Source organism: Poecile atricapillus, chromosome 13 (assembly GCF_030490865.1).
Source record: "Poecile atricapillus isolate bPoeAtr1 chromosome 13, bPoeAtr1.hap1, whole genome shotgun sequence".
Taxonomy (NCBI): domain Eukaryota; kingdom Metazoa; phylum Chordata; class Aves; order Passeriformes; family Paridae; genus Poecile; species Poecile atricapillus.
Window position 1 is genome coordinate 7,939,296 of NC_081261.1, and position 121,896 is coordinate 8,061,191.

The 121,896-nt window shown below is 42.9% G+C and overlaps 4 protein-coding genes and 1 long non-coding RNA gene across 22 annotated transcripts; 3 read left to right on the forward strand and 2 right to left on the reverse strand.

The window, feature by feature from the left end:
* Window positions 1–61,685: 61,685 nt before the first annotated feature.
* Window positions 61,686–78,377, forward strand: COL23A1 (collagen type XXIII alpha 1 chain). Its single transcript, XM_058849135.1, has 17 exons — window positions 61,686–61,904; window positions 62,369–62,480; window positions 63,463–63,653; window positions 64,491–64,535; window positions 65,115–65,177; window positions 66,443–66,487; window positions 66,948–67,025; window positions 68,330–68,383; window positions 69,164–69,208; window positions 69,681–69,770; window positions 70,111–70,182; window positions 71,396–71,422; window positions 72,011–72,064; window positions 72,329–72,384; window positions 72,842–72,895; window positions 73,524–73,610; window positions 78,368–78,377. The coding sequence occupies exons 1-17, from the start codon at window positions 61,686–61,688 to the stop codon at window positions 78,375–78,377; spliced, it is 1,302 nt and encodes a 433-aa protein (XP_058705118.1).
* A 1,319-nt stretch (window positions 78,378–79,696) lies between these two features.
* Window positions 79,697–105,189, reverse strand: HNRNPAB (heterogeneous nuclear ribonucleoprotein A/B). 6 transcript variants are annotated; one of them, XM_058848897.1, is made up of 9 exons: window positions 105,019–105,187; window positions 104,627–104,905; window positions 101,567–101,735; window positions 101,331–101,489; window positions 100,798–100,929; window positions 99,039–99,147; window positions 98,793–98,945; window positions 98,630–98,714; window positions 79,697–81,162 (listed from the first exon to the last, which is right to left on the reverse strand). In XM_058848897.1, exons 2-8 carry the CDS (start codon window positions 104,866–104,868, stop codon window positions 98,644–98,646), a joined length of 1,035 nt encoding a protein of 344 aa, XP_058704880.1. In that variant the 5' UTR covers window positions 104,869–104,905; window positions 105,019–105,187; the 3' UTR covers window positions 79,697–81,162; window positions 98,630–98,643. The 6 variants fall into 6 exon arrangements, with proteins under 6 accessions (XP_058704880.1, XP_058704883.1, XP_058704882.1 ...); XM_058848899.1 differs by lacking the exon at window positions 79,697–81,162 and adding an exon at window positions 95,013–95,124 and having other exon boundaries at window positions 105,019–105,189; XM_058848898.1 differs by lacking the exon at window positions 79,697–81,162 and adding an exon at window positions 98,051–98,374 and having other exon boundaries at window positions 105,019–105,189.
* On the forward strand, window positions 81,169–96,009 carry PHYKPL (5-phosphohydroxy-L-lysine phospho-lyase). Of its 10 annotated transcripts, none has more exons than XM_058848889.1 (13): window positions 87,037–87,405; window positions 89,287–89,405; window positions 90,151–90,310; window positions 90,890–90,964; window positions 91,775–91,883; window positions 91,974–92,090; window positions 92,293–92,375; window positions 92,666–92,891; window positions 93,158–93,312; window positions 93,808–93,897; window positions 94,119–94,249; window positions 94,641–94,697; window positions 94,804–94,967. In XM_058848889.1, exons 1-12 carry the CDS (start codon window positions 87,323–87,325, stop codon window positions 94,667–94,669), a joined length of 1,377 nt encoding a protein of 458 aa, XP_058704872.1. In that variant the 5' UTR covers window positions 87,037–87,322; the 3' UTR covers window positions 94,670–94,697; window positions 94,804–94,967. The 10 variants fall into 10 exon arrangements, with proteins under 10 accessions (XP_058704869.1, XP_058704878.1, XP_058704872.1 ...); XM_058848888.1 differs by lacking the exon at window positions 94,804–94,967 and adding an exon at window positions 95,831–96,009 and having other exon boundaries at window positions 87,038–87,405; XM_058848896.1 differs by lacking the exons at window positions 87,037–87,405; window positions 94,641–94,697; window positions 94,804–94,967 and adding exons at window positions 87,624–87,773; window positions 88,207–88,326; window positions 89,593–89,633 and having other exon boundaries at window positions 94,119–94,634.
* A 238-nt stretch (window positions 105,190–105,427) lies between the features above and the next one.
* LOC131584128 (uncharacterized) lies at window positions 105,428–111,803 on the reverse strand. The gene is made up of 3 exons (XR_009278661.1): window positions 111,532–111,803; window positions 107,868–107,959; window positions 105,428–106,068 (listed from the first exon to the last, which is right to left on the reverse strand). It is a non-coding gene; the product is annotated as an uncharacterized LOC131584128 (long non-coding RNA).
* Window positions 111,804–112,606: 803 nt separating this feature from the next.
* Window positions 112,607–121,490, forward strand: NME5 (NME/NM23 family member 5). Of its 4 annotated transcripts, none has more exons than XM_058848928.1 (6): window positions 112,607–112,724; window positions 113,875–114,041; window positions 115,795–116,000; window positions 116,341–116,441; window positions 117,461–117,579; window positions 119,854–121,490. In XM_058848928.1, exons 2-6 carry the CDS (start codon window positions 113,913–113,915, stop codon window positions 119,923–119,925), a joined length of 627 nt encoding a protein of 208 aa, XP_058704911.1. In that variant the 5' UTR covers window positions 112,607–112,724; window positions 113,875–113,912; the 3' UTR covers window positions 119,926–121,490. The 4 variants fall into 4 exon arrangements, with proteins under 4 accessions (XP_058704911.1, XP_058704910.1, XP_058704912.1 ...); XM_058848927.1 differs by having other exon boundaries at window positions 112,641–112,724; window positions 113,737–114,041; XM_058848929.1 differs by having other exon boundaries at window positions 112,678–112,792.
* Window positions 121,491–121,896: the final 406 nt, after the last annotated feature.

The following is a 121,896-nucleotide window of genomic DNA, read 5'->3' on the forward strand; positions in this document are numbered from 1 at the left end:
AGCTGGATTGTTTTTAGTGCCTAAACATCTTCAAAGACTATAAAAAGGGAGACTTGTTATTGTTATTTCAGTGACTTTGTCCAAGATGTTTCTCCCCGGATGCTATATATATATATATATATATATATATATATATATACACATGGTCTGTATTTTATATTTTCAAAGCTGCTGGCATGAAGGAAATCAGAAATAATATCTTCTCAAATGGAAGGAACTAGAAATACCTTCACCTGAAGGTAGCCAAATAAATAAATAAATAAAAGAATTTAAAAGGAAAAATAAAAACCCCATAAATTTATTCCATGCCACTAATAAATTAGAGAGTTATTTTGGTACTTCAGTGATTGTGAGATTTCTTCCACTGATATTTTCCTCAACCCTTCTGGAAAAGTTCATGAGAGGTACAGGGTTAAGCTCACTTGTAGTTAAATACTCCTGGGGTAGGGCTCAAGAGCCAGATCAAGACTTAAAAATTGGCAGCTTGTGTGATGGGTGGTTGTTGGAGTTTTTTAGGGGGCAGGTTTTGTTTGGGATTTTTTTCTGTGGGTAATATGGACACAGATGCTTGATGTTGGTCCAGGCTCAAAATTCTTTGAAACTTTTTGTCAAAATTTTAAAAGTGGAGGTAGCTATGGGTGACAAAGAGCCTGTGGCTCTGCTTGTTCACTGCCCTGCACAGTGTAAAAAGTGGCACTTCTTTTAATCCAGACAGTCATTTGTATGTGTGTGCAGGGGGGTGAACTCTATCCCTCTACTATATATCATGTTGGCTAATAGAAAACAACTGTGCTCTGCTCACACTCATTGCACTAAAATAGATGAACTTTTCATATTCCATCTGAAAGGAATTATGCATAGATGATTGACATGCAAAATGCGTGATGATTGGGATGAAAAAGAAAATAATGTTGACTTTAAAAAGAACTAATTCTAAAATTGCATTTAATTTTGTTTAATGGATTGCTAAGAAAAGCACCTGAAACAATAATTTCACATAAACTGTGAATCATTACTGGGTTTTTAATAATGGAGAAAGATCAGAAACCTGAAAGAATTTCAGGAAAGATAAATTGACTCGTAAATGGGATATAAAGTAAGGTACCTCATTGTCTAACAGGATTCATCTCAAAATTTTTCAAATGTTTTAAATGTTCTCTGAAATGCTGCAGAAACTGAAATCTGGGGAGTGTGCTGGTGTTCTGATAAGTTGACACTAAATGAGAAGTCTTTCTGCAGCTTCAGAGAGGCACTTTAAGTTTATTTTGTATGATACAGAATATGGTCTGCACTGAAGAGGTCTGGATTGTGAAGATATTAAAAGTTTCTTTGTCAAGATGATGCAATTTGCCACAAAATTTAGTGGAAAGTCTGTTTTGCCGTTCTGTTCTCTGCTTCACGTGTGATACAGGAATTTAAAGCCACAGCTGTCCCAGGCTTTTCAATTCACAGAGTGATTTGTTGAGGTTTCCAGGACTCAACTGCTGAATGGGGGAGACATTGGAAATATGGACTTTCGGGTAATTTGTATTTTTTTGCTAAGAGGACATCAAATGTTTCAGTAAATTCTTTCAGTAGAAATGTTTGCTTAGCTAAGAAGAAAGTGGGTCACTAGAAAACTTTTCCTCCTGCAGTTGTCTTCTTTTTATTTTAAATGTTTCTGCAAAGCTTTTACAGATTATTTTTTTTTTAACTGGAACCTTTATGGGACCATAAATCACAGTTTCATTGTGTTTCTTTTTTTTTGTTTTTAAAAATACATATCACTAGCAAAGCAGACAATCAGCTTCAAGGTTAGTAAAGGCAGAGGGGATGCAGGTTGTTCCAGAGCCATGAATGTTCTTAGTTTATCTGTTACTATTGAATTTGAACTTATTTTGCAATAAAACTGGAAAGGAAATGCTATTATTTTCCCCCAAAATGGTGCCAGGAAATGGATCTGCTGTGATTCTGTTTTATCTCTGGAGTCTTTCTGGAGCTTGGACTCCAAGTCCTAAAGTGTGCCACTGTCCTGAGCATCATGTCCACCTCCAGGCCTCGTGTCTGTGCTTTCCTGTCCTGCCTAAAGGCAGTTCTGGGGCTCATTTACTTCTCAGGGGGTGTTATGGCATGGATGGCTACAGAAAAAGGCACAGCCTGGCACATCTGCTTAGTGTAGACAATTTTCCAGGTGTGATGTATAAGGCCCTATGTATGCAGGAGAGCAAGCACCACTTCCATGTGCAAGTGCTCGTGCAACAGCTCTGCAGTGCCCACACCTACGAGGATTTTAGTGTGTGATGAATTTCTGCTCATCATCTAGGCAGTGCTGTGCCTTCACAGTGATTTCTGTGTGCATAATAGATTGAGAATGGTGATATGAATGTTTCTGACCTGCAGATCAAACTACTCTAGCCACAAACTCTGGCTGGATAAAGCACAAGTAACTTCTTGTAACAAAAGATGTGCACGTGTGTGGTGTGTTTGTATATGTAACTTCTCCTCTTTTCTGTTTTTCCTTTTTCCGTTTCACTTAAATAAAAGCACAATCTGGTTTTTTGGGTTTTCTTTCATTTCCTCCCCAGCACGCCAGGTCTCTGCAGCGCTCCTGCCTGCACCTCAGCTGTGCTGGATCCATACAGGAGACTGTGGGGGAGCTATCAGCCTTTCTTCTGTGAAACCAGCGCTGAAGAACATATTGTAATGCAACTGGAGACACAGGCTCCCCTTGCTTTTCTAAAATACATTTGGCAACTGCAAAGCCAGAGGGTTTCCAGATCAAACAGAGGGTGGGTATCCTTGCTCAGGAGGTTCCCCTGCCTGCCACCAGACTTCATACTTTTCTTTTGGGGTATCTCCACTCAACTTGCAAGAAGCAGAACCGAGGCTTTAAGCAATGAAAACAACTTAATGAGCTCCTGGTCTTGACCCTCTTGTCCATCCTGCTCGCTTTCTCCCTGCTCCCTTACAGGATGAAGTTCCAGGCAGTTTGGCTGCTGAATGGCCCTGTGTCTGGGGAGGGATTTCTCTGCATGGGGACTGTGCAAAACTGTAATGCTTGGCCCTGGTTGCCTTTCTGCTCCACCCCAGCATGGCTGAGCTCTGATTTTGCAAGTACTTGGCTGTAACGATTTGAGAAATCACAGCAATCCCGTTAACTTTATCTTCCCTGCTTGGAAGAGAGACCTCCCTGCTGCAGAGGATGAGACCACCCTTCCTCTTTTGTTTAAAATATACAAGCTGGGAGATGAATGCAGTGGCATCTTCAGCTTCTGACTCCCTGGCCATGGTCCCCCAGGGAATCACATAAGTCAGGACCTGTGGCAAAAACTGCATCAGAAATCACAGTGGAGCTGCTGGAAAAGCTCTTGGCACTCTTCTGGAGTGGCAAGGCACTGCCAGTTCTCTGTTTAATAATCCACTCTCTTGGTTCTAATGAGAATTTGGGTTTGCATGTGTTTTAAAATAGAAGAGGAAGGGTTGTTTTAATCTCTTTTTGCATGGATCTGTGAAACAAGGAGCTGCAGGACTTTGGGGGTGAAGCTGGAGTTTTGGTTCTGGGTTCCTGTAGCACCAGGTGTCCCAATGCTCAGACGCGTGGCTGTTACACTTAGGACACAACTACCCAAAAGAACCCAGAAAAGGGCCATTCTTCTGAGGGCAGAGCTGAGAATTTTTGTCCTTTTGTGCCTCTTTCTGCCATTGGAGGTGGCTGTGGACATCCCTGTTCACTGGGGCCTGTTGCCACACATCGGTTGCACGTCAGCGCAGAGGGGTGTGAGGCTGTGCTGGTGGTATTGACTGGAGGATTTTCACCACTGAGATTTGCCTTTTTTTTAAAACCAGCTGTTGCTGGGGGGGCTTTGCGTGCGTGTCTGCATGTTGTGGAATTGCAGAGAATTTGGGTTCTGTTTTTTAGCAGACTCGTAAAATTCTAGCAGGGTCTTTAACGTGATGTGTACTCGTAGCACTGCTGCTCCACAGCTGTACGGTTATTGAAATGTTTTATTATTTCAATAACATTTTGAAAGGGATGTTTCCCTCCCAGCTTGAGGGAAGAAAATTTAATCCCCTTTCTGTTGCCTCATGGCTATGGGACTAAAGCTGGTGTGCTCAACCCTCATCTGAAAAGGGTTCATCACCTGTGCCTGGTGATTTGGCAAAGGGCAGGACGTGTGTCTCAGCAGATATCCTTTGCAAAGGCCAGTTTTATGGGTCTATTTTGCTCAGTGTGAGATGTTTCTTGTGAATATAAATGCTTTCTTCCAAGAATTTTTCAGATATTTGTGCTGCCTAGTTCTGTGCTGTTATGTATTCTAGCAGGAAGGTAATGAATTTATACTATGCAATCTGCTTAAGAATATTTTTTTCCTAGAGATCTTCTGGTTTATGAAATTATAAATTAGAGATGAATTTGTACCAGCAGATAAAAAAAGGGCTGAGCTTCTCTGCTTCCTATTGATCATGAGCTTATGAACAAAATCCTCTTTTTGGTTTTCCTTGTCACCCTGTGGTGCTACCAGTCTTGTTTCTAGCCTCTCTGCTCTTGGCCTGGGCAGCCTCAGAGCACTGGGATGGTGTCACTCAGGATTTTCTGAGTCATCACAACGTTGGTTGGGCTCTGTGGATGTTGTGCAAGGAGGGTTTTGCTTTGAAGTCCCTCCTGGCTTATGTTCTGTTGAGCAAACTCGTAGCAGGACCTTGTTTTGTTGCTGTCCTTCTGTGTTGGATTAGTTTATTCCTGGCTTTGTGTGTCAGAGTGGTGGTTGATGGCTGACATTAAGACCAGGTTTTCCTGTGTGCAGCATTCCCTGGTTGATGGGAACGGGCACTGAGGCAAAAGCAAGATCAGTTTTCAGTGGTTTATCCACTGAAAGGAGGAGTTCCCACGGATGTTAGGAGAGCTTGTACCCTCTCTGAGGTTAGGTTGAGAACTTTCTTCAATCCTGTGCTAAAGCTGGATGTTCTGCTTAAATTTGCTTCCAATCCTTCTGGTTTAATACTTGATGGTGAGGGGTAAGAGGTTTGAGCCAGCAGCTACAGCAAAACAGCTTTGGAGCTGCCCAGTCTGCAGCCCAGTCCAGCTCTTCAGGTCTGTCCTTGGGGCTTGAGGTACCAAAAGAAACCAGAATTTAAATGCATTTATTGAATTTTGTATTCTTTGTGACTGGAAATGAATTAATTATCTTAAAGCAATAATAGAGAGGTGACTCCACCATGCAGATCTCCAGCAAGATGATCAGAGTAGACTGAGCTGGTGAATTTGGCAGGGAGGGATAGCTGTGTTGTTGTCCAGGAGAGAAAAACAAGGACAGGGTGTGTTCCTTGAGGATGAATGGTCCACTTTATTTGATTTGAAAGTTTTGAGTTAACTTAAATATAAAACCTCTGGAACAGCAGAGGGATGCTGTTTACAAAATCCAGTTGAGTGGAAAATCCCCAAATGACAATGTCTGAGGTGGTGTGAGCCTCAGAGCCTTCTCAGTGCCCAGCCAGGAGCCAGTGCTGCAGTTCTTGCCCAGTGTGGACATCAGGAGAGGGACTGCTCCCTTTTGTAAGGCTCGGTTGTATCATGAGCACGTGTCCACATGAACGTCTCTCACTGTGGGTAATATGAACATATTTATCACTATTTAATATCAAGCAGTTGTCATTTGCATTACTCTCATGCCTCTGAGTTTCAGCCACAAGCTGTGCCCTGTTTTGCCCCTGGCTCAGCAGAAGGAGCTGCCAAGGAGCCCATCCACGCTGCCACCGTGGGTGCCCTTGCACTGAGCCCTTCCCAATCCACACCGAATAAACCCAGAGCAGAGGTTTATCCTATGCTGATAGCACAGGAACGTGCAGTTCTGCAATTATGGAGTGCAGATCATGGAATAAACCGTTTGAGAGGGCTCCAGAAATGTTTCCTTATCTTTTAGTAACAGATTACAGCTTTGTTTTCTGAAATAGATTCTGAGACAGATGGTTAAAGAATATGGTGAATTTAAAAGCATATGTGTTATTCCCTTCCCCCTTCCTCCCCCCAAAACCCTCAAATCCACTCAGAAAACAAGCCAAAAAACCTCACATAAAAACTCCAAACCAAATGAACAAAATCTCATCGCTCATTTGGTTATTAATGAGGCAGAGCACAAAGGAAGGAGAGGTTGAAGACCTGCTTAGGTTGACTTTTAGTTCTGACTTTGCTTGAATTCTTCCTTCGCCCCACAATCCCCAGCAACACTTGAGGGAAAAAATGCCCAAGGTGTGGACTTGCTGACAGAATGTGGGTCCTTTTGTTTGGTGCTGAGCATGGAGTTTTGTGAGTGAGCCAAAGGATTAATGAAATAAGTTCTTATAGACACAATGAAAAATTACTTGATTGCCAAGAAACTGTCGTTTTAATGAACTTGGGTAGTCTGTTTGTTGGAGACACCAGAAAATGGAAATGGGCTTGCATAGCTTTATTATATTCAAAAATAGACTTTAACTAGATCATTCTGTATTCTTTCCTGTTTGAGTAAAAACAGGGGCTGATAGAAGTTGAAAGCAGCAGATAAACTGATGTGGAGACACATATGGCTTGAAGCTAGTGTTTGAAAAGCAGGGAAACCATAATCAGTTGAAGGTAAAAAGAAAAATGTTCTTAGTAAAGAGCCCTGTTCTCAAGGCTTTTCTTCATGTTGGTATGAAGACAAGTTTCGATTAAGTCCAGATAAATTCTTTTTTTTTAATGTGTACCTCATGCAGAATGGATGTTTGTCACTGTCCATCTTCGTTACTAGGGAGGAAGGAATGTGGAAGCATGTTGCTGCTCAGGCTTTTGGGGCCTTAATGCCAGAAATCAATTCAATGTGGTCATCTTATGAAAATGCTCTAAACAGCCCATGTGCTGCTTGGATTTCTTGGTCAAAATGGATACATTTCCTTCAGAATCAGAACTGTAAGATGGGAGCGAAAGTTCCGTTTTCTCTCTGCTTTTTCTAGGGGTGTTCAGTTGATGTGGGAAAGAGCTCAGTGAAGTTTCTTAGATTTGCAGGAGGAGGGAAGACCCAAAGTGATGGGTAAATATGATATGCATTGCATCTTCTCTGGTGTTTCCTCTTCTAGCAAATCTAAATCAAATCTAAGTCATCCAGCACAAAGTCTTGGCTGGATCCCTGCTGGTAGGATGTTGAACCATGGTCATTTGTGGCTCATCTCTGTTCTGGAATATTGTTGATATTTGCTTAGATCTTGCACATCCACATAGTGAAGAGCAGGATGTCTTGATAAATCTGTTGTCTGCCTTGGATACTTTTTATTTTAAAAGAGAGAAAATATCTTCCACAAAACTGAGAACACTTCCAACTTTAATACTGTTTTTGACTGGAAAATGCAAATGCTTGTGTTGAATTCTTGACTATTTACTTTTTAAGTAAAAAAAATTACTGGGAAATACCCCTACTTTCTGTCTGGTACTTGGGCCTCTGTGCTTTGGACAAAGTAGTGGTTGTGGTCTCAGTTTCCCGTGACAGAAGTGCCACCTAAAATAATGTTGGCCTTTTATGAATGTTTATGAATGTTTTGAAAGTCAGAAGCAATGTCATGACACTAACAAATCAGCAGAATGATACAGTTATTTCATATACAGGATTGAAAAATAAAAATACTGTGTAGTTTTGGTGGTTTTTCATAAGTCTTTGCTCTTAGTTTTCAGCAATCAGATCACAGTATAAAAAACAAAGGTACTTGCAGAAGACTGACTGCAAATGAGTAATTTGCTTCTTTTCAAGGTTTTTGTATCTAGAATTTAGTTGGTAAGGAACAGATTAGTTAATAAATATATATATATAAATATAAAAATACAATAATTACTATAATATATAATTATTATATATTATATATTATATTATACATTACTGTATTATATATACTACATATTTATCATATATATTATAATAAATATGAATATATAATTAATATAAATAATATAATACATAAATAATATATAATAAATATAATTTTAAAAATTACTATTAAAGTTACCCAGCAACAGAACATGTAGATGAGTGAGCAGAGCAGTGCAAGCATTTCAGCTGGTCCCCAGGATAGGAGTTGTCTTTTGAAGTGAAAATCAAATAATTTGTCATTACTCCTGACCATAACTGCTAATATTGAGTGAACAGCTCACATGTTCAGGAGTTCCATTCCCTATATGTAAAATATGAATACCAATATTGTTTAAATGTTCTTTGATCTATACTCATGAAAAGCTCTACGGAAATTCCAAGAATTTGATATTAAATGCTAGATTTAACCTTTGCAAATTGAGCCTAAGTTATTTATAAGTATCTTTGTTTTTTTAAGTAAAATATTCCTTTGGCACAGTTAATGCTTTCTACTGTGGTCAAATATGAGTGGCTAAGAATAAATTAAATTCTATAAGTAGCAGTGATTAGACAGTAATTTAATCTCTGCATTCCTACAGTATGTTCAGAGGCAGATTAAAAATGCTATGATCCAAGGAATAATCCAGTAATATGGTCTTGGTGAATGTTAAGGAGTAACTCTGAGGCAGGACTTGTGGCTGTGACTGTACAGCGCTGGAAGAGAGAGCTGTCCCAACATTAGAAAGGAATTGAAATGGTAATTCTCCAAGTCAAACAAAGAATTGATTGGTTATTGCTGGTCTAACCATCATAAAATATAAGTCAGGAAGGATACTGCAATTCAGGCTTTGGCACCTAATCTGCTCTCATTTGAACTCATGTGCTCCTTGATTCTCTGCCATCAATCTCCTCTTTAGGAACTGCAAGCTGAAGTTAATGGCTTTCATCATAACAGCAATGAAAATACCATTTACCTATTTAAAATGCTCAGCAGGGAAATACTCAAGAATGATGCCTTATGCTCCAGGCTATTCATCCAGTTTGATGAAATCTCAATTTTTCGTTATGCCTGCATGTATGCAGACACTGCAAGGCTTAGAGCTGTCCATTTGGGGGTGTGATTAATTTGTGTCCACACCAGACAGCTTGTTGTGCATTAAGCCCTGCCAGCCAACAGATAATTTTTCTAGCATTTAAACCAATTTATGGTCTGGCTGACATGCTCATTGTTTCCCTAAACCTGGCCCGTCAGCACCATCTCCACCACAGAGCAGGAAATTAATCTTTGCAGTTATTTGACTCCATCAGCTTTACCTGCTGCATACAATTGTGGAGGAATCTGGCAAACTTTAAGAGCTACATCCTCAAATTGTGTTTGTTATAGCTGTCAGTATTCCTCCCTTCCTTTTCCTGGACCATGCCCTGAGGCATCATCTGTTCTCCCACCCGGCTGGGTGGAACCAGAGCACCCAACACCCACAGGAGAGGGTTTGGCTGTCATTTGTACAACCCAGGAGAGAGCCTTGGAGGCTGATGAGACTCATTCCTGGAGGAGACAGCAAATGTGTGATCTGAAGACTCATCTTCAATCTTCTACTGTTGACTTTATAAGCTTGGGGCTATTAAATATAAGAAAGACTTGGAAGGTACCAGCTTAGCTCCTTGGTTATGTCCCTGGTTTAAGACATGGGCATGGATGTAATTAGGTTCAAACTTCATCAGACTGAAGAGAAAAATTGCAAATTATCCAAAATGTGTACTTTTACCTGCCTATTCATATGAACATTTTACAAAAAGATGGATCTGAAGCTCATGTGTTGATTATGGTGTGCTGTTGCAGTTGATGCTCATAAGGGATGAAAAAACAATTTGAGAAGAAATTGGGAAGGAAATTCAGTTCAAATTTTCCTTGACAAAAAGCACAGTAAGACTGGCACAAAACCAGCTCTGTACCCTAGCCCCTGTAAGTTAAACCTCCATTTGTACAGGGAAGGTGGAGCTGAGACTTGTATTTAGCCCTACAGAGCTGAGAGGTTCTGCTCTGCCAAAGCCTCCCTGGGACTCTCATTTCAGTATTCCAAATATCTACCTGTGTCCTTGCCTTGGAAGGAGTCCTGGAACTGATACATGGTTTGAGCTAGTGATTATTTTATGACAGCTCTTTGCTTAAAATGAAAGCTTGGAATTCAAGTTATTTGGCTTATACTTTGCATGACTGAAAAGGCAGTTTGATTTGTTTTTTTAATTTTTGGGGATTGTGGAGACAGAGCTATCATGTGGAGAAATTCTCAGCAGAAAATTGGATGCATCAAAAAGATGCAGAGAGATAAATTTCAAGCAATCTAAATTAATTCCGAGATCCCAAGGATTTCTCACTAAGTGACCAGTATTTTGCTGAAATGCCAGCATCATTTTTCTTTCCAATTTTGTTTTCTCTCTGAGCCATATCTATTGCCTTTGAAGTAGCTACAGTTGTGGCCAGAATTTGTGAATGCTGGGAAACCAGCAGTTCTAAGCAAGGAAGAACCTTTGTAGTCTGTTCACAGGCAGAGCAACAGAGTAGGAAATTTATTTTTTTAAATTAATATTTTATTTCCAAGCCTCCAGCATTTGCTCCTGAGCTTCAGTCTTGTTGCATTAAAATGCATGGTGCAATCTTAAAAGTCAATTTGCCAAGGGGCAAAGACCTTCCTGGTCAAGGAGACCTGGCAAGGAGAGTGTCCTCCATGCTCCTGTACTGTCAAATTATTTAGGTTAAGTCATGGATTAGGTCTTGACTGGCTTTAAAATACAATGTATTGTCTCTTCCAGGAGTTGTGCTGGTTAATTTGAACTGTCAGGAAATCAAGCCTTGGTTAAAACATGTGCAGCACTTCCATGGACTGATTTAGAGGGCTAAAATTAGGAATTGTGAGCATTGTGAGACTATATTCAGTACAATATCTGCTTCTTGGGATTGCCATTGGTGTGTTGTAGCCTCTCCATGTTCCCAGTTCTTAACTTCATCACCACAACTGCTAAACTGGAAAAACCTTTGGCTGTGACTGATACAATTCCTATTACCATATGATTTTCAGCCCTGGCATAGGAAGAACTAGTGAGTATTGTGAGCCATGTTGAAAAACAGAGATAATTAAGTCTCGTATAACAGAAGTTGGTATTATGTAGCACAGCTCCTGCCATGAGAGCGCTGCTGTTGCAAGCAGAAGATGAAAATCCAGGGATTTAAAGATCATTGCATTTTACTGTGGTTTTTACATGTTTCTTTCCATGAATTTCAAAAGAAAAGACAAAAAAATGAAAATACAGAAGAGTCTGGATGTCATCTGGAATTTATTTGACCTCTTACATTGGCTCTAAAAGAAATCATAAACAAATAAACAAATAAAACTTTTTTTCTAAGATAAAAAAGACACTTAATTTAATAACTAGATTAAAAGACAGTTTGAAACTTAGTGGGGGAGCTTGCGTGTGGCACAAAAAAGGGAAGGAGAACATTTCATTTTAATGGAGATGCTGCCAGTTCTTTTGGCATGATCCCTTTGTCCAGGGCATGAAGAAATTCCTGTTGTGGTGAGCACTCCACAGCTGCAGTGACATGTGCCCCTCAAGTTAGTGAAGTTGGGATCTTTATGTGGAGGGCTGGGATGTTTGAATTTAAGAACGGTCATTTTATTGTGGAGGGAGTGAAATTTTAAAGACAGTATTTGGAAAGGACATCTTTCTTTACTAGGCAGCCCCAGTGGTCCCCTGGTTTAAATCTATGTGATGATTATTGGGGTTTGTTTGTTTTTTAATTAATAACTAGTCTTCTCCACCTTTAAAAAGGTATGTTTTATTTGGAGCCAAAAGCACAATTTGAGACACACAGGAGCTGCTGCTTTTCTCACTAGGAGATCGTCCCAGCTCTCTCCCCATCTCCCTGAACGTGACTTCTCCCTCCCAGAAGTTGCCACTGTAGATCTCTTGGATAAAATGTGCTGCTAGACATAAAACAAGAAAAATATTTGTTTATTCTATGGCAGACAGCTGTTTAGGATGCTGTGGAGGTCTAAGTCTTATGGTAGTTTTGCAGATGTTCTTTGTACGTGACTTTTTCTTGGAAACCATCTGTGTTAGGAAGCACGGAGGGATTCTGTGCATCCCTTGGCAAAAAGAGTTGGGCTCTTTTCCTTCAGCATCTTTGTCCAAGGAATTTGAAGGAGGAGAGAGAGACAGAGGAGCGTTACCAATATTTGGTCCAAGGGAGGACCCATTTGGACTTGGGCTGTGAAAAGGTTTTTCTGGACATGTACTGGGATATTCAGTGTGTCCAAAGTCCAATGGGGCAGAGAAAAAATCCTCCCTCCTTTCTAGAAACATGTAGAGCAAACTCCAAGTGATCTGTATGGAAGTGGTGGATAATGTCTAGAGATAGGTCTTGATTTTTGTGCAGAAAAGCTGTTTTGAATGGTCTGTGATGCTGAGTTCAAAAGAGCTGGTTTGGTGAGATTAATCTGCAAATCTCCAGAGCACTGTAAGGAAAAGGGGCTCCCTAGGGTGTGATGGCTGTAGGGCAGGGCAGGTTTCTCTCCAGAGGTGGGGATAAACATACACTCACATTTGAGTACTTACATATTTCTATTAAGATAATTCAGCCAACAAAGCATATAGCCAAGGGTGATAGAAATTGAGGAATGTGGACTTTTTCTTGGCAGTTTGAATCTGGCTTGGAAGCATTTCAGGGGAGGATTAAATCTTGCTGCTCAGCAGGTCAGGGTTGGGGTAATTGGCAAAGGCAGAGGTTGGGGATGGCTGAACTGGGGATTAGTGCGGCATGACTGCGAGTCTGGGGCTGCTGTAAATGAGGATGCAGATGAAAATATGTCAAGCATCTTTCATACTGGACATTTTCAAATGGGCTGTGGTATTTGCAGGAATTTTGTCCTGGTGGAGTGGGGAGGGAAGGATGACAGAGCTGCTACCTGTGCTCAGCACAGTTTTCTATCAGGGATTAGGGCAAGTGATGGTGCCCTAGGCTTGTTTGATCCTGTTTTGTTTGCTTTCTGGGTGCTCAAATACCTGAAGTATTATGATGAAAAATGGACTTTTGTGCCCTGACATTGTTTTCTTTGTGAAATCATCCACTTACCCAATTTTGTGCAAGACCTGCATTGTATGCAAATTAATACGGTTAAACCAATGTCAAATATGCTTACATTTGAGAAAAGTTAATATTTCTCTTGACAGTCCTGATATTCTTTGTTCCTTATGCTGAAATTATGCTGAATTAATTTCTTCTGCTGGCTCTTGCTCTGTGCACATGGCCATGATGTTAGACGGACTTTCTGAAAGAGCTCTGCCTTTCACTGGAGAAGGTGGAAATTCCTCTGTTTTGCAAAGTGCCTATCTGAGACACAACAGCTTCTGCAAAGTTCCAGAACAAGACAGCAGACCAGAAACATGGAGTAAAATGAAGCAGTTTGTGGTATGAAGCTCCCACAAGCAAAACAAAGCCAGTGTTTGAGTATTTCTGAATTGCCAGCCAGACGGTGCTGGAGGCTCAGAGCTGGGATGTGGGGATGAGTCCGGAGTGGTGGCTCAGTGCTTGTGTCCCCTTTGCCATGCTGCCATACTTTCCACCAGCAGGGTAATCAGCCAGGTTCCAAATGCAAATTGCAGTTTCTGGATGCACAGCTCCAAATCTGGAGCTCATCCACTGTCAGAAGAGCTAAAACCAGAGACAATGCTGGTCAGGCTGTGCTCAGCATGAGCGTTTGTCACCTCCTGAACTCTGGGCAGGAGCTGCTGCCATGGTGCAGCAGCACTTGAGGAATAAAGTGCCTCAGCCTTTCTCAGGTTGTCAGTGATTCTGTTTAAACACCCATTAAAAGGAGTTCAGTTTTGTTTTTTGGGTGCAAATGAAGCCTCAGGGTTTGTGTGATTCAGGGGTAGTAGGAGCTGCGTGTCCTTGTGGCCCCATACAATGCATGATTTCAGTGTATATAAGCATAAATATATGTAAGTATCTGAGAGTGTGAGGAGGATGGAGCAAGGCTCTTCCTGGTGGTACCAAGTAATAGAATGAGGCAATGGACAGAAATGGATGCACAGGAAGATCCACCTGAACATGAGGAGCAACTTCTGCAGTGGCCAGTGACGAGCACTGGCACAGATTGTCCAGAGAGAGTGTAGAGTCTCCCTCACTGGGGATATTTAAGAACTGTCCAAACACAATCCTTGTGCCATGTGCTCTGGGATGACCCTGCTTGGGCAGGGGTTTGGATCAGATGACCCACTGAGGACCCTTCTGACCTGACCCATTCTGTGATTCTCCAGCACCATCAGCGCATCCATGTGGAAACAACAAAGCAGCACTGGGTTTTCAGTCACACCAAACTGAGAATTTTATGGACTTATGAATGCTTATAATTTCCATAGTGTTCAGGGGAGCCAGCTCCTACAGTATCCCTGTGAGCTGCTTCTCTCTCCTGGACTTCATCATCACCTCTTGAAATGAGAAAATGCTTTAGAATTGTGGAATCACAGAATTGTTATGGTTAGGAAAGACCTCTGAGATTGAGTCCAACCATTAACCCAGCACTAAACCATGTTCCCAGGTGCCCCATCCATACACCTTTTCAACACTTCTAGGAATGGCAATTCCACTGCTTCCCTGGGCAGCTGCTTCAATGCCTGACCACCCTTTCAGTGAAGTTTTTCTCAGTATATAATCTAAACTTCCTGTGGGGCAACTTGGGGCCAAACTTTGAGGTTTACAATGGCTTAAATGAAGGCACTCACACATCCCAGTAGTGTGAGACCCCACTGTAGTGGAGTCTGTTGGGTAGGACCAGGGAGATGGAGATGCAGGAGCAGCTCTGGAGGAGAGGGGACTGCTCCACATATGTGCATGAAGGTTTTGGGCTGAACCCATCCATTATTCTTGTGTTTATTTCTCATTCCATCAACTTAAGTTGTGTTTCTGGCATTTGTTTGTTTCCTTTGGGCAGTTATAGTTAAATTAGTGTAAATATTTTCTAGTGATTGTCAAGTGTCCAGTTTACATTAGTTGCTTGCAATTTCCTGCTGTAGTTTAAATTTTTTATTTTTTTTTGCAAAAGCATAAAATTACCCTTCCCATAAGCATCAAACTCTGCTTTTTCAGGCAAAACCCATACCCCTGAAATTTCAAAGGCACCTTTTCATAATTTGAGAACTGAAAAAAGAGGTGGCATCTACACAGTTGGGTGAATTCTGCTTCATGGTTGTAAAATGGTTCAATAAAATCTGAGTGAGTCACTACCTCCAGAGTTAAGTGACCACGGGAAATTTATAGTCACACTCGAGTTGTTGTTTATCCTTTTTTTCTTACGCCCCATTTCCTATTGAAACTCATTTTTGTTGTCATGTGGGTATATCCGATAGCAGGGTCTTTAAACCAGGAGCCTTGTATGCCTGTCATCTGCAAAACTGATAAAAGTCTCCTGGTTGCTGTATCAGTAATAGCACAATAAATGCTCAGAGTGAACTGTGCTGAATATCTGTAATCTGGGACTATATTTTTCTTTTTTTTGCCCCTGTTGTAAAAGTTCTCTTTCATAATTGCTTTCTACAGTTTCCCATTAAGTTTGTGCACAAGTGAGAGCTGGCTCCTGCCTTGGGCTGCTCAACTTCTGCAAAATTAATTTTTCTTGCAGCAATATGATGAAGGGCTGGATCTTATTTATTTTACCAAAGTAAATTTTTCAATATGAGAACAATTAATAAATGATTATGGAAAAGAAATTCAGCATTTGCTCCCCAACCTCTATAAATAAGATAATTACCTTCTCCAGAGGGAATGGTGTTGGCAGTAGTTTCACAGGGAACTGTTGAACTGTTTGACATGTTTTAAATGGTTTACCAAGCAAAATCAGTTTTAAAAGGAAAGGGGCTTGTCAATCAGTCAGCTTGTGTTGGGTTGTTGATGTCCTCCTGTCAGTCAGAGCAGTAACAGCTTTCAGAGGTGGCTGAGGAGTTGCTGGAAGGAGGGGAGAAGCAGCTGTGATAATTTGGGGAGGGGGGGATGGTTTAAACATTCCTATTTAATACAAGTGACACGTAGTTTCTTGGAGGATCTGATTTATTATTATATGGATTCAGGCAGAGTGTTTGCAAAATTTACTCTACTTTATGGTACTGCAGCAAATGTAAACACATATAATTCAACAGTGCCAGAAGAAAATGAAGGTGGGAAAGAATCTCTGTCAGCAGCAGGAGGGGTTTAGAGAGAGCTGGGAAAAGGAGAGAAGTGGCAGAATTGTGACTGAAAATAAGTTGGGTTTTTTTTTCATGTCCAAGAGGAAGACTATGGGCCACTTTTGAGGAAAATAGAGATGAAGCAAAGCCAGGGGTTAAGGGAGGCTTGTGCCACACTGGATGGTGCCCAGCACTGGAGTGGCCCATGGGGAAGATGTCCTGGTGAGCTCCCTGCCGGGGACCCAGGGTGCAGAGGGGCCGTGGGGGCTGACCCTGCAGCAGCCAGTTCCTTCACTCAGCTGGAGTTATTTGAGCTCCAAACACAAGTGAGAAGATAAGAAACAGAAACATCAGCAAGAGAGGTTTGACAGCCAAGCTGTGCAGAAACCAGATGTCATTCTTCAGAGCTTGCTTTCACCCGGGAAACTTGGGAAATTGCACCTCTGCCTCGGGGTGAGCAAACATCTCCCTCCCAGAAAACAGCCTGGTTTAGGACAAGTTTTAGCCATGGTTTCAGTGGGATTCCTGGTTATGGGTCTATGCAACCACCCACATGTATAAGGCAGTGATGTGCAACACAGCCTAAGACTCCCAAGAGGTTCCTTTGTGGCAGGAGATGCCTCCTGGGGACACAGGGCTCCCCAGGAATTCCCTGCTGGAACAGGATTTCTTGCTCACCACTTCAGTAGATGTCGTTGCTCTGCATCAGATTAATTTAGGGTCATTTTTTCCCAAAGGCTGAGGATTATGTGGTGTGAAATACCTGTTCTTGCTGCATGGCAGCATTGCTCCACAGGCTGCTGGTCAGGGATTTGCAGGGGATGCTCAGCTGTGAATGGAGCTGACTGGGAGTAGCACTAAGATAATGTGGATACCTCGTTGCAAAGCAAATTTGCAAAGTAAAGTGTACTTTGGGAATTTACTCTGGCTTTGTGGTCTTTCTAATCATCTGGAGAATCCAAACCCAGAGTAGATTCTGAGACTGTTAAACAGTTTGGGAGGGGGGAAGAGGAAATGGGAAATGTCATTTTTTTGTTATTCTAAGTTCTTACCTTAGTTCTACAGAGCCATACTTAGTTTCTATAAAACCCTGTCAGATCTGTAAGTATTTCTAAGGGTGGGAATTTTTTGAATGTTTTCTGAAGCCTACAATGTGTGGAAACATTGGGATTTGGTTTTGCCATCAGACTGAGCTTCACTGCTCAGTACTCCCTAAATGTCTCAAAGTTCTGGCCTGCAACACAAATGCCCTCTGCGTTATTCAGCTGTGGATGCAGTAAATGCTGAAAGGCTGATTATGGATATTGATGAATAATCAAATTACACCAACACACTTCTTAGAGGAATCTGCCAGATGTCCTAGAAAATTTTCATCTGTTGGGAGGAAAAAAAACCATCTGAAGCAGTGGTTTTGAAAGCACTGTAATCCTGTGACCCTTACCAGCATGTATTTTCTTTTTTTTTTTTCCCCTGCTTTCAGTGTTAATTTCCATCTGCTACACTTCAATATGTGGTTAACTACCCTTTCAAAGGCTTCATTTAACTCCATTTCAGAATTCAGTGGCAATATATTTATATTTGTGCAAGACTCTCAAGATTTCTTCTTGAAATACTTTTAGATCCTCAGGTGAAATTACATCCAGGATATCAATAGTGTAAAAGTGTATTCTGGAATCCAGAAGGCAAAATTGAAAGCAGAACTTGACTTATTGTGTTGCATTTAAAATCCAGGTCTGATTTTAGTTAAAATCCTAGAAAGATCCAGCAATAGGTATCGTATATTAATCAATGGAAGATGAAGGCCAGCCCTGCTGCTTCACTTTGAGGAGAAACTTGCCATTTTTCATTGTGTTTCAAGAAAAGGTAAACTTGGAGGGTTGGCAAAAGTCTTTGTATAGTACCTAGAGCACATGACTAAGAAAATAGTGGTCTATGGGAAAAAAATGCTCATAAAATGATATAATGCTTCAATCAAGTCTCAAACTGACATATTTGGGAAGTGAAATCTTATTCATTTATTCTCTTTGGTCCCTTACTGTGCCAAAAGGTTGTTCTGTCTCTCCTGGGTCCATATGATCTCACCACTACCCTTGTCCTTAACACCAAACCAAAAGAAAGTCAGATGCTTCTTGTCTTTCCCTTTCATATTTTTCTGGCTTGGTTTCCTTCTTTCACCATGTTTTGCGCTGTTTTTCCCAAACTTGGACTCTTTAAAATACAAGTGGAAACTGATGGTCTTATCCAAACTTAGTAACATATTGGATAGCTTTGCTCAGAATAATTGCCTCTTTCTTTTCATCTCATCTCAGTGTTTAAAGAGCAACAATACCTCATCTCTGCTAAACCTTTGAACCTTTCCTGGATATCGTTTGGTAAGTTGAATTGGCGATCCAGCATTTGTTCAGCTGAGCTCTAAAAAGCACAGATGACACAATTCAAATATCTGCAGGTAAAAATTTGCACCTTGGTATTGTCAGAAATAATTTAAGTTTTCCATATGATCTTCAAGATGCTTTTTATTATTAAAAAAGAAAAATGTTGCACACCTCCCACACTGCTGCGTTTCTGTCCTATTGAGTCTGCTTTTTTTTACTTTAAAATGGGAAAGAATCGGCTTAGCTGCCATGTAAAAATATTTATAGACCTATTGCTTTATAGACAACTCTCAAACTCTGGAGCTGAAAATGATCTAGATACCTCTGAAAGATGCATTTGGTTAATTGGTAATGAGCTAAGCATCTGGAAGAAGCAGCTGAGCAAAGTCAGTCACTTCATTATGGCTTTTTGAGCTGTTTGCCAGACTGGTGAGCTCAGATAAACCAGACTGGTCATGAAATAAGATGCACTGAGTAGGCAAATTACCTGATTAAGCAAATTACAGTGTTCCTTTTGGTAATCTGTGGGTTTAATGTTCACTTGCAGAGCTCCACACTGTACCTGTGTCTTGGAAAGGCATCGGCTCAGGCACGTGCTTGGAAGCAACTTGTGGTGCAACACATTGGCCCAGAAGACTTTGGTCTAAAATGAACTTGTTACTGAAACATTTCCCAGATGTGTGAGCAATAAATCCTCTCCTCTTTGCACTTCAATAGAAACAACCATTGCCACTGAATTCTGGGCCAGAGCAGGCCCAGAACACAGCAGAAAGGGGCTGTAACAGAGTTTTCCTTTGCAAATTCATGAGTGTTGGCTCATCGCATTTCACTAATTGCACCTGCTCCCCACCTCGAGCCAACCACCTCCAAGGCATGGCATGTGCCAGAGAAGTGTCAGCAGGCTCTCTGGTATCTTAATTCTGCTTTTATATGTGCTAATACACCTGTTTTTTAATTCTGAGTTTCCTACAGCTGTTTTGTAGTCAACCTCGTTTCTAAGCATATCCTTTATTGTCCACACTCCCAGCCTGGAGTGAGCACTCCCTCACCCTGGCACTGATCTCTGCAGCCTGGTCACGTAGGCTTGGGCATGGCCAAAGGGAGCTTTCATGTCTCTGTGGCAGGTATCTCAGGCTGGAGCTGTCTTGCCTACCAATGGAAGTTGTGATTAAATTCTGGAACACTTTTATACCTCATGGGGTTGCCCAGAGGCTTGTGCAATTATTGCCTGTACCCAGCCTGAAAGTGCACTTTGATTTTATTCCGTTTATTTCTTTTTTTTTTTTTTTCTAATGAGTTCCTTTGTATTAGCTATCATGCTCCTGCTTGTTAATTGAATTCAGACTTGACATGGATTAGCATTATGGCTGGAAGCCTAATTCTTTAAAAGGATATACAAATGCTGCTCTTAAGGTAGTCATTAATTACTTTTATTTATTAGAGCTTGTAAGTGTGGGCGTTTAGGCCTCATCTGGCAATTTTAACTGCAACTTCCTCAGCTTATTTCTGCTGGAAACTGTGCAATGTAGGTCAGGTACACAGCAGTAAAAGGGATTATATTGTTTTGATCATTCACACTTGCTACAGGAAACACCATATTATTTCTGGGGAGTGAATATGGCTGTAGCATGTGCTGGTTCTGCCTAAAGAATGGAGACTGTATTTTTCATTAGAGTTCATGTATTCCTTTGTTAGAAGGATCTCAGATGGGTGGGAAAGCAAACTATTTACACAAAGTCAATCTGGTGTTTGCCCAAGTTCAGCAGGGAGAGAAGACACTTGTACCTTTAATTATATTCTCAGTTGAAATAAGTTAATTTTAGCAAGCGACTAAATACTTCTAAAGGAATACTTGTTTTTTCTCTGCATCTCTTCTGTAAAAATTTTTCATCACTGATTTCATTGCATTATCAGGACTCAAATGAGAAACACTGCTTACGAGCAAATGCAACATCCAAATGTGGGCCAGGAATTTCTTTTACAGTATAAGCTTTTGTGTGAAATAAAAGCCAAACAGCTGCTCACAACTTAAGTCTGAGTAAGTGATCTAATACTATTGCTCTGGTCTCAAATTTGAGGCTAAGTTATTTCTTTGCCAAAGACCTTGTGCCAACCTACCTGGTCCCAATTTGTGAGAACAAAGTATATTGTTTCTGCTGCTCTGGGACTGGAATCACTTCATTTGCCATTTTATTCCCACTACAATTTCAGGCCTGACATGGGAAGCTTCCAGAAGGCTGAGAGCTGACTTCTCACCTCCAGCCCTCCAGGAGGTATCTCAAGTAGGAAGGTGCAAGGCTGGTCTGATGTGATGTGTAGGGATATTTTATTACACTTGAAGACTCTTCATGGCTTTTGTTTTTACACTTTTACTCTTCAGATCTTCTATTCTCAATCTTTTTCTTCTACTTTTGCTGTGCTCTTCATCAGCAGCTCTTCAAGCTTTCCCTGCCTGGAAATACTGCAAAGAAGACAACTTTTCTAGTTATAAAAAAGACAATTTCCCACAGTGTCAGGCAGAGACTGTATCCCTCAAATATATGGTTATGCAGTTGCCCTTTCACAAAAGGTTATGATTTCCAAAGAATTTGAGTTGTGCTCTAAATGTACAGCTAGAGCTTAAGTTCCTGTCCAATTTATTACAAACATATTAGCAGAAGGAAGAGGAAAAATGCAGAGGCCAAGAAATGTCACGTCCTATCCCATGGTGGTGACACTCTTATCTGTACCCAGAGAAATCACAGGGTGACCCCAACTTTATTCTTCTCATGGCAAAACTGAGATTTACATGTTTGTTCTAAAAATTGCTTATTTTGATGGAAACTGAAAATGAGGATATTTAAGGCATGTATATGTTGTATGTACAAGTTCACATTGTTATTGAATTTTTTTTCTTCTTGAAAGAGAGAAGGCCTTTTTTTTTTTTTTTTTTGTACCCCTTGGGTCAGCAAGTCTGCTTGCAGATGGTCTGCTCTCTTTTTGTGGCATTTAGGGACTTAGCAGTGCTAGGTTAATAGTTAGATTTAATGATCTTAGATGTCTTTTCCAAATTAAATGAGTCTGATTCTTAGATTAACTGCTTGTTGGATAATTGAGGGCAGAACAAATTCACACATCAACTTAATTTTGTCTGGGAGGAGGATCACCTGTGTCTAAGTTCCATCACTTAACTCTGTTGAAGACAGTGTGGGAGTTTCACTGGATGTTTTATATTGGATAAAATTATTTTGAAACAGAAAACCTTGTTAGTATCTGTAACTTACAGCTGCTTATTTGTGTGACACTGCTGTCATTGGGATAAAATTATATGATTTTTTTAGTTTTGCTTTGTACAGCTTTTACTTGTGTTTTACAAGGCTTCATCCACATGGAGGGGATTTGGCTGTTTGCATTTTGCCTGGTTCTGTTTCACTAGGGTGTGCTTTTCCCCTGTCTTTTGAAGCATATGGCATCACATAGCCCTGGCCAAGGGTTAATGCAGATAATGGAAGTAGAAACAGCTCCAGAAGCTGACTTCATATTTGCTTGACAGGCTATTCCTGATTTTCTCTCTTTATAGAGATGATGATGCTTGTGGAATAAGGTGTAGAAAACAAGACAGTTCTTACAAAGGTGGACGAAATGCCTTCTGTATAGAGGAGATTTGGGGTGGAGAGAGGGTACACAGGAGAAAAATGTTTCTTTTGAAGACTACAGCAGGAAAAATTTAACAGGTTTTTTAGAGATGCTGAAATAGTCACATGTAAGTGCAGTGTTGGATGAGCCTGAAAACAGGAAAACTTTGATTTTTATGTTGAATTTGATTTGTAACATAGAAGAAAATTCTCTTGATATTACTGTGATGTTTGCAGGCATGTTCTTAGGATGTGCTTGGCCCCATCCCTTGGATGCTTTATGGTTTGCACATGGCAGCTTGGGCTCCCCTTCATAGGAAACTGGGAAACAATGAGGGTGGAAAATCCTGCCAGAAGGGGCATTATCCACAGACTGTGTCTGCAACTGTGGGAATAACATTTAAATACAAAGGATGTGATTTTTTTGCCTAAAGTCTCCAATATATACACTTCTCTATTGTTACTAGGATCTGCCCTAGTAACTGTGTTATTCATCTGCTCTCAAAATCTTGATTTGCTGGTTCCTCATTTTTCACATATTGAAAATGAGAAAGAGTATTTTTTATTTTATTTTAATTTTTTTTCTCTGTGGGATCTTGGCTCTGGAATGGCTAATTCTGATTGTAGATAAGACGCATTAGCTTTGAGTACTTCCGTGCTCTAAAGATGCAATTCATCAAAACCCAAGTACTTTGTGTCAGATCTGAATGTTTCACAAGAGATTTTGTAATCCAACATGTCAAACTTGTTTAAATGTGAGATTGCAACTGAAAGCTGAAGGAAGAAATAAGTGCTTCCTTATCTTCCTTACCTTACAGAAGTGTCTTGCAGTTCTCAGAAAAAAATATAATTGTCTTATTCCTGCAAGAAATCTACAGCTACCTCATGTTGTAGAGGGGTTCCTGAGATGTGCATCTGCTCCTTGTGTTGGTAAACAGGCTGGTGTTTCATCAGGCAGATTTAGTGATTCAAGTAGAGCCATCATCATCTTCATCTGCTGAATAAATCTATTGCTGGTGACTTCTTGATTCTTCCCAGAGGTGAGTTTGTGTTAGAAATTACTTGAGCAAGACCTCAAAGGGTGTCTGTTTGCTCATCTCTTGTTCTGGGCAGTGCTGCTTTCAGTTACCTAGTACTGGAGATAATATAAGGATCGTGAATTTCAGTCAAATGTGGTGTGAGTTTGGTGTCATTTCTGTTCCCCAGCTCTATCACTACATGGATTTTTAGCTTGTATCTGTTGAAGAAAAATGAGTCTGTGTTCATTTTCCAGATTCACATTGATACAGCTATGTCTGACTTGCTTAACCAGTAAGTTTCTGAAGAGATTGTGACCTGAATGTTTTTTCTAATCTTTCCAAGTGTTTTAAGTGTGTAGGAGCATATGGGGACAATGAACAGAGCTGGTCACTGCTCTCATAAAGAAACATGAAACCAAATATGTGTGCATGTTTGTGCATAGACACTTTCTGAAAGATGTTCAAAGTTCCCATCTCAGTCCAGGGCTTGGACTGAAGCAGCTGTCTCAGTGCAGATGTGGAAAACTGAAATCTGCTGTGAAAACTTTTTTACCTTGCATATAGCAGCCCCCACAGCTGCCAAAATATTCATCCTCTTGTTTTAAAAATAGAGGGGGGGGATGCTGAAAACATCTGCTCCTGCCCTGCACTGCATCTGTGCCAGTGTATTATCTGGAAATGGCCTGAGTAAGACCGACCATAACAAGAGAAGAAAAATCCCATGTTTGATGTAAGTGCAATTGTGGCTTTATTCCAGTCACTTCTTAATTTATATCTCAAATTCAGTTTATCTTCATGCCTTGATGACTAAACAAAAGAGCTGTATACACTTGACTGTTTGAAGAAACTGTCTCTGGTTGTGGGAAAAAAAGAAAAAAATTATTTAGGAATGGAGGGTGGGGAATCCAGAGTATGGAGCGAGTGGCACCTCCTTGATTGTTTTAAATGGAGCAAAATTAGAGCTTCGGTTTCAGTGGGCGTGCATGTATTATTTCAAATTTTGAATGAGTTTGAATTTTATTTTTATTTCTTTTGCAACAAGCATCACCCAGGGTAAGAGAGGATTTTTCTCACTACAGGTAAAAAAACCACTTAAACACCCCAAATTTTGGCCTGGTCTTGAAATATCTCGAGCTACTACACCTTGTGTGCAGGTTTTATTTGTGCTGCTGAATGTTAGATTTAGGGCTTAGATTTGCTCTGCTGCATCTGGTTGGAACAATTTAAATCTGCACCCTATCCACTCCTGGATATCCCTCATTTTGGGGGTACTCACATTTTAGCTTAGCTCTAGGTAAAGGAGAGTTTGAGGCTGTAAAGCTTTAGTGCTGAGGTCCTGAGGTGCTTTAGTCAAAACAAATTTTGAAAACTGCTCTTTATTATCCCAGTAGTAGCAGCAATATTCCAGTTTGGCTCCTGGAGCGGATGTTTCGTTCCCTGAGGTCGAGCACAGCCCCCTGATGCATTGTGATGAAGACGCTTTTGAAGGGACAAGAAGTAAAACAACTTCTTGCTTTTTTTGTACCTTGAAAGCAACAGGATCAGGTGTGGAAGTGCGAGGAGCTCTCCCCAGCTAACAACTAGAGGTTGCTTTCTGGGTGGTTTTTGCTAACACATGATGTAGCCCAGGATTTCAGAGAGCTTTTGGGGCACTTGGGCCAAATTTGAAGTGAATCTAGATATTACTTCTTTTTTGTTTTATTCGGAAAACTTCAGCAGACCATAGGTGCTGCGTGTTTTCAGTCTGCATCTGCTATTTGCTTTGAATCTTAGGATCTGTTGGAATCCAAAGCCAGAAAGGTTCATGCAAAGTGTTTGACCCAAAACTCTTTAATCTCAGATCTGCGGTCTCGGAGCCACAGCCTGACTTGAATACCTGATGAGTATCAGCTGAGCAAGCATCGCAGCATCTGACTTCTGCCCATGAACCATAAACTTTTCCTCAGGGAACAAGAAAGTAAATTGGCCTTTGTGCAGGAACAGCCAGCTAGGCCGGGGCCATGGTTTCCTCGTGCTCGATACCAGACCCCACGGTGCTCTGCTGCAAAGTTCTCCTTCCTTCTAAGTGAAGCCATATGAAAAAAAAAAGAACAGAAAAAAAACCAAGAAAAAGAAGAAGAAAAAAATTCCACTTTTTGAGAGTGGCTGAACCAACCAATTTGTTCAGGCCATTCTTCTGATTGATTCATTTTTAATGGAAAAAAATGCTGATATATTGAAAGCAACTTGGAAAATGCCAAAAGGGAAGAAGGGGAAACAAGTTAAACCATTTGAAGCTCATAAAAAAAAAAAAACAATTTAAGTGCAACCACATGAGTGGTATAAAAATTTGTGTAATACTTAATCCCATGTTAGAGCACAGTATGTTAGGTGTGAGTTTCTCTAGAAAATAAGGCCCTAAAATAACCTTAATATTTATGATTGAGAGTTCACAACATGATCAGCTCACTGTGTCATGCTTACAAGGGAAAAAAAATGGTTTCAAAGTCCACTAAGATAGGTCTTCACTTCACTTGGCCAAGGTTTTTACTTGAATGCTCTTCCCAACTACTTCTTTGGATTATCATAACAAAAAAGTCCCTGACAGCCTCAGCAGCACATGGCTTGAAGGAAGAGAAGGACCCAGATTTATGGGAACACTGTGTCAGTGCTCTCAGTGGAAAAGGGTGATGCGTAGGAGAAGTGTAAGGGAAGGGCACAAGTTGGTGCCACAAGTTCTTGGCTGAAATGTGCTTCACTGGCATAACATTTAACAAAGCATTGGTATTCAGTGAGGTTTTGCTGGACTCCCTTTCTTGCTAACATTTTAAACTCACTTTATCCTTGACAACACTGATTTTACCTTATGCCAAGCAGTAATATCCCCAGGCAGAAATTCATCCATCCAGCTGAAGGGATGGGAGGCAGCCATGCAACCTCCCAGCCATGGGAACATGGGTCAAGGACTAGATTTGGTTTAATTATAAGGGGTAAAAAGATATTAAAACACACATAGTTCCTGTTCTCCTGGTGTTGATGGATTATGGTGTTCATTGAGCAGCCCAATTTGCAATGGGTAAATTACTTCAAACAAAGCTTGTTTACTGTACTGTGGACAAGTACCTGGGTTTGGCTTTTGACAATATTTTATGTGAATAATAAAGTGATGTTGATTTTTAATAATTCATTTACTTGCCCACAGAAGATGACATAAGTGGCTGCTACCCAGCAGTTGTGAGTGTTTACTGTGAACTTTTTGCCTTGTTTCTGAGGAGCTATTCTTTAGATACATCCATCATCTCTTCCTCATAATATTTTCAAATAGCAATGTATTTCATTCTCTTTCTTTGTATTTGGGTTACTAAATCTATCATCTTTCTGGGAAACTTATGGTACTGTCAGAAATTGCATATTATGCCCTGGATTAAGGCTGTTTAGCTTGAACGTGACAAGTTGTTTAAAAATAGACTGTTATGCTTTGTATTCACTCCCCACTCCAAAACTCTCTTTCATAACAATGTAAATAAAGGACTCCCAGAGCTGATACAGTGGGGCTGGCACTGTTAGAAGAAAAGAGTCGGCTATTGCCCAATTTACTTTAATGCAACATAAATCTTAATTATATTGAACAAGCATAAGGCTGCGAGGTCCTGGGAGATGGAATCATTAGGTAACAGTTTACAGGGAACATTTATCTTCAAGCAAATTCCCAGGCCTCCCTAATTTCTTTTGTAGTTTCTTAAAAGCGTTGAAAACGAGAGGTGTAATATGAATTCACTTTATGCTCGGTTCATTAAGCATTATCTAAAGCTGAGCCTCCAGAATAAGCTAGAAATTGCTAAAATAATAATTTCCAATTGTGCAAAGAATAGACATTATCACATCTGCAGAGCTTGTGTTTGCAGGTGGCATTAAGGACTCCTGGGCTACTCCTCTGTGCTGCCCTCTCCTGTGGGAGCTGGGAGGTCTCTGTCCTGCTCATCTGCACCACAGAACTGACACTTGCAACTCTTGCCCAAACTACTGGGTTTGATATTTTTCCTTTTATTTCCCACCAACATTTTTTCTCCTTGAAAACATTCCTTAACCCAGCTACTGAATGGCAGCAGGATCCTACATGTGGTTTCCAAAATGCTGCCTTTTTTTAAACCAAATTGCTTTCAGATAAAAACAGCAAGTAAAACAAATGAGAATGGATTGTTAATTTTTTCCTCTCTCAATTTTGGTTTAGCTCACACTTGCCACAAGCAATATCTCTAAAATCTATTTGTATTTCAATATGCTGCATCCACTTTACAGATTTCCTGGAAGACTGTAGGGAAAGAATTATAAGATCACAAAATGGTTTGGGTTGGAAGGGACCTTTAAGGGTTATCTATTCCAATCCCTGCAATGAGCAGGGACATCTTCATTTAGATCAGGTCTGTAAAATCTCCATCCATATGACTTCGAATGTATCCAGGGATGGGGTATCTTCCATCTCTCTGAAAAACCTATGTTGGTGTAGATAAGAGCCAATTTTTCCCATGTAGTGTGAAGTATTAAGAAATTCCTTAAACTTGAAAAAAAAGCCCAACCTAGTGTTAAGGTCCCTTTTCATACAGAATCTTTGGTTTCTTGCAGGTTTCTCACATTATCAGTTGAATGGCTCCAACCTAAGCATTATGTGGGAGCTCTGTGCATCCACCCTTTGATATCAACTGTCCTTTAAGCTGCCTAAAAGCATCAATACCAACTCATTACTTGCTTTAGATACTTGGCCTCCCTCTCCTGCACCTCCATTAGGACATTTCCTCCTCCCAAAGGAGCACCCTGTGCTTTCTGCCTGCTTCTGGATGAGCCACTTTAGATTAAACAGATCCAGGAGGAGTCCTTGGAAAGGCAGGGAAGGATTAAGGAAGGCTGGTGTTTAAAGCACCCCCTGCACTCCAAGGGAGGCTGGAAGCTGCTGAGGCTCAGACTCTGCTTGAAGGTCAGGCCCCCAAAATTAGCCTAGAGGGTGGTGCAGGTACAGAGGCTTTAATTGCTCAGTCACCACTGGGCTCCAAGGTTGAAAAAGGTGCATCATCAGAGCTGTGGTTCCTCTCCAAAGCAGATTGACTTGGGGATGGAGGAAGTAAACCTTCCTCCTGGCTGTAATGTGTTGCAAGGAGGCTACAAATATATTTTGGGGTTTTTGTCTGTGAGCAAGTTATTTGAGGAGTAGTGATAGATGTTTTACCAATCATTTGTGACTACCCAGGGCTTCTGTCTGCAGGTTGCCAATCCATAGTGAGGGGGCAAGTGGGATTTGGGGCTCCCACTGGAGCCCCTGTGAGGACAGGGGGGGTGCTGGAGAGTGTATCCAAACTTCAAAGAGGAGAACTCCAGGCCATTGCTGAAATTCTGGAGATGCAGTTGCACATGTGTGCACAGAAATGTTTATGCAACAAGGGAAATTCTGATAGGAGTACAAAAATATTTAATGGTCTTTGTTTATCATCCTTTTCCAGCAGAAAGGAGAGGGAGCAGTGTTGTTTTACAGATAAAAAAAAGCAAGTTCTTGCTTTTTGTTAATGTTGCTGTCTCTCAGCAAATACTCCACAGAGCTGGCTGACCTGCTGCAGAAGGCTGCAAAAAGAGGCTTTTTCTTCCAGCCTGGTAATGCATGTGTCGTGGGAGAAGTGATGCCAGGCAGGGAATGCTGGCTGCTCCAGAGGGACAGCAACACACTGCCATGAAGGACTTGGTGTTATGACTTTGCCAGGGACCTGGATGCCCTATGTGTGCTGGAGCAGTATTCTGTGTCAGAGTTTATTGCTTGAGTGGTTTTTTTTTCCTAAATTAAGGGTATTTTGTCACTTACGGCACTTTATTGATCCCTTAGCCATTGCTGCCCAGTCAGGTAAGAATACAAGCAAGCTTTATATCTGAAATTACAAATTTATGACCAGATCTAAGCTGTGTCAGCAGTCTGCACAAAGAAGCTCTGACTCAGATAATGATTAGTACCAAGAGGTTCATGTTCATTGCTTTAATACTTTAAATATTGTGATTTGCAAGCCTGTAACAGCCATTTGCAGCACACAGGGACTGCACAGCAATGCTGCTTGCTCAGCAAAGGATTTTTTCCAGAATTTTGGATTATGTTAGATCTGGGGCTCTCTACTATCTAAGCAATACTGATAACTTCAAAACCTGCTTCCCAGCTTGCCTTGCTTTTTTCACCAGAATTATGTTTTGGGGGAAAAAATGGTATTTAAATTGTGCAGCGTACTAATTTTTTTGTATTTGGGAAAGGGGAAAGACATGAGATGGGTCCAAAGGGATGGACATGTGGTAGACACCTTCCTGAACTCCCTGTCCATGGGTCATCACTAAGCCTGTGCTCTCTGCTTCCCACAGGGCCCCCGGGGAGGCGAGGGAAGCCCGGCCGGCGCGGAGAACCCGGTAAGCATCACCTGCCCGATGGCACTGAGGGCCCTGGGGTGGTGCTGGGTGCTGTGGGAGCTTTTGGGATAACTATCACCTCTATCAGGCTGTGGGGCTTCCCTCACCCCTGTGTGCTGGGCATAAAGGGTTTCATTAAAAACTTCCAAAATAAACCAAAACCAACTCCTAAAACTCTAAAAATCAAAAACAAATTTAAAAAAAAATAAAGGAAAAAGTTAACCAATCAAAACAAAAAAACAAGTAAATTCCACTCATAACACCCACAGCTGCTGCATCTTTTATCCGTCCTTCCACTTCTCTTTGCAGCATTCAGCCTCATCACTGCCCCACCCGACACTGGAGAGGGACAGTGAATGAGCATGGAAATAGGGAATTCCCCAGCCATGTCAGGAGGTGTGCACTGGCTGGTTCTCTGCATGTGGACATGTCCAGATGTTGCCTGCCATCCATGGGGTGGTGGTGCCAGCATTTAGGAGTCAGGGATAACCAAACCTTGGCCACCAGCCTTGGGCACATCCCCTGAGCATCAGTGTGCCCTCAGCCTGGCTGAAACCACAGAGCAACCTTGCTGGGGGTTTTCATTTCAGCTGACTGTGATTCTGGCTCTGTCACTTCAGTGTATCTGGAGAGGTTTGGGGTGTTGTCCCTGTCTTTGTAATGGGAAAGGATTGACCCTGTTTCAGCTGGGGAGAAGCATACAGCGTATGTTCACAGCGTACGTTCTGCTCTTGGGTCTGAGTGATGCTGGAGAAGGGAGACATGCAGCTGGCATTGCTCTTTCTGAGGAAAACAGAGAGGGATGTACCCAGAGAGCCAGGCAGTTTTTGGGATTGCCTCAGTGTGCCATAAAGCAGCCCATGAAATTGCATGTCCCAGCTCTTAGGTTCTTGAACACCGATAGAATGAATGGGAGCCAGTGGATTTTCATTTAGTGAGGAGGCTGAATTCTGTTCTCTGCTGCCTCTTGCTATAGAAAATTCACAGCTGGGATTTCTAAAAGGGCAGCATAACTTTCTGATCATCAATATTATAAACATTTTTTTTAATTCTGAGGAAAAGAAATTGAGCCAGTATATGCTGCACACCAGCAGCAGCACATGAACTCATGGACTGATGGACAAGAAAGACAGGCAGGCATTTCCCTTCTCTTCCACTGATGGTATTTCAGAGTGCATTAGGGGTTTTCTGAGATATTTTTGTTCCTGATGCATCAGGAATTTACTGCTGGCCAAGGCATAGGTGCTGATGGGGTGGTGGTGAATCCCAGCCAGTTTTGTTAATTTGTTTCATTTTCTCAGCAGCTGGGCTTTAGGAATAGCCACTACACAGCTTTGATTATTTTTTGTTTGTTTTTCGAATATCACCTAAGGGCTTTAAGGAGCACAGTGGAATACAGCATTCAGCCAAGGGCAGCTGGAGAGGTCAGAGCCAATGGATCTGATTTTTTATGCAGGCATTTATGTAAACACTGTGCAAGATGTGTTTCTGGTCCATACAAAAATCTGGGAGGTAGCGCTGAGCTCACACATGCCCTTAAATCTCTTCTCCCTGCTTCATGCAAAACTTTGGAAAAGCAGCATTTTCCCTCGTGCTGTGACACATCTTCAAATTTACTTGAGCACCCCTCTGATGAAGCAGAAAGCTGCCAGGGTATCAATGCAGAACCAGCAAGAAGACAAGCATTATAAGGGAAATAAATAAATAAATAAGAATAAATTAATTATTGATGATAAAAAAATTTCAAACCTTAGTAACAACTTTTTTGAAATTTCTGCAATTTTGGAGGAAAATAGAGAAGAGTGCAGCTGGCACCCACTGCACACAGCCACACTCAGGCTCAAAGGGGCACCCCAGAGAAATCCAAGGAATGCTGTGCAGAGCCTGTGGATTGCCCCACTGCAGATACACAGGGAGCAGGCATCCCACTGTGTATTGCTTTTGGCTGAACTGCCAGATGTTTGTTTCTCCAGATAACTTGAATATATATGTCTATATTTGTTTGAGAACCTGACCACACATAAACTGGGTCCTTGTTCCTTCACTGCAGCTGATAAATGTGAATAAAACTTTGTGTAGCACCCTGGTGTCCATCCCCAGGGATCCTGCCTGGTTAGGGCTTCACAACCTCCAGACAAAGGCTGTTGGAGAGCCAGAAGCCTCAGCCCTGCCAAGGGAAAGGTTTTGCTCTGGCATTTGTTGAAATGGTCATGTTGAAAAACCTTTTCAGATTCATATTGAAACTTTCAATGTATATCTCTAAGAAACAAGCAGAGACACTGTTAGGAGATACTCCTGTCCTTTTAATCACATCCTCCTGTTGATTTAAACCAAGACTGAATTTTGCTTTTTTCTTCTGCCATGATGGATTCAGATAAAATAAATTAATACAACAGTTCTGTTTTTCTAAACTAAGAATTCATCATCAGGAAAACGCATTGGGACAACTGCTCTCTTCCACAGATATGTGCCATATCATAAAAGATTAATTTTTAAACCATTTCCAGCAAAACAAAAAATTTAACTATTTAGACTGTTTGGACTTGGGACAAGCCTGGCTGCACATGCTTTAAAAAACACTTGTTAAACCATAGGGGTGAGCCCCCATTGCCCCCAGAACCCACCAAGGGCAGGCAGTGGGTTTTTCTGGGGCCCTGCCTCTGGACTTGAGAGTTTATTTTGATGTAGAGAAGCATAAAGGCAACAAGTTTCCCCCTGGGGAGCCCTGGAGGGCAGAGGGGGCTGCACTAAACCCCAACCTCCCTTTGGACTTCTCATCTCTGGTGGCAGCTTGAGCTCCCCATGGGGGCACGCTCATCCCTGCTGTCATCCCTTCCCTGACCTCAGACACAAGGATCAAGTACCTGGGGGAGTGTTTCTGCCACCATCAGCCCAGCTGTACAAACCAGGGGCTAATTGAGTCAAATGGCTCCATCCAGCCCATTTTATTTATTCTCTCCATCATCAGGCCCTGTGGGAATCACTGCTGCAGCAGGGGAGCAGTCCTGGAGCTGGACACAACCACTGCAAGGGAGGCTACTTTTAAAAACCAATTTATACAATTCTTGCTGCCACAAGACAAGAAAATTCACACCAGCAGCTTCCCTGGGGAGATGTCACTTTGGCTGTTTGGTGTGGTCCAGCATGTCCTGAGCTCCATCCCATCCTGCCAGGACAGACACAAGGGTCCCAGCACCCTTATTCCTGCATGTGATCATCAGCAGTTTCTTTTCCAGCTGGAAAGCAAGCACAGACTTGAAGAGTCACGTGCACCTACCCATGGAAGAGGTGTTTAAAAAGAAAAACACATTTTAATACAATTTTATGTGGGATTTTCAGCCTTCCCTCACTGTGAGGTGGAAGAAAGGTTTTGCAGCACTTGCTGTCGTGGTAGGTCCTGACAGCCAGCCTGCTCATCTCAGATGCAGTTCCTTTCCCTTGCCAAAGGCAAAATCAGGTTTAATGTCATGTCAGCTTATTTTTCCAGTGTGATATGTCCCAGTGAGGACACAGTTCAACTGTTGGAGTGAGCGTTTGTGAAATATCACGGATTTCTGCCGGGGACCTGGGAGGTTTTGCTTCCCCTCTTGCTGCCAGCTGGTGCTGTGTGAGTGGGATGGGGTACGGATGCACAGCCCTCATGGGCCTTTCTGTTTATTTCTTTTAAAGACTGAGCCATGCAGGGGTGTTCCTGAAGAAAAGATGAATAGGATCCAGGATTTGGGAGCTTAGTTTAAGTATTGGTTCAAGGGCTTTGCACAACTAGATTGTGGGAGGTGATGTTCCTGTCTCTTGTAATATCACTCTGCTTTCTTCCCCTGGCTTGATGATTGATCCAGAAACTGATCTGAAGCTCAAAAGCTCTCAAGATAAACCTGGAAACAATCCCCATGAAATGTTCAGCTTGGGAAGTCTCTGAGTAAGGCTCTGCTCTCCTCACAAGCGCTGCCCCAGGACACAAACACCCAAAGCTGGTGGCTGGGGTGTTGTGGAGCACCTGTTTGCATCAGCTGTACACAGCTACAGCCTGGGGAGGAAAAATATTGGCTGGTTTAGGCACAAAATTTACAGGTGGGCCTGGGAGGGCATTCTTTTGATGAAGTGTTATTTCATTGGAAAATCCTGACATGGCATCATTTCAGTTTTTGGCAGAAAATGTTTTGTATACAAGATGTTTTCATTTCAAAAGCAGTTTTTGGGAAAATGTGTTGAAATTGTTGCTATGGGATAGAAGTCTTCTGCCCACCACCCATGATTTTTTCTTTTTCTTTACACTGCAGGTGTTGCCTTCATTTGAACTTCTAACAAAGATTTAATTCAAAGAGGGTTTTTGTTTGTTTGGGTGGGCTTTTTTCTTATAGCTATTCTGTTTGTGAAAACAGGCTGATTGCAACAAGAAAGCAAGCTTTTTTACAAAGAAAAAAACCAATGTGATTTCTATGCAGGGAAGGCTTATTTCTCTTCCTGTATGTATTTAAAATCCCATATTTTACATACCAAGATTTACACTTTCAAACCCATTAACCATGTGATTGAATGGACAAGTGTAAATACACATCTGTTGTTATTCAGTAAGCCACACATGTGGCTGCTTGTGGGTAAATCACACAGAAAATTGCATTTATTTGGGGATTTCTACTGCTCCCCCTATTTCTCACTATGAACTGCCTGTGACAACCTCATACCCAAGGACTTCTTTTTCTGCTGAACTTCAGGAAAAATGTAATCTGTCCCACATGTGCTCTCAGTAATGAGCCTCTACTAGGAGAGCACATTCCCTGTGTGCCCCAGCACCAAGGCATAGGTAAGAGTTAGAAGTCAACACACAGTGACAAATAGTTGTTTCTCCCAGATTCTGTGACTTCTTATGACTGTAGCAGTTGTCCTCTGCTGTTACCCATTACTCCCCTTACAGCATCCTGAATTAATAGCTGTGTGTATGCATATACACAGTGTGTGTGTTTAAATACACAAAGAAATGTATTTATATAGATTTTTTTCATTATAATTTTTATACATCTTCAGGTGGCCACAGATGCATGCTTGCTACCTTGAGGATGGGCTATTTGCCCTTTAGAGCTACAGCAAAGTCCCCTCTAACTCTTCCTGAGCTGTTGGAAATGTCTGGCTGTGGTTTTGTTTCCCCTGCCTGGCTCTCTCCTCTCGTGGTGGGAGAGCTTGCATGATCAATGATTTGCAGATTTAACAGAAATATCATCTTCTCCCAAAATTTCCAAGCTGAAAAAATACTTGGAAATAAATGACTATGACCTGTCATTTCCCATATGTTTGTGTACTGCTGGGGATGATGCCTCTGTGACCCACTCAGGCTTTGGATATACAAAATAACATTAATGTTGGTCAATCAGGAAATCTGGGTCATTAATTTTTAATGAGTTTTGATTTTCACCTCCCACTAGCACAGCTGTGCATGTTCTTAAGGAATCTTTTTGTGTTTCCAAATATCTCCGTGCCTTTGCATGCTTGAGCACAAGGGTTTCACTCCTGGTTAGTGAACAGGGAGCAGCATCCTCCCTGTTCAGGTAAATCAAACACAGACAAAAATCTGTGCATTTGCAGATTATTTTTGTCTTCCTCCTCTTCCTTCTGAAATCACCACCCAAGTTAATTTGTCACATAGTTTTGAATACACAAAGGCTGTTTCCAACTTTTATTTGTTGTAAGAATTTCCAAGTTGTTTCATTCTTCCTTTCAGCCTCTCAAACTGATTCTTGCCAGTCAAAATTATTAGCAATAAATTCTGGCAAATTTCTTTGAAAAGAGCATAAATCTTGTGCAATGTGTCCACAATGATGAGATGGCTGGATGAGGGGCAGCCCCTGAGTACAGGATCAGCTTATTTATTTATTGTTGAATTGCAAAATATTTGACTTTTTTCCATAGGAAACAAGTGTCTTGTGGCTGGGCTGTTGAAAAACACATTCAGCAAAACAGAAAGTGATATTGTTCTTAGGAGATTAAAAGATCAGTTCAATAGTTTTAACTTTATGCCTTAATGAAGATTTATTTAGCCTCAGTTGGCAAACAGCACAGTCAGGGATTGGTGTAGCTCCACAGATGAGGCTGGAGAATTCAAAGGTGCATATACAGACACCCACATTGACTGTGATTCCTGGATTTGGGAGGAGGTAGCACTTTAAAAGAGCACTTGCCTGCACATGTTGGGGAGAAAAAAACAGTAGCTGAGAAAAGTAGGCAACAAATTCCAAAGATATTAATAATTGGTACATGATTGAAATCCCATATTAAAATAATTTCCTGCACACTTCTTTGAGACTTAGTCTTGACTTTTCCACAAAAGGGCTTTTGTGGGTAGCCTGGTGTAAGTGAGTTAATAAATCAGGTTTATGATTCCCAGTTAATAAACTGGCATAGAGCCATTGGCTTCTGTATTCAGAATAAATGAAACCAAGGAGAGCAAGTTAAGCCCCTGTGCTCCTGGCCTGGAGTGGGAGGTGGGATTGTCCCTGCCCCAGGTGTGGCTGTGTGGCACTGACCCCCACAGGTGACAGACACAGCTCAGTGGGATGCCTATTGGTGCACTGCCTGTCATTACTTGCTGCCACTCCTCATCCTTAGGCTTGTTGGGGTTTTTATTTTAATTCAACTCAGCAATGCTTTTAATTTTAAACCAAATTTTAAAATCCTTGAAAAAGCACTGACTTGAAATATGCTTCTTCAATAATATTGTTGAATGACATAAGGTGAACAAAGTTGGGTTTTTTCCTGGGTTTTTTTTGCCTCCATTTTAAGCTTTTCCACTTTTTTTTTTTCTTTTCTAATTGTGCCTAGTTTCTGGTTTTGATCAGGCAAGAATCAGAGCATGAGGAAATCCCAAACAGAGCTATAGGTTGCCTCATGAACAGCAGTGTGACGTGGATGGCTTTGGATTAGGGCTCAGCGTTCAGCTCAGTGCAGCAGCAGTTTGGGCAAGCAGTGGGAAAAGAGCAGCAATTGGTGTGGCTGGTGGGGAGCACCTGCACTGCTGGGGGATACTGGGGGATACTGGGGGAGGCTTCTGTGCTGCTGCTGCTAAAGCCAGCCTCAGACACAAAGCTTAACAAGGGTACAATGGGAATTTCCCTGGAGCTGAGGCACTGAACACAAGCAGGGGCCACACGGGGGTGGCACAGGGCTGTGGGACATGTTTGGACGTCAGGGAGGGATGGGCACCATCCACAGCAACATCTGCATTCTGTGGAAGCAGCAGCAGCACTGGTCCCTACTACCCTGCTCCTCTGGCTTTTGTGAGCCTGTATCTTGCTTCTCCTGCATTATCCAAAGGATAAATAAGGTCTATGGTGAAAATATAGATTTTATTCATAAAAATTTGGCACATTTTTCTGGCCATGTCTGTCTCCTTTTAGCCGGCCACTAGTGGTGCCCAAGGCCCTGATGCCCTGCACATGGGCCCTGCCTTGTGACGTGCCCAGGGTCTTGTGGGAGAAGGAGAAACAGAACTCTTTTCCTCTATACTGTGAAAAAGACAGGAAAAGAGTGGTTTTACACCCCTGCCAGTACTGCTGTGCCCCAGTATGGGTGAGATGGTCCTGTAACAGGAGGATGTGGATGGTGCTGAGTGGAGCTGGAAAGTCATCACATGGGAATTGGACTGAAAAGTCCCAAATCATTCTAGTGTTTGTTCCTGCTTTGTGTTGCTTTATCAGATTATACTTTTTCTTTGTAATTGATTATTTTTTTCTTTTGTTTTTCTTTTGTTTTCCAGGACCTGCAGTAAGTATCGTGGATTTTACTGTTGGATCAACAAAGTTAAGGCTTTCCCTTCCCCTGCCTTCCCCTTCCCCTATCCTTGCAAAAGCACAGCATTTCTTGGTAGAGGTGTATGTGGAAGCAAAATTGGTACCAGATGCTGCTGCATTTTTTTATTTTTTTTTTTTCATGATTGTAGACAAATTGTGGGGGGAATTTTAAAATGTTTAACTTGCTGCCCCAAGGGACTTCCAGTAATTTTAAACTCAGAAAATATTCAGTAAAAAGGAGTTTTCCCTTAAAAGATGTCTTTAGTCTGCCTCTATTTAACAGAAAGAGTGCTGTACTAATATTTAACATGTTACTGGGTTTATTGGTTCTAAAGCTCTGTCTTGCTTTTCTTATCTGTTGTGTTTCCAGCATTTAATATGGGTTTGGTTGCCTCACAGAGGGGGCTAGAGGGAAAACCATAGCTTGCTTGCTTCTTTCTTTGAAGTCTTGGGTAGAATAATGGGCATTCCTACCAATGCAACCAGAAAATTTATGGGGAAATAGTTGTTTGAAGGGGTAATAGTTGAAAATGTGTCAACTCCTCCTTTTAAATGTCCAGACGTGCCTTTGGCTGTGCCACCACATCCAAATCTGTTGTTTTCCTGCTGGTTTTGGAGTGAGAATTTATGTTTTCTTTGTGCCCTCCAAGTTGCTGAGGGTTACTTTAAAAAATAAATCATGGGATTTAGGTGCTTCTGATTTTCTACCTTTCTCCCCCCAAAGGAGGAGGAAGAGGAGGAGAGGTGAAGGCTGTTTGCAGCCACATTTCCTTGTCTGTCATTGCACTAACAGAGGCATTTCTTCATGTTGTTCTCTTCCTATAGAACCTCACTGGGTTGAAAAGGACTAATTTTAGGGAAAATAAATTTGGTAACTATTCCTGGGCTAATAAATTTCCAGTACTGTTTTGGTGACAAGGAGGTGGGAGCTGTTCCAGCACCATGGCTTTGGTTCTCCTGGGACTGGCAGCACTGCCTGGGGGTTTGGTTGAGGGTTTTCAGCCCTTTGAATTTTTACCTCAAGTTCATTTTTTAACCTAAATACTTAAGAAGGAGTTGAACAAAACCATTATTTGGGATCACAAATAAAGAGGATACTGGGACACTGCCTATTTAAAACTCCATCTATACACCTTTAAGGGGCATTCCCCCTTGGCTGAAGCACTTTGGCTAGCTTGAGATGGATTTGTGTAGCTGGTTGGTTGTGCTCAGAGGCTCTTATCAGCCCACACGCAGCCGGGTGCATTGCTGCCTCACGTGTGCTGTCTGGTCACGTTTATTATGGCGATCCAACACAGGCAACATATGGTGCACTATTAATTTTTCTTTGTCTCTAGTTGGTTTCATTTCCTGGTTCCCACGGCACTATTGAATTGCAAACGGAGCACAGGGGAGATTTAACACAAGCAAGACCTTTTTTTCCTTTCCTCTCCCCTTGCCCTTCTTTGAAAGACAACTCGTGGTTTAGTTAATTTTTGGGTTGGGTGGAGATTCTTGGTTGGTTGGTTTTGGGTTTTTTTAATCCTGCTTTTTAGCATAAGTAGCCTTTGCCAGAGACTTCTTTAAGCATAATATAAAATAAGTCCTAGAACCCACAGAACCACAATATTATTTTATTTCAACAGTACTGCATTTATTAGTTTCTTCTGTTTCTTGATTTAGGCCAGAAGGAATTGATTACTTCTTACATGTACAGCATTACACTGCTCTAGCTGTATCCCCAATCCTGTTGTTCCCTAGTAGCAGTTGTTCTGGTATTTTATTCTTTTGGCTGTCATAAGTTAGTTATGCATATAAAATTATTAGAATTTGTGGTACAGGATTTGTGGCTGATGGATGATTGATTATCCTGTCTATGAGTAAGGGGTATTCTGCTCAGATATGCTATAAAACGTCTGCTTTGGAGAGTATTAAAATCACATGCTGGGTAGGAAATTTCTACAATTGAAATATAGACTTACCACAGACTGTAATTAAACATTTGCAGTCACAGATATTAGCAAACACATTATGTGTTAGTGTGCTGGCTGGGACACTCCAGCAAGTGAGGGCAGGGCGTTCAAAGTGTTTCCTTTTTATCTGTGTGTGCTCCATTGCCATACATCTCCATAAAAACCTCCCTGTACACTTTATCCCAAGACTGTAATTGGTTAAATAAGCAGTTGTTGAAGTCAGTGTTGTTTCTGGATTAATCAGGAGTGCTGCATGAGGCATTAAAGCTGCAGGGGTGCTTAGGAGAAGGGAGAACCCCTGGGATTGGTGTGAAGGAGCTGCTGGAGCTGTTCCATGCCATGAGAAAAGCCTGACTCGCACTCTGTACCACCAGAACACTGACACAACCTGTGTTTATGGCAGCAGATGACACTGCTGCACCAGACACCTCACTGCTATTTGTGTACCAGCTGACACTCAACAGCTCTTTCTGGGAATCTGCCCTTGGGCTGGCTTGCAGCAGGCTCTGCTGCAGCTCACGGCATGGTGAACAGCCCCTTGGGCTGTAAACACCTCTGGGAGCCCCCCAGGAGAGCACTAAAGGTGAAATACCCTGAATGGGCTGTGTTTTATTCTGCTGATCCTGCAGCTGCTACTAGGAACTTCAGTAGGGTGGTTCTCCACAGCATCAGAGCTGTGCTTTCTGCTTCATTGCAAAGTAAAGCAAAGACGAGAGCTGGGAGAGCTGCGTCCTGCAAGGAAGCTAATGGACCTTGGAGGGGTGAACCTTCACAGAATCAAGTGCTGGAACTGGAGTTTGAAGCTCAGTGATTGCTGTCCTGGCTGCTGGCTCAGCAGCCACAGCCTCCACGACCTCTCCCCAACACGGAGGCGTTTTCTTTCCTCTTGGTATCCCCATCCCAGGGCAGGTTTATGGCCAGGACCCAGGGTGTGCCGTGCATGTCTGTGGCTTCAGGGGCAGCAGGGGCTGGGCACAGGCAGCAGGGATGGGTGCAAGTTGGCAAAACCCGCGGTAAGTAGCCAAAGGGGAGCAGGAGATAAAAATCCAGGGAAAATACTCTGTAGGTGTACACCTACAGCTCTGATAGGAAAGTTCCCCGAGAGGTTTCTGCAGAGTTTAGTGCCAGGGCTGTCTGGAGAGCCGATGGCCCCGTGTCCTGGCTGCTGCTATGTGATGTCAAGCTGCTACAGGTGCATTGACTGACTTATCTCCCTTGTTCCCCCCCACAGGGGCAGTCAGGACGCGATGGTTACCCGGTAACTCCACTACTCCTTTTATTTTTATTCCTTTCTAATCTGTGCTCTGTGGTCCTCTCCAGCTTTTTCCGTGACACTTGATTTTCCTTGCCTGTTTAAAAGCTTCTTTTCACCTCTTCCTTCCTCTCTTTCTTCATTAGCAGTAGCTTTTGAAGGATTCAGCCCTAAAACTTAAAAGCCTGAGCAATAATCTCTCTTAATGTTTATAGGGATGAAATACTTGAGCCATATCATGGTTGTATTCATGCTCTTGCTTAAGAGTTCACTGGACTGTAAAGTGAGTGAAGGCTTTGGGGTTTGTCCCACTTAGAACTGTAGGAGGGGATACTGTTGAAAGAGCCTCAGGTGTTGAGATAGATCCTCATTTGCTGATATCCAAAAATTTTTACATGGGTGCAGAGTTGCTGGATGTGCAGGAGGAGGGAGCCCTTGTTCTGGCCTGATCCCAAACCTCAGCCTCCTGGCTGGCTCCCCTCATCCTCATCAGTGCCCTTGGATGGCCACAGTGCTCCAGCTCCGAGGGGCTCCACAGCTCTTCATGGAACCACTCCCAGGCACGCACTTGGTGTAAGGAGCTGGTAAAAAACACTGTGTAAATTCTTCATGTACCTGACATGGAGAGTTTCCATCTCTGCTCCTGCTTTTTGAATTGATGAGGTGAGTTCTGCACTGCCTCTTGCTCTGGAAGGAGTGTGTTGGCTATTCTTAGCCCTTCTCCTTCTTGTGGTTGATGCCCTTTTTTCCTTTTTTTTTCTTTTTTTTTCCTTTTTTTTTTTTTTTCCCTGAATGAGTGTGTTAGGAAAACTCCCTGTTTGTATCAGCTACCATGTGCCCTGGCCTGTTCCCTTTGAGTGCTCAGAAACCATAGAAACATCTATTGAGTTTTGTGTGTGTCAGGGATCTCAAGAGAGGAGGATTGGAAGGGAATTCCAAGGCTATTTGCAATTTTCACTTCCCCTGGACCCCTGTGATCCTCCCTGTGGAGGACAGCAGCACCCTGAGGTGGGAGATGGGATTAATTTTGCAGAACCAGCCTACATCCCTGACATGAAAGTACTTGGGACTCCACCAAATGACTGAGTTTAAGTAGATTTAAGTTGTGAGGGGAGGCTGTGGGCAAGCAGGGCTCTGTGTCCAGGAAAGGGGTTTGTCTCCCTCAGGTGGCACCTGCCCGCAGCAACCCCAGAGATGCTGGAGCCAGGAGGTTGCACAGATGCCTCAGGGTTCTGTTGGAAATGAAGAGTTGAATTTATTGGAAGATGTGAAATTTCACTCTAATGGGCTGTTTGTTGTCATTTTTAGGGTGGCTTTTTGCCCTTGCAGGGTGTGGCAAACACTGCTGGATTAGCAGTGCCCTAGGCAGGTTTGTCCTTTCTGCTGTCTCAGTCATGATTTAGTTGCAGAACTCTGAAAAACCAGAAACTCTGGGAGGAAACAGGGACTGTTCCCTAGGAGAGAACATCACCACTGTCCCCATGGGCAGCCTGGCACCTTGCCTGTCCCAGCTCCTGGAGAGGGATTTTGGTGATGCTCCAGCACTCCTGGATGCTGTCAGGGACTCAGAATGACCTCAAATCTGCTGCCACATCCACATTGGGAAAATGGCATTCACATCATCAGAAGGTTTTTCCTCCTCTCTCTTACCCCCAGGACCTGCACTCCAGGTGAGCTGTGGGGCTGGTCTTATCCTGACTTTGAAACCATCAAACACTGAATTACTACATCCACATGGCTGTGGCTGCACTAATAAACGTTATCCAATAAGAAGGTGAGGATAATTGTACTTCCAAACCAAGATATATCCCTGAAGAAGGAGGAAACTAAGCTTAAAGCAGGCTTGTAAGTATTATTTAGCAGAAGCATATAGACAGGTTTTATTAAATCCAGCTGGGTATTCAAATGAATTTACTTATTTAGTTCCCTTCAGGGTAATCAAATAAACTCTGAGCTGTTTCAGGGGGTGGATGTGGTGAAAATGCAGAGGTAGAAGATGGATATTAAGTTGTGTGTGGTGACACATGCATCCCTCAGCCAGCAGTGCTTTGAGTTGCTAGTTTATAACTGAGCTGCAAGCAAAGGAGGCTTTAACGGGATGAAGTGATCCAGAGCTCTGGAAATGGGGCTGAGAGAGAAAACAGCTTCTATAAGATGATTTAAATATCTTTATATTTAACATCTTAAAAGGAGAGGTTTGGGCCTTACAGTAAAACTGTACAGCAGTTTTGTTCTTTATGAAGTTGTGTAGGTTTATTGTTATTTTTGAAATCCCATAGAGGATTTAGTTTTCTTTTTTAACCCTGTTATATTCTACTAATATTGTTGTAACAGCTATGAAGAATGTTGGGATTTGTTGCTCTTCTGCACTTGTTTGATTTGGTTTTGACGTTCCACTGATTGTGGATCACAGACCTCAGCCTGAATTTCAGTGTGAGGGCTGGATGGGTCTGTCTTCTCTTTCCCCAGTAACATTTGAACTTGGCCCATTTCAGCCAGGTTTGACAGAAGGACAAAGACTGTAGAGAACAGTTTATCTTTTGATACTGGGGGCAGGTTAAGGGGAAAAGCCTTTCTGATGCCCATGGTGAGGCAGGAGCCATGCTGCCATACAGCTGCCTTGAGCTCAGCTTTGCACAGGGGCAGCAGAGAAGAGCAGATGTGCAGCCACCACAATGATGGAAATGTGTTTCTTGTTGGGCAGGACCAGGCCCTGGGACTGGGATCCCCTGGGATGTGTCCCAAGCTGTGCTTCCTGAGGCGAGGAGCATCCATGCTGCAGAGTGCTTCCCCTCCTCCTGATGAGCTGTCAGCAGGTTGGGGTGTCCTGGTGAAGCTGGGAGGGGAGGGAGGGGTTGGCTGTGCACAGGGCTGGCACAGTGGGGCTGTGGTGCTTTCCTGAGCAGCTGCATCTGGGCAGGAGGAAAAGGAGAAAATGAGGAGCAGATGGGAGAGCTGAACAGGGAGTAGGCTTTGAGCTGACCTTTCAGAGCAGGAGGATCTCTGCATTACACAGCTTTTTAATTGCATATTAGGAAACATTTCTTCACTAAAAGGGCTGTGAAGCATCAGTCCAGACTGCCCAGGGAAGTGGTGGAGTTACTGTCCCTGGAGGGATTTAAAAGATGTGGCTCCTGACTTAATGGTGGGCTTGGCAGTGCTGGATTAATGATTGGGCTTGATCTTAGAGGTCATTTCCGACCTGAATGATTCTGTGGTTCTAACCAATGATTGTGGAGTGCTCTTAGCAGTCTTGTCCCCATCTCTTTCTCTGCCTCATGCAGCAATGGATCTGTACTTGCCTTCAAACTACTCAGTTGTTCTCCTACAACTCCTACAACAACAGTTTCTCCTCTTTCCCAGTGAGATGCTGCTTTTGTGGTTCATCAGAACCCATTCCCTTCTCTTCTCCATTTACTGGAGAGGTCTTTTGAAGCCAAAGTCTGTTTCTTGAGAGTTTAATCTGCCTCTGCTACTCATCCCTAAAATCATTCTCAGCTACACCATGATGTGACATCCCAAATGCAAGATTGTCACTTCAAGTAGGAAAAAAACCAAAAGAATGAAGTTGATTAATGAGGGGGATTACTTCATGTGCATGTCCTCATTAATAGAAAGCAGAACAGGGAAGAGGCTTTGCAGAAGAAAAGTATGATATGAAACAGGGTTGTCTCCTATTTTATACATTTCCCTCAGAATACTAGGATTTATTTTTAGTTAAGGGGTGTGTTACTCATTTTGTCCCTCTGGTGTGTAATGTTTGCCTTGTGAATTTTGTTAATCACTTGTGTGTTGCCTGAAAGACCACAGGCATCATCCTGCCCATCTCTTGCAGCAGGAGAACCTTTTGGGGAGGCAGGAAGAAAAGGCATCATGCTCTGCCTGCCTAGAAGTAATGCAGCTTGTTACTGACAATAATTCAGCATTGAGGATCCAGCTCTGTGGTCCCCAGCACAGGAAGGATATTGATCTGCTGGAATGAATCTAGAGGAGCCACCAGGATAAACAGAGGAGTGGAGAAGCTCTGCTGTGTGAAAAGGCTGAGAGAATTGTGATTTTTCAGCCTGGAAAAGAGAAAGCTTTGGGACATCCTAATTGCAGCCATGCAGTACCTGAAGGAGCTACAAGAGGGCTGGAGAGGGGCTGTTTACAAGGGCCTGGAGTGACAGCACAAGGGGAATGGCTTCACACTGACAGAGGGCAGGGTTGGATGGGATATTGGGAAGAAATTCTCTGTTGTGAGGGTGCTGAGGCAATGGCACAGGTTGCCCAGAGAAGCTGTGGCTGCCTCATCCCTGAAGGTGTTCAAAGTCTGGTTGGATGGAGCTTGGAGCAACCTGGGATAGTGGAAGGCATCCCAGCCCATGGCAGAGGAGCTGGGTTTAGGCAGCCTTTAAGGTTCCTTCCCACCCAGACCATTCCATGATTCTGTGACTAATAGTGTCCTTTTCTAATGACAGGTAATTGCACCAATATAATCAATTAATGGACTTAAGGTAAAAAAGAATCACAACACAGACACTGCTCAATGCCGGCTTTTCATTTTGGGGAATAAATGCTCTGTCACGATTAAAATACTCCAATACAGGCCATTCTCATGTATTTATTGTCCAACTCCCACTGAGGAGCTATTGGAGCTAAGCAGGTCAGCATCTTCAGAAGATTTTATTTTGGGAGCCTTGGACAGTGAGCTAATATCTTCCTTTGGCTGCAGCATTGTAAATCCAGATCTATCCACTGAAGTCAGCTGTAATGTATAAGCCAGAAATCAACTGGTAAGGATGGTAAAACTCTGGTTTTGATTAATTTTGAAGACATAAAGTAAAGCCAAATGTGTTTTTCTAGGCTGATGTCTGTGAGAGGGGTTGAAGAAGCATGTGTAGAAGATGGTTCCCTGGCATAAAAACCAGCACAGTGAAGCACTGGAACAGTGACTTTGGTTACAGTTCTAGACCTTGACTATAAACAGTGGAGTCTGGGGTTTTCTCCTCTCAGCAATTAAGAATTTCAGTTAGTAGACAACTTAGGGAAAGTCTGTGCAAGCTTTTCGTGTGTGACCCATAAATATAATATGAATGTAGACAGAATGATGTGTGAGAAATGAGGAACACATGCTTTAGCCTCTTCCTGGTGGCAGCTCCTCCGTGCCACTGTGATTCCTTTTTTACCAGAAAGCTCCAGGGCATGCACTTAACCAGGCATTTTGGAAATGGCAACACCAGGAAACCACATGTGGCATTAATAACAAACTACTTTTACAAGAGAACTGTAGGAGTAACTTAAAATTGAGCTGCCTGATGTCTTGATGAGTTTCCTCCACCTATGCAATTATCTCAAAGTGCTGTTTGGATGTGCTTGAGTTGCAGCCTGGGAGAGTGGCTGGAAGAGCCCTGTGTAGCTCTGGGATTGCTCTGTGTGCAAACCAGAGCAGCAGGCAGCATTTTAACTCTCCAGTAGGTCTACTAGAAATCCTATGTAAGGTATGGGAGGCCACACTGTGGCCAGTCCTCATGGGCTGTGTGGACCCCAAATTTTCCTGTTTTTTTGGCAATAGGCAGTTGTTTTCCAGACCTTGGGTGTTAGCTCATGCATGGACACAGTTGCCTGTGGTGTCCAAAACACACTGCATGGGTGTTTTGGCTGCTTGTGCATTGCTAGACTTGATACTTTTAAACACTGTGTGGTGTGATGAAGGCTTCCGTTGGTATTTCATTTTCTTAGCCAGGCTAATCAAGGTCATAACTGTAATTTAGGTTTCAGTCCTGTGTTTGTTCTCATGTTTTACTCATAAATATTCAGACTGCAAGGAGTGTCTCCTGTGTGTGAAGTCATTTGCACACATACCTCTCCCAGTAAGAGCCCAAAGGACAGAAGTAACAAACATTCATTTTACAAGGCAAACTTTGTAGTTCCAGTCTTTTTCATTTTATTTTTATATCAGTTTTGTGGCCAATTCATGTAATTATTTGCCTAGAGGGAAAACCCTCTTTAAATAGGGAAAGCAGATCCAGTGTGTTTTCCTACTACATCCATTTGCTGCCTCTCTGATGTGGAAGCAACAATGATTTCTTGAAGCCCAGTTCTTCATGGCAGCAGTTTATTTTCCTTTTGATTTAGAGGTAATTCTTCCACAGGGATAATAAAAAGTTGTCTTATATCCCACCCAGCAGAGGAATTGCAGATGCATTTGTTTATCCTCTGTGATTCCAGTGGTTCTGGAGAGGGAGAGGAGAGGGCCTGGTGAAGGTGCTGACAGCAATGGCAAGGAGAACAGTGCAGCCCAAATTGCACTGGCAGAGGTTTGGTTTCTGGCTTCCCATGCAGCTTTTCCTCTGGTTTTGTGCTTTGAATGTTGAGTGCAGCGGGTGGATCTGCATCTCTGTTTCCAGTGCATTTGGGTCCAGCCCTGTGGTACAGAGGCTTGGTGTCTAGGCAGGGCAAAACTGAGAAAACCAAGAAGTTTTCTCATTAACCACCAGAGATAAGTGATCCAAACAGAAGCTGTCAATGACACTGGTGTGGAAAGACTATAAAGGCAGTAAGCTGAAGAAGTGTCTGTTTGTAACGCCAACATTCTTCCAAAATTTCTTTCCTAGTTAAAAATTGCATTCCCAGCTCAGAGGCCATCTCCTCTCTCATAGAGGGATATTAAGAAAATATATCCAAAGCCCAACTGGACATCAAATGCTTGAAGAAAGCAGTCACACAGCACACATGGAACTCAGTTAAGCCTCAGAAATTTGAGGGACTCTTTCTTCCATAAGAGTACTTTGCTGTTTTGGAAGAAAACTGGTGCACTGTGATGGACAGATGAGTGAGTTCTTGCCTCTGAAATGGTGATCTGGCATGTCTGCCCAGGAGCCACAGCAGTCTGTGGTGGAGAAGTGAACAAACTGGCTCTATTTTGACATCTCCAAGTGACCTTCCTCAAAAACCCTAGCAGTGCCCTGTTCAGCCCCAGCCCAGTGTTTGTTTTCCACTCCTTTGGACCAGTCAGTGTTAAATTTGATTCCAGACATTTCTCTTGAGCATCTTTGAGAAGACATCCAAAACAAAGAGGAAGCTCTGTGCACAGACAGAAGGCGGCACATCTTGTGGTTAAAGAAGAGGCAGGTCCTACAGGGAAAAAGGTCCCTTATCTCATTTGAAACCCTGCAGAATGTGGTTGACATGTCTGGAAGACAGCTGGGTATTGAAACACTCTGGTGAGCTCAGGCTAGCGATTCAAAGGAGGGGCTGAACAGTGGGCAGAGCCCAGTGCTGCCCCAAAAGCTTTCTGAGGATAGAGCTTGGATTTCTTCATTTTTTCTGGTTTGTCTGTTTGTTTCTTTCTTTCCCAAGGCTTTCAGAAGTGCTGGGAGCGTTGGTGCCCTGTGGAAGGGAGATTTGCTTTCCCTGCAGAGGCTGGCTCTGCGAGGCCGCCGGATGCCCGGCGGGGCCAGCCTGGCCTCCGAGGTGGCTGCTCCCTTGCAGAGCCGTCTGGTTTGCATTATGGGTGAAGTTTTTAGCAAATTACTGCTCCTTTCTGCTCCATTTCCATCAAAGAATGGGCAGAGGCCCCCCAGCAGTCAGTGGACAGATTTTTTGGAACAGAGCACAGATCTGGGGGGGTTTTTTGTTAACACACGCTTGGCTCTTATCAGGCTGCTCTGCATCCTTTACCTGACACCTCTGTTGGGGGATTTTTTGCTGGCAGCCTGGGCATGGGACACGGGTTCCCCTGCAGAATTATTTCAGAGCCTTTGAGGGTTTGGTGATGCTGAACCCTGCCAGATTGTGTGGGCAATGCCCGGGCTGTGCTCAGGTGGCATTTTTGGAAAGAAACGTGGGAGAGGGGTGAGAGCTGGGTGGCCTCTGTGGGTGAGGAGGACTCGGCTCATCCCACTGCCCAGAGCAGCCCCATCTTTTGGGATCTCCCACAAGACTGGGATTGGATGTTACATGCAGGGAGATGAGATTTTGGGGAACCCCTAAATGCCCTTGCTCATAAAAAGAAGTGGGGTTTTCTAGCTGGACAAGGACAGCCTGGCTCCGAGGCCGTGCAGGATGCGGCCTGCATGTGTAAATTGTTTCCAAATGGAAACAATTATTCTTTCAAGGATTAAAAAATAATCATGTCTCATCAACTTTGCTGTTTAGTGCTTGTAAGAAAATTGTAGAAGCTGTTTGGTTTTGGATTTTTTTTTTTTAAATGGTGCAAAAAACTATCATCTAGAAAAGTGGGCATCAGGGAAAGGTGGGTTTTCAGTTTGCATGTAGTCATGGAGCAAAGAGGAATTTGTGTTAGACAATACTGAAATAGCTTTTTTCAAGCAAAAAGAAAATTGTTAGCAAAGGTTTGTCGATAATAATGTTCGTTGCTTAAAAAATAATATTTAAACTATTGTGACATAAATGGTCTTAATGCTTAAACATGACAGCTCTTGGTAAGAATGTTTCCAATGTTTTGTCATGCTGCTGGCTGATATGATTTTGGGGTCTCGCACCAGGGACCCAGAAGTCAGGGCTGATGAAGAAGCAACCTCCTGCCCAGGATTCCTCCAGGCTCACAGCAGTGAGCAGTGTGTGCTTGGGGTAGTTCCTTGTATGACCATAAATTAAATAAGGTATTTAAACACAATAATTTAAATGCATTAGAAAGGACAAATGATTAGGACAGCAGCAGTGGTATTGTATGGAGTAGAAACATGTTATTTTTTAAGGGCTTCTGATTCTTCTGCACTGAGGACTTCAGGGAGGGAAGAGGAGTAGCATTAACTGGGGATGAGGTGACATCTCAGAGCAAGTCTCTTGGACTCAGTTTATTCACAGTTAGTGCCAGTGATTCCCAGCGGCTATTTAGAGGACTCACAGTTAATTTCTTGTTTCTCATTCCCTTTTCTCCCCTTTCCCTTCAGCTGGGAAGCTGGGAGCAGCCACAGCAACCTGGCTGCCTTCCTCCACTTTCCTTGTGACGGGCCTGGCAGGGTGTGCTTGGCCACAGCTTTTGCCAGAGCTTTCTTCTCACACAAAAATGTGCTGAGGAACCACATGGCCAGCAGACACTGTGAGGATTTACAGCGTGGCCTATAGGAAAGGATGGTCCCTGTTCCCTGCCTGTGCTGCAGATGACCCAGGGCCTTTTGCAGGGATACTAAAATATTGTCATGTTCTTTTGTTCCTTGAAATATAAGATTCTACCCTTTTTTGAAACCACAGAGGCAGAGATGGAAAGGCAGCCCTTTGAATTTGTCAAAATTTGACTGCAGGGTTCCTTCCTACCCCTGTGCTAATTTTCATCAGAGCAGGAAACATTAAAAATAACCATAAGAAAAGATTTCCCAACTCAGAAGGATTGTCCTCTTAGTAATCTCTGGCTTTGTTTTTACTAGATATTTCCCCCCCTTAAAATTCCTGTAATGCTTTAAGAGCAGGTCCATCCCTGCCAGCAGCAGTGAGGACACTGGAGGGGGATGGCAGAGGGCCAGGCTGGCACCTTGGCTTGCTCTGAGCCAGAGGTGAGTGATGTACGTGGGAAATGCTTGTTATTTATTGGAAGAGCTTTTGCATGTGAACCAGAGCTTGCAAGCTCCACATCTTCCCTTTTGGGTGAGTTTAAAACTGTTCTCAAGCCTTCAGCTGACCTCAGTAATGGGTGGATCTCCTTTTTGCAATGAGAGGTGATATTTTGGTGCTGTATCTCAAGACTTCTGATCTTCTACTGTGAAGCAAAATAAAAAATAGATCAGAATTTGTTTTAAAATGCATCTGAATGTGGCCCCTTACTCTGAAATTGAAATGCTGTGTGGCAAAACCAAGGCATGCATCAAGACTACATGATATAGTAACAAACTCTGCTCAAGCTCCACCATCTTATCTGACCCATGTCTGCATTCGCAGTGTCAAGGTATAATTGTGTATCATTAAATAATAGATCATCAATGTATACCATAAAGTATATTAAATTTATGCATCATGTCCAGCTGATGGCAAAGGGAGAGTACCATTGGATCACTGTGGATCATTATTCCTACAAGAACACCTGTGCCTATGTTACTCTTCGTGAGGGGTGAAACCAAGGCATGTAATTCCAATTATCCCTCACCTCTGCTCCATCACCAGCTGTCCCCACTAACCCAGCTCCTCCTGCTCCAGTTGCCTGACAGTTCCAGACACATGTTGCAGATGTATTCTCTTTGCAAAACTGGCAGCAGCAATTTTTCTTTTCAAATGGGGAAGGGTGTCCCACAGAGCTGGTTTGGCCAGGCTGGTCCTCGAACACAGCTGGTCCTCAGTGCAGTCAGAAAATGAGATGTAAGTGGGTTACCAGCTGGGAAGGGCATCTAGGGTGATCTGGGACCCCAACAGTGTGGGTCCTTGAAGCACCCATGGTTGACAGGTTATGTCCCACTTAGCCAGTGCAGTGATAGTTTTGGTCAGAGCTATGTTTTGGGGGAAATTTATTGACTTTTCCCTCCATATTGTTTTAAAACATTGGGTTTGTCCTAGGCACAAAGTTCGTCCCCTCTTGATGTAGTGAGTAATGAGTTGTCTGAAGTGTGATCACTGTGTGTGATTTAGAGCAAAAGACTGTGATCAAGAGTGAGTGAAGGCACAAATGAAATTGCTCCCTGGGCAAAAAGTAGAGCCTAAAGCCACTGCGATGCTTTCTATTGCTTGGGATGTCCAAGCAGAAAACTTCTTTTTCATACAATTTTCCTGGTTGCTTAAGCTGAAGTAATTTTTATCCCCTCAGAGTAAAAGCTTCTATAGAGATTTGTTTGAAGTGGGGAAATAGAGGGTTACTTGTTGTTTTCCTGTTCCTTGTTTATCAAATTAATTAGAGATTGCTTCATTTTTAATTAAAATGACATGGAGGAGAATTCAAATAAAAGACAATAGCAATCTCAACACATGAGCACTCCTGAGATTTGCAGGCAGTCAAGTCAGGCAGCCCAGATTTCAGATGTTCTCTCTGCTATACCCATGGAATCTTCTGGCTGCTCTTGGGAACCCTGCCTTGCTCACACAGACATTTGGCTGGGCAGGTAGAGCAGAGTCAATTAAATCTCCATCCCAGACTAGCAAGGCATTTAAAAGTCTGTGTTAGTCTTGTCCATTCAGTGCTGTGGCTGGCCAAGAGCCCCTCTGGAACCCTGATGGATATTGTTTCTCACAGGCATTACATGCTTTCCCTCAAACATCTGAATAGGCCATTGTTTTTTGCTTCTGGATGTCTCTTTGTGGACTGATACAAGAATAGCTAAAAGCTGAAGAACTGGCATTTTATATTTACAAAAATAATAATTCTGGGACTTCTACTCCTCTGAGAAGTTGAATGTGCTGCCAGTTCTCTGCTCAGATCCCACGTCTGATCCTCTGGAACTCAGGGAGTTGCATCAGGAGCTTCAGATGAATCATCTCAAACTTAGTTTCAGGAAAGAAGCCCTATGAACCTGATGCCATTCCCAGAATCTAAATGCTTTTAGAATCTAAAGAATTGAGGTGAGATAAAGTATATAGGAGGTGTAGTTTGGTTGTGACCTGCAAGCTTTTGTATTAACAGACACAACTGCTTTATGTGTATTTTTCATTACCACTGTGTACCTGTTGAGTACTGAGGGTTCCTTATAAGAAAAAATGCACATCTCATGAGGAATATAACCTATGCTTCTGGTCACTTCAGAAACCTCATGTGTAAAGAAAACCTCATTTGTTTTCAAGTGAACTTCTCTTGTACAGGTCCCCCAGCCCCTGTAAGCCAGCGACTGCTGATCTGCCCAGCTCATCTGGATTTACTTTTTCCTAACAGAACTCTGTTCCCCAGGGTTTCAGGCCCCATCAGCATTGCAGATTAATTTATTCCTTATCAGTGGCTGTGAGCTGCAAGAATGCTCTTTTTAATGCAGCCAGTTCGCCTCCTCTTACCCACCTTTGCCTCTTTTGCTCAATTTCCCTATCACATACAAGATAAACTAAAAAAGACTCACCCCAATCAGTTCCCTAAGAAATACAGATAGCTTTGGTGCTTTAGCACTGCACCACAGTTGCTTTGGTAGATCCTCATGGTTCATAAGGCTGTAACGTGGGAGATGTTTCATCCCAGCATGCTGGGAGGAGGATGTGCATATTCCACACGTGTGGCTGTGCAGGGCAGGTGTAGGAGGGAGCAGGAGCTGATCCCAAGGCGCAGCTTTGCAGGTGGAACCCTTGCATTTGCCACAGGCAATGGATTTACAATAACTTGTGTGTGTCACTTTGTCCCCAAAAGTGCCAGCTCCAGCTGATGACAGGGGCAGCTTTGGCCTTAGAGCACCTGTGCTTCCTCCCTCCCCACATCCTTATCAAAAGCAATGTTTCCTTTGGCCCAACACATTCAGTGGTTTGGTGTTAATTAAGAGCTTAAGTGCCAGAAATGCAGGGGAATTCACCATTTTCCATATTGATCCAGCAATTCTAGAAACAGGAGGCCTGAGGAAGACCTGGGATAACTGAGTTAACTGCTTTAGCAATAATAAATGGTTCAGATCCAAAGTTGATGTGAATCACTCATGGATCTGCTCAGTTTAACCAAATCAGGCACGTTTTACTGCTGCTGTTTTTGACTTTCAAAACCTCAGGAAGTCCCAGGCAAAGTGCCAGAGCAGGGTCACCTTATCCCTGTCACTAATCCTGTCGCTTCCTTTCACGCTCCTTCACACTCTGCAAATTGTTTGATGCCTTTTACTGTACCTCTATGAAACCTTCCTGCTGGATTGTATAGATGGAGGATTAGGTAAATCATAGAATCATAGCCAAAGATTGTACTGTACGTAAGTAGAGTCTCTTTCAGAGCATGCCTGATAATGCTATGTTTGAAAATCAATTTATTTTTTTTTTAATAATACTCTCTTTTCCATCCTTTTTCAGGGGCCTCTTGGCTTGGATGGCAAACCAGTAAGTAGCACGAAGTGCCAAATATAACATGTCTTTGTTCCTGCTGCTCCACAATAAATAGGCAGTATCTCAACCATTACTCATTTATTGCTACATATAGAACTGTTTAGGAGGGACAGTTGTACTTGGGAAAATTATTCCATGCAAGTTTGAATTCCGAGCCAGGGCTGGCCAGCAGAGCTGGAGGTGAACTTTTCTTTACCTGTCAGCTCATCTCAGCTGCTTTGTCCTGTCCTGCACCAGCTGGGCCAGCACAGACTGCAGATGGGCATCAGGCCAAATTTGGGGAATAAACTCCAGTAGCACATTCGAAGAGCAAAGTGATCTTGGTTTTGTGCTTCTGGCACTACAGAGTGATACCATAAAAATAATTGATCCCAAAGGCAGGTTCCATTTTCCTCCAAAGAACCTGAGCTGGGAACTGCTTGAGGGTGCCCAGTGTCCATGAAATACTTTTTGGAACAGACTGGATTAATTTATGAGCTGTTTTCTTGACTTCATTTTTGCTTGGAAGCCCTTTGGATATTCAGGTGCTTCATTCTTTTCTTACTTATTTTACAGAAACACAGACTTTTTTATTTTTATACTAATTGAACTCTAGCCAGCTCTGATTCCTTCCACTGAATGGTTCCTACAGAGGGTCACAGCTCTGTATTTTGTTTCCAAACCCCATTCTCTTCCTCCACCTTCACTAGAGGGCCCCATATGAAATCTTTTTAAATTCTGGTCCTAAACCAAGTGGGATTTCAAAGTGGATAAAAGTAATTCAGGCTTTGCAATTGAAAAGCTACTCCAGACACTTATTTCAATCCAGTTAGGGAGTATGTTATTATAGCTGTACATTGCTGTGGTTGGTTTTTGTCCTAACCCTGAGGATAAAAAATGTGAATAAAATCTAGAAATAAAGCATTAGGCAAGAAAAGAAGCAAGGGCCAGCTCCCAGCCTGGTGCTCAGGACTTGGCTTTCAGTAGCAAAGCCTCATGCTGGGAGTTCAGTCAGACCCCAGAGCACAGCCCTGCACCCCCAGGCAGGAGTGAGACCCCGAGTGAGAGGCAGGGGAAATCTCAGTGACAAAGCAAATTTATCACGCATCCAGACTCAAAACAGACTGTTCATGATCTCTTCCATGACAGTAAGGGGTCAGCAGCCTTGCTTAGAGAAAAACTGTGGGAAGGAGGCTGCATGGGAATGCAGATGCTGCTGCTGCCAGCCTCTCTGCTGACCTTCCCCCACTGCATCCCACTGGGTCCCACTTGAGCACACACTGCACTGGTACCAAGATTTGGTACTTTTCTGTGCTGGAAGGCAAATGCAGAGCAGACACATCAGAGTGTTGCTCTCGGGTTCTCTCTGGGGCTGCAGTGTCTCTGCCTGTCCTACAGGCAGCTGCTCAGAGAGAAGATGAATGATGCCTTCAGCAAATAGGCCAAAGAAAGCAGCCCGTCCTCCTTGTTTATTTCAAACAGATGTATAATTGTTGTAATGATATACTGAGCATGTGTTTTTTCTAGAAGTGATTTAGTACCTCAAGATATCTTTTGCATCTATTTAGAGTCATGTGTTGGCGAGCTGCTGTCACACTGCCTGCCCTGCTCTGGTCCTTCTCCATACTCTGTCCTGGCAGGAGCAGGCAGGACCTCGTGGGTGCTTTTCAGTAAAGTGTTGCTCATGTCAAGCACTGCACAACTTAAAGTAGTGGCATGTATTCCTTAGAATAATAGAGAATGTGCCTCAGGTTTGTGAATTGATGAATATGATTTCCTTGGTTTTAATGTCACATGCATTGGTGATTCTGCTGTTCCTTAACTTGGATTCTTCTTATGTGTTTCCAGGGACCTCCAGGACCAAAAGGGGAAAAGGTAAAGGGTGCATTAACATGTGGATTTTGTGGGAGCAGTTCCTGATTATCCTCCTGCTGCTGTAATTCTTTCAAGTTCAGGTTGTCCCAGTATTCCAGCTGGGTTTTGTTGGGATGTGGAGCTGTGACAGTGGGTTCTCACATTGCTCTTGGAAAAGCTCCAGGAGGGCAGGAAGAATTTGCAGAAAAGTGGGGGGAAGAAGTGTGGACCAGGACCTCACCCATGCTACAGGGTTCTGGTAAGCCACTGTGGGTGATGAGACTGGCATAAAACTCTCTTCATTCTTCCAAGAGATCTGGGCTCCATCGCTCTGTTTGCATGACACCCGTGCAATCAGAGGAGCCAAAGAAGGTCATTACTGAAAGTGAAGTTAATTTTCACATGTGAAGGACATAAGCAGTTGCTAGGAGAGCCTTAGAGTTGGAAACAAACTGCTATTTCTGATTTATTATCTGTTTCATTGCCTGCCAGGGCAGAATCTTTCCCTATTGTGTTGTCTCAAAACCTTCTCCTCCCTAATTTTAAATACATTAAGCAATAGGACTCTTGCCACTTCCCTTGTGTGCTGTACTCGTGTCCAGCTGACCCTGTGCTCAGTCCTTCAAGGTTGAGATTTGGACTCTGACCCTTTGCTGTTTTTCCTGATTTGCAGGGGGAAGCAGGAGACATTGGCCCAAGGGTAAGTAGTGACACTGCACATTGATTTATTCCAAAATCTGGTTTAGCCACTGCACAAAACAAAGCTTTGTGCAGCCTTGCTGCAAACCGTATGGTAACAGTTGTGGAAACATTTCATTTTGCCTCTGGAGCTGTTTGTGGTGGTGGTTTTCCTAACCTTGGCCATGAGGAAAAAAAGAGTTGAAGATCTTTGGGTACCTCATGAAGGGTTTTGCTTCTACTGAGCTTTCTCATCCCTGATTTCCTCTTCCAGTGTCAGAGACAGACTCCATGTTTCTCTTGAAGTTTCCCCCGAGGCTGTGCTCCTTGTTTGTTGGCATTAGAGCACCAATATATGGGGGTAGGATCTGGTGTCCCAAGGAGAGGTCCAGCACAGAGTTGTGCAGGATGAAACATTCCTCCTCTCTTGCTGAGCTCCCCACCTGGTAGCAGGATGACATCCAGGTCATATCCAGGCTGCCTTTGAAAATAAAGGGTTTAAAGTAACTGTATGATGAGGGAAAACTCTTTTAGCTATAGCATACATAAATTATTGGAATTCCATGAAATTTCTTCTCATGGAGCTGCATGAAGTTGAGATCTACTGAAGGAAATCAGGACAGGTCTCCATGAGACACAAGGGGGATGTGTCCCATGTTGGGGATGAGATGGGAGGTTTCACCACGAGGTGAAGAGGTGTTTCTGAGGTATGGTTGTCTGTGGGTTATGGGCATCTGCTGGAAACCCCATTGTGTGGATGTCTTGGAATCCTGGTGTACCAGTCACTGTAGGAGGCCCAGTTTGGAGCTGGCACTCAAGAGCTGGCTGACCTGGGTTAGATGTCACTGCTGGAAACATAACCAGGACCTCAGTGGTTAATGTTGAGTGGAGATGCCTCAGAGACATTTTTCTTCTTTCCCCTGGAGGTTGTAAAATCACTTTATGAAGTTGGTGTCATATTCTGAAGCAGCTCCTCACTGTCTTGGATGTGTTTGGAAATGTCACCCTGGGGCTCAGAGAGCCCCTAAAATTTCTCAGAGAGATTTACAGCCTGTGTGGTGAAGGAGGGGCTCAGTGTACGGTCTCACTTTGTCTAAGTGCCCACCCACGTTCTCAGAACAGGCTTTAAGAGGTGATTCAGTAGCACAGGGACATGAGTTTTCACTTCTTGGCCAGGGCTGTGGGTGACTTTGGGGCTGGCGACTCGGGAATGCCGAAGGAGGTGCTGCTCAGGCTCCAAAGGCTCTGTGCTGCCAGGTGCTCACCTCCTGCTGCAGGAGATGCTCTGGGACAGGTTCTGTCTGGACTTGCAGGGCAGGTACCAGCTCTCAAGGTAACACTTGTCCTTTGTTTTCATCTAGTAAGAAAAATTTGCTGGGTTTTGGGGGCATATTTTGCATTTCCTGATCTACATTTGTCCAGATTTTGCTTCAGTTTTTTATTTATTTATGACTTTCTGCAGAACAGTGAGAAAAAGACTCAAAAACAATTTGGGAGAAAGAGGGAGAGAAAAGCCTGGCAGAACCATGTACAAGTAGACCTAAAAACAGGTGCCTGACTTTGAAAATAGCTCCCTTTATGTCTCCAGACACTCAGGGTTGTGAACAGGAGGCAAAACTTAATACCATCTGGTCTAGATTACTTTTTATTTCTGAATTTAATCTATCTTATTCCTCAAGTTTCAGTGGTTGCTTTGTTCAGCTGATTTTGAAAGATGTGTCAATGCAGTTCACTGCATCAACAGGAAGATAAATAACTAGGACTATATCCAGTGCCCTCTTCCTTGTAAATGGTCATGTCCACGGGTGGTGGAATGAGGTTAGAGTGTGTCAGTGAACACTGAAACACTACCATTAGGAATGATGGATTAAAAGAGAATAATCCTTGGGGTGGCATTGGAGGGACTGTCTGTGGTGGGAGCGAGGTGATGGCAATTAGGGATTAGCTACCGAATATGTTCATGTCTGCATTGCTTCTCTTCCTGTAATAAACACCTGTCCACCAGTGTGGACAAACACAGAGATTATTACACATGGGAGTGTGCCTGGTAGCAGATGCTGGAGGGTGATTTTGGAAAGCTGAGGAAGGAGATCACCTTAGGTTGTCTTCATCACTGAATGCTCCTTGTTGTAAGCAGCAAGAGGGAGGATGCTGTACAGCCTCACCTGCTCAGGATGGGGAATAAATGTGCCCAAATGTACTGATAGAATGCATGGAAGTGTATTTATAGGGAGAAATCAAAGGCAGGTCCCCTCTGCTCTTGGGAAGATAGAGGGAGCTGAAGCAGGGTGCTGCTAAGGTTGGGACAGATGTGCCCTGATATTGTGCCTGTGCTTCTCTCTCACAGTCAAATACATTGCTGCACCCCTGGAAAGGACTGGTTTTATAAGCCTGACTTGCTCCCTGAGCTGGCAGTGGGCCAACTGCTCTGGATTTATGAACTTAGCTGGGTGATCTTGTTCGTACTGACAGATGAAATGTTTAGACAAATGATGGGGTTGAGGAATCTCCGCACATCTGGGCCGGAGGATGCACAGAGCCTGTGGCAGCAGCAGCACCAGCTTTGCTCTCCAGAGGGAGAAAATGAGCTTCAGCTGGTGAGAGAAATGCTCTGTCTGCAGTGGCCCACATGGCACACGCCTGCCCATGGCCAGTGCTGATGGAGATGGCTCCAGCATCTCCTGGATCCAGAGCTGCTGGGGGCCAAACACTGGCGTGGCTGAATCAGTTCTGCAGCTCAGTGCAGACACAAAAGGAGCTTTTCCTCCCTTATTTTCTGCAAAATTGTAACTGCTTGCCAAGCTCACACTGCAGATAAAAACTCAGCACAGGAAGCATCCTGCAGAGCTCTCTGTGGCAGTCAACAGACACCTATGGATACCTTTATTTTATTATTTGCTTACTTTGAAGTGTTATGTTGAAATGGCTACATCAAGGACTCTAAAGCTGGAAATTAGCAGTGTTCAAGGTTTCTGTGCTCCAATATTCCAGAGCTACACGGGGTCAGACCCAACAGCCTGTTAGCCCTGTGCCTTGAAACCAGATGCTTTGGGCATTTTGGAGCAGGAATATGTTACTCCATCACACTTAACCCCTCTCCTAGAGACTGGCTCTCTGCAGCCTGGATGTTTCTTGAACCAGGGATGGTGTCTCTCTATTTAGTATCACTCAGGGCTGTTCACCTCTCATGGGCCCATCTGTAACAGGGGCTGTTTAAAATTAAATGTGTGATGGCTGGATTTGGTGGGATATGGTGTGTTTGGCCTTGGAGCAAATGCAAATTGTTATTTTCTATTAAAACAGATAGGGCTGGGCTTGGAACGTGCTTATTTGGATGATGTTCACCAGTCTGAGAGACAAGAAAAAAAATTCAGTTCCTGTTTTGCTCTGTGGGCTTTTATGAAAATCCCACTTTATGCTCTTGTGTACTTTATGCACATAATGAGCCACAGAACTGTGTCCCTTCTGTCTACCACAAAACCCTTTGTTCTCAGTAGAGTCTTTTTGGTGGTTTCTGTAGTATTTGGAGGACCTGGCCATGTGTAAGGGTTCTGTGTTGTCATTAATTTCAATTTCTCAGTATTTCAGTGATCTTCTTCCCAAAAGTAACTGTGTTTAACTGAGTTTTGAACTTAAAGTCCCTCTCTACATCTTGAAAAAAATTCTTAGTAGGGTTTCTTTTTTGGGGTTGATTATTTTTTTCTATCTGACTACTTTTCTCCTGCCTTCTTGACATGATGGTGTTTAAAACACCTGCACTGGGAGGCTGAGCAGGAGGTGGCCTTGCCAGTGCACTATTCTCCCCAAAACTGAGGTTTGGGGTTTTCTGTTATCGGTGTACAAGGATTAAAAGCTCTTTGGCAATTTTGAAAAGAGGGTTGTTTCCCAGAACCCTCCAAAAATCCTCATGGAGGCTTTGCTGTGTGCTCCCACGGGGCTTCTTGTGGCTTCACTCCACCCTCTTCATTCTCCTATGGATGTGTACAGGGATGGGTGATGGGGGACAAGGGAGATGCACGTGGTGTCCTGAGAAAGGAAATGTCTTACTGCTTCTCCCTAGATAGATGAGTGCAAAGGCTAAAACACAATAGCAATGACTACTGACACAGTCTAAATACATTGTTTTTGCATCATATAAATCTGGGAGATTTATCTGCAATTTGCAGGCTGGGAATACATCAATATTCATTTGAGCCTCTGAAAACAAATACAATATTAGGTCTCAGGGAAATGCTGGGATATATCATCCCCTATGGGGTTTACTGGAATAATACTCTTTATTCTGCAGTAGGGGAATCCTTGTCCCAGCTGCTTTGAATGTCCTATTGTGCAGTAAACTAGTAAAAAAAATACTTGTTTCCCTCAGTCTGTCCTGTTACAAAGATCCAGTGTACCCAGAACACTAAATCCCAGTGTTGGCTACCTAGGCTATTATTTTCAAATGTATCAACTAATTATTAAAAAAAAAAAATTATTATATATTGCTGTAGCCTTTAAAACTCACTCTTCTGCTGTGTTTTCCTCTTAAACTGCTGCTCTTTCTTCTTCTGCTTCCCACTTTCCCTGGATGTAGATGGCTTTTCCCCACCTCAATCATGGATTTCTGGCTAATGATCAGCTTGTCTTTAGCCGGCGAGTGCTCAAGGTAGACACCAAATCTGCTGCCATTGGTTTGCTGTGATAGTTTGAGCTGCACTTGCTTTTTTTCTGGCTGACAGTGCACTGCTGCTATTTTAAATTGCCACAACCATGGCTGTGTTTAGAGATGCTTGTTGGGAGCACGTTTGACTGAAGTCCCATTGGAATTTAGGGAGCAGGCATTGTCAAAGTAGAGGAACATAAAACTAGTCGGTTTTAGCATTTGGTTCTTTGTGAGATTTGGGAATCAAGCAGCAAAGTCCTATAAATTTGATATAAACGCTGTTGGTATTGTAAAATAAAAATGCATTAAAAGGAATCTAAATCCTTGAACTCTAAATGGGACATTGTAATTAGGAAAAATTCAGTGGGAAACTCAACATAATTGGTTGCAGCGTTCAGCATTTGCAATTGGGTTTTTTGAAAAAGGATGTGAATGATTTAGGAGCCCAGATCTTGTTGAAAGGCCATGGGACTTGTGCTGCTAAGTCACTTAAGGACTTCTGAAAAATCCCACACTTGTCCCTGATTTGAGGGTGGACCACATATTAAACACAGCCCTCTGACTGCCTCGCTGCTGTCTCTCCCAGATGTTGCTAAAAGATTTACGAGGCCGCCTTTCCATGAGGTTTTCCCATTGTGCAGCCTCATGGATGGGCTGGGCCATGGCCCCAGGGCTGGGCTGTGCTGGGTGGTGGGGGACAGGAGCTGATTCCCAGGCTGGAGCCCCATGGGATGCTCCCCTTGGGAATGGCACCCACCAAACCCTCACAGCCACAGGGACACAGCGTGTTCTCTGCACCCAAAACCCGCAGGTGTGAGCAGCTCGGGATGTTCACGTGTGACCTTGGCTGGCTGTAAAGGATGAGATCAAGCACTGCCACTTTTTTGTGTGGTTTTGTGGCGTAGTGCACCGAGCCATGGCAGTGTGTGCATGCTTCCTGCCAGCATGTTGTGAGCCTGGGTTGGTCTGGGTGCTAGTTGGGTTGGTAGATTCCATGCAGGCAGTCACTGGGTAAGGGCTTAAGCAGATTAAATCTCATTGGAAGGTGTTGAGTACAACCCTGGTTGAGGAACCAGACCCAAATGGCATAAAAGTGAGTTCACTTTCAGCTTTCCCAACTGGAAGCTGCAGTTAAATTCCTCTGGGATAGCAGAGGGCATGGTACTGGCCCAGGGATGCAGTGCATGTGTTGTGGACACCCTGAGACCACCCCTTGCCAACACTGCTTCATCTCACCATGTCTGTGTGAACTTCTTCCAGGGTGATCAAGGTCGAGATGGAGCCACAGGCCCCCCTGGTCCACCAGGACCCCCAGGTGCCCGGGGGCCTCCTGGGGACACGGGAAAGGATGGCCCACGAGGACCTCCAGGCCCCCCTGTAAGGACGGGAGATGCTCAGCAAGCACACATCAGGCAGTTCCCACCCCACGAGGGACAGGAGGGTGAAGGGTGTCCCCTTCCCCAGTGCTGCCACCACAACCACTGAGTCCCCAGCCTGAGCCACAGCTGGGCTCCAAAGGTGGCTCATAGAGACAAGCCTTGGGGTGTGGGGCAGGGGAGCAGGAGGGGATCTTCCATCTCAAGTTTGGGAGCACAGAGCTGGACCTGGGGCATGTATTTGCAGGTGCTGGTGCTGTCACAGAGCCAGGAGATCTCTTCCCCAATCCATACCCTTTGCAAATCTGAAATTGATACCTGTTGCAAATCTGAAGACCACTGGCAATACATTTAATAAAAAAATAGGCTAAAACATAACACATTGGAACATTCTAATTATTGCTGAGAATTAATTTGGAGAATGGGAGGTAATAGTTTCAATGTTGGTCTTTTTATTTTTTGCAGGGTTTCAAAGGCGAGCCAGGAGAGGATGGAGTGATGGTCAGTAATGCCCAGAAGCATCTGTGTGTGTGCCCCTCACCCCCATTGTACATCACCCTTCAGCTCACTGCAGCAAGTGGGTTTGTGTCATTGCTTATGGAGGACAAAAAAAAACCCATGGAATTAATTACAAGTGCCCTAAAATGGATGTTTGTCCAGGGGACAAAATACTCTGGTTTTTGTGTCCCCTTGGCTCTTCTGGAGGGATCTGGTGCTCCTGTATCCTTACACCTGCCCCTCTGAAGCCACCTGGCATTGTAACTCCAAATTGCTGAGATTTATGTTGGATAAAAAAGTGCTTATTATACATAAAATAATTGAACCATGAAAGGATATTATTTACTGGGAGCACAGAGAACAAACACAGCTCTATTTGTATGGGAACATGAGAAGTTGACATCTCTGTCTTTTTTTTTTTTTTCTTGGAATTAAAATACTCTTAGAAATGCTTTTATCCCATTTTTCTCTGTTGTCAAACAAGTAAACTAATCACTCTTATATTCAACAGGGTGCCAGAGGACCTCCAGGATCAAAGGTGGGTAATAATCTGCCTAACTTTAATGCGAATTCTTAAAATAATGCTGAATAAGAGGGGTGGGGATGAAAATAAGCATTTTGCAGTGGACTTGAACTCATCAGTATATATCAGATACAAAATGCCAAGGCATTGACAGGGGGTGTAAATGTCTGAGTGTGTCACTTCCTCAGTATCACATTCACTGCCCATGCTCAAACCTGGAAATGGGGATGGAGGGAGCCACAGGGGGCTGGAATCTGCTGTGCTGTGGGAACATGCTTTCTTACATTTGTGGAGGATAAATATGATCAGAAGTCAAGTATTTTAATTTTACAATTAATTTTGATTATCCACATGATTTTTTTCTGTTATTTATTTTTTTCTGTAATTATTTTCTGTTATGGCCCTAAATTTCTTTCTCTTCTGTTGATGTTGCTGAAGGGTGAACCTGGTGTCCAAGGGAAAAAGGTAAAATGGTGCTTTTTTTTTTTAATTATTAGTTTTTGTTCTTTTTTCTTTACTTTGCTCTCTGCTTGGCTAGGGAAACAACTGCAAGAGACTGGTGTAGAAGCCATGCCCTTCCCTGTGTTCCCTCAGTTTCCCTCCCACACGATCCTGGAGCTGGGCATGGCTGTGCCTGCAGCCTGGCTTTCATTTCCACAAGCAAGCCAGAAGCTGCAGCCACATCTGCCCAATAGACAAAGAATGAAACAGCAAATGCCAAGCAAAGCAGTAGGTCTTGGGCCCTTTCTCTCCAGTAATTCAATGAACCAAGAGGTGCCTGGAGGATGTTCTCTGCCCAGGGGCCCTGGGATGGGTTTGGAATTCCTGGGATGGCCATCACCATGCAGTCCTGTGGGAAATGTCCACTTGAGGGCCAGGAATGCTGCTTGGGTGTGGCATTGATGATTGTGAGAGATTCACATGTCCAAGCTCTCAGTTCTCTCCCAGTGGTGCCATCAAGAAGTGGATAAATCACTGCCTTTAGGTGAAATCAAAGCACTGACAGGGCCCACCCTTTCCTGCTTACTGATTTGGCCCAAAACAGGGGTGGCCATGGGTGTTCTGCAGAATTTGGCTTAAATATTTCATAACTGGCTGGTAAAACTAATCTCTTCAGTACCCATGAAGTGGTGTCACTCCAGGAGAACAACAAAGCACAAGCAAAACCAGAAAACCTCCTGTCAGAGGGTGTTGGTGACTTGTGATGAAGTCCATGAGGATGGGTGGCAGCTTACAGGAGGTCTTTGGGACACAAAAGACCTTAGGGAATTTAATATTAATTTCTGTTCAAGATGGGAGAAGACCTTGCCAGGGTCTGCTGTAAGCAAATTCTGGAAGATGCCTGTCCACCTTCCCAGGAGCAGGGGAGGCAGAGGCAGGGCTGGGTGGGAAGAGGGGACCATGCTGGAGCGTCCTGTGCTCCTTGCTGCAGCTCTCCCCTGGTTGCCTTCAAACCTGAGTGGGTTTCAGGTCTGTGTGACACTCAGTGAGGTCAAATGATGTGTTGGAACCTACTAAGTATATACAAGGTCTGTGTATTTCACTTTTTATATTTTATTCCATCAGGGTGATGATGGGATCCCTGGGGAACCAGGACCTGTGGGCCCTAAGGTAAGTCCTGCTCTGTGTCCATCTAATGCATGTGTTGGACACATCTGCTGCTGTCTGCTTTTTGGCACCATATCACAGGTGGGGCAGGATGAGAAACATTTCTTCTCTGGTGTGGAAAAAGATCAAGAAACTCTGAGGGTGGGGAGGCCCTGGCACAGAGTGCCCAGAGAAGATGTGGCTGCCCCATCCCTGGAAGTGTCCAAGGTCAGGCTGGACAGGGCTTGGAGCAACCTGAGGTAGTGGAAGGTGTCCCTGCCCATGGCAGGGATTGGTACTGGGTGATCTTCAAGACCCCTTCCAACACAAAACATTGTGAATTTATTATTCTATGCTGTGGTTTTGGGACCAGCTTCATGGCTGAACACACCACCCACAGCCAAACTGCTGAATCTGAAAGCTTCATTTTTATCTCAAAACCTCCCCGGTTGCACCTGGGCAGGGTGATGTGTTTTACAGCTGAAAGCAGAGCTCTGCTCCCTTGTGTATGTAAAATGAAGCTAAATCAAGAAAATGATAACCTGAAGAAATCTTTTCTCCATCCTCCCTGTATAGTATTTGTTTAAATGGGTTTGTTTTCAGGGAGAAAAAGGAAGCGTGGGTCCCAAGGGAGAGAACGGCACAGATGGCTTCCCAGGACTAAAGGTGAGGAAAAGCTGGAACTGTGGGCACAGCATTGCTGCTGCAGAGGCTTCCAGCTGAGGAGGTGTTTTGGGCCTTTGCCTTCTAAAACCTCATAAAGTGCCAAAACTGACACAAAAGGAGAGATATGAAGAGTGTTCTAACTTTTCCTGGTGATTTGATGAAAGCTGGGTTCAAGCAGAGATCAGTATAAGAGTTCATAAGTCATCTACTTGCACATATTCCACTAAATTGCCTTTTTTCCTCAAAAAAGGTAGAATTCTGGTCACATTTTGATCCCACGTTATTGAGGTCTGTGGAATTGCTTCAGAGCCCCAAGCACTTGTGAGCTGTCCTGTCCTCCTGACCTCCAAAAGAGATACAGTTAGTCTGAGTTTGTTAAGTGGTGGTGAGGAGACCTGGACAGCATCCATGGGCTGTTATTTACCCCCTCACCTTTGTATTCAGCAGGATCTGGATGCAGTAATATTTTCTATACCAAAGAGTTGTGATTACTTATTGGGCAAGAAAGTGTGTGTGAGGAAGCAAGTGGGCTCTGGTGAAATTTAGTAAACTTTTTCTAGAACCACAGGAGCAGTGCTGATTGAATTTAGGTTTTTTCTATTTATTTTTACCATTTTTTACTTTTTGGAGATCTTTAATTTGGTCAGCAAGGGGATTAATACAGGTGTGGCAAATGGGACATCTTCTGAATCCTGAACAGAATTTCTGGTCAGTGCTGTAGGAGTACTCTGACTTTTTAAAACTCTCCAATTAAAAAAAAAAAATAATTATGAAAAGGAGGGGAGGGGGAAAAATAAAAAAGACAAAGAAAAAAAGAACAATTTGGCACAGACCTTTTCCTTATACTCACCCTTGAAAATGGTTTAAACATCTCGGCTGAAACTTTCCACATGCAAAACTCAGCCTGAAGCAACGGGGGCCATGTGGAACCAGCACAAAGAGGTGGAGCTCAGCACACTTGGAGCAGGGAGAGGAGCTGGAGAGCAGCACAGCCCATACAGGGAGCTCAGCCCTGAGCTGGCCACTCCACTCCCCCTGCAATGCAACCTCCTCTACTTCCCTTGTTGTTACACCAACATTGTTTTTTGCAAAATATATTCACTCTCAAGTCAAATTTTTTTTCTGCTAGGAGAAGCAGCCCCTTGTTGGTGGCATAATTTTTCTGAATCTAAAGCATATCTTTATGGGTGGGTAGAGTACTTTTAGGATAAATATTTTATATTTTTCTTGGTCTCCTTGAAATAAATGTGATTTTTGATTTTCAGGGTGAACCTGGTGAGAAGGGAGGAATTGGCTCCATTGGACCCCGGGTATGGATGCTCAGGATTTCAATTTAGAGCTGTGTATTTGTCTCAACCTTAGCTGTTCCCCACCAACTCTTTCTGCTTAGTATGTGGATGAATTGCTTCAGGATCAGTTCAGTGTCAGAAAATAGAGATGGTGCATATTTAAACAAGAGATTGCACAGGTACTGAATGCTGACATGGGAAATCAGTCAAGTCCAGTTTTCTTATCCTCGTGACCATCCTCTGACCCTTCAAGAGGGAAGCCAGGAATAGGGGCAATCCAGTGAGGATTTTTATGCACTCCTCCATTACACAAATTGATGGCCTTTTGAGGTTTGGCAGTTCCAGCTGTCAGACTAAGCACAGGTTAAATCCATGGTGTTTGTAAGGTGATAACCCCCAAACGCTGCGTGTCAGGTCTTTGCTTTCATACCAGCCACCTCTCAGAGCTGTAACATTAAGCAGGATTCATCCCTGCCTGCAGGGTCCCCCTGGGCTGAAAGGGGAGCAGGGAGACACCGTCGTGATCGACTACGACGGCCGAGTCCAGGATGCACTCAAGGTAAGCCCTGCGCCAAGCTGGGTCCTGCTCTTCGTGGGAAAGGACAGAAATCTGCCAAGCTCTGCCACAGTGACATTGTGGCAATGTGTCCACCCTTGTCCTATGTCTCCTCCTGAGATTTCTGTCTTGGCACAGAGCTGGTTGGGAGGGAAGAAAGAGCTGATTGAATCTGGGGGCTGAGGATATTTAGGGTGTAGCAGCAAAAGCATTGGTGGAGCTTGATGGCAGCAGTTGGGATGTGGGAGGAGGGGGAACGACACCCAAGCCTTAACCTGCACCACTGAACAGTGCCCTGACCTTTTCACTAGGATGAAATAAGCTGAATAGAATAAATACTTGATTACAGACATATTTGAGAACCATCCTAATTGTTTTATAACAGGCTGCAGGGATACACAAAGTGCTGGTAATTTCCGTTTGCCAGGTGTCTGCATGGCACGCAGCTTTGGGAGGGGAGTTTGTGGAGAGCAGTGGTTGGAGAGGCTCCATCAAATGTCTGGAGGCTTCATGTGCTGAACCCAGACCCTGTCTCATGTTCTGCATGCAGAGACTGCTGAGGGGCACATTGCTGAGCCTCACTAACTTTGCTGTTTTCCTGCTTATTCGCTGTTTGCAGTGTTTGTGCACTGGCCTGTCTGATGGACAAGGCTCTGGAAAGGCTTCCAGTGTGACTAAGTGTAACAGCATTTGAATGTGCAGCCATGGAGAATATGCTCCATGGATATAATACTGGTTTGGCTTTCATCTGAGCGAGACTACAAATTTTGCTGCTTGAAATAATTTGCAAGTTGGAAAATATTTGTTCATCTCAAGGTGGTTTGTGGTCTTTGTGTCCAGCAGTGCCCAGGAAAAATAACTTCTTTAAGTGTGCAAGGTTTTCCTGCTGTTTGTGTTCACACAAACTCCTTTTTCCCCCTCTTTAATTGCACCTCCCTGGCTGGCTGACACTGTTTTCAGCACGATGCTGCTTCCAGGGTTGGCTGGCTGGAGCAGGCAGGATGCAAAAAGAGACCTTTAGATTTTGGGTCCTGCCTCCAGCTAAAGGCATTTTGCCTCTTAACCCATGTATTTGCAGCTGTGTGCCTGCCTTTCTCCCATTGTGTTCTGTTTTGCATGAAGAACCCCGTGGCAGAGGAGCCCTGGTCACTCTGTGTCAGTTGAGCTCCCCTCGGTGTCCGGGCAGTTCTGCTCACCTGAGTGTCTCTGGCAGATCCTGGCTGGGAGCTGCTGTTCCCCACAGCACAAGGACAGCGTGGTGTGTTCATGTTAGTCATGATAACCCTGTTTTGTTTGCTGTGTTTCAGGGTCCACCAGGTCCCCCAGGGCCACCGGGCCCCCAAGGCACTCCAGGTCCCAAGGTGAGCCTGACCTCTGCCAAGTAACATGGTTGTTAGTAGCTCTCCATGACGAGTCTCCCAAGCTAAAATAAGGCAGTTGAAGCAGCCTGCAGAGGAGTTTGAGGCTATGTGTACTATTTAGCCCATTCTCTGGCTGAAAAAAAGCTGTCTTTCACACAAAAGCCAGGATTTTGTTGACCTGTCTCTGGCCTTCAGCTTCTTCCAGAGGATGCTGTCCCCCAAACCAGCCCAGTCCCAGTCCCACACCTGACAAGTGACATCCCAGCCCCACACCTGACAGGTGACATCCCAGCCCCACACCTGACAGGTGACATCCCAGTCCCACACCTGACAGGTGACATCCCAGACCCTCTAGTGGGAGAAGCAGTTGTGAGAGGAGCTGGCAGCCCCATGGCTGTGCTGAGCCACCTCCCCGTGTGCTGTTTACTGTCCCAGCACTGTGTCCCAGGAGCTGCTGTCCTCCTGCTTCACAAGCAGTAGTCTGTAACCTGCAGCCAGCTGTAGCCACCTTAAAAAGAAGAATGTAATTTGTAGAAAAGTATCTCTTGAAAGAATGGGATAGGACAGGATTTTGGTGCCTTTTGAGGTCTCTGAGTCAATATTCAGATCAGCTGGTGATGCTGGTGCCTCAATGATGCCTCCTTGGTCCTGAGCCTGACAGTGGCAAATCCATAACAACAACAGTTGTGTGTGAATAACTCATTTCCTTGCACAATGCTTTCCCAAGATGAATTCTTAATTTAATTTACCATGGGTTCCCCTTTCTTTGTGTCCCTTCAGGGAGAGCTGGGCTTGCCAGGTCCACCTGGAATGGATGGTGAAAAGGTGAGTGAGGCACGGCTGGATTGAGCGAGACCTTGCCAGGAGGCAAATGAAAAGGAAGTTTCCTGTGTGTCTGTGAAAAGCAAATCCAGCCTGCCAGGAGTGAGCTCTGCTGTGTAGTATCAGCTGTGTCTCCCTGAATTGATGGCCCTTTGCCTGCAGCCCCTGCTCTGCTCTGAGCGTGCTGATGCTGCTCGTGGCCACATCTGCCGAGCTAAAGGGGCTCCTTTCATGAGCAGTTCATCAGATGCTGTCTCAAGTCTTTTTTGTAAACCTTCCCAACCCTAAAGGGCTGCAATCCCTCCTGCAGCCCAGCCAAATTCTGTTGCACCCTCAGAACTGGCATCTGTGAGGTTGAATGTTTAAACATTTTCTCATGAGCATGCGGAAGGAAACAGCAGAAAGGCAAAAGTGGCTGTTGGGGGGTTATTTTAAGAGTTTTCTGCTATACCTGTTGTTTTCTCTCAACTTGCAGGGTCCCAAAGGAGCAAAGGGTGACCAGGGCAGCATGGGGATCATGGGGCAGAAAGGAGAGACAGGAGAAATGGGCTCAGCAGGTCCCCCGGTATGTCCCTTTGTCTGTCCCTGTCCCTCTGCTCTTGGTTCTTTAATGCTCTGATTTCTCCAAATGCTCAGAATGGGGCTGGGTTGGCTGATTTAAGCAATGACCTCTCCACACCACCTTACTGTGGAGCTGGTGGATGTGGAAGCTTTGAATTTCCATTTCTAATCAGCTTATTGAGAATGTATCAAGGACGAGAAAATACTTGTTCAAAGTCCCCTGGAGATGACCATGAGCCTTGCTTGAGCCAAGGCTTGTGTTTAGAGGGAAACAAACTTATTTTTCTCTCATTTTTCCTTTCCTGGAAGATGCACCTTGTGAGTGACACATTTTTATCTTTCAGGGAGCAGAAGGGCCAAAAGGAGACAAAGGAGAAAAAGGAGACACTGGGTCACCATGTCTGCAGAATAATCACGTAAGATCTTGGCAACATAAAGTCTCTTTCGTGAGACAGGATCAGGCAAAGCTGGGGTGCAGGATAGACCCACCAGTCCCATATCTATCAGCAAAACCCAACTGCTTTCTACAAGTGTCTAAATGGGGTTTATTCATTAGGGAAGACCAGTTCAGACACTCAGCACTACAAAGTTACTTTAGATTTTGTATTGGTGGTTGAGATATTGGATGCCGCTGTTGTAATTAATTGTGTTAATTTTAATAATTAATTAAAATAATGATTTTGAGCTTTGTGAGGTTTCCACTCCTGAACCATCTTCTCTGTTGCCCAGCCTTGTTAACCTGCTGTTTAATTCCCTTCTGCAGATCATACCTGAGCCTGGACCCCCCGGATTACCTGGCCCTATGGTAGGACTCTGGAAGCGATTCCTGCAGATTTGTTATTGAATATGATAGATAAGGACAAGGGTGGTTTGTTCTGTTTAATCATTGTAGGCTGTTTTAAATCTGGGAAAAAAAATCAGGGAAGTGCTACAGTCTGATTTGTCTTTGGAGAAATTAAAGCACCTGATTTAAGAGAGTACATCAGAGCTTATGGCTCATTTTGCAAAAATCCATGTTGCTCATTGGGAGAAAATAAAATCTTGTGGGATGGAAAACCTGTTCTGAACCATGACAGTGTCTGTATTTCCCTAAATTCACCAAAGTCATTTAGTGTTCTGCCATCAGCTGCACTGGGTGGTGATGAACACACAGAGCACTTCTGATGGAGATATCAAAGGGGTTTGGTGCCTACAGTGCTCCAAAAGGAGCTGTCAAGGACATTGGGAAGGCTTGGGTGTCTTGCTGGGTCCAAGATTCACCTTTAAGAGACCATGCTTCAAAAGCAGGTGGCACTCAGAGCCTGGGAGTTATCCCAGCCCTGCCCAGGTGTGGAGGGCTGTGGTGGCACAATGCCACCCTCAGAGCTTCATTTCACTTTCTTCAGCAAAGCATTTGGGGGCTTGTGTTGCAGAGCTTTATTGTCCCGTGTTACACAGAGTGCGCCTTTTCAGTTCCCCTGCCCTCTGATTTGATATTGGAGAAAAAAATAAACTGCCACCTGTCTTGAAAAGAAGTATTTGACCATTGTCAGCCTGTAATTTGAGCAATAAATCGTTTGGGAAAGAAAGTTTGGGGTATGTTTTTAAATTCAGGGTTTTTTTTCAAATGTAACACTGTCTTTCCCACAGGGTCCTCCAGGAATCCAGGGGCCTAAAGTAAGTCAATAAATTGAATGTCACCCAGTTTCCCAGCTGCCAGTGCATTATTTACAGGCTCACAAAGGCCTGTCAGCTCTGGAGACTGAGTTTTTTGTCACTGTTGTCACAACACATCCCTTGGTTACACTGTTCAGCAGTTGGCATTTTGGAAAACAAGCCATTTTTCCTTCCAAGCATTTACAATCCAAACCCCTCCTCCAGGACAAAGTTCTGAGGGCTGGTGAGAGTCAGGGTTTCCAAACCAAAAGGCTTATAACCTGCATTTTCAGCTATTTTCTTATATGATGTGGTCAAGAGCCAGACATCAACAGCAGTGTGGGTGTAAGCACCCCAGAGCAGGGGTGGGAGCTGGTGGGTGCAGGAGGGGCTGCCCTGGCCAGAGCTGCCAGGTCTCCTTTGCTCATTTATTTCATTTCTGCAGGGTTTGGATGGAGCAAAGGGAGAAAAAGGTGACAGTGGTGAGAAGGGGGACCAAGGTGACACCGGACCTGCTGTGAGTTGTTTTCCCAAATCTCATTTCTGGCTGTTGACAGAAACCTGTCTCACAGGAAACAATCCTAATGCTTTGTTTCTTTTTAATTTAAGGGTCTCCCGGGTGCTCCAGGGCTCATTGGCTTACCTGGTACCAAAGGAGAAAAGGTAATCACGGGTGTGGGAGAGGAGCAGGGACATTGGTGTGCAATCCTAAAATAGGGGCTGTAAAATCCTGCTGTGGGGAGTCCAGCCCGAACTGCAGAGCTGGACCAGCACTACCCTGGTGCATGACAAAGGAGCAGCCTCCAATCCCAGGGGCTCCTGGATGAGCCCATGCTCTCACTACCATGTTAAACCAACTGGATCTAAGTTTGTCTGCAACACCAAAATCAATACAGCGCTTCTTAATTTTTATTTTTACATCCGCAGGGAAAGCCAGGGGAGCCAGGATTGGATGTGAGTATGGAAAGCATGAATTATTCACGGTAGAAACACAAGTAACACACACGTAACTTGAGATTGTTGGGAAAATATGTAGCTAACACTGTAGAGATTGCTTCCCCTTAAACACAATGCCCATGGAATGATAGCTGTAAGAGAGGGCTGAATTTAGGCCCATTGCTGAGCTACTTCCACTGCAGAATGGAACTGCTCACTTAAAGGTGCTGCCAGTGCTTCCCTTTCCAGCTGAGAATCTTTGTATTGGATTCAGTGACATGAACATTTCTAGTAGCTGTAATGTTACTGGGGTGTGGTGAAGCACTCCAACTTTTCCAAGAAATTGCTGACATACCAAGTCAGCAGGAAGAAAATGTCATTCTTCACTGTGGCAAGACAGGCTGATGGCTGGAGTTGGCTCATGTTGAACTGAGCCATTCACACACTAAACTTACAAAATCTTTTTTGTTTTTCCTTTTTTCCATCTAAAAATTGTGGTGACAGGGTTTCCCTGGTCTCAGAGGAGAGAAAGGAGAGAGAAGTGAAAGAGGCGAGAAGGTGAGTGGGGTATGGCTGTACTGATGCTCATGGCAGGACAGGCTGCTCTTTTTGGCAGGCAGTGCTGCTTGCCCTGGGAGCCACTGCTGAAAGGCCTTCTGTCAGCCCAAGGATTTGCACATTCCCAGCACAGGGCAGGACAGGCAATTAATTCCTACCCACTTGGAAGGGTTTCTGCAAGCTTGCCCCCAGCCCAGACACTGTGGGGAAATGGAGCAGCCTGACAGCTCCAGGTTGCAAAGAATCACCGGTCTTGGTTTATAGACCTTGAAAATGGATCCAAATCAAAGGTTTTGTTACAGGGACCTTTAAACAAAGGGATACCCAGGTGGAGCCAGGAGCCCAACTGAGCACAGGGCAGTAACTGGAAGCTGCTGCTCCCACCTGCTGTCAGATACCAACCTGGGTTCCAGCAGAAACTGCTCATTTAGTCAATCTGTTATAAAATTATCTATTAGAATATTTCCACCCAGCTTTAACTGAAGATTTTCACAGAGATTTCACTACTCAGCTGGGGTCATGTTAATGCAAGTGTCCTTACTCTAGCTGGGGTCTGGGACTCTGCGAGTGCTGTGAGACATGAAGTACTCCTTCTCCTTGCTCTGATATCTTCCTGTTGTGCTGACAGGGTGAACGAGGAATACCAGGGAGAAAAGGGGCCAAAGGACAGAAGGGGGAGCCAGGCCCTCCCGGACTGGATCAGCCTTGTCCCGTGGTACGTCTTTCATTTCATTTCACCCATCCTAAGCACGGGCTGCCGGGGCTGAAAAGGAGACACAGCTTTACAGGCACAGCTTTGCAGCCAGGGAAAAGCAGGGAGGATTTGGGAGTTCTCTCTTTTGCAGTAAATCAGAGCAGATGGTTATTGTTTTCTCACTTTTTGTAATGGTTTATCTGCACTGCTGGAAGTTCACTGCTTACTGTAAGGGCTCCTCACTGGCCAAATGGGAGCAAGCCACAGCAGTAAAAATAAAGCATCTTTGTGTAAAGACCTTCTTATTGTAGTTAGGAACAATGGACCTCAGTAGAGCTCTTCAGGAGATAGTTTGATGCTTGCTTCTGAGCATATTTGAAATCAGGGAGCAACTGGGTGCAGGGGATGGGAGGAAATTTGAAAACAAGGCCAGCTCCATCCCTTCATCCCTGCAAACCAAGCGAGGGATGAGCAGGCGGAGCATGTTGGGGTTGATAGATCACAGTTCTGCCAAGAATAAGTGAAGTACGAGCTGGAGCTCCCCAGGCTGCCAAGAAGTGCCCCTGGGAGAAGAGACCTCCCATGGTTTCTGTGCCGGTGGCTCAGAGCTGTCCCTTCCCAGACACACCCCGGGCCACCGCCGTGCAGCACCTACCCACTGGGCTTTCCAGGAAACCTCCTGGGCAGAAGCTGCATTTCCCAAATCCACTTCCAAAACCTCTCATTCGTTAGACAGAGCCCACCAAAAAAAAAAATAATCTAGAGTGGTTTATAAGCAGTTATTTGATGTGGTAAAATTTACCTTCTTTTCACTACTGTTTTTCATATAATGGCTAAAACTAGAGATCCTTTTCCTGAAGTGCTTTGAAGCTGTGGGATGAGAAGTATCAAATACTGAACTGAAAGTGCTTAAATGTAGCAGTTTAGAACTTAGTTCAGAGGCACCTAATTAAGAGTGCCAGCTGCTTGCTCCACAATTCTAAAACCCATTTGTCCCCTGAACGTGTGACTTTTCCTCGTTCTCTGAGCGCAGCTAGGGCTGCCAAGGCTGTTGTGTAGATCCACTATACCAGCAGTAAGCTCCCTTAGTCAATATGCTTTATTTTGCCTGAAGATCAAATGTGACCTGCAATTAATTTTTTCCCCTCTTGACATGTTGGGTGATTTACCCTTTATCTCTTTAACTGCACTTTTACAAATGTGAATCTGTGGTTTGTGTACAGCAGATCTTTCCCAGATGACAGACTCTACATGTCATGTGAATTCTCTTCCATAAAACCACTCTGCTGACTCGCTGTGTCATCAGAAGTGGAGCTGTGAAGCTCCAGACCCATCCTCCTCCCCCTGTGCTGAACCATGGGTGTCTATCTCTGTAACTCTGTGTCCTTTATCATTCTCAACAAGCAGTTATTTTTCCAAACAGGGAGATCATAGCATTGCAGGCAGCAAAAGGTACCCAGGTTTGCCAGGCCTGGATGGGGTGAGCCTGCCCTGCCCTTTGGTACAGTATCTGCTCTTTCCTGCATGGCTTGTGTGTGTTCCTGCTGTGGCTAAGCCCTGTCCTTAGGAGCAGACCCCTCCAGGGAGAGGAAAGACACAAGGCAGCAGAGCTGGAACAAGATGGTTCACTTCAGCATTTGGGGAAGAATGCCAATGTGTTGTGCCTTCTTCCCAGCCAAAATTACTTCAGATAAGGAGGGTAAATCATAGGAGATCACACAGGGGATGCCAGTCCCTTTATGGTAACAGATGCTCAAAATTAGTTATGGTTTCTCTCAGTACCTATAGCCCAGTTTGGTTCCCCTTGTGCCTGTGCTGCTGCAGCCCTGTGAGTCCCATTCCCAGCTGGTATTTGAAAAGCTTTCCTCAAAGAACAGCCAGTCCTGCAGAGCAGGGCCACTGGCACTCTGTATCAGAAGGGTTTTGCTGTGTTAGCACAGAGCTCTGCCCAGAGTTTAGGCTGAGTCCAGTGGTTATGCAGGAAGGTTCATGGTCTGCTCCCCAAAAGGGCTCTGCACCACTAGCTAAGAGAGGTCATTGTTTTATTTTCATTTTTTTTAACCATAGAAAATGCTGCCTGTTAGATGATTTGTTCTCAGAGAAACAAATGGGCAGTAAGCTGTTACTCTTTCAAAAAGTTAAATTACTTTCAGATGTGTCCAAGAAACCAATTCCTAACAGCAGGCCTGCTCTAAGTTCATATTTACTCCCCAGAGATGTTCTATTTCCCAAGCATCTCCCATCTTAACTATACAGAAACCACAAGATCTATCTCTGTTGAAGGCATTGTAAAGTGCAGTAGGTGATTCCTCCAATTAACTACAACATGACCAGTCAGTAAAGCACTTGTGCATCTTCCTGGTTAGTTGCAGGTTGGTTGGAATGTTGACTTTGTTCTGCAGCCCAGGGTGCAGCGGAGGCTTTCAGTCCAGGAGCATCAGCATGAGCCCCACACACAGCCATGAAGAGCCATTTTGGAGTCACTGAAGTGAAACATGGTAGAAAGGTGTGGAGTTTTATGATGGGCAAAACAACTATTCTGAGTGCACAAGGAGAAATAGCCCAGGGCAGAAATCAACCCCCTGACCATCAGTATTAGGCTGCACTTTAACGCAGGTCAGGACATTTTAGGTCAAGCAGCCACTCTGCACCTTGTCCCCCGTACCCATCACCCCCAGACAACTCTGGCAAATGTATGCATTTTACCTTTTTTTTAATAGTTATGGACCAAAATATTGACTGTGTCTGCAGAAAAAAAAGTGTGTTTTCTAACTAAGGTTAAAGGAAAGCATGACTTCTTACACTGTGAGTAGCTGGAGAGGGTTACCTTACTTCACTGCATCTGTTTTATTGGGCATAGGCTATTTTACATATAAAATCAATACAGAATACAAAATATGTGATGACTAACATTTACAGTAAAAAATGTAAAATTGCATTTTGACCTGTATTTGCACTAGCAGTTCTCTCTGCTGCATCCACATCTTCCCACCCCTCATGAGTCTGGAGGTGGCTCTGAGGGAAGGGTCAGTGCTTGTGTGCTCTCTCTGGCTCTACATGCAGAAATTAATGTAATTGGAGATCCAAGAGCCTTAAAAAAATCCAGCATCAGGAAAGGCAGCTGAAGTCAGCTATTTCTTCTGAAGTGTCTTGAGATAGCTGGTCATACATAGCTCGTTCCTCTTTTAGGGGCTCCTTCCTTTCCAGTGTTCTCCTCCTGGTCAGTGAGAGCTCTTCTGGCTTTCTGATTTTTGTATGTTTCTTGTATCTCCAGTGGAACATGACAAATATTTTCACACCCTTTGCATTGTCCACAACTCATCCTATTCTTAGTTCAGCAACTCAAGATTTCTTAAAGAAACTAAGTACTGCAGGATCAAATTTAACACAATTAGGATACCATCTAGGAAAAAAAATACCTATATCACCTCCCCCAAACAGAAAAGCACATTTTAACAAAAAATACATTCCCACATCATGCTTTCCATATATATGTCTGATTGCAAAAAACACTACCTTATAAAGCAGATTATGAAGTTAATGAACTGTGATTTCAAATCTTTATACATGTTTTCTTTGTTTAAAGGAAAAAAGCGTAATTTCCAATTTTTTTCTTTTTTTTTACCCTGAGGTGTATTTAATTTTGTGTTGTGCGTGACACATGGATGACATTGCCTGCATATTAATTTTTGTGCATATACAGTAAATGGGTTTTGCATGGTAATTAACAGTGCTGCTAAGCCTTTCATTGTTGTGACAAATGAACTTCAGGTTTTTGCGTCTGACACTTAAGTCACTGTCAGGAAAACTGAATCTGTAAATTCAATTTTGCAGGGACCAGACGGACTGCCAGTAGCAGGATGTTGGCATAAGGTACAGTAACCTTAATAATATCCTTGAACAGTCCTGAGTAATTTTGCTCCCCTGCATGGTGATTGCACTGCTGCACATGCTTTAACAGCTCACAGGCCTGGCAGACATGACATTATGCCTTGGGAGAGCAGGATTCCAGCAGCTTCAGGTCTTGTTCCCCCCAGCTCTACACTGGTGCTGGGAGCACCAAAAACTTTCTAAGCATGACAAATCATTGTTAACACTGTCAGCAAAATGCTTTTTTACAGGCTTGCTCAGGCTTTTATTATAGCCAAGGAAGCTTAGGAACCACCCATGGAAATGCTGCACCATTTGCTAGTGGGACTTACTCAGTCTATACCCTCCCAGCTGAGAAGTTACCAGCGGGTTGTTTCTTTGTTACAGAGTTCCAAACATTTCTTTTCTAACTCCTCTGCCACTGTAGTCATAACTCACAACCACTGCACCGCCTCAGTGCTGGGATCAGCACCCTGGGTGCAGGTAATCTGTAGCATCTCCTGCAGGCGGAGCAGCTGGCTGGAAGCGCTCCTGGCAGCCTGGGAGAATGAGGAGAGAGATGTGGCCTCCTGTAAGATGAGGATTTGATCCAGACTTGTAGGAGAACTCTCATTCTCCAACAAGAGTATAACACTGAAGCTGAGTGGAATTACTAACCCAGCTGTAAGCATGTGCTGGGTGCACACAGCTGGAGTTACCAGCATGATAAACTGGTTGCAAACCCTCAGTTAGAATGCGAGCACACCCTTAGTGTATAAAAGATTTTCATTCTGTGAAATTTGTTTGGCTGTACCATTAATATTAAAATAAATATGAATGCCAATCCTTACAGTATTAACAATAAGGTTAGTGTGTAATGAATGGAGCATTTCTCTGATTAAAATGTTTGTTTGTGTGTTCTTTTTCAGTGAACTCTAAGCATGAAGCACAATATGTAAATAATGTGATATATTTTGATCTTTTAATTTTTGTATAAAAAAAGGAAAAAAAAAACACTTTTGACAGTAATATATTGACCTTTTTTTATACTGGATTCTGACATTTATGGACTTGGAAAATAATGTAAAGCTCCCAAACCCATACCATTGCATGGTAACACCAGGATTTGCTTAAGGTACCGATGACAGTAGCTGGGGACAAACAGTGTTCACTGCTCATGCTGCAATGTGAACTAACAGTACTGAGCCAGCCTTGTGTGCCTTACTGCATGAAGGAAGGCAAAATCCCTGTCCTAACCTGGCTCTCAACTTCGTATTTGCATTGCACATGCACATTAAAAGGGTGAAAAAACCTGGCTGAAAACAAAGAAAAGAAGGATGCAGCCCTAAAAATGAAAGAAGCTGCTGCCTACTGTCTGGTCAAACAGGAGACGGATTTGCAACCTGCAGAGGAAACAAAGCCAAGCTCCATCCATCGCTACCTGCTGTGTGTGTGATGGAAACAGCAACTCTGGGGCTAAACAGAACAAACTTCACTGACTGTGGTTATTTCCTCTACAATCAAGAGAAGGTTTTTTCCTCATGAGAAAGCACCTCTGGGTCCTGTTCTGGGGTCTGTGCCTGAAGATGTGCAAGCACTTTTTTACTGTGGAACACAAATTCCCCAGGAAGCCTCTACTGCAGAATTTCAAAACAGAAAAACCTGGTAATACTTTCAGTGCAGGGAGGTGGAGGACAGGGAAGGCTCTGTTTAAGTTCTTAAACAACAGAGCACATAAATTTGCTCTTGGGGTTCCCAAAAACTGGGAGTTTGGAGTATTTGTCTTGGTTTGTGGGGTTCATTTGCTTTTTATTTCTTGTTGGTTTACATGATTTTAACTGTAAACTAACTCTGCACTCTCATCTTATTTCTTTTCACCTTTTCAGTCCCTTTTGTTAAATTTTCTCTTCTCAGTCACATCCCATGCAGAGCAGAGTAATGAATAGAATCATTATTATTTTGATATCTGCATATGCCACTGTGGGATCAATTAAAAATTGTAAACTATTCCACAGTTCACATTTTCAAGATGTTGAAAAAATATCAATTGTGCAGCAGAGAGCCATTAAAAAATATTTCAAAGAGGAAGAAGATGGCTTACAGCTGAGTCTGTTCAGCTTACAATGAAGATCAAGAGGCAACCAGATTCCTTTACAGGGAGGAGGTACTTTGTATTAACAAGTTTTAAAACTGGACAGGAAAAGATATACAAATATTCATTCAATGGGTAGAAGTTGAAGCCACACAAACTCAAAAAATAAGCTGTGGATTTTTATTGGTAAAACTGGTTAATCCTAACCAGACCAGTGATATAATTGCCATCACCTTAATGCCATTTTGATTTAACAGATCATGTCTGGAGGAAATACTTCGCTCAATACAAGTTGCTGGGTTCTGCATAGGAGTTTTAGGTGAAATTAAGAGCCTGACCATAGTATCAAACATGGTATTATGGCTCTTTGTGGCCTTGATCTTAGAGAATACAGAAGGGGGGCAGTTTTGGTGCACTGAGTAGATCCAAAACCTCTGTTAAAATCCTTGCTTCACTGCCACTCTTACTGCAGCTACTGCCAGAGAGGGATTGAGAGAGGGATGTGACCATCCAGGTGCAACCTGCCCTGTACAGGCTGACCTAGTGCTGGAGGTCTTGCTCTGATATTCTGAAGAACAGTGGGAATGTGCTTTGTGCTCCACACAGGCAGGGTGATGTCTGGTGTCTGTGAGTTCTCATCTGTGACCAGGCTTTGGGTGTCCTTGAGCTTATCCCCAGAGAAAGGGGGAGCCTGTGCTCTGTGCTGGTCAGTGCTGAAATGGCCACCAAGCTCGGGAGAGGTGACACAGCCTCAGGGCTGTAGGCAGTGGATTTGTTACCTGTTGTTGGCTGCTCAGGGGCTACACCTACACATCACTGGCTTTGTGGCTGTACTTGGCATCTCTGCCAGTTACTCACCGTTTCCTTGGTCACCATACAGATTAAATCCGTGTTAAATTCAGATCAACTAACAAATCAAGAAACAACAATTATGTAACTCAAAACAGCAATGAAAATGCATTTTATTTACTTCCATTTCAGGTTCTCAGCTATCACTTTTGGTGTAGGGGTTTTTAAAGGCATAAGGAGCAGCTTACAAGCTTCCACTGGCCTTTAGTGCTTTTGAAAAACCCCTTTAATATCCCAAATTAAAGCTAAAAAATTTTCTGTGAAAGGTTGAAGGCAAATCTCTCATTGATGTTACCAGGAAGATCTGTAATTGTTCCCTTAATGTACAGTTGCTCTTCCCATCTCCCCCAGTCATCTCCAAACTAAAATCAGTTCACTATTCCAAATCATGCTGTGGGCTTCTACACTCAAATTCCTGCACATGTCGTGTTCATGGAACTTCTTTCAATATCAATGAGAGTTCAGTCCCCAGAATGACTGCAGAAAGCACAAGAATCTGGAAGTGTCCACAAACAATCTACAATGCAGATAGAAAAGTCTTGTTTTACATACGCTGGCAAAAACTAAACAGCTTTCTATCTAGCTCCTACTTGAAGAAGTTTGATATCACTGAAGCTACAAGACAAGCTAACCTCCAAAGCTTATGAAATTATATTAAAATTTATATTTTCTCTGAGGAAATACCCCGAAGTCCTATTATCTTCAGGTAAACAAGTCAGTATTCCGTCTTCAACTTGTGGAATATCCAGTGCTTGTAGGCATCAACTGTGACCACTGCCAGGCCTGCAAAACATTGATACAGAATACCAGAATAGTGCTTTACCCTCTCACCACTCTGCAAGGCTGCCATCCCCCTCCCAGCACAGAGCCTCTGCTGCCACAGCACCCAAGACATTTCTTTGTAATGGAGGAAGGCTGGAATGACCACTCGAGCACAGGAGTGCAGCTGTATCCACCCCCAGCAGTGCTACACCTCAGCTACGAAATCTTTTTGTGATCCTCTTTGGAAATTCTCTGGCAAATGCCCTTGGTTCTGCACGTACAAAGATCATCTGTGCATGATGATTCCAGTCAGGAATGTTCAGGACACTGGACTCACTGCTCACGTGCAGTAGCTTCTCTGGACTCCTGCTGCTGCCACTCCCATCAGGAATGCTGGCAGGTACAGATCCTGCTGCACACTTCTGCCACTTTGGCTATGAGCAATTAACCAGTAGGTCTCCAAGGCCTGGGGGTGGTACAGCCACTCTACCAGCCCCTCATCATCAAAGGAGCAGAGACCTGTGGAGAGCAGAGCTCCCGGGAGCAGATCTGGGAATGGATCCCCCAGCAGGGCTGGCACTGGCACCGCTGAGATTGGTGCATTTGGCCTTTAGATTCTGAACAGAGTGTACCTGGTTCCCTGCCCATGGCACAGAGTTGGACCTAGATGACCTTTAAAGACCGTTCCAAGCCCAGCCATTCTGTGATTATCAATCATATTATTCAGATCAACAGACTTTATGAGAGGACCTGTTGGGTTTCGTACTGATTACACAGAAATCTGTTTAGACTTCCACATGCCTTACCCACAAACATATTTATAAGAATAGTTGTTAAGTACAGAGCAGTCATGATCTTACTACACTAAGTTATAAAGATGTGCTTTGCTCTGCAGATTCATGACAGATCATGATTATTTTCTCCTTCAATATGAAAATGTTTATCTGGGTCTTTCTGAGTATTTTGACTTTGCGAATAGCTCATGAAGACAAATTCTACTTCTAGGTAGTACTGGCAGTCTTGCTCAAAACTCAGTCATTATCTCAGCCTTACACAAAGTTTAGGGCATTTTTTCCCCCCCAAGAAATCTCTCTTCTTTTGTTTTCCCCTCTGGTTTGAAAGAATCTGACACTGCTTTACAGCAATTCCAAAAAGCAGCTGAATGTTACCACTCTATGTCAGGAGCAATGAAGATGATTGACAGAGAGGATACTAATGCTTACGAAATGTGGGTCGGTCTGTGACTGAGCCACTGATTTTTCTTGATCACTGAAATACCTGGTGTAACTTCATGGAATGGATTCATCAATAGACATTCTGAGTAACACTATGCAGTTAATGATATTGGGAGAATCTGAAACTCAGGCAAATATATTTTTGTTTTTTAGTTGACAAAACAAAATTCCTTCCTCTAATTTACCTGCTTATGAAAGCACAATGCTTTCCCTGAGGTTAAGCCAACCATGACTGCTGCAGGAATAGAAGACACACAGCTTTCTTTAAGGCTTCTTCCATTTCAAACTGTAGCTAATGACCATCACCACCACCATCCTCTCTCTTAACACACTGTAGCCCAATTTTGGAAGCAAAGTTCCCAAACTGAATCATAAGGGTACAAGAACTCACTTGAGACCCCTAAAAGGTTTTTCAGCCACAGAGTTCTGCAGGCAGGCCTGCCATGCCATGAGACACAGCAAGTGCATTCCCTGACTGAGGCTGGAGCTGCTGCTGGCTGTGGTTGTGTCAGTGCTGGTGATGCTGCACCCAGCTCCTATGAGCAGCGCTCCCCTAAAGCTTCTGGGTAGGATGGATTTGGCAAGAAGAGAATAAGGCAAAAAAACCCCATGTGGGAAACTCCACACCTTGACAGCTTGAAAGGAAACTTGCCAGAGTGTGAACCTGATAATTTGGCCTGTTCTGATGGGGATAAATGAGATTAATTAAGAGTTTTGCAGCTCAGTCATGGCTTGGCCAGTGAGTTCAGGAATATTTCTTTGGATTACAAAACAGGTGGCAGAGAAATCCTGATCTGACCCCAAACCAAACCTATTCCCAAGTGTCAATTCATCAATATTTTAGTCTAAAAACATCATAATCAAGATATGGGGAGCCACCTCTCCTGTATGCACTGCTTCTGACACTTCCTGTATATAAAATGGTGGTGAATTTATTTCTGTATGGAATTTTTTGTGTGTATTTAAAAATAATAACATTTCTTTTAATGGTAAGCGACTTTCTGATGTGTTTTCTTTTCAGGAAACCAATAGATAAAATATTTAGATGAGCTTTTGTCTTCCATAATTTCATAAATTCAGAATTTGAAATCCTTAAGCAAACCAGCAAAACATGTGGGAGGTTTCAGCAGTTTAAGATATCCCATGCAATGATGCAAAGTAATCCATGGAAAACGACACCTGTGGCTTTGAGATTGTTATAGTAACCACTACCCTGGGTAAAATTTTGTTTTTGCACTCAGACAAATACAGTAGGCTCTTGGGTAAGAATGCAAGAACTCACACGTTGTAATGCACAATTGATTAAAATAAGTAATAAAAATTAATTAAACTATTAAGATGCCAGAAAGTTTCCAGTTTTATCATAATGGTAAATAACTCCCCTGGCCCGTCCATGTAATATGTGCACTGTAGGGGTGTTCCCCCGTCAGTGATTGCTGGTTCAAGGCTGCCCTCTAGAGGAGATTTTTTTTTTTTTAAGAGAGGCAAATATGCAAATTTTATGCAGTGACAATGTCTCTTAATTTACAGCAGACGTGATTTTTGTGTAACTTTACGGTTTGAATAGATATTTGTAAAACCAGGAGTGCATGGATAGAAACTTCATTTTATTTTCAAACCTGTTATTTCTTTCTTGGGAAATACCATTGTATTCTCATGTTTTTTCAGTCCCACTGTTGCCCAGATAATTTACAGTGTTACACAAATAAAATCTACCTATAGTAGGCCTTCTGACACATTTCTATTTTTAAAATGTTGAGCATGGAAGCTCTGAATTATTTCCTTTGTAGGCAACAGATTTCTCTTTAATGTATGCAAAATATTAATAACTACAAATGATTAAGATGTAAAAATTTAAATGTCCCCAAACCACTCATCCTGGAGAAACAGTGCACAAATGTGGCTGAAATCAGATAAGTGAGTTTGGTTCAAATGTGCTCTAGCAGAGGAAGGAGCTCCCTGCCCTCAGCAGCGTCCAGGGGTGGAAAGAACCTCAGTATTGCTGTGTTTGACCTGAAACGCCTGGTTTGTACCTGTTCAGGACAGCCTAACATGCTGAGCAGCACACTCAGCCTTGCAGAGGTTTAACCAGAAGATTTTTCAAGTGAGAAGTTACATATATGGATAATTTCAAAAGGCCTGTGACACTTTAACTTGCCAAGGCAATCACTGTGGCACACAATGAACCTGGCAACTTTACAGGACAGTGTTTATGTAAGCATGTTTCTTGACTCTTTTGCAATGTTTAATTTATTTTTTTTTAACAAAAAGGAGGGGGCAGAGAGAAACATCTGGTCACTCTAGTTAGTCCAGTCTCAGTGTCATTTACTGGAGTCACCTGCCTTTTAACCGTGTCCCTGGCACTGCACTGGACCTGGCCATAATTAGTTCAGTTTGAAATACTCCAGAGCCCAACTTGGAAATTGAAATCTATTGCAGACTGAAGCAAACCAGTGAGTAAAAAATCCATTTCCTGAACTTTATTTTCCCTGGTGGTCATTTATATTTGTAAGTTAAAAATAATTTTTAGTACTTTCACATCCCCAGGTGAACTACTGCAACTTTGCCATGTGCTTGTGTCCCATTAGATGGCACAACACAAGGAATGTGTGACTATTGTGTAACCTGCAGCAAAAATAAGTGCTGAAAATCTGTCACTTAGATACGAAAAGATGAAGGACTTAATAGATTATATTATTGTATACTACCATAGAGCCTGGGGGAAACCACAGGAAGGCTGGGAAACACAAGTTTTCCATACGGAAGAAGTTGAATTATTGATAAGAGAGTGGCATAAGAAATACATTAGTAACATTTGTGGTATTCCTATGTCTTAGGACAAACAATTAATTCCTGTTTTGTTAAATTCTGCTAGAAGTTGCCTTAAGTGTGGTTTCATGGAACAGTCAGCTCACTTCTGTGTCAGCTCACTTGTGTGGTTACTTACGTAACTTAGATATTAATGAACAGAATCCTAAAACGGAGGTGACCCAACTATGTGTAAATGACACTGATCCCATCTGCTGCTTTTTATTATACTGTCAAACACTGTATTTGAAAAGGTCATTTTACAGGAATTTATTAAGTGTAGGTGAGTGTTTATCAAACTTGTATTCTTGCACTTACATTAAAAAATTAGAATCTGGTTTTGCAAAGCAAAAGCACCCATGATATCCACTGAGTTTTTGAATTTAGCAGGAAAGATCATAAGCTGCCATCAGTGGCAAATGAGATCTGGAGCCTGTTGTGTTTGCTGGTTTGTTTTACAGAGTGCAGTTTTATGAACAATTTCGTAACAGCTTTTTGTGTTTCAATTTGAGTTTCCTTTTCTGCTATCTTATAATAATCAAAAATACTGAATATGAAGAATGTTCAGCACAAATACCACAGACAAAACTGAAAGCCCCCTGCTTTGTTGCATGTGACTTAGGACATAGAAATAATACAAAACTGGTGTATAGATTAGCATTTGAGAAACTGCACTTGCTGGTATCTCAAATCTGTATACAGTTTAGAAAAATACATGCAACATGTGCCTCATCTGTCCCTATTTGTTTTGAAATTATGCCAATAGAGCTTAATCCTCTACCACATTAAGCAAGTGTCCCTTATTTATGTGAGCAGTTGCATCACTCCAGGGAGGCTGTTCAAAGGAGAAAGGATTGTTTGTGTGTTTGCAGTTTGCCAAAAATAAGTTTTGAATGTATTTACATGGTATTTTATACAAAGCTGACTAAATCTCTGCGTATCACCTTTGAGAAGAAATATATAGATATTAAAATTATAGAAAATGTACTTAGCATCTCCATTTGCAAACTGTTTGTGGTTTTTGATCATGTATGTGCCACGAAAAGTATTCTATTTACTCTTCTTTGGGGAACAACTACTTTAAAAATGAAGGCAATAACAGTATTTCTTATCCATTGTTTTAACATGTTAAAATTGTATTAATTAGTACTGCATCATGTATTTCTAGTTTAAAGCTGTAATGGACAATACATTACCTTGAGACCTAAAAAACCTTTTTTTTCTTGTGCTTTTTTTAATAAAAGCAAAGACTAGATTTTTTAAAATGGTCTCTCTGTACAGGTTTACTTTTACAATTGTGTGAATATGTATAATGAACTCTGCATTTGTAACCAAGAGTAAACTTTACAAATTGTAAATGTTCAGGTTGTTATTATAAATAGCTAGTAAATATCTTAACCAGACAAGAGTTCAAATAAAGATTAACATCCATTATTAACTTTTTCTCCACTGTCTTTTGTTACTTAAAACCTGACCTTTATGAAACAATGGATTAGACTAAATACAATCTAAGTACATAGCAATTTAGTTTTGCATTCTCCATATTACACAAAATTTAAATTCCTGTCTTTATCAAGTAATTGCAGCTAGAGATAATTATTGGTTGCTATATCTAGTCAGCAACGTCTGCCAAGTGTAGCTTTAAATTTATCTGTTCCGTTTTTCTAGAATTTTAAGAGCAGTTTGTCATTTTAAACCAAAAGAATGTGAATGTGTATTTGGAAGGAAAAAAAAATACGTAATTTTCTAGAATCAAGTTGGACAAGTTGATTAACCCAATTGGTTATGGGATACAACACCTGCATTAGCAGAACTCAATTAGCATTAGAACTTCATTAGCAGAACTCAACACAACCTCCCTTCTGGTTATCTTCCTATTTTTCTTTAGGTAATTCCAGTCAACCAGGAATAGAAGATCATTCTAATCTGATTGACAGCATTTCCTCTTTTAATCCTAACTATTACCTACTTGGCTCTGAAGGAGTCAGTCAGGTGTCTTCTTTTATCTGCCACCAACCAAACACAGGGGTACAACATCTAAAAGGCTGGGTTTACTTCTGCTTAAACAATGAAATATGTGGAAGAGTTATCCCAGTTCTACCACCTTGCCTACCCGCTCAAATTATTTTCTACTGTAAATGAGACTTCCTCGATGTGTATTTCAAAGGAAGAGTGCTATAGCTGTACTAATGATCCTGAAGAGCCTGTTCCTCCCTCCGAGGTGAGTGGGGCGTGGGGCTGGAAGCAGCCGAGCCGTGTGAACCCCCGGGGTGTCTGGTTTAAGGCTGAGCTGCCAGCAGCCCCGCAGGGCCCCAGGCCCGCAGCCCGTCCCGATGCGTCCCCAGCGCTGCCTGTGGGGAAGGGCCGAGCTCCTGGCCCTGCGCTGCCGCCCCTCCCCTCCCCTCGCGGCCCGGCCCCCGCGGGAGGCGGCCGCTCCTTTCCTCCCTCCCTCCTTTCGTTCCTTCCTCCTTTCCTTCCCCCTCGCTCGGCCGCCCGCCCGCTGGGGCCCGGGGGCGGCTCCGCGGCCATGCGGGCGGCACAGCCGCGCTCCCGGCAGCAGACGCTGGCCCTGCGGCGGCAGCTCGTCGGGTGAGTGCTGCGGGCGGGGGGCGCGGGGCCGGGGCCGGGGCCGGGGCAATGCCGCCTGACGTGGCGGGAGCGGGACCGAGCCCGCGGGCCCCGCCCGGCGGCAGCGCCATCGCGCCCGGGCTGAAACCAGCGCCGGAGCGCCGCGCTCGCACAACACCGTGCGCTGCTGTAATTAACAGGAATTAGCTTTTCTTAAGGAGGGGGATTACGGAACTGCAATATAAAACCCGTATGATACCGAGGCTGGCTGTTTACAGAGTCTAAACTGCTAAGAAAGCGTTTTCTGTGAGCCCGGCGCAGGCACGGCTGGGGCTGGAGGCCGTGCTGGCCGGGCAAGGTTCAGGCTCACCTACCATTAGAGCCCGTCTTTCAGGAAACTAACTGTATCAAAACCGTGATGGAATTAACAACAAGCGTCTGTTCTCTTTGACAGAATGAGGGACAAGACTCAGTTCTAAACTTCCAATTACTAGTAGTGTTTCAACCAACCTAAAAAAAGTCTTAATTCTGTAGACCATTACCAAGAATGGCAACACAACTCTTTTATTCAACGGTGGGAATTCTTTCATACCATTTATATTCAAGCCAAGGCTGCCTTTATGTGTTGTATAAATACAAAAGCTGGACTGAAAGTAAATGCTGAAATAGAATTATGCCAGCTACACACACCTGAAAAAATACTAAACTGGGTGTTAAATATTTTTCTAACTGATTTGCCATGCCACTGGCAACAAAGACCCAGCCTCTGCAAGCACTTTTTTAGCATCTTTTGAAAGTTAGGAGAAGCTTACAGAAACCCCCAACTGTTTTGCCAGCTCACACAGAAAGTATCAAGATTCCTGTTGGGGAGGGATAATGAAGCACTTTCTTACTTCACTATTGTCCTTTGTCATCCATTTGACAATGGCTTTGTATTTATCATCAAATTATTTCTGTATAAGCCATCTTTTACAAAATGAAGTATTGAAGTTTGGCATTGCCCTTCAGAGTCAAATCTCTGCAACTCCTGCTTAGGCAGATGTGTTTCCATTTTACTTGTTTGGCAATTCATTTAAGAAGTGAGACAAAACAAATGCACTTAAGTAAACCCAGCCTTATAAAAATCACTCAGTGTTCTAGCTATGGTTGGTGAAGCTGTAACAATGACCTGCAGCAAATATCTGGAAAATCAGGACGTTGGCAGGAATAGCAAGAACATAAAAAGAATAATAAAAAGAACATAGCACAAGGTAAGAGACACAAAGCAAGAAAAAAGGGTAGACAGCAGACAGTAAGGAACTGCATTTAAGACAGGATTAAACTATAGAGGCAAGTTCTACTGCTGTGGCTAGATCCTAGAGTAGGATTTTCAGGTTTGGAGTGTGCTTTTTCCTGTAAATCTAAGAAAATTTGAATACAAGGCCTTTAGGGCCAAAAGCAGTATGACTCTGCCAGCAAACAGGAGAAATGTCTTTTACCAGCAGGATAAACTAAATGCACTAAGACTTATTTTGCTTTCTGATGTTTGTCATAGCTCTTCTTGCAAGCTGTTTTTTTCTAATGATCCACTGAAGATCGTGAAGGCAAAAGGCCAGTATATGTATGATGAGAATGGGAGACAATACCTTGACTGCATAAACAATGTTGCTCACGGTAAGTTAAAGTCATGGCATTGGATGTTATTTGATGCTGTGTTTTTTTAAGCAGAACAAAGAACAATCAGTACTTTTACTACAGTTGCACTGTGCTGGGGGAAAGGATGTTTAATTGGAAAAGTGGAAGGAAACTTTCTTGAGTGTGTAGTTTGGGAAATTAGTTTTTTTGAACTTGTCCTTTCCAGACTTCCTTCCTGTCATGTCTTCCTAGGAATGTGTCTAAAATGTAAGTTTTTTCCATGGAAACTCAAGCACCTCAGTGTAAAACTAACAAATGACATTTTGATGTTTTCGTCAAAGTTACTGTTAAGTGTACAGTCATAGAACCACTGCTCAGCACAGTGCCTTAATTGTTTATAATTGACTGCTGCTTTCTTACAGGGTCTGAAATCTCTCTAACCTAATCCCTACCAGAGCTAGTAATTCTTTGATACTAAAGCTTACCTGCACCTTCCCAAATTCCTGAACTATATAAATGCCTAAATCCAAGCATCAAATCAGACACTTATTTGTTTTAGCATATCAATTTCCAGTACTACAAACCTTAAATACACTAGAAGGCAACTTCAAACTTTCTGAGGAGCACAAAAATGTTTTTACAAGATGTACCATTATTAAGGCCCTACTGATAATGATCTGTGTACTATTAGAGAAATAGAAGTGTTAAGCTGTTGTGTGAATGGATAATATGAATATGAAGTAATATGAAGAACTCTCAAACCACTCTCCACATTCTCTTGCAGTTGGGCACTGTCACCCTGATGTAGTAAAGGCAGCCTATGAACAGAATCAGTTGTTAAATACAAATTCTCGTTACCTTCATGACAACTTAGTTGATTATGCAGATAGACTTTCAAAAACCCTGCCTGAGAAATTATGCATCTTCTATTTTTTGAATTCTGGGTAAGTTGTGTATGTTAGAATTGATACTGGGGCTTTACTAGGTATATGCAGACAAGTACACGCTTTCTGTCAACAGACCAATTTCTGTCTGGTGTGGATGACTAGATACTGACAAAAACATGGGTCTGGTTCTGCAAGCTCTCTACCTGGGAACTAAACTTGTGCTTTATTTAAGAATGTTTTTATTTTTAAGACCTTGGACCACAAAATATTAATGTAAATATCTGCTGTATTAGTTTCCTGTCTGATTTGTCTTCTGACTTGACAATTATTCACAAAATTAAATATACCAGTGCATTACTTCTGCTGGGGATGTGTGTATGTATGTGTATACTCCTAAGCTTCATCTGGGAAAAAAAAAAAAAGCCAAACTGTTCCTGAAGTAGTCCCTGTACTCTATATTTTTAAGAAAGATTCTGTTCTGGTGAACAGAGTGAGTGCCGATTATTAAGGAATTTGTGCATAACATGCATCGAGTTCTGTCTGTTCTCTGCAGACACAAGGAGCAGTGCAAGGGAGGTTAGATTTCAAAACTCAAGATATCCACAATGAAACAATTATTGAATTTTTCTATTGTAGATCTGAAGCCAACGACCTTGCCCTGAGATTGGCACGGCAGTACACAAAACATGAGGATGTTATTGTTTTAGACCAGTGAGTATATTGGCAATTTGGGGGTACAAGGCTCAATTTTGGTCAGAGCATTTGTGAAATCCTCCTGCAGTAGCAAGACTGTAACCAGGAAGCTGAGGGAAGTAATTTTTCCATCGGTTCAATATTTGCCAGTCCAACCCTAAGAGCTGTGGTTGGGCTCTCCAGTACTTGACAGCTGTTGGAAGGAGGCCAGCAGTGGCCTGCCACAATGGGAAGGGAGCCACAGTAATGAGAGGTACTGGGTTTGTTCAGCTGCAAGAGACAGATCTCACTGCAACTACAACTGTCTCATGGGAAGGATCAAAAAAGATAGGAGCCAGGTGTGAAGATGTATGGTGACAGGAAAAAAAAGACCTCAGTTCGAACTTGAGGAACTTTGATGAGACATAGAAAAAGTCTTTTGCCATGAAGGGAGTCAAATATCAGAATAGTATGCCTACAGTCACTGAAAACTCCGTTGTTGGAGGATATTTAGAAATAGGCCCTTCCCATTGTTCTGCAATCTTGTGATACTGCCCAGGTGTTCCCTGCTGTGATTCCAATCATTGGTGCAGGCAAACCAGTGGCAAGTCCTGTCCCTCTTAATATATCTTAATATAAGATATATCTTAATATAAGGGATGCCCTTATATTAAAAAAAATAATAATAAAAAAAAATCCAAATAGTACTAAGCTTACTGATAAGAAATTGCAGAGCTGTTCTCAGCTTAAATTACTGAATTTCCTACCAGGTGATAGCAACTGGCTACTCTTTACTATTTGGAATGCTAATACTAAAGAACACTTGATATTGAGAAAATTACTGTTTAGTTCTGCCAATTGTTTTTTAAGTGCTTACCACGGACATCTGACATCTTTGATTGACATAAGCCCATATAAATTCAGAAATCTAGAAGGACAAAAGGAATGGGTCCATGTGGTATGTACTTCAGCCTATACCTATTACTTGTCAATTGAGTGAAGATGTTTATATGATGTATTGAGTATAGGATACTGTTCCTTTGCATAGGCTCCTGTTCCAGACACATACAGGGGACTTTACAGAGAAGACCATGAAGATTCAGTGACAGCCTATGCTGATGAAGTAAAAAATATTATTGAGCAAGCACATAAGAGAGGCAGAAAGGTAAAACATCATTTCCTTAAGTGTTTGTCTTGTCTTAGAAAAGAATGTGCCTGATTGTCAGTGCAATTTAGAGTTACTAAGCTAAGTGGTATGGACTTGTCAAAAAGAAAAGATCACATTAATAATCAAAAACCATCTAAGCTCAAAGAGCTTGTTCCACAACTTTCTGTATTGTTTTCAAACATTATATGCTGTGTTTCAGATTGCTGCATTTTTTGTTGAATCTCTACCAAGTGTGGGTGGTCAAATCATTCCCCCAGCAGGTTATTTTCAGAAGGTTGCAGGGTAAGTGGTCATTCATTGTCTTTTTTAACCTAATGTATTTGGTAAATAGATAATTTCTCTGCCTGCTGTAGCATAGAGCTTGATAGGCTGGAAATCACCCATGCCTTCACATGTTAGAATGTGAACCTTATATATGGCAAAGACCTGCTTATAAACACAGAGCATACAATATAGACTTGTACATGTCTGTTTCCTCAAAGTTTGCAAAGTAACACTTTCTGCATGATTCTAAACAGCAAATGCTATGTTCTTTTTCCTTTTTAGAGACAATCAAATCTGTTATGTTACAGGCATGTGCACAAGGCAGGAGGTGTATTTATTGCTGATGAAATTCAAGTTGGCTTTGGCAGGGTTGGCAAGCACTTTTGGGCATTCCAGCTTCAGGGAGAAGATTTTATACCTGATATTGTCACTATGGGGAAACCAATAGGAAATGGGCATCCGCTTGCTTGTGTAGCAACAACAAAAGAAATTGCAGCAGCATTTGCAGCCACAGGAGTGGAGTATTTTAATACAGTAAGTAAACAGTTGCCCACTTCTGTAAAGGAGTCTAAGGATTAAAATTAGATACTCATGCTGTGTTTTTATTAGTATTTACCACACAGTAACTAAAGAGGAACTGTGTTACTGTACTATTTCTATGTTTCTAGTCCTTGACTCCATGTATTGGCTCTATCTGATAAGTGATAGTATGCTCCTTGTATCACTCAGGCTACACTTTCAGTGACATGATTGTATCTTTCTTCCCTTTCCATGGCTGTGTCTTCCTTTCCTGGGCTCAGTTTGGTGGGAACCCTGTTTCATGTGCCACTGGATTAGCTGTGTTAGATGTGATTGAGAAGGAACACCTTCAGGCTCATGCCACAGAGGTGGGCAATTTCTTGATGAAGCTACTCAAGGACCAGCAAATCAAGCATCCCATCATTGGTGATGTCAGGTATCAGTACCTTATTTACATTTTTTGCTGCTTTCTATTTGGTTCAGTCAGTCCAACAATTCAATCCAACAAATGTCATTTTGATAAATTAAATTTTATGTTTTCAGCAAAAATAAAGAGCCTCCTGTACAATTAAGAAAGACAAACTTGAGCTTATGTGAAGTCTCATATACTTTGCCACTCTGGGCCAGTACTGTTTTATCAATTTATTAGCTGCTAAAGGAATTCACTTTCCTGTTTGAACTCAAAAGTTTAAAATGCACAGGGTACAGAAGTGATGAGCTAGATGGAAAACATGCTTAACGTCCTGTCCTGACAGTGTGAGCAGACAGAAGCCTGTATTACTACATTTCTTCAGCAAAACCTCTTTTCTAGCAGTAGCCAAACATCAGGCAATTCTCATGCAGTTAAGGTCTGGTCTTAAAAAAAAAATCAGTTTTTTAGTTCATTTGTAAGTCTTTCCTCTGACACAGACTGTTTTTATTTCTTTTACAGGGGTTGTGGCTTATTCATTGGAGTGGACTTAATCAAGGACCAGGCAGAAAGGACTCCAGCCACAGCAGAAGCAGAAGATTTAATAAAAAGGTACATGGGACAGTTTTGTGAGCTCCTCAACATGGGAGGCAAGCACACAATGACAGACTACCCTTGCCACTCAGGAGTTGCTAAAATACAGCCAAACTGGCCAAAACTGAAACCAGTCAATGTAGAAAGGCACTCACTGTGACAGCCTGTGGGCTGGTGCTTGGAAGTTTTTCTGAACTACATGCAGAAGTAAACAAATTCTTTATTATTGCTCTTTCCAGACTTAAGGAAAAATATATTTTACTGAGTACAGATGGGCCAGGAAGAAATGTGCTGAAATTCAAACCCCCAATGTGTTTTAACATGGAAGATGCAAAATTTCTTGTGGAGACAATTGACAAAATACTAACAGGTAAAAGAATTATCAAAACCTTCAAAAATAGAGGGTGATTTCTGAACTTTCTTGAAGACAATGCCGAGTTACTGAGCCTGATTTTCAGGAATGCTGAGCACATAACACAGCCTTCCCTTCTCAATTATTTTGTGCTGAAGTTCTCTAACAAAACTACTTCCTCTATAGATGCATGTGCCTTTTAAAATAGCTTTTCTCTGGCTGAGGTTTGAATCTTATCTGAACAAGCAAAACTCATAAAAGATATCTGCATGTTCCTGAAAGCTCTAACATATGTACTTTTGCCACTTAGCTTTTTATACAACTTCTACACACTTAGCATTAAGAAAGTGAGTATAAAAAATGTCACAAAGTCATGGCTTTTCTAAGTTGTTGCTTATTCTCTCTCCAGATATGGAAAAAGAATGTTTGAACCATTAGAAAACACCAATTTGTGCTACCTGAGCAGGTATTTACCTATAGTCACCCAGTACTACTTAAAAGCCAAGGTTCCTAAACATAACTTCACAAGCTCTGTCAGAATAAAGATTCTTCAGAGATGCTTGTACTCAAAGTTTGCAGGAATTTCTGTGAATCTACAAGCATGGACAGTTATGTACATCCAGCATTCACAACTACTTCCCATCTGTCTGACACTCGCAGCAACACTGTGTGCATCACTTGTTTGTAAGTGAGGGCCAACATGTCCCAGACATGACTGTCTCTAGAGCATGCAAATGACTGCACAACAAACAGAGCTTTTCTGCTTGCTGCTCAGTGCCTTCAGGCTCCAGGCAGAAGCTGGTCCAGCTGCACGACCACTTCTCAGCAGATCTCCCCTCAAGAGTCATTTCAGGTTCACAGTTGGTATCTCGTTTTTCAGGATCCATTCACCCCTAGACTCAAAAGTTTGTGGGTATCAGAGAAAGACTGGTCCTGTTAAGTCTTCAAAGTCTTGTTATGTCTTCATCTGTTGAGGTCCCTCAATATGTTGCCAAGAGAACATCTAGCTGCAACTCAAGTTTGCTGCACACTCATGAGCACAGTGGACACTTAACAACACCCTTTGGTACACTTAGTACTTCTTCAAACTAGCCTAAAGGACAACCACATGTTTAGTGCAACTCAGGATAGCTGGGCAGGAAATGGACCTAAGGTGATCACTGTGAGCAGTGTAATCATTTAGTGGCCTCGGCCACCATGAGATTTACAGTGCTCTGGCCCTGAGCTAAGGAGAAACAGGTTTTTTAGTTCAGTGTAATATTAGTATAGCAGGCACAGGAAAAATGTGTTAATATTTTATTTAGCAAGTTAATGGAAAGACATACAGCTGTTTATATTACTTACTCTTAGGAACAGAAAGAATACTTAACAGTGCCAGTGCATATTAGTGGCCTAATGATTTAATGTGCTTGTCTGTAATCTAAACTAAGCAAGAAAAATGCCTTTATTTTCTACAGGAAACCAAGAATGCAAAGCCTCTTACTTAGTACAGTACTAGTAAGACACTTACATATAATGTAAGCGAAAATGAGGCAATGAAGTAATTTCTTTTAATGATACTTTTACAAAAACCCCATAACATTTATTTTCTCTCCATAGGTTTCAAACAATGTTCAAGGTCTACTACTAAGAAACATTATTCTACTATAATAATGCACATTTAATCTTCATCTAGTATGTCTTAGACCAGATAAGTCACCTTTGATTTTTCTGTTTCCACTTATCTTGTTTTTAGTAAAAGCTCTAGGATTAATAAATTTTACAAGAGCTTGTCTCAACTCTGGAAGTGTGGAATTGGCTTTTATTTAAAACATCGTATCTAAACCAATTATAAAGGGGGATCTTTCTAGTGGCCACTACAAAATACATTTACTAAATTGATGCACTTTCAGGTTATGACTTTTTCAAATTAGGATGAGCTGATGGGTGTTCTGATACTTTTAAGTCTTCAGCTACCTACACAAATACCATTCCAGGTGCCAGTACACCCAGTCCTTCCCAGGCTCCTCTAGCCAGTTTCAGCAGCCAGTGGCAGAACAAGGTCCCTAAGATGCACTATATTCAACAGACACACTCAGCCACCAGGTTAAGTCAAAACTTCAGTTCCAAATTCCTAACATCAAACACAAGAGGGACAGACAGCTGAGGGCTATGGCTCCCAAACCACTTCTTACAAACACAGTCTGTCCTCGAGAAATACCCAAGTAGGATTAGTAAATTAAGAGTAGATTACAGCCATAAGCAACAACCTTGTATACATGCCTTTACTTTCACCAGGCAGTTCTTTGTATCACAAACTTTTCATGCAAAGAAGAAAGTGAAAAGCCAGCTCTGCATTTAAGTACCAGTATCCTCAGTTTCTGCCTAAGGCCACATCACCTGGTAAGGAAGAATTACCTGACCACCTACTTACAAAAACCACCACAATTACACCAGCTGACAAACTCTTGCTAGGACACTACTAGCCAGAAGGACTGCAGCACAACGGTCCTGGTACCATGCAATTTTCCACTGGAGGGCCAAGTGTTTGCTAGAAAAATATTCTGCTACCCCTTATTTCACAGAAAAAAATACTTTAAGTATGTATTGAAGTATTTAAATTTTAAATCTTGAGACATTAATACTTTTAAATACTGTACTCATTTGTTTCAGTGATCTGGTGGTTTTTTATGTGCAAGTAAGTTGGGCTGGAGGTTACATGGTCCAGCTGAAAAGATTCAAAATCTGATTCTTTTATTTTTTTTTAATACTCAAGACTTCCACTTAACACTAGAAGCATCTTACAGACTTGTAAATTTACAAGCAAGTTTTTCTTTTCAAGAACAACCAGCAGGGAGCAGCAGATTTTAGTCCAAGCAGAAATACCTGCATCCCTTGTTAAAAAAAAAAAACTGGAAAGGTCGCTAGTAACATGTTTGTTTCGTTTCTTAGTTACTTGGTTTGGTTCCACTTATGGGTGTTACTTGTTCAAAGAGAATTTGTTACAAGAAAAAAAAATTGCTGTATTTTAGCTTTAGAAGGAGATTAGAAATCAAATTGATCACTGCAACAAAGATTAGAAGTTTACTTTGTGCAGTAGAGCTTGCTACTTATAGTCTGCAACAAGACAGGCAAATCACATGACAGTTATTGCCTTAAAATAGCAGTAAACTAACAGTACAGTCAAAAACCGAGAGTATTTCTAGCTGGTCACTCATCTCTAGAGAAAGAGATGGTTTTTTCCACCCACAACTGCAGTGGAAGTTCTTTTAGCCTTTTCTGTTATACAAAAAAGACTGCAAAAATTCAGACTTTGCATTGGTAATTTAATGTCTGTCCAACCTGCTTTTCAAGGCAGGTATATACATCCTGTTAACCCGCAGACAAGTCTCAGACTCAAGACAGTGAAATATGAAGGAAGTGCAGCCAGCTTCTTGCACACCTCTTGGCACCCTCCTGCAGTGCTGTCCAGACTCCCAAGCCCTACCTAAAACCTACAGCTCTGGCTCCCCCAAGCAGAGCCCAAAGCAGACACCACTACAGTTAGCTCTGAGCCTCTGTGCTTGCCTAGAGCATAAGCCACCACCACACCAGCACAGCCCCTCCACAGCTGGGGCTTCTCACCTGAGCTTTCCTCCACAACCTCCAGGCAGAAGTGACAGCAGGTTTTAACTGCCACTTAACTGCAAGTGAGCACAACTACCAACACAGCCTTCTAGTTTTAAGATTAAAAACATTTAAGCACAATTCTTAATCTATCAAGGTACTGCCATGAACTAAGTTCTGGGAACAGGATACTGGTGTTTTGCTAACACATAAGCTGAAGAATGGCACAAGACACTAGATTACGCCTTTTTTATTTCAAAAGCTAGGATAGCTTCAATATCCATGTCATGGTGAATCAGAACACATGTAAAATACCTTACAATACATTAGATTCCAAAAAGGTACCAAAAAGTACAGTAAAATTAACACTTCCTTACAGGAAATGTATGACACAAAAACAATACAAAATAAAAAGGTGGAAAGTGACACTGGTTCCCTAAGATGCATCTCATTCTGTACAACTGGAGTAATGCAGAGTCCATAGTTAACTCCAAGAGGCAGTCCCTAGATGCAGAGCTGCAGCTTTAAGCAGACCCTCAAAATCAGTTTCAGTTTAACCTATTAATAAAATCATTAATTAATATCTTCAGCAACGCTGAAATTTACACACCACACTGTCTAGACAACTAGTTATTGGTAAGTATTAAACATGTAAAACATTTCCAGGGAGCTCTTCCAAGTAAGATGCACATTTAACAGGCCATAGAAATTTATTGTAAAGTTAAATTTGGTACAGAACTGAAGTATCCATCTACAGCATTGTATACAAAACCTATGCAGTCATTTTCCAAAAGAGACCATGCCACTGCATACCTGAATAAGTTTGATCAATATGGCTTGTAGTTATTCTGATGACCACCACGTCTTGGTGTCTTCCCATAATTTGCACTGCCTTGACCTATGAACAAGAGAACAAATGCATTAAACTGCTAATTAGTTATGCTTGCTTATACCCAATACAGTTCTCTTTACTTACTGTAATCATAGCCTGGTCCATATCCATAATACCCATATCCTGAATAATCATAGCCTCCATAGCCACCATAACCTTGCTGATAGCCGTATCCTTGATTCCCATAACCCTGGTTCCAGTAATTGCCATAACCTTGATTCCAATTTTGACTTTGAGCTATAGAAGGGAAAACCATCCACAAAATCCCATTTTAGTACACACAACTTATTTAGAATGTGTCCATACTAAAGTAGTGTGTGTGGTACTTACCGCCGCCTCTTCCACCTCTGCCTCTTCCTCCATAGCTACCTCTTCCTCCACCACTACTGAACTGTTGCTGCTGGTACACTTCTTTCGGCTGTGCTACCTTAATCTCACACTGCAAATAAAAACAAGGAAGAATATGTAAAGTGTCTCAAAGCAGTGTTGCCCAACCTGAGTACCTGGAGAAGCCAGAGGTTACTCTGGAGGCAAAGGATGTGTACTTGCTGTGCTTCTGGTCAGGTGAGCAGCACTAAATCATATCCAGGGGCATCTAATTTATTGTGCCACCTGGGCAAAGGTCATTCACTGTCAGCCTTTCCAAGAGGCCACTGCTTTCAGGGCATTTTATCTTGCCTACTCCCTACCATCAATTTCACCATGGAAAGAGGTGCTGAGGCCACCTCTCCTATAGGAACCACAAGGCTGCCCTCTCATCTGGCACAACCTCCAAGACACAAGGCTGTGTTGCTATTAGACTGCTTCACCTGACCTGCACTGAATGAACAAGGTTCTGAGAAATGCACCAGAACGAGTTTTCCTGACAGCCACTGTACACCCCTATACACTGTGTCTGTGGACGGACTGTACCATACCCTTACCAATGCCTGGAATCACCACATATCAAATACTAACAGGTAAAACCAACCAGAACTGACATTTCCAAGACAGGTTCCCAGGCTGCAGTTCAAGCTGTCAGCCAACCTCCAGGTTCCTGGATCTGTGCACAGTCCAAGATTAAAGCTACTGCTGCTGCAAAAGGAACAACAGCACCTGAACAAGTCTGGCTTGGAGTTCTTCACCACAGGAACTTTTAAGGTAATCTGCTTTTAATTATCTATGGCTATAACACAAAAACATGTCATAAATACAACACAAATTTCTGAGCTCTCTTGGCATTTAGGCATTCATCGCTCCTGAAAACAAACTTCACTGCTAACCAGTGACTTTCCACTGCATTAGGTTTGCCAAAATTTGTTCTGTATTGTGTCAAGACCAGTCTTAAACCAAATGCAATCGAAGTCAGTATCAGACAGTACAACCCAGTATATTAGGGCTCTGAAGTTATGTGGTCAGCACTGGCATCAGAGCAAGGAAACAGGGACGCCTCCAGCCAGCACACATCATTTGCCTCCAGTCTCTCTACATTTGTTGATCCATGAGCCTCCCTCCATTAGCTGTTCCCTCAGATGAGCAGTCACCTGCTCAGAGCATCTCACACCATCCCTACAGTAGTTCCCATAACCAGCTGGCCAGGCACAAGCTTCCATAAGTGTACATTCACTCCCTGGATCCTTGTAGTGGGTTTACATGACAAGGTTTTGGTAGCAGGGAGGCTTCAGAGATAAGAAAGCTGAAGCTGCCCCCCAACAGAGAGAGCCAGTTTCAGCCAGATGCTTGCAAAGTTAGGCATCTGCAAGGCTTTCATTTATCCAAGTGATCTATGCTGAAAATAGGCATCTACCTGTTGGAATGGCTTACACTGCTACATAAGCCAATTTCTCCACATATATTTAATGAATGCAATTACATACTTTACATACAAAAGACAATGAAAATAAAGATACAGCAATGAAAGCCACAGGTATTGTCAAAGAGCCTTGGTAGCCTCTGTGACAGAACTCAGCAGCAAAACACCGCTATGGTAAACCTCAAGCTGTCCTTATTGTAAATTTGGTACTTTGACACAAGAGGTCTACAAAAGCCTTTTCAGGTTATAGATGTAGAAGTATTATCTTTGAACAGATTTACAAGTCAGAGTTTCTACCTTGCTTCCACTGACGTTATGGAATTTCTTCTCCAAAACCTTCTTGACTGGATCCTCTTCCTTGAAAGTGATGAACACAAACCCCCTCCTTTTGTTGGTCTTTGGATCCATTGGCAGTTCAATTGCTTCAATCTGAAGATGTGAAATACTATTTTCAGACTCATGTTTAGATGAACAGAAATGCACAGAAATTGGGACAGCAAAACTGTAAATTTTCTCTCTATGCATATTATGCAACACCAAAGTTGCAAGCCTTTCTATGGCTTTCAGATCAGAGATTTCTGTTTTGCAACTCTTCAAACTGATTTTAACATCAGCTAAAATGCTTTGAATTAAAGACAGGGGTATCTAAATAGCAATGGAAGCATCTAGTGCAGTAAGTGCTCCTTTGCTCTCAAGTTGGGAAACTTCTGGATTTTACAGAAGACTTGATACGTCTAAAGTTAATTTACTTTGAAACTTGCAAATTATTAATAAACTAAATAGCAACAGGAGACTATACTTTCAGAGTTTACTAAGATACTATTACACACCTCTCCAAACTCTCCAAAGTATTCCCTGATTTTCTCTTCTGTGGCTTCTGGGTTTAGTCCACCAACAAATATTTTCTTCACTGGATCCTTTTTCATTGCCATGGCCTTCTTGGGATCAATTAGTCGTCCATCTAATCTGTGTTCTTTCTGTTCCAGAACCTAAAAGACAGTTTGGTATAATTAACTAAAGCTTTCCCCTAGAAGTTAAAGATCTAAAATATGAAGCTTAAATTCACCTTTTCAACACTCCCAGGTTCTTTGAAGAGAATAAATCCAAAGCCTCTGGATCTTCCTGTGTTAGGGTCCATCTTTATCGTACAGTCGGTTACCTCACCAAATTTGGTGAAGTAATCTTTCAAGTCTTTTTTGCTCGTATCCCAACTGAGGCCACCAACAAACATCTTCCTGAAATTTCAAGGAGAGAAGAGCTATTCAGATTCAGGAAGCACTAGAGAAAAGCACACGCAGTAAGATGTTCAGTGGTACACACCTCAGCAGCATTGTCAGAACAGGACCAACTGTTCTGAGTGCAACACCTGTATCTTGTCAAAAGGTGCTGGTATTACAGGAGTGCACAAAGGTGGGCTTCTCCTCCCTCTTGTTGAATAAATGCAACAATGAACCCTGGCATTTATTATAGGATATAAGAAATAGTAAGAATAGCCTAAAATATTCTTTGCCAGTAACTTACGTTCTTAATGGAAGTATTCTGTAATTTGCAAGAAAGCAGTATTCATCATCAAGTACTGCCAACTCAGCTTTTGCAAAGAACTTGGGATCATTCCTACTGCTCTGACAACATTCAGCAAAGAATAAGGTATCAAAACCAAAGTATTTGAGCTCTCTTAGGTTTCAGTTAAACAGCTGTAAAAATTTTAGTCCAGGTATCTGTAACCAACAACAGTCACCTACAACAGATGGGACTTTGGACTGGCCTCAACTACTATGTTGTGCACTTCTTCCTGCTTAGTTATTGACTCTAGTTCTGTCTTCATCAGTACTACAGGAGTCTCTCCATTCTTAATCCTTAATTCCAAATAAGCGGATACAGTTCTTCCCTGCCCACTTTCCCATGCAAAATACCCTCTGAAGGAGGGTATCTAGCTCAAAGAACTAAATTTAAGGCACAATACAGAAGTGAAGGTAACAAAAAAAAAAAAAACCAAAAACAGTGATAGTAGGCAATAAGGCATTTTTCAAATGCTTCACTTAAAATGAAAACATTAATAACATGGCTGCATTTTCTATTTTCATAGTTTCCAAGGTAACAAACTAAGCTTTTAAAAGCAGTGGAGTCTTTTTATCTAACTATAGACTGAAGCAGTTTAAATTGTCATTACTCTTGTTTGGACGCAACCTCGATTGGCACTAGCAAGTAGCAGCACTTCAGAAATTAAACTATGCTTAAATAAAATTGGCTTTTGATGTTTATGTGTAACTTTGCAATAATCAGCATCTGTTTATGTACACGAGGCAAAGGGGGGAACCTTAGGGGGGTTTTGCCCTTTTTCTTAAACTTTTCATACCCTTTATCAGCTGAAGTCAAGTTTTTTTCAGAACACCAAGCTGTGCGCTCTTGAGAGCAGCAGGAAGCAGCGGGTCCAAGTAAAGCGTGTGCTTCCTGCAGCCATTACAGCACAGCCTTGGAGGAATGGCCTTAGGAAGTTCATTAAGCCTTTCAATACCAGGTCAAATAAAGGGGCTTGGGGGATTCCTTCACATCCCAACAGCTGACTGTGGCTGCTTTAACCTGTATGGACTGACAGTGACTTTCCACAGCACACCCTGTCATCACTGACTACATTTACAGAACAATCAAGAGATTGGGGGATGACAGGAATTTGTCTGGAGGCAGCTTTGGCTGCTCTATTGCATTGAGCTGGAGCTGTGGCATTACCACATGCTAAACTCACCTCTTACCACAGCAGTATGTGTTACACTTTGCAATCTGCAGTGCTTTTTTTTGTAACTGGAAAAACTGACACCTAGCTAAAATAACAGAATACTTAAAACTTTTGAACCTTTGAAACTAAGACAAAAATATTGGTATTTGGCTTTGCCTTCACAGGCCACATAAACTGGACAAGTGCACCCTTAACATGCAGTTATTTTTCCCTCCTGAGTGTATTAGTGCAGTTAAATTGAAACTTATTTTAGCTCTTAACAAAACACTGTAAAATCAGTGCCTTAGACGGCACTACATTTTTCACATAGGTCAATCCCTCTGAATAAATTTTTTTCTATGAAGTTACATTTCATACCGATTTGGGGCTGAAGCTTGCCATCTCCTGTTCATGAAAGAAAAAACTATCACCCTTTTTTCAGCACAAAATACTAGAAACAGTAAAGAAAAAATCGTACATAGCTAAAAGGTTCTCAATCCTTCTAATGTCTGCAAAAAGTACATCCGGCCCTTGTTCGTGGGAAGCTTGTGCAAGTGTTACTCATTCCTTCATAGTCAATAATCTATTACACTGGCTTCAGCTCTCTGTCTAACCTGAGGGATCTGACCCTCTGGTGCAGAGCTCAGCGGTAACAAAGGGAATTCCAATTAAATACGTAGGGTAGCCTGAATAACAAAGACCTGCTTGAGAAACAGCCAGGTAATGTTCATGTCAAGTACGTGTATTTATGAACAGACCAAATATGATAGGGAAGAAATTCTTCTTGCATACACACGGTTTCCACTACCAAAGCACGGCGAAACTACACTGACTCCTCCAGAAATCCCTTCCAAGACTAAAGGCATTTTCTGACAATGCTGCGAAGTAGCACACCAAAATTGCTCTTACCGATTTAAACACACCGCACATCGTCTCAATCGTGCTGATTTTCTCTTTGCTTCCATTAAAAAATACTTAGCTTACCCCCGCTGCCTTCCAAGGCCAGGATTATTTTTTATGTGCTTTACATAAAACACACATTTACATTGACGCCGGTGGCGATGGGCCATGCGATCCCCACAAAGTTTCAGCCAGCCCCCCTCCCCCAACAGAAAGCAACTCCTTTCATCCGCCCCTTTCGCTAAAGAGGAAAAGGATGAAGAAAACGCGGGAGAGGTAAATCCCCTTCCATTTTACAGCGTGAGACGGCAACAGCCCCGCTCGGCGCCCCTCCCCCAGCCGCCACATGGCGCCAACAAAAGGCAGCGCCAGAACAAAGGAAGCGCTGGTGCTGCAGGGCCCCGGCTCGGCGGGGCCGCTCCCGCCGCCCTCCCCGCCAGGCTGAGCGGGGCCGGGGCGCTGCCGCCGCAGGGCCGCGACGGGCCCGGCTCCGCACATGGCGCCCGCGCTTACCCCGCGTCCTCCTCGTTCTTGCTGGCGTTGATCTGGTCGCCCTCGGCCCCATTCTGGCTGGCGGCCGTGCCCGCTGTTCCCGCTGCTGGGCCGGCTCCCGCCGCCGCCGCTGCTCCCGCCGCTCCCGCCGCCGCCGCTGCCGGAGCCCCGCCGGTCTCGGCCTGCTGCTCCCCAGCGCTCTCGGCCGCTTCGTGCCCGTTCTGGGTGGCGCCGGCCGCCAGCTGCTGCTCTGTTTCCGACATGGTGCCCCGTCCGCAGAGGGAGAGGGACGAGAGGCGCCTGCGAGAGACGAGCGCGGGTCAGAGCGGCGGCTCCTCCCCGGCCGGGCCGGTCTGATCCGGTCCGCTCACACCCCTCCCCCTTCCCGCCGCCGCCATCCCGCTCGTGCTCACTTTTAAAATCCGCTCCCGATAAAACCCGGGCCGACCGAAGTCTAATTAAAACCGCTCCGGTGTTGGTGCTGGAGCCGATCCCGCTCCCCGCGGCTACTCCGCACCGGCCCCGCCGCCACCGCCGCCTCCCCCTCAGACACGTACTCGGGCCCGCGCCCGCGACGCGTGGCCGCCTTTATAGCCCCGGAGCCTGCGCCACACCGCAATAAGATGAGTTCTGGTTGGGCGTCACTGCCTGTCGCTCAGGGGGTTCCGCTCTCGCTGCTGGCTGCCCTGCCGGGGGAGGCGGGGCCGCGCTGGGAGAGGCGGGCGAGGCGGGATCGGGAGTCGCCGGCGGGGTCCGGACAGCCCCGGGCGGGATCGGGATCGGGATCGGGATCGGGATCGGGATCGGGATCGGGATCGGAGCCGGGGCTCCGCTCCCAACACGCTCCACAGTTCGGCCGCGGCGGACCCGGGCCCGCGGGTTCCGCACGGGAAAGTCCCCCTGCGGCTGGAGCGCTCTATTTACTTAAGAGTGCCGCCCTGGTTTAGCTCGAGGTGTGTTACGGGCGCTGAGTCAGTTACTCCAGGACGAGAGGTTTGCTTAATGTTTCCAGCCCTGCTGGTTTTGCAACCGAGAGGGGCCAGAGTTTGTTGTTTTTAAACTTAGATTTGGATATTACATAACTCGGGGAGCTGGAGCGCTGAGCACGTGCCCGGGCCTTAATTCCTTTTGCCCAAGGATATGTCAACCTTGTTGGCAAAGTTGTGGGTGAGAAGTCCAGAAGATACCTGCTCCTTGTAACCAGACGTTGTACGGTATACAGCTCCTAATGTCTTATTTGTCCATAGCAAAGGGGCAGATTTTGCCTTCTACGTATACGGGTAAAGCTTACACCTCTTAAAAAAAACCTAAAAGTTAAGCCCTTTGCTTGTGGGCAAAAAGTAACAATTATTACCTAACTGACTGCAGTAATGAGTGCACACGTTATTGCTCCACCCTCTGTCAAATATGGCTCGTGGCTCAACTTTCATCTGCTGTTAAAACGCAGAAGTGCCCACAGTCACCTGTGAATAGAAATAGTGATGAAACATTTTGTTAAGTGATCTGGTCTGGGATCTGGTCTGGATCATGAACTGTCCTTCAGCTGAGCTGCTTTTAGAACACTTCTTATCATAAATACAGTAGGTCAGAATTCATCTTTAGCTATGCCAGTCTTACATTAGGCTACTGATGGGGTAGGGTATGCTGTGCACAAACTCTCAACCAGAACTTTAGGCTGAACTTTGTAAAAAAATGTTCTATGAAGTCAGGGCAGTAAAAACTGTAGAAAGAGCAGGGCCAGTACACTTGAAAGTTGTAATGTCCTCAGGACAGTTGCAGATGTTGGCTGATAGAGATGCTCATCCTTATGAGAATATATTTATATTGTTTTCTTGTATTGAACTTTAAATAGAATATTAGAAGCAAAGATTTTTTTTTATAAGATATCATAATTTATGATATGTCAGGAGCTTACAGCAAGAGGGCTTGTGATTTTTCAAGAAGCTTTGGGCTTAGATTTTAAACCTCTCAGGTCTGTACCAAAAAGATGTGGTTTGTGATTACAACCATCTAAGCCACTATCTGTCAGCTAAGTGCATTCCCTTACCCTGTGCTAATAGCCTGCCTAATGGGAAAATACTACACATTTGTTTAAGTCACAGGGAGCCAAGGCCACACTGAGGCTTGCAGGTTGCACAGCTGAAGTGGTGAATGCCATTGCCCTAGTTCCCTGCCCACCTTCTTTTTGCTGGCTTTTGTGTATGCAGTTGTGGCAGAAATGTAGAAATATATCTGTGCTGAAGTTACAAGTTTGCAGAGCAGCACCTGATAGTAAACTGAAACTTGCAGCTCTTTGCACAGGTCTGTCAGGCTCAGCTGATGGACATAACCTGAGTGCTTTGGTTTATGTAGTCATAACTTCATTTTCTTGCAAGATTCACTGCCCTTAACATCTGTTTTATATTTCATCAAGTCTTGCTAAGAATGTGAATGATGGTCATCTCATCAGGACTTCTACATACATTTCCCTTTACTTTCTCTTCTCTTTTTATTTCTCCGCTTCTCTGTTTTGCTTTGCTGAACCTGTCTCATCCTGCCCTAGCACTAGCACTTTGTCAAGTGTTTTCCTGTTTCTGCCTAACAGTGATTTCTTTATGCCCGTGCTGATTTCCAGCTGCCCGTTTCTCCTGGTCAGGTCCCTCTCCATCTCCCATCCTGGGAATTTCAAACAGCAGGCCCCAGCTGGCAGGGCTCTCTGTGATTCCCAGTTGCCCCATGTTAATGGCTGTTTGAGTAAACCTTTTGTGTTCCATATCCAAGAGCAGGATAACAATGCAGTTGAAGACTGGCTAAGCAGCCTGGTTTGAGAGCTGTAACTGGCCCAACTAACAAAGTCATTCTTTATCCATCTAGACATCAAGGACTGAGAAATTTGAGAATATGGGTCATTGTGATTATTTTTTGTCTCATCAGGCCCCATCATGCCACAGGAAATTTTAAAGAATTCCTCTGGGCTGTGACATGGGTTTTGGTCTTGCTTTTCACTCCCCACTCAAAGCCTGTGGTTAATCAAAGAAAAGTACACACATACCTTCTGTGGTAATTCTCCTTATATGACACATTTACTGCTGAGAAAAAGAAAACCTATCATTGTTTGCCATTCTTTAATCCTGTAATTGCTATGTTTACTCATGGTGCTGACTGAAATTCTACTTTCTTATGAGCTTTCTGATCTTGGGTCTAATTCTGCTATTCTATCAAACTTGTAGTTTATGCCGAGCCCTACCCCTTGGTGTCTGTCCATATGAGTTTTGTGCCATACCTCTCTTCATTACCTCCTTTTTCCTCTTCTGGAGAGGTCATCCTCTCCATTTCCTCATTATTTCCCTTCTGTTGATTTTTCTAGCTTCTTTTCTAAAAAAGAAAAAAAAAAAAAAGAGAGAAACAACATATCATCCACTGCCTTGAAACTTGGTGTAATTTCTCTTTTTCCCACATCCTATGCCTGTCTTGTGTAAGATGATTGTAAACATCTCAGGTCACAGACTGCCTGCTCTGCACTGGACACCACACTATAGGAAGCTTCTGTCCGAGCTAGTCTATGCACAGCATACATAAATACATTTTATTAATAATAATAACTATGCAAGTAATCCCATAGATTTTCATGATGGGACTGAATGTAATGGCTCAAAATAAGTATAGCAAAAAGGATTCCTTATGCTACATGGAATTAAGATAAATAGAAGATGTCTTTAAGTAGGCATTGATAATATTTCTTAAAAAAAGCCTTATTTAACCAATTGACTCTTTTAGTTTTTTAGATAAAAGATTTTTATTGGTTTATTCATACATGCATTTCTTCATTGTGGTAGGATCACAGTGACTACTTATCTCTGAGCTTGGTGGCCTCAGGGATAATCCAAGCCAGTAATATATTAAACATTGTGTAGAACAATCTAGCAGCAAACACATGCAAGTGTTTCTTCTCTAAAGTTTAGGTGATAGCCTGATATCAATATGCAGTATTTCTGTAGAATGTCTGTATATAGATGAGGACAGCTTTATAATAAATAAGTTGTCAGCCCCAACCTCTACAGGTGTTCAACAGGCACTCATCCTGAGCAACAAGGTGGGATAAAGCAGGAAGGTGTTTATTTGAAAGGGCAATAGTGGCATTCAGTTGTAGGGCTGACAGGAAACAGGGGATGTCTTTACAGGGTGAAACAAAAGGTACATTGGGGTGTTGAGGTGGGAAGGGAGGAGAGCCAAAGACAGTGCTCATCAGTGTTCCTGCAGAAAAAGGAAACAGGCACAAGGGAAGAAGGGACTAGCCAAGCTGAAACAGTGACTGGAGAAGTGAAAAGTGAGAATAACTGCAAAAACTAAGCTAAGACATGAGCTAGATATGCTAAATGTGACTGAAGGGCAAACAAGAGATCGATTTAAGATGGACTGAGGAGCTTTCAGATGGGAGGAAGCAAAATCAAGTTTGAAGGGGATTTAGGATAGAACCTAGCAAGAGATGAATATACATGACTGGAAGAACTTGTGAGGTGACTAGAGGCACTTCCACCAAAAGCTTTTTTTTCTTTTTTTTTTTTTTTTCAATGGTAAAAGAGACAAGCCTATCTCTGTGGGTGCTAGGAATCAGAGCAGACTGAATGACTAAAGCTGTGAACAAATGAAGGAGTGAGTGTTGGGGAAGATCAGGAAATGAAATGGGGTGAAGTTATCAGGGCAAGTGATGGAGTTACAGAAGACATGTTGATAAGCTTTTTGTTATTGCCACTTAGAGACTTGTAGACAGAGGAAGCATGAAGAGAATATTTTATCACTTTTATCTTTACAGAAAATGGTGAGATAGCAAGTAGAGGAAAACAGACAGGAAGGCTTGACAAGGGTTAAGCACCAGCAATGAAAAGCTCACTGGGATTACAAGTGTGCAGATGAGCTGCAGAAGAATTGTGTAGTTGTGAGAAGGCAGAAATGGAGGAGAGAGCAGGCGTGTGGGAGAGGAAGTTGCCTTGATCAGTGGATTTCCGTCACATACTCTGCCCTGCAAGAGCAAGCATGGGTGGAGCAAGCAGGAAAGGTAAGCTGGTGCTGTGGGTAGGTAAGAAAGTTCATGAAAAGAAATAAAAGAAAGAGAGCTCATGGTGGATGAAAGTTGCATATTTGGTTAGTGTGTAGTTAGAACATTGCCACTGGAGCAAACACATTTTTCTCTACTTAATCATCAAAATGCAAACAAAGCTAAAAGATGTGCAAGCTTCATTTTTAATCAATTTTACTAGTTGGTATTATCTGTTTCACTTTTCTTTGCTTATTTTCATAATTCTGTTTTTCTTTCCTTCCTTTTTAACAGTCTACAAGACATTAGTTTTTGCACCTTCTTGCACTATCAGAGGACGAAGGTCTGAATTAATATTTTTCCTTAAAATGTTACTTATCTGGTGTTGCTAGGATGTAAATGCACCTGCAGCCACAATCTTTTGGTGTTATATTCCATGCCAGCTAAAAATAAGTGAGACACCTAAGGCTTGTTAAACCGCTTAACAGATAAGATACAGCAGACAGGCTATGCCCTGAGAAGTGTTCAGAACCACAATGGCTTATTGCATTGTAATTATAATTTTCCTTTTTGTTTGTTTTGGTTTGGATTTTTGTTTTGGTTTGGTTTTTCTCTTTTGTTTTAGTATAATTTTTTTGTTCTTGTTTTTGTTTCTTTTCCTAAAAGCACATCCCTGGCCTACAGAAGTTAGGGAAGATGCTTCAGACCAGCCTTTTAGTTATCAGAAATATTATTTCAAACACTACAAAGAAAATAAACACACTGATATTAACACATTATGTTAAGGTCAGGTTTATGGGATCCAAGGCTTTTAGAGGAAACCTTTGAGATTCTACTACTGTAGAACAGCTTTGTTAAGGAGCACATAATGTTATTTTCTCTTAACATGTGGGGCCACTTTAAATTTGTGCTTCTGCATTATTAAACCATCGTGGGAAGTGCAGCAGGAGGAAACCCGGGTAATTGGCTGCAGCTCCAGATGCAGCCGCTCGCTCATTGGAGAGAGGAGGATTCTCCCACTACTAAAATTAGACCATCTCCGCCCTCCAGAAATGCTTCTGGAAACAGCGAGCAGGAGAAATTGTGACACAGCCCGAGGAGCCGTGCTGGGCAGGGAGCTGCACAGGGCCCTGCTCCCAGCCAAACTGCAGCCTCAGGGTGCACAGGAAGATGCTTTGGGATTTATGTCCCGGGTGGCTGGGAAAAAAATCCACACAATAAAGGAACTGCAAGAGATTCACATTAACAGTGAAACACGGATATTAAATTCAACATTTCTTATGTAATAATAATTCTGAAGTGTTCATGCAGGCAGAGGAAGCCTTTGAACTGCTAAATTTAAGCAAGGGCTGTCAGACTTGTGCTCATTGACTTTGAAAAGAAATTACTTGCTGAATTAACTCTGAACTAAACTAAAAAACTGGTGAACTCTTTCTATCAGCATTTCTTAAAAAATAAAACATGTTTATCCATTATCTCTGTGAAGTTGCAGTGTTTACTGTGTCTTCAAATGAAATATTGGATAAGGTATTTCTGTTAAAGAAACAATGCCACGTGCCTATGTTGGTGAAGGAAAACCTATATCCGAATTTGTCTTGTGCACTTGGAACCTGTACTTTTTAAGGTATATGCATAACAACGTCAGTTGTTTGGTTGCAAGGAAATTGGCTGCAAGGAAATAAGTGCATATTTTTATTTCTTGTTTCTGTATTTATATTATTCATATTACTCATGAAAAAAATTAAGGCAAAATGGGTTTCTCTTACAGCTTTTGCTGTAAATTTGCTATTTCCTCACCTAACCAGTGCACATAGTGTCAGTACCTCTGGCTCCAAATCCTTGGGGTTTTTTTATCTTTTCTCCTTTGCCTCTACTTTCAGTCTGATACCATTAAAATTTAAAGCCTGCAAACCTGTGTTTTCTCTCTGTCCCTTTGTCAGTGTCACCTTAAGGGTTTGAGTGCCATGTCCAGTTTTGTCTGAACTCAGCTGCACGCCCCAGGTCTTCCAGCACTTCAAATCCCAGAGTTTTATGAGAACACGGCGAGGAGAGGGGACGAGGCATAGGGTGAAAGAGGAGCAGGGCGGCGGAGTTATCGGGGCCGTTCAGCAGCCCACACCCCGATAGCGCGGGGCCAGCTGGCCCGGCTCCATCCCGGGAGCGCCGGTAAACAAGGACGGGAGGTGACCCCGGGCCACCCCGGGCACTACGGGTCATGTTGGATGGACAGTGGATACTGGACAGCCAATTCCTACAAGCTGACTGCCCCCAGAGAGCCGGGGAAGTAAGGGATGTGTAGGGAGCAAACGCATTGTCACCACGGGGGTAAAAATAGGGAAAAATCGCCAGAGAATGCGGCTCCCCAGCTCTGCTTCATGCCCAGCTCATCATGGTTTAATGCACAAAACGGTGAAGATTTTGCTTCATCGCCGCATCTGCATAATTGTCTCTACATATTTTTGTCATAAATGTGAAATGGCACCGGGTAGCCGCTGTGATTCTCTCGCAGTGCTGAGAACCACCATTAGAGAGCTGTGGTTCGGGTCAGTGCTGCGGGTGTGCCGGGAGCTGCCGCGCCGCCGCCGCTGCTCAGGCGCGTCCCCAGGAAACCTCCCCGCAAACACTCATAAATCACCTGGAGGGGCTGCTGTCTTTTCCTTTATTTATTTTTTTTTTCATCCCGCCAATAAATCGCGCTACGTCGCTTCATGAGCGTTTGCTGTGAGCGCATGGCTCCCTCAGCAGTTCTGAGCGTGAGGTGAAACCGACACAAAGCTTTTATTGGGTGGGAGAAATGAGATTTTTGAATAAGCCCCGGAGATCACGTCACTCCCCCCTTTGCTCCCGCACCACACGCAGAGCCCATCCCAGGGGAGCCACGGTCGCCCCTTGAGTGCGCGGAGCCCGCGGCACTCCCGGTCCGTGAGGCGCCCTCCTCTCCCGCCGCCATCACGGCGCCGCTCGCTGCCGCCATCTTTAACCCGCCCCGCCGAGGCCCGCGGGCGCCATCTTGTGCCTGGGGCCGGCCCCGCCATCGCGCGGCAACGGCGGCGGGTCCGGCGGAGTCCCGGAGGCCGGGATAGCAAAGCCTGGCCGGGCCGCAAGGCAGGTGGATTTGGGGGGTTACGAGCGGACCTTGCAGCAGGGAGCAGGTTTTTGCAGCTAGGCCGGCTGTGCGTGTCTGGGTCTGGTCCAGAGCAGATGGAGAGAGCCAGGGCTGGGAGCCTGGGGACACGGCGGGCGGTGGGCGAGGGGAGGGCTACAGGCGCCATTGTGTGCAGCTCTCTGAGGCTCTGTCAGGATCCCCCGCAGCATTCTGGGCTCGCAATTCTCTCTAAAAGGTTGAGAGAGCTGAGGGTGTTCAGCCTGGAAAAGAGAAGGTTCCATGGAGACTTTCGACCCCCTTCCTAGTGCCTAAAGGGGCTCCAAAAGAGCTGGAGAGGGACTTGGGATAAGGACAGGGGAATGGCTTCCCACTGACAGAGGGCAGGATTAGATGGGATACTGGGAAGCCATTCTTGGTTGTGAGGATGGTGAGGCCTTGGCACAGGTTGTCCAGTGAGGCTGTAGTTGCTGCACCCCTGTGAGTGTTCAAGGCCAGGCCAGGTTGGACAGGGCTTGGAGCAACCTTGGATAGTGGAAAGTGTCCCTGCCCATAGCAGGGTGGAACTGGATGGTCTTTAGGGTCCTTCCCAACCCAAACCATTCTGTGATGAAAAGAAGGTTACAAATGGACACAGGTCTGTAGGAAACCCCTCACTGGTTTCACCACTCACAACACAACCTCTCAGCTTGCCAGTGCATCTGCTCAGTCAGAAAACCAGCACTTTGTCTGGAGCCCATAAATACTGGAATTAAATAACCATTGAGGCTTATGGTGGACCAGCTCCACATCATTAGTCCCACACCACAGTCCTCATGTGTGAGGATACAGATTTGGTGTTTGAAGGAGCCCGTGGTGGATGGAGGATGTGGGAGCACAGGAAGCTCACATCAAGGTGTGTGATAACGCCTGTCTTTCCTCATACATTGTCCAACTCAGTGAATAACAATATTAAATTTTTGCCTTATTTTCCACAAAATGCCACTGCACTGAAAATGGGAATGTGAACTACAGAGTGCTACCAAGTGCAGAGAGCATCTCACATGGATTTTGTGAGGTGGATGTGACCCTCTCTGTCCCTGGAGTACATGGTGTCACCGCAGGTGACTGCAGTAGACAAACTCCAAATGTCATGTACTGATGTCATTGCAGTACAAAAAGTGCAAGTGAATTCTAATTTAGAAGCCAAAATGGAGGTCTTAATGCCTGAACCTCAGATTTATGTGGAAAGAACTCTGGCTATCATCAAACCAGACATCATTGATAAAGAAGAAGAAATAGAGGATCTCATTCTCCGATCAGGATTCCACATTATTCAGGTAACAGACTGTGTTCCAGAGAAAATAGCTGTTAATAAGTCAGGAAAATATTTAACTTCTAGCAATCAAGCCAGTAACTAAAAGCTTGTGTGCTCAAAAATCATGTTCTTCATGTCATCAGACATTTCTGTCAGATTCTGTAAGGAGATGCTTTTTGATGCATGGGGTGGAACATAGCAGATCAACTATTTTTCTGTCCACAGGAAAACACTTAATTAATAAACTCGGATTTAGCAAATGTATGGAGCAGATGTGTGAACTTTCCAAGGCAACTCTTTGGGGAGTGTGCCATTCAGATCTCACAAGATTTTGTGCAGTGTGCAGGTGGATATTAGGGAATTAATTGAATTCGCTAGCTGGCCAGTTGCAGCCTAATTTTTTGTTCCCATTGTTTCTACAGTAAATAGACTTTATAAATATTGAAATAAGCTGATGAATATTTAAATATAACCGGCTGGGCGGCCGCTGGGGGGCGCTGCGCCCTCGCGCCTGTGGGCGGCAGGGGCCCCTCCCCCTGCTCCCCGTAAAATCTTGCTTTTTTCACTTCCTCCTTAGCCTTTCTGGTTGTTTTATTTATTTGTATTTATTATTTGTGTTTATTTATTTATGGATCTCTTGGAGCTACTCCAGAAGAGGTCACAAAGCTTCTCCATGGGCTGGAGCCCCTCTGCTCTGAAGGGAGGCTGGGAGAGCTGGGGTTGTTTGTCTGATAGAGCAAAAGGCACCAGGGAGACCTGAGAGCCCCTTCCAGTGCCCAAAGGGGCTCCAGAGAGCTAGAGAGGGACTTTGGAAAAGGACTTGGAGGACAAGGGAGAGAATGGCTTCCTACTGCCAGAGGGCAGGGTTAGATGGGATATTGGGAAAAAAGTCTTCACCATAAGGGTGAGGCCGTGGCACGGGTTGCCCAGAGAAGTTGTAGTCTTCCCATCCCTGAAAGCATTGAAGGCCAGGTTTGGGGTTTGAGCAACCTAGTCCAGTGGACAGTGTCCCAGTTTCTGGTAGAGGGTTTGAAACAAGATGATTTTTAAGACACCTTTCAACCAAAACCATTCCATGTTTCTATTGATTCAATAGGTATCAGTAGATGAGACAAAATATATTGTTTATTTATTTAATTGTAATATATTAGTAGAATTTTCTGATATCTGCAGTGACTTTTGGCACTGAAATTATTAGGACTCCGAGTATATAGAACTCTTGTGTTGTATAAGTTTGAGCTTGAAGAATGCACTTCAGAAACTTTTTCTTGACTGCCCTATGGTTACTGATAACTTCCCAAAGTTGTCCTGATCCTGTCCACCTGCAGGCTAGGCAGCTATTGGGAGACTCACAAAGCCCTGAATGAAAAATAGAACAATTGTATAATTAACAGTGTGGGCTGGAGAGAAACTTGTTTGAAAGTAGAACATTATGCTGTAGCAGCTGAGTAATAAAACCCTGCCCTTATAATGCTCTTCACTTTTTCTGTATAGTGCTTTGTCACCTGGCAGTTAGAAAATGATGTAGTTTGCCTGGGCTAAAATCACATCTTGGTCAAATGGCCTGTTTCGGTAATTAACTTGGAAAACTTTTGCTGTTTGTTACTCTGTATCTCAAGGAGGATCATATCTGGTGAATCAGAGAAGTTTCAGAAGTTACTCTGTGTTCTGCACTTGGAGATATGACTCAAGGACTCTATCCTGCCTTTTAATGCTCTAAGCTGTTTCAATATAGCAACAATTTTAATTATTTTTTTTGTCTTTACACTTTATAGAAAAGGAAGCTCCAGTTAAGCCCTGAGCAATGTAGCAACTTCTACGCAGAGCAATTTGGAAAAGTGTTTTTTCCTAATTTAACAGCCTATATGAGTTCTGGTCCTATAGTTGCTATGGTACTTGCTAGAAATTGTGCAGTGTCATACTGGAAGGAATTGCTTGGACCAACCAACAGCCTAAGAGCTAGGATAACTCACCCTCACAGGTAACTCACTGACTGGCCCTGGGCAAGTCAGTAGGATTTTGTCATTCTTTTGATTTGAGACCAGTTTTGTGATTTGTTTGTACAGACACAGACTTCTTGTCTCTTCAGTTTTATGCAACAGCTTTTCACTGTTGTTTTTTAGTATTCAAAGTTCACCTATTTTAAGGGGAATGCTGAGTGTATGAACATTTTTTATGTAGCTACTTCATATGTTTAAAACAAAATCAAGCCAATGTCTTGTTAATTTCTCCATATTTATTGCTTTTCTGTGCTCTCAGGCTGCAGAGACTTGGAAGGGATTTGCAGTTGCCCTCCAAGTAGTTATTTCCCTTGTTTTCAGCTTAAGAGCACTCTATGGGACTGATGAGCTGAGGAATGGACTCCACGGCAGCCTCAACATCTCCTCAGCAGAGAAAGAAATTCGATTCATATTTCCAGAAGGTAAAATGGTACAGTTGGTTCATTGCCAGTCCTGGGGAGGATGAAGGTCTTCCCTGTCCTGCTCTGACTCCAGATACAACTGATTTATGAGAGGTTGGGTTTGTTTGCTTTACAGGATTGTGGGTCTCTTTATGTATAAGCTGATATTTTCTGCTATGAAAGGCTTACCAAAAATCTATCTGAAGAGCCAGTGTATTTATAGAGATTGCTTCCACTTTTCAAACTCTGCTCTGGGAACTGGAGCAGTCAAAGCTGGTAAATGAGAAGAAATAGGAAGCTATTACATTCCAGCAAGTGTTTCTGACTCTGTCAGCCTTGGAGACTCCTGTTGACTTGAGAAGACTGACTCTTTTCTTGGATTCAGGCTGAGTAATTACTATTCAAAAGCAGCTGGATGCTCACATGATAGTGTAATTCCAAAGTTAAGTGCCAGAGAAAGGGGCCTTAGAACCTGGAAAGTCTGCAAGAGGATATCTGTTTTGTAATATAACAGTATTTTGCTCTTTGACAGAAAGGTGCAAGTGAAACTGCTGGACAATGGTGTCTAGTGATACTTTTTGTCAGCTGTATCAACGAGTTTAATAAAAGATGTTGCAGTTCCTTACAGACCTTACCTATTGTGTAAACCATGTCTCTTCTCCCCACCCTGACAAACAGCAAGACTAAAGGTGAGATTTTAGCATCTTCAGAAACCAGCTTCACACTGGAAGAAGAAAGTGCTAAACATGGGATACACTTTTTTCTCTTTTACCCCAAATGCTTGTTCAAGGATTGAGGTTTTCCCCAGATGATCTGATTTCTTCCCCTTTCATAATAGACTATAATTAGTAAAATTAGCTTGGGAACATTGTAAAGAAGTTTAGGGAGTTTCTTTGCCTTTATGGGAGAAGCTATAAAACCATGGTGTATCATTAACTTACTAAGGAAAACAGCAGCTCACATATAAACAGCCTTTGAAAGAAGGCTGGGTTTAATCACTCTAGAGGCTGCTTTCTAACACCTTTGGTTCCTCCCTGCAGCAATCTTGGAGCCAGTTCCCACTGGACAAAGAGCTCGGGATTACCTGAACCTGTATGTGAAGCCCACGCTGCTGGCAGGACTCACTGCCCTGTGCAAAGAGAAGCCAGCAGACCCCATGGTATGTGCAGTGTCCCAGCGCTGCTGGCAGCTTTGGGATGCAGTTACTTGCTTTTAGTAAAGTCCCTGTTCATAGGAGAACGATGCTGTTGGTGAAGAGCTGTACTGTTTTAGCTGTCAGCTAATGTTTCAAGAAGTTGATTTGTTTGTTAGAGATGAAACAAGGGTGTGTTTTAAGTCCTTAAACAAAATCAGTTTTCTTACATCTGGAAAAACATGGTAAATGTATCTTTGTGTTCTTAAAGTTTCAGTACTTATTTAAGCATGCAGATAATTAATCTGTGTGACAACTTGCCGGCAGTTGTGGTGGATTTTACATCATTATCACGTTGATAATCAACATTGCATTTTTCTAAAGGACACTTTTCAGAAAAAAAAACCTTAAAAATCACTTGGGGTGTTCCTATGAACTATGTGATATACATGAGGCCACATTTAATGTACATTGATTGTTCTAGCTGTATAACCTGTTTACTTTATCTGTATGTCTGGCACTGTTACCATAGAAATCTAGAAAACAGAGATGAAGTCCATTCCTTTGCCCAAAAGCCAAAACAGTTGTATCTATTCCTAACAAATGTGTGTCTGGCCTGTGGTTTAGCACTCTAAATGATGGAGAATCTACAGTCTCCCCAGGCAATCTGTTTCAGTGCTTAATTATACTTGTTAAAAGCTTTCACTAAAAGATAGCCTAAATCTCCTGGCTCCAATTTTAAGCCCATTACCTTTCTTTTCCCCTTTTACTATCCTCAGAAGACATTGGAGACAATGTAATATATCACTCTGGGGTTTTTTTTCAGCAACTTATTGCATATTTGAAGAGTATTTTCCTTCAGTCTTCTCTTTATTAAATACTGGTTGTTTTTTTTTTTTGTTGCAAGTCCCATCTTTCTAACTCATTGTTTTGGCTTCCACTTAATCTGCATTCTTAGTACAGTTTTCTAGTCAATTATGAAGAATCTAACGGTAACTTCATTGAGACAATACTTTCCTTCCTTTCTTGTAAAAAAGCTGCATGAAGCAGCATCAGTAGCTTTGCTAAAAACATTCTGTTGCACCTTCTTTGTTGTCCATAGTGTCTGTGACCTTGTAACAGAAGGAAAATAATGTTGATTTGATACTGCTTCAGAAGTAGATATTGCCTATTGCTTTTCAGTTTGTTATCTGCTAGGTGCTTATAGGGAGACTGTTGGAATGTTTTGTTTTTTCCAGTATCCTTTTCTTCTTTCCTTTCCTTTTGGAGATGGCATCAGAAAGTATCTGTGCACTCAGAAATACTTGCTGTCCGCACAGAGGTTGTCTCAGGAAGTTCCTTAAGTAATACAGGATAAATTTATTTGGTTCAAACGATTTGAGGATTTGTTTCTTTCCACAGTAGTTTTCCTAAGGGGTTTTGTGTTTTGGGATATTTTGTTTGTTTGTTTTCCTTTTCTGTCTTGGGTTCTTACCTGTCCTAGTGCTCTGCTTGGCTCTCCCTTTGCAAACCACCCTTTCTATACCTGGTAGTTAAAGCAGAGTGTTGCTTACCTTCCTTGTCTGCTGCTCTGTCAGCTCTTCACAGTGTGGTATGAAATTTGTTGTTCTCAGCATTCCAAAAACCAGTTGTCAACAGCTTTGTGAAGTAAATAAGGATGTGTTAAAAACTTTGCTTTACAAGTGGAGAAATCGAGGCAAAAGGTTAATTTGCCTAAGGCCAGGCCCAGACTGGCAGATGGAATTAGGATTCAAGGCATTCCTGCCCTCCACATTCTCATTTAAGTACATCATGCTGGAAAACTAACAAGATGAATTTCAAAAAGTAACCATGTTTTGGTTTTAAGTTTTAGGTATTGTAAGGTGATTTCAGTGCAGAAGGCAGGCACTCTTAGTGAATGATTCCTTGATGAGGTATCTCTAAATGTTATCAACAGTAATATTTCATTAAGCAGTTTCATGCATATTGTACAGCTGCATTCCAAAACAAAGCTGGCTGAATTATTTGAAGTATGGCTCTAATGGTCTTACACTTTCAGAAAGATAATGCCAGGATAAGTTGTCTTCTAAAAGTCATTGTGCATGGTTCAAAAGCAATATGAGCAGTGAAGATTTAAAAGAATATTTTTAAAAAACAGGTCATCTGCATGTCCATTTTTTTCTGAAAGGTCTTAATTTTGCAGCACAGTAGAAGAATATCTGGAGAAGAGGTTTCAAATAATGTTTTTAATATTCTCCTATGCACTTAATTGAAAGCAACAGAAAGCTTAAAACATTTGGGTTTTGGGTTTTTTGTTCACAGATTTGGCTTGCTGACTGGCTGGTTGAACACAATCCTAATAAACCTAAACTACAATATCGCATCTCTCAGTAAGAGCATCGGCAGTGAGAGCTTGGTGGAAACCATCTCACACGTTGCAAGTTACAGCTGTGTATTGTCATTTTTGGTGTGTCCTTTGACTATATAACCAATACTATCTAAAGTAAATGCATTTGTCTTAACTACTTGTGTCCTCATAGGATAAATAACCTTACACTTAACCAGGATGTAGTGGTTCTAGTACCTCCTCTACTGACAAAGTGAATGTACAATTACACAATAAATTTTTGGCATTGGGTGATAAGAAAAAAAAAGAATATTCTGAGTGGGTGTGACTTATTGCTGTTGTCCATGTTTTTCTTGGTTTGGCTCTGTGGGAGAACAAAATCATTTACAGCAGTGTGGATTACCAAATTAAATCCCCCTGGCCTGTGCTTTGCGAAGCCAAGGGTTGTGTTCCAGCAATTTTTTAGCATAAACTCTAAATGAAGGGAGGTACTTGGATATAATGAAGAAAACAATTACTGGAGGCGTATTAGCAACTTTGGAATTTTAATTGCTGATTAAATCACCCAGCTGAGGTTGTTCTTGAAGATGATTCACTTAAGTCTGATGTATTTTGTCAGAATATAATTTGAAGGACTCATTTGAAGGTACATTCAATGCACCTTTCCCATCTTGGTGGCAAAAAGCTCAGCGACTATAAATAACATGAAGATGTATTTTAGTCAAGGACTAAGGTTGTCTTCCAACATATGTTTGCAATAAAGGTACTTAGTTGGAACAGCTCACCTTAGGAGTTTTTCTGTGTTCTTCTGCTCTTAAAGGTATGCAAATTTCTGTAATTTTCCTCAAACTTTCATGTGTTCTGTTGAAGAATTTCACAAGAGTGCTCTTCCACAGGCAATGGGTTAAGCCTACACTATTGCCTTTTATGAAGCAACTAAATTCTTTTTGGGGATGTGGGCCTTTTTAATTTTCTTCAAAGAGCTGTACTTGTTAACTTCAAGCTTTGTATCTTATGGATTGACTGGCTATAATGAAGAAAACAGAGTAATTTTCATAATTCTAAAATAAGAGTATGCTTGGCTAATACTAAACAAACAAGCAATTTCATAATTTGTTTCATGAAAAAACTTGCTTCCCCAATTTGAGTAATTATGAGAAACAGAAGTAATTTGTCTGTAACATCAAACTTTAAGTGAATTGTTTATCCTCTCAGTGGAACACTGTTGCCAGCGCAGATAATAAACATTTGGAAACAGGTCCCTATAGTACCAAGACCTAAAAATCTTGTGACTGCTAGGATAAGGAAACAAATAGAGCCCAAACCCTCAAATAATGAAGAATAAAAGTATGAAATGCTTAGAAATACAGATCTATTTACAACCAGTTTTTTGCCTATATTGTCCCTGTATGTGTCTGATTGCTCCAATTATAGGACAGCTGTGCTTTGTGGTTTCCTGTCAGCCAAATAAAAAAATCCCTTTCTGAAGATGCCAGAAACTGAAATCTGTTGAATTCACAAGGTATTCTCCTGTATTTTGTTGGTTACTATGACATTTGCCTGCTTATTTTGATGCTCTATGTTTGACAATAAATACATCCTTTATGTTCCTACTGGAGTTCTCAGTTTTGCTTTTGTGCCAGAGCTGTGTTATGTTGGTCCTTACCCAGGGGGTGGGAGAAAGGACAAAGGCAGCTGAAGTTGCAAATGTGACCTTGATCACCGACACAATATAGATTCTCAGTCATGCAGGTGTTCATCTATCATGGAATTATTCTCTAATGTTGGAGCTAACACCTTCAGTTGCTGACTGGTATTTGCTTCCATTTTCCTCAGAAAAAGGTGGAAAGAGAGAAATTGCCTTTATCCCATGGGCACCATCCGGACTCATTCTATCCCTACAGGTATTGATCCAGCAGCTGTCACAGCTGAGATCCTGAGGAACCTGCACGAATAAGCAGGATTTGGGCAGAGGTTCAGTCCTGGGAATGTGAAGTGGCCGAGCAGCCTGCTCCTGT

What these genes read in the sequence shown, in the direction of transcription:
- NME5 (XM_058848927.1), top strand. Translation starts at nt 113,811, where the DNA reads ATGGTGTCACCGCAGGTGACTGCAGTAGACAAACTCCAAATGTCATGT. An exon ending in TCGATTCATATTTCCAGAAG is followed by an intron (nt 116,442 to 117,460) that starts GTAAAATGGTAC and finishes TCCTCCCTGCAG; the next exon opens with CAATCTTGGAGCCAGTTCCC. An exon ending in AGAAGCCAGCAGACCCCATG is followed by an intron (nt 117,580 to 119,853) that starts GTATGTGCAGTG and finishes TTTTGTTCACAG; the next exon opens with ATTTGGCTTGCTGACTGGCT.
- HNRNPAB (XM_058848897.1), bottom strand. Translation starts at nt 104,868, where the DNA reads ATGTCGGAAACAGAGCAGCAGCTGGCGGCCGGCGCCACCCAGAACGGG. An exon ending in AACCTGGGAGTGTTGAAAAG is followed by an intron (nt 101,490 to 101,566) that starts GTGAATTTAAGC and finishes ACTGTCTTTTAG; the next exon opens with GTTCTGGAACAGAAAGAACA. An exon ending in ATAACGTCAGTGGAAGCAAG is followed by an intron (nt 99,148 to 100,797) that starts GTAGAAACTCTG and finishes TTTTATTTGCAG; the next exon opens with TGTGAGATTAAGGTAGCACA.
- PHYKPL (XM_058848886.1), top strand. Translation starts at nt 87,323, where the DNA reads ATGAGACTTCCTCGATGTGTATTTCAAAGGAAGAGTGCTATAGCTGTA. An exon ending in TTCTATTTTTTGAATTCTGG is followed by an intron (nt 90,311 to 90,889) that starts GTAAGTTGTGTA and finishes TTTCTATTGTAG; the next exon opens with ATCTGAAGCCAACGACCTTG. An exon ending in GAGTGGAGTATTTTAATACA is followed by an intron (nt 92,892 to 93,157) that starts GTAAGTAAACAG and finishes TCCTGGGCTCAG; the next exon opens with TTTGGTGGGAACCCTGTTTC.
- COL23A1 (XM_058849135.1), top strand. Translation starts at nt 61,686, where the DNA reads ATGGTACTGGCCCAGGGATGCAGTGCATGTGTTGTGGACACCCTGAGA. An exon ending in AGCAAATGCCAAGCAAAGCA is followed by an intron (nt 63,654 to 64,490) that starts GTAGGTCTTGGG and finishes TTATTCCATCAG; the next exon opens with GGTGATGATGGGATCCCTGG. An exon ending in TGGGCTCAGCAGGTCCCCCG is followed by an intron (nt 69,771 to 70,110) that starts GTATGTCCCTTT and finishes TTTATCTTTCAG; the next exon opens with GGAGCAGAAGGGCCAAAAGG.